The following is a 105,499-nucleotide window of genomic DNA, read 5'->3' on the forward strand; positions in this document are numbered from 1 at the left end:
CAACGAGCGCAATGGCCACCTGAGGTCGCTGGCGTCAGAGTGGGATACCGACGAGGAAGTGCCGCCGTAGCGGGACGACCCCACCGCGTGGACGTAGCGCCATAGCGCTGCCGTGAAGTTGCGGGCAGTGGCGTGGCAGTAGCACAGCGACAACCCGCCACAGGAGCGCGACGACGATGAGGAGGACCTTTAGTCCTGAATGATTAGTTTCGGTTGATTTTTCGAGAGATAGGAGGCTTACCAAGCAGAACTAATGCTCATATTTTCCAAACTAATGCTCATATTTCCACTAGTGAGTGCAAGGTTCCCTCCACGCATAAGACGATTTATCCACCGTGGTTCCTAACCACGAGTAGAAATGCACACATTTACTAGGGGCGGTTCCTTAAGAGAAGTGTATTTTCTAGGGGCAGTTCCTTAAGATAAGTACCGATAGAAATCTGGTAGTGTTCAGGTACAATGCGCGAAAGCAACTGCTAGTGACTGTAGATAACGATATCCATCGATAGAAATAAAGGCTAGTATCACATCTAAAAACTAGCTTTGATATTCAGCTCAGATCCGTGCCTCTAACTTTTCGTGCTCATTATATAAATCATAAATTTCCTAAAAAATTAACAGAATCATACATAAAAATCCAGAATGTTTATCAAAAGGTAAGATTCAAATCAGTGGTAGATGTTCAGGATTAACAACTTTCTTACTCCACATATTTTTGTTAGGTGAGGAGGCATTGCAAGTTTGCAACTGTTGAATGAAATCCGTACTGCGATGGAACTAGGAGGTAGTTGGTTTGAAGTATATACCATTTAGATATCCAATAATCCTTCCTTTTATTTCAATAAAAATATTGGTTCCACGATCATCTAGGAGTATGGTCTTGTACTCTCTTCTTGTTCGAGCTTTATGTGAATCCAACCCTATGGAGCCACACCCCCATCAATGCCACGTGTCCCAAATTGCTAATCTCAACCATCCCTTTCATTTCTCACCCACTAACTATACGGGAGTAATGAGAAGTTAAAGGGACGATTGAGATAAGACATGTGGCATCCATCAAGATAGGGATCCTACATGGAACTGAATTCAATGCTTGATATCGAACCTGTCCTGAAGATGAAAAGTTTCTCTATAAATTTAGACGTCCTAAACTTCAATTCTTGTGCACACAGAATATACTCGCAGTCGTAGGCTCGTAGCTTATAGACAAATGACATTGCAAGCAATGGCGTTGCCCTACTTGCAAGAACTAGTCATCTCCACACTTCTCGTTGTATCATTGTGCATGTACATTAAGTTCTGGAGGCTGAGAAACCCGTTGTACCCCATGGACTGGCCGGTTGTGGGCATGCTCCCTTCCATCGTTGCCAATCTCCACAACTTCCACGACGTACTCACTGTCTTCCTTGCCACCAACGGGTGTAACTTCAAGGCGCGAGGGCCGGTAGCAAGTGGCATGCGGTTCTTCGTCACCGCTGAACCGGCAAACGTCCGGCACATCTTCACCTCCAACCATGCAAACTACCCCAAGGGCGAGGATTTTGCTGAAATCTTCGACATCTTTAGCGGCACCCTCTTCACCATTGATGGTGAGGCCGGCCGCCAGCAGAGAGCCATGTTCCAGAACATCTTCAGCAATCCACGGTTACTTGCCTTGATGGCAAGTTGCTGCCGTGACAAGGTGGTGAACGAACTCCTCCCGTTCTTGACCCGCATGGGGAGCACCAGGACAACGTTCGACATGCAGGATTTGATCACAAGGTTGGTGTTCGACCTTACTGCCACGCCGATCTTCGGTGTCGACCCGGGTTGCCTGTCCATCAGCATGCCGTCTATCCATGTTGCAACCGCCATGGACACGTTCATGGAGGTCGGCTTATTCCGGCACACCATGCCGGCTTGTTTCTGGAAGGTGATGAGACGGCTAAACATCGGTCCAGAGAGGAAGCTGGCCATGGCGCAAACAGTGATGCATGCTTTCATCAGGGAGATGACTGAGAAGCCGAAAGCCAGGTGCGCCGATCTCCTTGATGATGTGTTGGCCATGGACATTATTTCTGCTAACCCATCAGTGGGCAGAGACGATGTCCTACAACGTAATGTACTCATCGGTTACATGATCGCCGGGCGGGACACGGTTGGTACCACGCTACCGTGGGTATTCTACAACCTCGCCAGGAACCCCCGTGTGGTCTCTTGCATCCGCAAGGAACTGGCACCCATCGCATCACTCAAGACCACTGCTCTCGCCTCCAATAGCATCAGCAGTATGGTCGTCTTTGATCCAAAGGAGACTGAACACCTAGTTTACCTTCAGGCAGCCTTATTGGAGTCGCTCAGGTTGTACCCACCAGGCCCGATCGAGCGCAAGGTGGTGCTAGCCGACGATGTGCTCCCAAGTGGTCACCAGTTGTGCTCCGGTGAAACCATCCTGATCTCCATCTATGCCATGGGTAGAATGGAATCCCTGTGGGGCAAGGATTGCCATGTGTACCGTCCGGAGAGGTGGCTGTCCGAGGACGGTGCTAAACTGCGTTACGTTCCGTCCAATAAATTCATGGCGTTTAACACAGGGCCGAGGATGTGCCTTGGCAAGGACATAGCAATTGCGCAGATGAAGACCATCGTTGCCGCGGTGGTGTGGAACTTTGATATGGAGGTGTTGGAAGGGCAGAGCATCGAGCCAAAGCTGTCGTGCATTCTTCAATTGAAGAACGGGCTCATGATGATGGTTAAGCAGAGAGAGTAATCAATGTGACATGGAATGAGCTAGGTGCAATGCAACTACAGATCGACTCAGTCCTGGCATATATGGTTTGAACAAAATAGTTAAATCCAAACTTATAATGAAGTAAATGGAAGCGTAACATGTATTTTCGTCATTAAATAAAGTCTACGGACGCCGTCGTCTGGCCATCTGAAAGCTGGGATCATACCCAACTACAGACTCTTTGATTTCAGTACTGATAGTTTGTACTACTCCCTCTTTCTAAATAAGTGATGTTTTCAGATTATCTTAAGCTTATTTGAAACTTTGATGGCATATTAATTGTTTTTCTATGTGTAAAAGGTATACGAGTATATTTATGTTTAATAGTAACTTCATCAAAAGCATCCGTTCACTTTATGAATATTTTGTGACAAAAACTAGCCATCACAGTTATGTTTTTGAGGTAATTTCAATATCAAAAACTTCATTTATGAGACCGGAGGAACTAACATACAAAGACAATGAATGTAAATACAATATGCCCTCCGGTGTCCTGGACTTCATAAGTTGTATCTGCAATACTCAAGAGTGAAACGAAAGAGGGCGATGTCAATTTGAGTGTATCTAAAGAGACTTAAAACATTCAAATGATGAATATAAATTGTATCAAATCATAGTCCCTATTATACTTATATAATTAGTACAATTTATTTAAGTTGGAACATACTTTTTTTTTACCGTGTCTTGATCCAAGTGCGCATGTGGGTTTTGCATGTTTTTCCTTGGTAGGAGGCACCTGACTAATGCGGTGTCTGGAACCTTGGTTACTCCTTTTTATTGATTTCCTTCCTTAAGCTACCTGAGCACCCTAGAATAGTGATGGGCTGCCAAGGTATTGGATCAAATGAATTCAGACACCTCTATGTATTTAAGGTATTGGTGTGAGTAGCGTGTAACGACTGATTCTGTGCTGAGTCGTACCAACCATATCGAGGCTTTGTGCACGCTAGCTCATTCAGGGTGAAAGTCTGCCCCGTCCGTACATGATAAGCTCGAGAGTCGAGACATTGATTCGGCAGCTGCCGTACGTGTATGTCTTTGTCCTTCCATTTGCTGTACGTGTACGTGCTCGTTCCGTTGGTGCTGTGGACGGAGAGCGGCTACTTAGGCATGGACTTCTGCCGAATCCGCATGATGGACAACGTCAACCAGGCCCTCGACGCCGCCTTGCCCCCGCCTTGCCCCGCGATGATTAGGTAGATCGGAGGATGTTTTTCTCGTGTTTTACCGTTGCATTTGGTAGATCGGAGGATGTTTTTCTCGTGTTTTACCGTTGCATTTGGTAGATCGGAGGATGTTTAGGTGACTTAGGGTTAGGTAGATGATTTCAATTTTGAATGAAATGCAATGGTGTTTTGTGTTAGATGATACGTAGTTCAGACGCAATTGAGTCGCTGCCCGCGATATTGACATGTAGAACTTGTCGATTTAGGTATATATTCATTGAATTGTGTAGTTGATATGACATGTATATTTTTTGTTTGCAATTTGTCCAATATGTGTAATGTGTCTAGTTGATATGTCGAATATGTGCAATGAGTAGTGTATATGACATGGTGAAATGTTTGTATTTTGTAGATGGATCGTTTAGTTCGATTTTTTGATGGTGGTGTTGTGAAACAAAATGGGGAGTTAGAGAATATGAATGAATCAATTGAATTCTTCGAGGGTCCTCCAAGTTTTAGTGATTTAGTTGACCGTGTAATGAGGAAGTATGGATGTAGAGTGGATGAGATCAGTTTGAGAGGTCGTTTTGATTGTGGGAAAGCTAGAGCTCATTATGTTCTCATGAAGTTAGCATCCGATGCGAATTGGAAGCACTATAAGGATGTAGTTCACGAAGCTAATGTTGCATGTTTGGAGGTTATAGTCGAAATTGTTCGTATGCCTGACCCAAATGTTGTCATGAGGGAGGAAGTGGCAGTAGTGAACCATAATGGTACCTAGGAGTCAGAAATGTTGCATCACGTGTTAGGTGAAACAGAACGTGATTTTGACTTGGCTATTGCCAATGATGATTTTCCCAATAACGTTTTTGAGAGGGATGAAGCAAATATAGATGTCGATAATATCTCTATGGGTTCTGAAGATTGTGAATTCGAGGAAGATGGGGTAGTAGATGTCGATAATATCTCTATGGTGAGAGTCCAGTGATTAAGAAGGGGATGAAGTTCAATAGTCTTGAGGAATTGAAGTTTTTCTTGGCTGACTACGCAGTGAGGTTACATAGACCTTTTAGCATAGTTCACTCTAACAAGAACTTAAGATACAATGTGATGTGCAAGCAAGGATGCCATTGGCGTGTATGGTCTCGGCTAATATCAAGCACCGGATAATGGAGAATTTCAAATGTTGTGTAACCGCATACTTGTCGGTCGTCACAGCCAAAATGAGAGCATGTACAGTGCACAGCAAAGTACCTTGGGCGGCGTATCCTAGGCATTATCCGTAAAGACAGCGAGACATCGGTGCCATCCCTCGTGAAGTCCATCTTCGCCTTTAGTGGGTACCGTGTGAAGTATTCGAAGGCTTGGCGGGCGAAGCAACACGCCGTTGCCCTGCTTTGGGGCGACTGGAAGGAGTCGTACGGCATGGTTCCTAGGGTACTCTCAGCTATAACCTACTACAATCCCGGGGTTAAATGGTGCATCGACTCATGTGGCATGATGCATCCTGACAATGGAGTTTTGAAGCATATACTGCAAAGGGTATTTTGGTGCTTCCCTCAATGTAGTGAGGCATTTCAACATTGCCGTCCTGTGATACTTGTGGATGGTACATTCTTGACTGGCAAGTATAATGGTACATTAATGATGGCAGTTGGTGTAGATCCAAAATAGTAGCTTGTGCCTCTTGCTTTTTCCTTGGCCGAGAGTGAGAATAATGAGAGTTGGTCATGGTTTATGAAACTTGTTCGGCGACATGTTCTTGGACCTTTACGGATAGTGTGTATGATATCAGATAGGCATCATGGGCTCCTAAATTGTACGAAGGACCACATGGATGGTTTTCCACCGCTTGTGCATAGGTGGTGCACGAGGCACTTTGCTGCCAACATGTCGCGTCGGCAGAAGAGCAACCGTGTGATTGGAAAATTGAAGATATTATGCAAGGTTCATACGGAGAGAGAATTTAGTGAGAAGTTAGAAGATCTAGTGAAGGACTTGAACGATGACGCAAAAGAATGGTTGAAGGGTGAAATGGAGGACAAGGATAAATGGGCGTAGGCTTTCGATGAGGGAGGGATGCGTTGGGGTATTATGACCACGAACTACTCGGAATCACTCAACGCAGTTTTCAAAGGCATCCGAAGTAGGCCCGTCTCTGGAATTATTGAATACTCATTCGAAAAATGCAACGCCTACTTTGTGGACCGATAGCAAAAGGCACGTGCAATGTTGGATGAAGGCTATAGAATTGGGAAAGTTGCAGATGATTATTTATTAGAGGCTGAGCTTAGATCCGTGCACCACTTAGTAGAACCGTACGGGCCAGAAAGGATGGTGTATTCTATAAGAAGTTACGGTACGACTAACATTGGGGGTGAGAGTCATGGAGGCCGACACTACAGAGTGGATCTGAATGAAGTTTCGTGCACCTGCAATGTTCCACAATTGTTGCACCTTCCATGTTCACACTTCATTACAGCTTGCAAGGCAAGAGGTCTTAACTATGAAAGCCCCTTGTACATGTCACCGTTGTACTCTAGGGAGCACACCGTACAAATATGGGAATCAAGCTTTCAACCTTACCTTGATCCGTCACAATGGCCGGCATATGAAGGGGTAGGGTACGTGCCTAACCCCAATTTGATGAGAAATAAAGTAGGAAGGAGGCAGAAGAAGCATTTCACAGGCGACATGGACGTGTCGGAAGGGAGGTTTTCTGCAGATTATGGCACTGGTGATTTTGATGTGGACAAGTCGGAAAATCGTTGCTCGAAGTGCCCCAAGATCATTAGGAATTACACGTGCCGCAATAGAAAATCTAAAGGCACGAAATCTAGGGGGAACAGTAATAGGCCGCGTTCTTCGAACAATAGGGTATGCGCGTTGCTCGTATTTTGCATGGTTATCATTTTATCTTTTTTTATAGTAGTAAATTATGATAGTTACCGTACTTATCATATAATAAAGCTTTTTACTAATGATCTTGTTTGTTGTTTCTTTAGGATGGCGGCCCTGGCGTACCCTCTTCTTGAGTCGGCTTACGGCTTGCAGCACCGTGCCCACCACCTCGCGGACCTAAATGAGGTACTACATCAGTTATTAACAATGGTTGGTAATTTATGCTAATGAATGCATACCTTAGGATGATAATTGCAAGATTTTTGTATGAAATGTTCTTACAAATTGAGGATGTGCCTGTCGTTACTATTTGCTTGTGTACAATGTAAACAATTTCATACTGGAAATGTCATTTATATCATATTTGTGTTACTTACCACTTTAGTAGCCCTTTATTCTCAAATGCATTGACTTCTCATTTTTGTAATAATCTTATAATGTTTTGCAGGATTTGAAACCACTCGGGGCTAAAGTGCACTCACCACTTAGGTGGGATGAGCGGTACGCGGAGTACTTGCAGAGAGCTGGTTTTTTGGATCTCGCTGTTCAGGTTGTCGCGGGTCTCCCTCCAATGGACGGACCGCTGTTGACCTCTATGGTCGACAGGTGGCGTCCAGAGACTCACACGTTCCACCTCCCGTTCGGAGAGATGACCATCACAATGCAGGATGTCGCTATGATACTCGGTCTTCCACTGGATGGGCAGCTAGTGACGGGAATTATACAGAATGAGAATTGGCATGATATGGTTGAAATGCATATTGGGATTAGGCCACCAGAGCCAGAGGACGGAGACAACTCCAAGAAGACCTCCGGTGTCAGCTCGGCATGGTTGAGGGAGCACTTCAACGTTTGTCCTCCGGGAGCAAATGACGGGGTTCTGCAGTGATATGCTTGAGTTTGGCTATGGCACTTTGTCAGCACATTCCTCCTTCCAGATGCAGCTGGGAATACAGTGTCTTGGATGGTTCTCCCCATTTTGGGTCAGCATTGGGACAACATAGCCCTTTATAGTTGGGGCTCAGCGGTTCTTGTCTGGCTGTACAGGCAGCTATGTGAGGCTTACAGGCGCACCGCGAGGGATTCCAATGTTGGAGGGTGCACCTATATGCTGCAGATTTGGATTTGGGAGCGAATGCCTGTGGGTTGACCTTCCCGTCTTCGTGTCGATGTAAGTCACAATGGCTAATTCCCTTTTCTGCTTTAATGTTCGGAAAACTGTTGTATCATGTGACCAATTGGACTTGCAATTTCAGCCATGGCATCGAGACGATGCTCATCCCACATTCTACCATGTGTGGAAGCATGTGCGGCCCGTTCGTGGTAATGCTGATAGGCGCTACAGGGCCTACACAAACGAGTTTGATGTTGTCACGCAGTACCAGGTAATTTGCTCACCAGAGTTTGTTAAGCTCACTTCCGTATAATGATAGATGAAATAAGTATTGTGTAAAAATTTTTGAGGGTTGAATGGAAACCGTACGACCGTGAGCAGCTAAGCCACATCATATTTTCACCGATGTGCTACAGAGACAGAGAGCTGTGGAGGTGCACGACGCCAATGATATTGTACTACGTCGTAGAGTTTCATATGCTGCATAGGGTGATGCGGCAGTTTGGGAGGATGCAACCGTGCCCTCCTTTGGAATTATCGACTTCGCAGCAGCTGCACAAGTATGCAGGAATAAATAACTATTGGAGGTTATTCGATACACGAACTGAACATGTTATACTAATACTTCACTAATCTCTGATGCAGGATCGACCGCAGAAAGAGGTATAAGGAGAATGATTGGAGGGTGAAGTATGGTCAGTACCTCGTCATGTGGGAGAATAAGCAAGGATGCGATCCTGAAGGTGGACTGGCGACCAGGACCAAACAATGAGTACATACGATGGTATTGTACATCGACGAGAACTAAAGTGAAACCATTTTGGAGTAATGTGCCCATTGAGGATGCACCGTTTGACTCAGACGCCGACATAGCTGATGCGTATGACACGGTGACACGCTATGGGACACAGCCTGAGCGTGCACCTCTCCACGACTACATGGTAAGATTTCGGTTTGTAATCATAGTATCGTAACATTGATCACTCATGGAATGAAAACTATGCGTACAGGGACAGCAGCTTGCAAGGCTCTCAAACAAGGCGGGTGTGGTTATGGAGCACGCCGTCGGATCCGGTGATGGTCTGCTTCGTCAGTTTGCAGAGGTAGAAGCCCAACCTAATTTTCACTTATACTCGTACTACCTTTGTAACCCTATCAATATCATAGTCGTGAATATATGCTGCTTACATGTTGCAGAGGATTCGGAAAAGCTGCAGGCGAATGGCCATGAGGATGAACTGCATGTCGTCCTCAGATGTGCACCACGGGGGCAATGGCCAGGGTACTTCTTCGGGATCACGTCGGACTCCATTGGCGACTCCCCCCAAGGCTGCAACACCGTCCACTGCTGCAGGTCCTAGCAGGAGATCCGAGGCAAGAAACCCGCATCCCCTCAGGCAAGCGAGGACTCTGAAGGTGAGCAGTCTGAGGATGACGACCCTACATATGGTGAGGAACTGGAGATTTCCGGCATGATCGATGCTCCACCTGTGACTCAGACACAGGGTGAGTCCAGCCAGGTACATTCACAAGTTTCCCCAAATTCAATTCTAGATTGTTAATGTTCACTCCCGAAGTGTCATACAAATTTTATGCTTTGTGCCCAATTATTCCATAGGAACCTGCACCTCCTACCCGGATGCCACGCCGGCGGCGTCTTTCCCGGGACCATACCGACGTTGGCAGCGCCAATGTGCTGCCCACGCATCCAAGGAGGGAGCGTCGCCCAAGAGATCCTTTTAGCCCTCCGGTTGAGCGGCGGTCATGACACTGAACGTTACATATCTCAAGTGTGATGCACTAGGTGTGCAATTTATGTTATATGTGTGTGCAAGACTATTGGAACTGTCACGTGTGTAAAAGACTAAGTTGGTTGTTAGGTTTATTTCTGTCACGTGTGTAAAAGACTAAGTTGGATGTTAGGTTTATTTCTGTCCGTATAATGTTATATGTTTGCTCCATGACATACTTGTGTTTCGTGTATTTTTTCGTAAATGTTCGCACTGGTAGGCTATCGCGTACTAGACGAGATACGGAATAATTTCGTGGTTCAAACTAGTTTAAGAAAAATCAGAACAAAAAAAGCTATTTAAGTTTCATCAGCCGGATTGCTGGGGCAGCTGAGTCGGCGGTAGTCTAGCAGCCCAGAAACCTACTGAAACTTTAATGGATTTGGCACGGGAGGGCACCCCTGCCGCCCCAGGCGGAGTGGCGCGGCAGCCCCCATCCACCAAAACCTACTGAAAACTTTGTGCAAATGGCGCGGCAGCGCACTCCTACCGCGCCACTCCGCTTGGCACGGCAAGCCCCCCCCCCCAAAAAAAAAACCTACTCAAACTTTGTTTCGCTTGGCGCGGCAGCGCACTCCTGCCGCGCTAGGCGGAGTGGCGCGGCAAGGCCCGCCCCCCCCGAACCTACTGAAACTTTGCTGCGTTTGGCGCGGCACCCCAACTTTGCCGCGCCACTCCGCCTGGGGCGGCAGCGGCATTCCTGCCGTGCCACTTCCCTTGGCGCGGCAAGCCCCTCCACCCCCCGACACCTACTGAAACTTTGTTTCGGTTTGCGTGGCAGTGCACTACTGTCGCGTCACTCTGCGTGGTGCGGCAAGCCCCCACCCCACGAAACCCTACTGAATCATGAGGATAGTATTTTATCATGGTGTTGGAGTCCTAGTTTTCATGGATTCCTTTTTTTTACCGGGGTCGACCCTAAAGCCATAATGTCTCAAAACGCAGAGGGTATAGAGAAACTTTTCTTTTTTCCTTTGTCTCGAACTTCGTGAAGAACTCCATTCTATATCTCCAACAAAAAAGTAGGGTTGCGCCCCAGTTGTACACTCCCTTCGTTCGGAGAACCCTTATTGATTCTGAACTTTGTTCGCAAAGTAAGCATCCTTTTAACGGGCCAGCCCTTTTTAATGCGCCGCTTGACCCAGTTTTGAAAATGAGCTTTGCTCTTCTGGGCGCCCCAACGTATCCAGGCCAAATCCCAACCGGCTTGGGTCGGATAAAAAATGCTCAAATATACCCAAAAATGCTCGGATATACCCTACGCTCTATCGGACCCTACCAGTAATTATAGAAAGAGTATTGTCTTTTTTTAAATATTACAGTACTTCTTCACAAGTTTTTGTTCAATCTTAATTTTGATCGAAGCTACTACTGTTTCTTTGACACTCTAGCGCTAACTACTAGCTCGGAGAGGAAACTTTGATGCGTTTGGACATAGTTCTCTCACAAATGAAAATTGTTTTTGACAACTAATCGTAGTTCTCAGAATAAACATAAACATAGTTTTCTCATAAATGAACATAGTTTTCACAACTAAAGAGAAACATGATTCAGCAAAATTAACACGTTCATCTAGTCCAAGTCACCTTCATATAGTAACTCATCATCATCATCATCCTCGGCAACAACAACTCCCTTCCCTTTCTTATCGACATTAACCTTACCAACAGGTAAATCGGCAACAAGAGCCTTCATCGTCTCCATCTGTGCCTCTTCCGCTTTTTGTTGTAACTCTTCCATTTCAATCCTTCTCTTTCTTACCCTAACCTGCTGCAAATATTCTTCCCATGAACCCTTAGGGTATTTCGCATTCGGATCAACCACATAACCTAAGCGATCTCTTTCCTCCCTCAACCTTTGTTTCTCCAACTCCCTCTCCTCCTGCAACTTCCTCCTATTTTCACTCTTCTCATTTTCAGTTAGAGGTCGTGGATACTTGGATCTATTCTGCCTCCAATACTTAATAATAGTTTCCCTCGCATAAAGTCCTTCAGGCTCCACTCCAGTCTCATGCACCATATCTTGATATATTTTCCCCCGAAGCAAGTCGTTGTCAGGGATAGGCACATCATACTCCTTCCTAATCTTTTCTTTAAGTTCTTGTTGTTTCCTTGACTTCCATGGTTCCGATGTATTACCCAACTTTAATAACAAATCACAACGACCAGAAAAATCTTCCCAATCACATGTCCTTCCCTCCTGCAACAACAATTTCATATTCTTACAAATTTGAAACAAGTTCCAACCTTAATAACACACAAGAGACGAGTAGTTACTAACCCAGTAATCGCCATGTGCATTTCCACAGAACGAACCATATCCAAGTTCAGAAGGCACCACACCTTGTGTTGCCAATATACCACACTTGCATCTATCACTAGGAGAGGACACACATGGCCACGGTGCCTTTCCACTCTCGAACTCCAGCACTTGCTCCTCCGTTGGCCACATTGCCATTGGGCCGTATATATACTCATTGAAATCACACAACGGCCACCCATCCTGCAAAAAAATGGTGACGTGAACTACTCATACGTAAAGTAGCTAGAAAACGCTGCTCCAACTTCCAAGCAATAACATCAAGTAAAAGTATGAACAATATACTGCAAAATTATAACTGCTAGCTACATGACATACTAATATTCTCATAATAAACTTACATGAGTCTTTAGCGAGCATCGAAAGAATGGAGTAAACTTAGGTGGATCCTCTAAGTTAGGACGCATAAGCTTAGCAGGAACACCACACTTGCACATGGGAGGATCCCTCACACGCCTACAAGCAGCCTCCTGCTTCTCCTCCTCGGTCATCCTAGGTGGGTTTGGTGGAGGAGGAACCCAACGCCTAAAGTGATGGTATGGTTTAAGCTCTGTGCTATGATATGGGAATAGGCGGATCCTAGGATCATATTTGTCGGGTCCATCAATCTACTGAAAGAAATCACAAGGTGCGGCAGGCATTGGATCAAAAGTCCACTTGCATACATAGAAGGCTCTTCCGGCTGTCTTTGGATGACTTGATTGTTTCACCTCTGCTTGCACGCCACATCTACAAAGAGGTACCGGAAGGGCAGGAGGTACGGGACCAGCACCATTGGACTCGCCCACATACGGACATACCACCTACGCCGCTTGTATTCACAACCAAACGACGTCATCTCACCTAGACATCAAGTGCTACAAAATTAATACACAAATAAACTTTACACACGTAATCCAAACGAGCTATATACATCATTTCGATAAAATGTAAACACTCCATCTACAAAATACAAACTCTGAAACATATCAACTATAGCAACTATATTAAGGAACAAAAATATGAGACAAATTAATTGAACATATAAAAAAATACATGTCATGTAAACCACACAATTCGATGAGTATATACCTATATCGAAATATTCAACAAGTTCTACACATCAATATCGCGGGCAGAGACTCAATTGCGTCTGAACTACGTATCATCTAACACAAAATACCATTGCATTTCATTCAAAATTGAAATCATCAACCTAACCCTAAGTCACCTAAACATCCTCCGATCTACCAAATGCAACGGTAAAACACGAGAAAAAGTATGGGGATACCTTCCACACGGAGCAGGGATCGATTTCCACCACTTACCCCCACCAAAATCGCCGAATTTTGGGTGGATTTGGGGGTGGTGCGGCGGGGGGCGGCGCAACAAGCTAGGGGCGCTGGTCTGTCCGGAGGAGGAAGAAAGGAGGGAGGGAGGAGGAAGGGAGCCAGCGCGCTGCTGTAGCGTAGGCTCTGCCGCGCCATGCGGGCTGGCGCGGCAAGTGCCCGCCCACGTCAGCGTGCACCTGGCGCGGCGAGTCACCGCGCGAGCGTGGTAGGGGCCCGTCGCGCCAGTGCATGCGGCGCGGCAGAGGCTACCTGCCGCGCCAGGCGGTCTGGCGCGGCCAAAAGGGTTATCTGCCGCAAATATAGTCCCGCGGAGGTTATTTTTAAAATAAATAAAAAAAGGTTAAAAATAAAAAAAAGAGAACAAAAAGAATCAAGTCAGATTACGGAGAGGTTCGAATGACTTAATTTATTAAAGGACCACTTCACTGGACGGATCTCCTAATATCCAACCTAATTTTAATTATGAAATAATTGAAGCATATCGATCTGTCATGAACAACAATTATATCAGGATTGAATTAGCAGTCACTGTTGAAATTGCAAATGACCATCAACCAAACCTTCTTATTATAAGATAACAGTAGTAAAACTGGCTTCTTTTTTCTTGTCTGTAAGACGCTCTACTCGTGTATCATCATAAGAAAAAAATCCTAAGAATGGTAGTGAAGATGAGCAGTAGTACCAGAGGTCGATTTACCTATTTGATAGCCCTTTGCCACCTGTAGAGCTCTAGTAAACTGATTGTTTCCTTCTGTGTTTCATCCTGGGCAACAACAGGAAAATTGTCAAAGGATCATAAATAAAAACAAACACACAATGCATGTTGTTAATATTACTATTGGAAAACTAAAAAAATGTCAAGCAGTAGTAATTTCAAGTGCCAACAGCAGGAAAATTGTCAAAGGATGATAAATAAAAACAAACACACAATGCATGTTGTTAATATTAAACTCTAAATCTTTGGATTTCATCCCATCATCTTGACTTTCCAATATCACAACATCATTTGAATTTTCTTCAGTGACATGATTTTGTACAGAATTGATACCAATTTCTGCTGTGTTTGTTTTTCTCATGTAGTGGAGTCACAATCACAAGTCATTGATGCAAATGAAAAGAGAAGGAAAAGAGATAGAGAGCGTTATGCCAAAATTACAGATGAAGAAAAGCATGATAAACTGAAAAAACAACATGAAGCCTATCATAGAAGGAAAGGTAGAGATGCAACACAGTACCAAAAAAAATACACAAAAGAGAGACAGAAATATGCAAATATGCAGCTAGAACAAAAGAAAGCTAGAATAGAACAAGCCATAACTAACCGTGAAATGAGGAGCAGCAAAACAACGAAAGGTTCAATTGCAATAGAGAATCCTGCATATATTGAAACAAATATGTTAGTTGAAGTCAATACATCTAGCCTTAATGTTAAACACAGGAAACATGTGACGCCAGGAGAAAGGCAAACATTGCTAGCCCGTCAAAATAAAAAAATCATAAAAAAACAAAAGGGGACAGTTTATTCATCATCAGAAGAAGATGAAACCATGAGCGAAGAGGACAATGACATAGAAATGCAAAAACAGGCAAAAATCATGAATCTCGGTAATATTCTAAATTCTATACAAAACTTTCGCATTTCAATACAATATATGCAATACTTTAAAATTTGAATAGACTACATACATCCATATATTATACTAACAATCTCAATCAAACAGAAATACCCTCTTCAGTATGGACAACCATAGAAGGCATTGATGCCCCAAAACAACTAACAAATGATAAAGATAAGGGTAAGGTTATCAACTCCAAAGTATAAATTCTCACATGATACAAAAGAAACAAAAATATGTATTCACAAAAATCTGTACAGATAATGATGGAGTGATATTTGAACAAGACACGAACGAGGATGATTACATGTTCTCATGTCAAGGTATGCTTCAATACTTTAAAAAAAATCCTTCCATCATTATGTTAATACTTTCCTAAAAAATTTTATATAAAAAAAATTCAACAAAATTGGACACAGATGTGGATATCGAAATCAGAGAAGACGAAGAAACTACTACAAAGATCTCAAATCCATATGACATTGTCTACAACAACGTACTAGACGACACAAACATGCTGAAAAATAAAAAAATTTGCATATACTGTAATGCAAAGAAATTTGAGTATGAATCTGAGGGGTTATGATGCAGAAAACGACATATTAGATTAGCCAATCAAGAGACACCTCCTGAACTCATGAGACTTTGGACAAGCAACGATTCTGATGCAAGACATTTTTGGAACAATATAAGATTTTTCAATGGACACTTCTCATTTACATCTCTTTATTGCCACCTAGACAGTGCGACCACTGACATGAAAAAAGCTGGTATTTACACCTTTCGAGCTCATGGCCAGATGTATCACGATATACAATCATTTGGAAATAGTTGCTCAGATCCAAAGCATCTAGAGTTGTACTTCTACGATGATGATCCAAGCCTAGAGCATCAGTATCGATGCTGCCGTGAAGAAAAGTACAAGCAAGACAAACATGTAGTCACAATTTTAACACAAATTCTACGTGAAAACCCATAATCTAAACAGTTTAGAAGTTTGGGACAGAATGAAAAACTTGATGACTACAGGCTGATCTTGAACCTTGACCAAAGATTAGACCAAAAACCATACAATGCACCAATAACTTTAGAGGTAGCTGTAGTGTGGATCAAGGGAAATGAAAGAAGAAATACCTTTGACAAGAATGTAATACTACATGGAAACAACAACGAAATACAAGGCATCAAATCATACTATGGCTGCTATGATCCATTATCTTATCCTCTATTCTTTCCAAGAGCTGAACTCGGTTGGCATTGAAATATCCCAAGGGCCAATACAATATTGGAAGAATTGAGAAATGATAATGTTGATCGCAACAATAGTGACAACGACCCAGGTTAGAATTTCATATACTTTTGTCTTCTAAATTTAGTTTACTAATATGAAACAACTACATAAATATTCCTCTAACTTTAGCGTTCCAATTCTTACACAGATTCAAGCAGTAAGCTGTGGGTAACCATGAGAGAATATTACTGCTATAAATTCCATGCAAGACCAAGCATATTCAACCCAATATTGCATGGTGGTAGACTTTTTCAGCAGTTTGCCGTTGATTCATACATCAAGATTGAGAGCTCCAGATTGGACTTCATATGGCATCATCAGAAAGAAATAAGGGCAGATCTATACAAAGGCCTCCTGGATAGCATTCAAGAAGGAGAACAAAAGGGAGATAAAGTAGGAAAACGAACGGTGCTAGCATCATCATTTATTGGAGGGCCAAGAGATAAATTGCGACGATATCTAGATGCTATGGCTTTAGTAAGCAAATATGGAAAGCCAGACATATTCCTAACAATGACCTGCAACCCAAACTGGGAAGAGATCACCCGAGAACTAGAGTTTGCACAAACTCCTCAAGATCCCCCAGATCTCGTGGTTAGGGTTTTCGGGGCAAAACTAGAAGAAATGAAGAATCAATTGTTTAAAAAGCACATTCTTGGAAAGGTAAAGGCATATACCTATGTTGTAGAGTTCCAAAAGAGAGGCCTACCTCATGCACACTTTTTGCTGATAATGACCGGAAAATACAAGTATACATGTCCAGAGCAATATGACAGAATAATCTATGCCGAGCTGCCAGACAAGCACGAGTATCCAGATCTATATAAAATGGTCATCAAACATATGATGCATGGTCCTTGCGGCATATTAAACAGAAATTGCCCTGCACAAAGAATCGAGCATCTTGCAAACACAATTATCCAAGACCATTTAATGAAACTACAATTCAAGGCAAGGACTCCTACCCATGGTATAGAAGAAGAAATGACGGTCGCACTGAAACAGTCCGGAACTGTAAACTAGATAACAGATGGGTTGTTCCTTACAACCCATACCTATTGCACTTTTTCAACTGCCACATAAATGTTGATGTATGCTCAAGCATTAGAGCCGTTAAGTATCTGTTCAAATACATCTACAAGGGACATGACCGGGCCTCTGTATCTGTAACTGGAGCAGATGATGAAGGAGAAATTGATGAAATTAGATAGTACAGAAACGCACGGTGGGTTACACCTCCAGAATTAAGCATGCAAGTGCTGAGAGCCGATATATATCTTTGACTCTATTGGAAGTGTTTGAAGTGAGCAATACATCATTTTATATAAATCCAATCCATTTGATCACATTAAAATTCATGAGACAAGTCTCTCTGTCCCCGTTAAGTCATATATGAAGGGTCAAAACAAACTGGTATAAAAAGCATGTACATAAACCGTATGTATAATTGGTGGTAGGTTTGCCGGTATGTAAAAGTTATATTGTTTATGCGGATCTATCTATTTATACCTATAGTAATCACAGATGCTCTAGAAAATCCCACGTCAACGAGAAAGAGAAAATATCTAGCCATTGATCCATCGTGGCCCCCTTTTTTTAGCCGTTCAGATTTAAAAAAGTACAATTAGTTATTAGTTACTTGCATTTGGTTAACTTTGCTAGGTTGTTCTAAGGATAATAGGTGCAAATGGACAGTGGGGCCACTGGTGGACGTGCGTTCCTTGACAGAGCATGCCTACACGAGAACTAAGGAAGACCGGCTGTGTGGACGTGGAGGATGTGATATTACACGATGCTGGAACATGGACGGTTGCCACGTTAATCCTCGGGTACAAATTAGAATTCATTACAATTTTTAGGAAAAATATGTACGGATGTATGATCCGTTAGAGGAAAAGTGAATAGGACGGACCAAAATGTTGGATCCTTTGTTGGAAAAATGGTTTGAATTTTGGCAATGTGAGTAAGGATTTCCTTTGTTTTGAGAGAGAGCCAAATAGGATTACATTATTTGTTAATGTTCGTCTCATATTGATTTTCAACCTTAAAAAAATGATGCACTATTTCAACTACAATCACATTAAACAAAACATAAAATTCGATCCATCTTGGCCTCTCGAGCTATGTGAGTAGGAGAACAGCATAGCAAAGATAAACGATCTAATTAATCTTCCTAGGAAGAGATTTGAACTCTTGGAAACAACAAAATGAAATCATGCAATTCGATTGGCAAAGTGACAATACATCATCGGTACAATGATCAAAAATAGCGATTCTTGGTGAGGTACAAATGTATGATCCATTGTTGGGAAAGCAAATAGGACGGACTAAACTTTTCGTCACATATTGATTTTCAGCCACTAAAAAAAGCGATGAGGTAAGATAGTCATTTGTTTCTAAATACACAGTACAACATAGTCATTGTTTCTAGTCCGTTGCGGTGCGGTGGGATAAGAATAAATAATCACATGACAAGACATGGCATGGCAGGCTATCATGCAACATCATGACTAGGGAAAACCAAAAGCACCAAGGAAGATGAACAGATTCTTGCTGATGTCCCATCACAGAGCAAATAAAGCAGGATAAAAGGGGATTGATCTTCGAACTAGAAAATAGGGGATCGATCTTTCCATTGATCTTACAAATAAAAGATAACAGCATAGCAAAGATGGCCAGGGTTCCAACAAAATCTAAATCTAAAATTACTAATTAACAGCATAGCAAAGATAACAGCTGGCCAGGGTTCCAACAAAATCTAAATCTAAAGTTACTAATTAACAGCATAGCAAAGATAACAACATTGATCTTCCACTAGCGCGGCTTGCTCACTCCATTCACCCCTCGTTCCCGGCCATGACGTGGTGGCGGCTCCACTTCTTATGGTTCTCGCCCCTCAGGGGGTGGACCCAGAACGTGGTCCTTGACCTCATTAAGGATCCCCCACCGATGCCTCGTTCCGGGGTAGACAGGGCACGCGAAGGTGTTGTCAGCGCGGTGAAAGATGCGTAGAGTATCACCCCGGGGGAAGGGCGTGTGGTAGTCGCAGCGCCGGTCGTCTGATGAGTCCGTCAGTTTGGGAGTCGGAGTCGAACCCATCAGCTGGAAGGGTCACAATCAAGGTCAACTCTTGATGCGGTGACGAGGGCGTGAGGGTGGAGGAAGCCACCCCCACCGTCGGAGGAGAACGGGAACGCACCGGGGAGCCCACAATAGCTCCGCAGCGACCATCCACGAGCGATAGCAGGTTGAGGTCGGCAGCGTTGGAGCGCGATCACGACGACGAGCGCAATGGCCACCCAAGGTCGCTGGCGTCAGAGTGGGATACCGACGAGAAAGCGCCGCCGTAACGGGACGACCCCACTGCGTGGACGTAGCGCCATAGCGCTGCCGTGAAGTTGCGGGCAGTGGCGCGGCAGTAGCACGGCGACAACCCGCCACAGGAGCACGACGACGATGAGAGGGACCTTTAGTCCTGAATGATTAGTTTCGGTTGATTTTTCGAGAGATATGAGGCTTACCAAGCAGAACTAATGCTCATATTTCCACTAGTGAGTGCAAGGTTTCCTCGACGCATAAGACGATTTATCCACCGTGGTTCCTAACCACAAGTAGAAATGCACACATTTACTAGGGGCGGTTCCTTAAGAGAAGTGTATTTTCCAGGGGCAGTTCCTTAAGATAAGTACCGATAGAAATCTGGCAGTGTTCAGGTACAGTGCGCGAAAGCAACTGCTAGTGACTGTAGATAACGATATCCATCGATACAAATAAAGGCTAGTATCACATCTAAAAACTAGCTTTGATATTCAGCTCAGATCCGTGCCTCTAACTTTTCGTGCTCATTATATAAATCATAAATTTCCTAAAAAATTAACAAAATCGTACATAAAAATCCAGAATGTTTATCAAAAGGTAAGATTCAAATCAGTGGTAGATGTTCAGGATTAACAACTTTCTTACTCCACATATTTTTGTTAGGTGAGGAGGCATTGCAAGTTTGCAACTGTTGAATGAAATCCGTACTTCGATGGAACTAGGAGGTAGTTGGTTTGAAGTATATACCATTTAGATATCTAATAATCCTTCCTTTTATTTCAATAAAAATATTGGTTCCACGATCATCTAGGAGTATGGTCTTGTACTCTCTTCTTGTTCGAGCTTTATGTGAATCCAACCCTATGGAGCCATATTCAATGCTCGTTAAAGATAGTAACTATACGGGAGTAATGAGAAGTTAAAGGGATGATTGAGATAAGACATGTGGCATCCATCAAGATAGTGATCCTCCATGGAACTGAATTCAATGCTTGATATCGAACCTGTCCTGAAGATGAAAAGTTTCTCTATAAATTTAGACGTCCTAAACTTCAATTCTTGTGCACACAGAATCTACTCGCAGTCGTAGGCTCGTAGCTTATAGACAAATGACATTGCAAGCAATGGCGTTGCCCTACTTGCAAGAACTAGTCATCTCCACACTTCTCGTTGTATCATTGTGCATGTACATTAAGTTCTGGAGGCTGAGAAACCCGTTGTACCCCATGGACTGGCCGGTTGTGGGCATGCTCCCTTCCATCGTTGCCAATCTCCACAACTTCCACGACGTACTCACTGTCTTCCTTGCCACCAACGGGTGTAACTTCAAGGCGCGAGGGCCGGTAGCAAGTGGCATGCGGTTCTTCGTCACCGCTGAACCGGCAAACGTCCGGCACATCTTCACCTCCAACCATGCAAACTACCCCAAGGGCGAGGATTTTGCTGAAATCTTCGACATCATTAGCGGCACCCTCTTCACCATTGATGGTGAGGCCGTCCGCCAGCAGAGAGCCATGTTCCAGAACATCTTCAGCAATCCACGGTTACTTGCCTTGATGGCAAGTTGCTGCCGTGACAAGGTGGTGAACGGACTCCTCCCGTTCTTGACCCGCATGGGGAGCACCAGGACAACGTTCGACATGCAGGATTTGATCACAAGGTTGGTGTTCGACCTTACTGCCACGCCGATCTTCGGTGTCGACCCGGGTTGCCTGTCCATCAGCATGCCGTCTATCCATGTTGCAACCGCCATGGACACGTTCATGGAGGTCGGCTTATTCCGGCACACCATACCGGCTTGTTTCTGGAAGGTGATGAGACGGCTAAACATCGGTCCAGAGAGGAAGCTGGCCATGGCGCAAACAGTGATGCATGCTTTCATCAGGGAGATGACTGAGAAGTCGAAAGCCAGGTGCACCGATATCCTTGATGATGTGTTGGCCATGGACATTATTTCTGCTAACCCATCAGTGGGCAGAGACGATGTCCTACTACGTAATGTACTCATCGCTCACATGATCGCCGGGCGGGACACGGTTGGTACCACGCTACCGTGGGTATTCTACAACCTCGCCAGGAACCCCCGTGTGGTCTCTTGCATCCGCAAGGAACTGGCACCCATCGCATCACTCAAGGCCACTGCTCTCGCCTCCAATAGCATCAGCAGTATGGTCGTCTTTGATCCAAAGGAGACTGAACACCTAGTCTACCTTCAGGCAGCCTTATTGGAGTCGCTCAGGTTGTACCCACCAGGCCCGATCGAGCGCAAGGTGGTGCTAGCCGACGATGTGCTCCCAAGTGGTCACCAGTTGTGCTCCGGTGAAACCATCCTGATCTCCATCTATGCCATGGGTAGAATGGAATCCCTGTGGGGCAAGGATTGCCATGTGTACCGTCCGGAGAGGTGGCTGTCCGAGGACGGTGCTAAACTGCGTTACGTGCCGTCCAATAAATTCATGGCGTTTAACACAGGGCCGAGGATGTGCCTTGGCAAGGACATAGCAATTGCGCAGATGAAGACCATCGTTGCCGCGGTGGTGTGGAACTTTGATATGGAGGTGTTGGAAGGGCAGAGCATCGAGCCAAAGCTGTCGTGCATTCTTCAATTGAAGAACGGGCTCATGATGATGGTTAAGCAGAGAGAGTAATCAATGTGACATGGAATGAGCTAGGTGCAATGCAACTACAGATCGACTCAGTCCTGGCATATATGGTTTGAACAAAATAGTTAAATCCAAACTTATAATGAAGTAAATGGAAGCGTAACATGTATTTTCGTCATTAAATAAAGTCTACGGATGCCGTCGTCTGGCCATCTGAAAGCTGGGATCATACCCAACTACAGACTCTTTGATTTCAGTACTGATAGTTTGTACTACTCCCTCTTTCTAAATAAGTGATGTTTTCAGATTATCTTAAGCTTATTTGAAACTTTGATGGCATATTAATTGTTTTTCTATGTGTAAAAGGTATACGAGTACATTTATGTTTAATAGTAACTTCATCAAAAGCATCCGTTCACTTTATGAATATTTTGTGACAAAAACTAGCCATCACAGTTATGTTTTTGAGGTAATTTCAATATCAAAAACTTCATTTATGAGACCGGAGGAACTAACATACAAAGACAATGAATGTAAATACAATATGCCCTCCGGTGTCCTGGACTTCATAAGTTGTATCTGCAATACTCAAGAGTGAAACGAAAGAGGGCGATGTCAATTTGAGTGTATCAAAAGAGACTTAAAACATTCAAATGATGAAGATAAATTGTATCAAATCATAGTCCCTATTATACTTATGTAATTAGTACAATTTATTTAAGTTGGAACATACTTTTTTTTACCGTGTCTTGATCCAAGTGCGCATGTGGGTTTTGCATGTTTTTCCTGGTAGGAGGCACCTGACTAATGCGGTGTCTGGAACCTTGGTTACTCCTTTTTATTGATTTCCTTCCTTAAGCTACCTGAGCACCCTAGAATAGTGATGGGCTGCCAAGGTATTGGATCAAATGAATTCAGACACCTCTATGTATTTAAGGTATTGGTGTGAGTAGCGTGTAACGACTGATTCTGTGCTGAGTCGTACCAACCATATCGAGGCTTTGTGCACGCTAGCTCATTCAGGGTGAAAGTCTGCCCCGTCCGTACATGATAAGCTCGAGAGTCGAGACATTGATTCGGCAGCTGCCGTACGTGTATGTTTTTGTCCTTCCATTTGCTGTACGTGTACGTGCTCGTTCCGTTGGTGCTGTGGACGGAGAGCGGCTACTTAGACATGGACTTCTGCCGAATCCGCATGATGGACAACGACAACCAGGCCCTCGACGCCGTCTTGCCCCGCGATGAGAACGGCTGCGGCGTGCGAGACGGCACGGCCATGACGATCACAGAGGAGATCTACTGGAGCGACGAGGCCAACAAGACCTGCGACGGGCTTTACGCCGAGCTCACCTGCCGCGTCTACTTCAAGGCCCACGAAGGCTTCAACCTTACCTTGCGCGACGGTGCCATCTGCCTCTTGCCCACCGACGCCGATGTCAAGTACCAGCACCAGCACTGGATCTAGACCCACCTTACGCCGGCTCCCTTCCTCCTCCCTCCCTCCTTTCTTCTTCCTCCAGACCCACCCGAGCCCGAGGTTCTTGCGCCGCCCCCCGCCGCCCCACCCCCAAATCCACCTAAAATCCGGCGATTTCGGTGGGGGAAAGTAGTGGAAATCAATCCCTGCTTCGTGTGGAAGGTATTCCCCTACTTTTTCTCGTATTTTACCGTTGCATTTGGTAGATCGGAGGATGTTTAGGTGATTTAGGGTTAGGTAGATGATTTCAATTTTGAATGAAATGCAATGGTGTTTTGTGTTAGATGATACGTAGTTCAGACGCAATTGAGTCTCTGCCCGCGATATTGACGTGTAGAACTTGTCGATTTAGGTATATATTCATTGAATTGTGTAGTTGATATGACATGTATATTTTTTGTTTGCAATTTGTCCAATATGTGTAATGTGTCTAGTTGATATGTTGAATATGTGCAATGTGTAGTGTATATGACATGGTGAAATGTTTGTATTTTGTAGATGGATCGTTTAGTTCGTTTTTTTCATGGTGGTGTTGTGAAACAAAATGGGGAGTTAGAGAATATGAATGAGTCAATTGCATTCTTCGAGGGTCCTCCAAGTTTTAGTGATTTAGTTGACCGTGTAATGAGGAAGTATGGATGTAGAGTGGATGAGATCAGTTTGAGAGGTCGTTTTGATTGTGGGAAAGCTAGAGCTCATTATGTTCTCATGAAGTTAGCATCCGATGCGAATTGGAAGCACTATAAGGATGTAGTTCACGAAGCTAATGTTGCATGTTTGGAGGTGTTGATGCCAGATTTTGACACTATGAAATTGGCGTCAGAAAAGGAAGAAATCAAGAGATGCGGCAAGACACGGAGGTCACGATTGGAAATCGGCCGATTGGTGCTACAGTTGAGGATCGACCGATTGGTGCTGCAGTGTTTCCGCGAATGGAGTTGGTGGAAATCGGCTGATTGGGAGGCTGGAGCAATTGGGCCGGTATGGGCTTAAAGTGAACTATGAAGATAAAGAGGGAGTCAGCCCATGGGAGCGCGATGATCAACTCCAGTACGAGTCACACTTGTAAATATTTGTTTTCGTTTAAAATTAGAGATAGAGTCCTAGTCGGTTAAGAAATTGGTTATAACAGGCTATAAATAGTCACCTTCGTAGATCTGTAATCATCATCAAATCAATACAACAAACTACTATTTCCTCACACTTACTTTCGAGCAGGCGACTTCGCCAATACTTTTCTTCTTTTTCACGAGTTCGTACAGGTTGGCGGGGCTGCATCAACTTGATCTCCGGCCGATTCTGTAAGTTCCGCTTATCGAGTAATATCTAAGCTTTAACTTCGGACGCATCGCTGTCGTTTCGTTTAGATTTATTCACTAGTTATCGATATTCACTAGAATTCTAGGTCTTGCCTTTTGTTCTAGTTTTATCACCAGTTATCCAGCTAGGAATTGGAACTTTCAGCTTTCTTGTACTTTATTACTTAATCTATCGCTTTCTGCATAGCCAATTCAGATCTATTCCTAGTATTGTTACTGTAGCGTTGTTTAGATTACTCTAGCAGTTTTCTTTACTAACGCTGCCCGGTAATCGGCCGCATTATAGCCGATTTCTTTATTACAGCAAATCAGCCGATTCGCTGATAAGCTTTCTCGAGATCGGAACCTTAGCCGATCGCAACCTCTGGGATCTGACATGTTTCTTTCCTTGCCAATCAACAGGTCAGATTGGCTGGCACACCGCGCGAACCGCACTAGGGCAATCACCCGAACAAGAGTTAAGCAGATTCTCCCAGGTCGTGTGTCCGACGCTAGAGATTCGATCAGCCGATTTCTAGCGCCAACAGGAGGTTATAGTCGAAATTGTTCGTATACCTGGCCCAAATGTTGTCATGAGGGAGGAAGTGGCGGTAGTGAACCATAATGGTACCCAGGAGTCAGAAATGTTGCATCACGTGTTAGGTGAAACAGAACGTGATTTTAACTTGGCTATTGCCAATGACGATTTTCCCAATAACATTTTTGAGAGGGATGAAGCAAATATAGATGTCGATAATGTCTCTATGGGTTCCGAAGATTGTGAATTCGAGGAAGATGGGGTAGTAGGTGTGGAGGTAGAGGAGGAATCACTATTTGAGAGTGGTGGGCATGAATATAAGGACGACAGGATAGAAAATGAAGAGGATGGACCGCAATTTGACACCGCAACCGTGCATGATGTAGAAGGCATTCGTCGTATGGACGATTGTTTTTCTTACACCCAGAACAAGTTGCGGTTGTTAAAAGAACGTGATGTCGAACTGCCATCCATTCCCAATGATAAGGACATCAGTATGGTCCACAAAGCAATATGTGAATCTAGTATGGTGAATGCCGAAGGGACGTCCGTTGGTGAGAGTCCAGTGATTAAGAAGGGGATGAAGTTCAATAGTCTTGAGGAGCTGAAGTTTTTCTTGGCTGACTACGCAGTGAGGTTACATAGACCTTTTAGCGTAGTTCACTCTGACAAGAACTTAAGATACAATGTGATGTGCAAGCAAGGATGCCATTGGCGTGTATGGTCTCGGCTAATATCAAGCACCGGACAATGGAGAATTTCAAATGTTGTGTAACCGCATACTTGTCGGTCGTCACAGCCGAAGCGAGAGCATGTACAGTGCACAGCAAAGTACCTTGGGTGGCGTATCCTAGGCATTATCCGTAAAGACAGCGAGACATCGGTGCCATCCCTCGTGGAGTTCATCTTCGCCTTTAGTGGGTACCGTGTGAAGTATTCGAAGGCTTGGCGGGCGAAGCAACACGCCATTGCCCTGCTTTAGGGCGACTGGAAGGAGTCGTACGGCATGGTTCCTAGGGTACTCTCAGCTATAACCTACTACAATTTCGGGGTTAAATGGTGCATCGACTCATGTGGCATGATGCATCCTGACAATGGAGTTTTGAAGCATATACTGCAAAGGGGATTTTGGTGCTTCCCTCAATGTAGTGAGGCATTTCAACATTGCCGTCCTGTGATACTTGTGGACGGTACATTCTTGACTGGCAAGTATAAGGGTACGTTAATGATGGCAGTTGGTGTAGATCCAGAACAGCAGCTTGTGCCTCTTGCTTTTGCCTTGGCCGAGAGTGAGAATAATGAGAGTTGGTCATGGTTTATGAAACTTGTTCGGCGACATGTTCTTGGACCTTCACGGATAGTGTGTATGATATCAGATAGGCATCATGGGCTCCTAAATTGTACGAAGGACCACATGGATGGTTTTCCACCGCTTGTGCATAGGTGGTGCACGAGGCACTTTGCTGCCAACATGTCGCGTCGGCAGAAGAGCAACCGTGTGATTGGAAAATTGAAGATATTATGCAAGGTTCATACGGAGAGAGAATTTAGTGAGAAGTTAGAAGATCTAGTGAAGGACTTGAACGATGACGCAAAAGAATGGTTGAAGGGTGAAATGGAGGACAAGGATAAATGGGCGTAGGCTTTCGATGAGGGAGGGATGCGTTGGGGTATTATGACCACGAACTACTCGGAATCACTCAACGCAGTTTTCAAAGGCATCCGAAGTAGGCCCGTCTCTGGAATTATTGAATACTCATTCGAAAAATGCAACGCCTACTTTGTGGACCGATAGCAAAAGGCACATGCAATGTTGGATGAAGGCTATAGAATTGGGAAAGTTGCAGATGATTATTTATCAGAGGCTGAGCTTAGATCCGTGCACCACTTAGCAGAACCGTACGGGCTAGAAAGGATGGTGTATTCTATAAGAAGTTACGGTACGACTAACATTGGGGGTGAGAGTCATGGAGGCCGACACTACAGAGTGGATCTGAACGAAGTTTCATGCACCTGCAATGTTCCACAATTGTTGCACCTTCCATGTTCACACTTCATTACAGCTTGCAAGGCAAGAGGTCTTAACTATGAAAGCCCCTTGTACATGTCACCGTTGTACTCTAGGGAGCACACCGTCAAAATATGGGAATCAAGATTTCAACCTTACCTTGATCCGTCACAATGGCCAGCATATGAAGGGGTAGGGTACGTGCCTAACCCCAATTTGATGAGAAATAAAGTAGGAAGGAGGAAGAAGAAGCGTTTCACAGGCGACATGGACGTGTCGGAAGGGAGGTTGTTGACGCCAGATTTCGTCACTAGTAAAATCGACGCCAAGAAGAGAAGGAAATGGAGAAGCACAGTTGGGAATCGGCCGAATGGTGCTACAGTACGAGATCGGCCGATGACTTCCGTCTCGCCTCGGGTCGAGCGTGCCGGGTTCCCAATCGGTTGCCTCTTGCCGATAAGGAATCGGCCGATTAGGAGGTTGGGTTAATTGGGCCTGTATGGGCTTGGAAAGGAATAAAAGGATGAGGGGGAGATCAGCCCATGAAACGTAGAGTAACCAACCTAGCACGAATCGTGCTTGTAAATATTCGTTTTCTGTTTGAATTAGGGATAGAATTCTAGTCGAATAAGAAGTCATCTATACGGGGCTATAAATAGCTACCTTTGTAAATCTGTGATCATCAACAAATCAATACAACATACTACTTTTTCCTCGTACTTACTTTCAAGCAGACGACTTCGTCATTACTTTTCTCTTTTTCACGAGTTCGTGCGGGTTGGCAGGGCTGCATCAGTTTGATCTCCGTCCGATTCTGTAAGTTCCGCTTATCGAGTAATATCTAAGCTTTAACTTCGGGCGTATCGCTGTTGTTTCGTTTAGATTTATTCACTAGTTATCGATATTTGCTAGATTCATAGGTTTTACCTGTCTTTCTAGTTTTATCACCAGTTATCCAGCTAGGAATCGGTAGTTTCGGCTTTCTTCACGTTCTGCTTTTGAATTCATCTATTGCCGATTAGATCTGTTCCTAGTGTTGTTATCTTAGCTCTGTGTCGATTACTCTAGTAGTTTTCTGTCTACAAGGCTACAGTGATCGGCTGCCTTATAGCCGATTTCTTTATTACGGCAAATCGGCCGATTCGCTGATAAGCTCTCTCGTGATCGGAAACCTAGCCGATCGCGATTTCTGGACCTGACACGTATTCTTCCTTGCCAATCAACAGGTCAGATTGGCTGGCACGCCGCGCGAACCGCACCAGGGCAATCACCCGAACAGGAGTTAAGCAGATTCTCCCGGGTCCTGTGTCAGACGATGGGATTCGGTTGACCGATTTCTAGCGCTAACACACTTTTGGCACGCCCAGTGGGATCAATACAACCGCCATCATGTCGAAAGCTGCTGAAGTCTCCGAAGAAAACGTCATCGAGGTGACGGAAGCAGATCTGAAGGACGACTAGAAGGAAGAACTGGATAAGTATACGGCACAGTTCCGGAAAGCTTGCCTACAGTCTTTCAGTCGCTCCAGAAGCGGGGAGACTATCAAGAAGACTCCGTTCCCTGCTTCCCGCCAGATCACGATTTCTGAGGACTCAGACAAAATGGCCGATATGATTCAACAGTCCATTTATCACGCCTTCGTTGATCAGTCCCCAGTACTTTCAAATATGGTGCACAACGCCGTTGTCAACTCCTTCGCTGGTGGGATACCTCAAGGATACAGGGGACCGGCATATTTTCAGCCGATTCCACCAAACCAGAATTATTCGAGTTCGGTTTCACAGCCGATCCAATTTTCTGTCGGGGGTTCAGGTGCTTCCTCATCATCAGCTCCTATGGGGTATAACTCCATCCAACTGTCTTCCGCACCATTCCCTCCAGTTAGCCCATCACCCTGGGGGGCACCTTCAGCCACGGCCGGTCAGAATCAATCGGCCAGTCAAGGAAGCCCTCCATTCCAGGCATCTTTCCAGGCGGCCACTCGGCCGACCGTACCGCCATACCAGCCTGTCGCTCCGGAGGTCAACAAGACAGCAAAGCTCATGCTGTATGATGAAACGAGTGGTTCATTCAAACAGCCAACCTTTACCACGCAGCCGGCTTTCACCCAGATGCCACCTGCTTTCACTCAGCCTCCGTTTATTCCGCCTCCGGTTTACCAGCACGTGCCAATACCTCAGCCAACGGTTCACCAGCAACAGCCAGATTGGTCGTCACGTATTGCGGAGGTGATGCAAGAACAATTCGGCTTAAAGCCGAAAGTACAAACTTACACCTACAGAATACCATACCCGTCTACATATGACCTATTGCCGTTCCCCCATCGGTATAAAGTTCCTGACTTCACTAAGTTTTCGGGGATGGATGACACTTCGACCGTAGAGCACGTGAACAGATTCATCATCCAATGCGGAGAGGCAGCTACGCAGGATGCCCTACGGGTACGGTTGTTCTCATCATCTTTGTCTGGGTCGGCCTTTCAATGGTTCACGACATTGCCGCCAAACTCGATTATCACATGGGCTGATTTGGAAAGACAGTTCCACAAATACTTCTACGCCGGGGTGCATGAGATGAAACTGTCCGATTTGACCAGCCTCAGGCAAAGAAGTGACGAGCCGATATCCTCGTATGTACAGAGGTTTCGGGAAATCAGAAACAAGTGCTATTCCCTGGCTCTAAACGACGCGCAGTTGGTCGATATAGCTTTTCAAGGCCTTCTGCCCCACATCAAAGAAAAATACGCCTCACAGGAGTTCGAGAGTTTGAGCCAGATTGTCCACCGATTGTCTGGATAGGAGGTACGTTCCTTCGATCCACGGAGGAATTTCCAGAAGAAAGTGGCGTTCCTGGAAGAGTTAGAGGACAAGGAAGACGTTGAAGTCGGACTTGCGGAGTGGATCAAGGGAAAGAAGCCGATATCATGCCCATTCGGCAAAAAGGAGCCGGAGGTGTTCGGTTTTGACACGACAAAGGCCGATAAAATATTCGACCTTCTCCTCCAGGAAGGACAGATTAAACTCTCGCCATACCATACAATACCTTCTGCCGAACAACTAAAAAAGATGAAATACTGCAAGTGGCACAATGTCACATCCCATGATACTAATGAGTGCAAAATCTTCAGGCAGCAGATACAGTCGGCCATTGAGCAGGGCAGACTTAAATTTTAAGTGCCGACAAAATCGGCCAAGCCAATGAAGATCGACCAGCACCCCTTCCCCACCAATATGGTTGATACGGGAAAGAATTCACTCCAAACAAAAGTGCTGACGTCCGAATCGGCTAAAAAGAGTGGCGCCGTCGACCCCAAAAATCAAGCTATGCCTGAAGATGTAAGGGGAAGCGGCGGATGGAGGATGACGATGGCGAATCAGAAGAGCCACGCATTACTTCCCAGTTCCTGCTCCAGAAGTACCAACGTCAGCATGAACGCTCAAGGTCCCGGGAAGAAGCAATGCGACGGCACGAAGATCACTGGAGGTGCCCGTTCTTCATCCACTGTTGGGAAAACAACCTCAGGCTACCTTCGGCCGATAATTGCCCAGAATGCAATAGTCCATATCGTGGCAATCGACCGTTGAACAGGTCTCGCTCCAGAGACGGAAGGCCAGAGCCGATCAGCAGGAATTGGCGCAACCAAGATGACCAGCGCCCTCCCGTGCATGATCGGCTGGGGGGCAGAAGTGACCGATATCATCGGTCGGAAGATAGACGCCATGACAGGCAGGGGGGCATGACTGATCGGCATGACCGGTCAGAAAACAAAGCCAACGTTCACAGCTGGCTCGAAGAGATGGCCGATGCTCGGGTGACGGACGAAAACCCGTTAGGACGCGAACCGGAGTGGGAACGCGCCAGGACAGGAGCAAGACCAATAAACCCCAGGTGGTGTCCCGATGGATTGACCAAGTCTCAGAAATGAAGAATCCAACGTCTCCGCCAATTGGAACAGCAAGAAGAGGAACAACAGAGCACGACGGACAAGAAGGAAGGAAGGCCTCGGGTGTGGCGTCCCAAAAGAAACAATAAAGGAGACGACGAATCGGCGGGTGACGAATCGGCAGCCGAGATCGGCATGGTTTTCATACTGCCGATGGAATTCATGACTCCCGCCGATCAACAGGATATATCGGCGATAGAAGACCAGACGGCACAGTTGGTTTTGGAGCCAATGATGGCCACATTCGAGAAGCCCGAAGATAGCGAACGACAACACATGAAGGCGCTGTTCCTTAAAGGGCATGTTGACGGCCGCCCCCTCACTAGAATGATGGTAGACGGAGGAGCTGCTGTCAACATCATGCCATACGCCATGCTCCGGAAGCTTGGAAAAAGCGACGACGACTTGACTAAGACGGACTTCGAAGGCAACGTGTCAAGCGCTCGCGGCGCTCTCTGCGTCGACCTCACCATCGGCAGTAAGACCCTCCCTACCACCTTCTTTATTATTAATGGCAAGGGATCCTACAATATGCTGCTCGGCCGGGACTGGATACACGCAAATTGCTGCATCCCGTCAACAATGCATCAATATCTCGTACAATGGGTCGGCGATAACATCGAGGTGGTCAACGCCGATTCCGCATACAGCATCGCGGCAGCCGACACACAACAGTGGAGCTGCGAAACCGTCAGGTGCATATCCGGCAGAGTATGGGAGACCGATTTCCTGAAGGTCACCGATTTTGGCCTACAGCCGATCCGAGCAGTCGGCTCCGAAGACTCAGAATAGATGGATCAGTTCGCCCGAGAATATGGGAAGCTAGGGCACGGGTTCACGTCGGCCGATTCATTAGAGATGATAGACTTAGGCGATGGTACCAAACCAAGGCCGACTTATATTAGTGCAAATTTAGACCCAGAATACAAGTGTAAATTGACAAATTTGTTAAAAGAATTTAAGGATTGTTTTGCTTGGGAGTATCATGAGATGCCCGGTTTAGATCGGTCTATTGTTGAACATCGGCTACCCATAAAACCAGGGTATCGGCCGTACCAACAGCCTGCACGGCGCTGCAATCCTAAGATTCTACCAGACATAAAAGTTGAAATAACTCGGCTAATCGAAGCAAAATTTATTCGGCAATGCCGTTATGCCGAGTGGATCTCCAACATTGTACCAGTGTACAAGAAGAATGGAAAGCTACGCATTTGCGTTGATTTCAGGAATCTTAATCAGGCCACACTGATGGATGGTTACCCCATGCCGACGGCCGATGTGTTGATCGACGCTGCCGCAGGGCACAAGATTATTAGCTTCATGGACGGAAACGCTAGGTACAATCAAATACTTATGGCCGAAGAGGACATACCCAAAACGGCCTTCAGATGCCCAGGTCACCTTGGCTTGTTCGAGTGGGTGGTGATGACTTTCGGCTTGAAGAACGCTGGCGCTACATATCAGAGGGCCATGAATTACATATTTCACAAACTCATTGGCATTCTGGTAGAGATCTACATCGATGACGTCGTAGTCAAGTCCAAAGGTCATGAAGAGCATCTGGCCGATTTACGAAGAGTGCTAGAGTGCACCAAGAAACACGGTCTTAAGATGAATCCCAATAAATGTGCTTTCGGCGTATCCGCCGGACAGTTCTTAGGATTCATGGTGCATGAACGAGGGATAGAGATCAATCGGAAGACCATAGCGGCCATCAACAAAGTCGTGGCCCCGCAGAATAAAACCGAACTGCAGTCTTTAATCGGCAAGGTGAATTTCATCAGAAGATTCATATCTAATCTATCTAGGCGGATTCAGGCGTTCACGCCACTGTTGAAGTTAAAGCCTGACCAGGAATTTATATGGGGGGAAGAGCAGCGCAAAGCATTGGAAGATATCAAGCGATACTTGGTCTCGCCACCGGTATTGGTTCCTCCTCAGACTGGTAAACCGTTTAAGATATACTTATCTGCCGATGAAAAGGCTATTGGGTCGGCTCTGGTCCAGGAGTTCGAAGGCAAGGAACGAGTAATTTATTATGTCAGTAGAAGACTTCTGGACGCTGAAACAAGATACCCTCCGGTGGAGCGTTTGTGCCTATGTCTTTACTTCTCATGCACCAAACTCAGGCACTATCTACTGTCGGCAGAATGCGTGGTCGTATGCAAAGACGACGTAGTAAAATACATGCTATCGCTGCCGATCTTGAAAGGACGAATCGGCAAATGGATCTTAGCGTTGTCAGAATTCGACCTGCGGTATGAATCGGCGAAAGCCGTCAAGGGTCAGGTCATGGCCGATTTCGTCGCCCAACACTGCGGACTGGAGATTGCCCTCGTAGAGCCGGCACCTTGGACATTATATTTCGATGGGTCATCATGTGGAGTCGGATCAGGAATCGGCATCGTCCTCATATCGCCTCGGGGGGCAAGCTATGATTTTCTCTGCCGATAGAAGCCGCCGCTACTAACAATCAAGCGGAGTACCGAGCTGTGTTGAAGGGCCTACAACTATTAAGGGAAGTCAAGGCCGATTCTGTTGAAATCTTCGGAGATTCCATGCTTATTGTGGATCAACTGACCGGAAGGTCCGAATGCAAGGACGACGTATTAAGAATTTATTACGAAGATTGCTTACAGCTCTTAAAAGAATTTAGATCGGTAGTAATCGAACACATCCCAAGGGACCACAACGAGGGTGCCAACGAGCTCGCCCAGCACGCATCTGGATATCGGCCAATTCTAGGCGCTATGGCTCTAGAACTCGCGACCGATGACTGACGAAAAGAAATTGCCGACTACCTGAAAGATCTGTCTAAAAAGGTGGAACGACGAGTACGTTTTCATGCTACTAAATACGTACTGCTCGAAGACGACCTATTCTACCGAATGATCGACGGTGTTCTACTAAAATGCTTTGGGACAGAGGAGGCCAAGACCCTAATGGGAGAAATCCATGAAGGGGTATGTGGAGCACACCAATCGGCCCATAAGATGAAGTGGATGATCAGGAATAATGGGTACTACTGGCCAACGATCCTCGAAGACTGTTTCAAATATTATAAGGGGTGTCAGGATTGTCAAAAGTTCAGAAATGTCCAACGTGCACCTGCATCGGCCATGAATCCCATTATCAAGCCATGGTCGTTCAGGGGATAGGGAATAGACCTTATCGGCCAAATTTACCCTCTATCAAGTAAAGGGCATAAGTTTATTCTGGTGGCTACTGATTACTTTACCAAATGGGTGGAGGCAATTCTGTTAAGAGCTGTGACATCGGCTATCATGGCCGACTTCGTAAGAGATCACATTGTCTATCGATTCGGCATTCCTCAGACTATAACGATCGATCAAGGAACAATGTTCACATCGGGGGAATTCGAGGAATTTACAACCGATATGGGGATCAAATTGTTGAATTCTTCTCCGTATTACGCCCAAGCCAATGGTCAGGCCGAATCCTCCAACAAAGGGATAATCAAGTTGATCAAAAGGAAAATCGAGGAACAGCCAAAGAAGTGGCATCTATGTTTGACTGAGGCCCTATGGGCGTACAGAATGGCTTGTCATGGGGCTACCAAGTTATCTCCCTATCAGTTGGTGTACGGTCACGATGCAGTACTACCATGGGAATCGAGGGCGGGATCGAGGCGTATTTCGCTCCAGGACCAGTTAACGGCCGATGACTACTCATCACTCATGAAAAGGGAGCTTGATGATTTGGCTGGCCAACGATTGAGTGCTCTGATAAGCATTGAAGAAAACAAAAAGAAAGTCGCCAGGTGGTACGATAAGAAGGTCAAAGTCAAACAATTCTCCCCTGGGGACTTAGTATGGAAGTTAGTACTGTCGATTGGGTCGAAAGATCCTAAATTCGGAAAATGGTCCCCTACATGGGAAGGGCCGTATAAAATCGGCAGATGTGCTCCAGGGAATGCTTACATTTTGGAAATAATAGAGGGGGAAGAATTTACTAGAGCTCTGAACGGAAGGTACTTAAAAAGATACTATCCCAGTATATGGGTCGGAGCATAAGGGATTAACCGTAATACGATCACACACAGCCGATACAAAACGGTTCAAACACATAGTCGTCCAAATCGGCCGATGTATTCATTCGGTACGGGCGATGGGTTACACGGCCGACAAAACACAAGTCGCCCTTAGAACAAAAAACACAAATAACTAATTATTCTTCTTCTTGCGCTCCCCCTCAGTCCGATCCAACTCATTCATGAGACAGAGGTATTCTTCTTCTATTTCTTTCATTGAAGCCTCCGCTTCAACTTGGCGAGGGAGAGGATGGCTCCGGTCCATGGCCGGGCGCGAAGTTCCTGCCGCCGCGTCTTCAAGAACGACTCGCGGAGGAAGCAGATGGCTCCTATCGGTTGGAGATCGCCGGCTACCATTGCTCTCCACAAAATCCAAGCCCACACGAGCCTCCGCGGTGACGTGGTCTTGAAGTTCGTCACGATGAGCCCTGATCAGCTCCTGATCCTCTGACGACAATGGGTCCTCAGAGTGTATGAGCTCAATGGCGCGTACGAGCTCAGGGCTAAGGCGTTGAGGCTGAAACAAAGAAAGATTAAAAAGGGGGCATCCTCTTCCTAAGATCTAAAAGGAGAAAGGGGAGTCGAGGCCAAGGTTTCACCTGGTTGACGGAGGAGGAGGAGGCCGACGAAGACATGACGGAAGGCCGCACCGACGAGAGGAGTAAAGAGAATAAAACCGAAAGCCAAACTGGTACCCTCGGAAGGAAGTGCCTAGGCCGGCACTTATAAGAAAAAGAGGCGTGGAAATTTGGTAATGATACGTCCCATCGGAAATAAGAAAGGCAATAAATAGAAAGGGCGCCGCGAAGGGTGGTCAAAGCGGATAGTAAATGTTCGTACAAAATAGCCAGTGTTTTACAGACTACCCAGAAGGGTATCGCTAGCCGCGATTGCCTGACGCCGGATCTGATCGGCAGAGTCCAGGACCCGTTGGTCTTCATCCGCCGATCCGGGGACTTCTGATGCGCTGCGATGGAGTTTTAGGGCCTCGTGGGCCAAGTGCTGCCTCTCCCGTTTCAAATCGGCAATGACAGAAGGGAGTTCTTGGAGCCTCTTCTCTTCGGCACTGATTGCTTTGGTCACTTGCTCTATCTCCTTGGCGAGCTCCGCCCTCCGACGCTTGAGGCGGTCTATCTCACCTATGATCCCCGGGCGGGAATTCTCCAGAAAATGGATACGTCGGTGTGCCTCTTGAGCTTGGCGCTTGAACGCGTCCTCCTCTTCACGAGTCTTGGCCAGCTTGGCGCGATCGGCCATGTGACGAAGGGCTCTGAAGACCGGGATCCTCATAGACTCGATGAATGCCGCCGGTGCCAAGGCTTCCTCCGCCTCTTCTGGTACTCGTCCGCTGACGTCACCGAAGAGCTGCCGAATCGGTGAAGCATCTTCTACTAATCGGCCGATGTCCCCTTGAAGGAGGGATCGGATACTAGCGAGTTTGGCTCGGACGTCATCAGGAATGGAACTCAAGGCGACTTGGCGGGAAGCGACTTCTTCATTATCGGAGAGGGCAACCGCAAAAGAGAAGAGGCTGTTGTCGGGGGTGTCTTGTTCCTGGAGATAATAAAGAGGGAGAAATAAACCGGCTGAAGGTGGAAGCAAATCGGCTAAATAAAGCCGGAATATAACTTACCACTTTGAAGCGAATTTCTTCATGTTGCATTTGGGAAGCCGTCATGCCTTGCTCAGGGGCTTGTGCCATGGGTTCGTCAGAAGAGGAAGACTCCACAACGATCGGCGCGGTGCTTGGACCAGCTCCCTGAGAAAAGACCGGTGGTTGAGGAGCGCTTGGTGTACCGATGACCTGTGTCAGAGAATTGAATAAGTACATTATGCAAATACCAGGGAAAATCGGTGAAATAGAGCTATACCTCAACGGATAGAAGTGGGGGCGCGTCGACGGCCGATTGGGCTGCTGCCGATTGTCGGATATCCATGGGAGTGCTCTGTGCAGTCTAAAGATAAGAAGGGTTAATATCAGAACAACAATCGGGAGGAGTAAAACTTAGGTTTACCTGAACGGCCTCCAACAACAATGACGCGGCGGCTGCTCCAGCTTGTGCCATGACTTGGGTATCATCATCTTTGGTGGCCTGAGGGGGTGGCGCGGCCGGAGTCTCTGCCGATACGAGCGTAGGAGGATCCGCCGATTCTATACGAGCTCGGACTCGACGACTGGTTTTTTTGGTGATCCTCTTCTGAACTTGTTTCGATCGGCCAGCAATCACGTCCACAGACGGAGCATCATAGCCAATAAGAGGATAAGAGGTGTATGGATGATGACTCTCTATTAGCCGACCACTCCGGCTGTGTGTTGGAGGTGTACGGTTCTCGACCTGAAGAAATAATAAAACTATTAGTATTCAATCACGTTAAGAGGAGTAAGAATCGGCTAAGGAAAATACCTCGGCATTCGGGTCAATGTTGGCTGGATCCAGGAGGTTGTAGTATGCCGATGCCGAATTGCAGAAGAGAAATTGCTTCCAATCGGCCCACCAGAGTTTGAACGGCTGGACAGCAAAGGGAGCTACTATCCAGTTGTTCAGGTCAATGGTGTTGGAGTCCGGAATCCGGTCGCGTACCCGACTGTAATCCAGACCGGATGTGAGCTCATCTTTGAACTTGACTCGGCCAGCAAAATACACTTGAATCGGCAGCTGACCCATGCCGAACTGACGTGCTGCAACGGAAGGGTTGTAAAACTCATACGTGGGGGCATCTTTCCCCGAAAAGAAGTTGGCTGGCAAGATTCCTGGCTTGATTAACTCATCATTGAGCTCTTCGTCAAATCGGCCAGTGATCGAATCGAAGCAGGTGGGGAGTTCAAAGATTGGGTTATCCCGCCGATAAGGAAACCAAACGGTTGCATCTTCATTAAAGCCATTATAGAAGCATCGGAAGTACTCGGCTACCTTTGTAGCAGAATATGTGCAACCTGGAAAGGCCGATACTGCTTCACCAAAAGACATGCATCGGCGACGTTCAGTAGGATCTTCTGCCGATTCAATGTTGGGAAACATCATACGGTCCACCCTATGCTGAGTGATCTCGCTCATGTAGAGGTTCAACCATAGGTTGATAAACCACCAGGGTCCGCCTGGATTTCCGATCGGCTCTCCCTTGGATAGTCTGATGCCGATTTGATGGAGCATGTGGTACATCGCCCCTAGCAAGTGTTTCCCAAGGGGGACACGGTTTCCTCTGGACAGTGCTTCGGCTAAAGCCTGGGTGTTGGTTGATGGGCCGGCGGCTCTTCCACAAAAGAAGTGTTTTTCTAACCACATCATTAAGAAGGCCGTATGCTCCCTATTCTCAACAGACCCGGTTCTTTTATTACTTCTGATGAAACCCTTCCACCCGCCGATTCCCCTTGTGTCCAGCCGATGTGACGTTGTGGCTAAAAGGTGGAAAGGTGTGTCCGGGGAAGAAATGTCAAGGCCGGTCAACAGAACCACATCGGCTAGTGTTGGGGTCATAGGTCCGTGCCCAAATAAGAAAGCATTGAGTGCATCAGACCAAAAATAAGAAGCCTCTATTACCAACGGCTCATTTTCTCCATGTGGGACAAGGATAGGTTGATGCACTGGCCGATTTTGAGCTCCTCCCACGAGACGCTCTTCGACGCGGCTACCCGTTGGTACCACTCCCTCCAACCTGGGGTTTCATTCGGCCAGGACCTAAAAGTGCCCAACCATTGATCTAAGTCCATGTCGGACAGTTTGAAGGGTATCCTGTGGGTTTCTAAATTGATGAACTCTATCGGATCTGGGTTCCCCATGGGTCCGAGGCAAATAAGACCGGGATTTCCCGTAATATGAATGGTAATGCGATGCCTGACCGCCTAAAAAAGGAAAGGGGGGTGTAAAAAGGTAAGAAACAGATCTAGAGTAAATGCATTGCCAATGGGGGAAGGATTCGGTAAAAACCTCTGGGATGAAGTTCCGTGTGGTCGGCGTGGTCGCCGGTGCAGATGCGGACGATGAGGCCGTGATGGGGATCGCCATTGGGATCTCCGATGAAGCTCCTTCTTCTGTTGATGGAGCAACTGCCGTTGCCACTACCGCCGGAGGTGCCACTTCCGGAACATCGTGTGCTGGAGAGCTGCTGGAAGGAGCCGCCATTGGAGAGGAAGAGAAGAAGCAACGGGCGGTTGGCGCTAGGAAGCTCTGACGGCAAGAGAAAAGGTGCTAAAGGAAGAAGAAGGCGCGCGCTGAGAAAGGAAGACGTGAACTTGAAGATGAAGTGCGGGGGTGAACCGCTATTTAAAGGGCGCCTGAAGAAGGGTAAAAATGGGATTTTCACCGCGCCGGCGTTTCGAGTTTTTCGGGAGTAGTGGTTGTCGTGGGCGCCCGTTTCGAAAAGATTGCAATCATCAGCTGGAAGACCGCGAAACAGAAGGATATTTTCATTGCGGCTGTTTCGGAGGGGAGGTTATAAAGAATTTTGAAGTAAAAGATTATGTTTTACTCCGAAACTGGGGGGCATGTGTTGACGCCAGATTTCGTCACTAGTAAAATCGGCGCCAAGAAAAGAAGGAAACGGAGAAGCACAGTTGGGAATCGGCCGAATGGTGCTACAGTACGAGATCGGCCGATGACTTCCGTCTCGCCTCGGGTCGAGCGTGCCGGGTTCCCAATCGGTTGCCTCTTGCCGATAAGGAATCGGCCGATTAGGAGGTTGGGTTAATTGGGCCTGTATGGGCTTGGAAAGGAATAAAAGGATGAGGGGGAGATCAGCCCATGAAGCGTAGAGTAACCAACCTAGCACGAATCGTGCTTGTAAATATTCATTTTCTGTTTGAATTAGGGATAGAATTCTAGTCGGATAAGAAGTCATCTATAAGGGGCTATAAATAGCTACCTTTGTAAATCTGTGATCATCAACAAATCAATACAACATACTACTTTTTCCTCGTACTTACTTTCAAGCAGACGACTTCGTCATTACTTTTCTCTTTTTCACGAGTTCGTGCGGGTTGGCAGGGCTGCATCAGTTTGATCTCCGGCCGATTCTGTAAGTTCCGCTTATCGAGTAATATCTAAACTTTAACTTCGGGCGTATCGCTGTTGTTTCATTTAGATTTATTCACTAGTTATCGATATTTGCTAGATTCATAGGTTTTACCTGTCTTTCTAGTTTTATCACCAGTTATCCAGCTAGGAATCGGTAGTTTCGGCTTTCTTCACGTTCTGCTTTTGAATTCATCTATTGCCGATTAGATCTGTTCCTAGTGTTGTTATCTTAGCTCTGTGTCGATTACTCTAGTAGTTTTCTGTCTACAAGGCTACAGTCATCGGCTGCCTTATAGCCGATTTCTTTATTACGGCAAATCGGCCGATTCGCTGATAAGCTCTCTCGAGATCGGAAACCTAGCCGATCGCGATTTCTGGACCTGACACGTATTCTTCCTTGCCAATCAACAGGTCAGATTGGCTGGCACGCCGCGCGAACCGCACCAGGGCAATCACCCGAACAGGAGTTAAGCAGATTCTCCCGGGTCGTGTGTCAGACGCTGGGATTCGGTTAACCGATTTCTAGCGCTAACAGAGGTTTTCTGCAGATTATGGCACTGGTGATTTTGATGTGGACAAGTCGGAAAATCGTTGCTCGAAGTGCCCCAAGATCATTAGGAATTACACGTGCCGCAATAGAAAATCTAAAGGCACGAAATCTAGGGGGAACAGTAATAGGCTGCGTTCTTTGAACAATAGGGTATGCGCGTTGCTCGTATTTTGCATGGTTATCATTTTATCTTTTTTTTTATAGTAGTAAATTATCATAGTTACCGTACTTATCATATAATGAAGCATTTTACTAATGATCTTGTTTGTTGTTTCTTTAGGATGGCAGCCCCGGCGTACCCTCTTCTTGAGTCGGCTTACGACTTGCAGCACCGTGCCCACCACCTCGCGGATCTAAATGAGGTACTACATCAGTTATTAACAATGGTTGCTAATTTATGCTGATGAATGCATACCTTAGGATGATAACTGCAAGATTTTCGTATGAAATGTTCTTACAAATTGAGGATGTGCCTGTCGTTACTATTTGCTTGTGTACAATGTAAACAATTTCATACTGAAATGTCATTTATATCATATTTGTGTTACTTACCACTTTAGTAGCCCTTGATTCTCAAATGCATTGACTTCTCATTTTTGTAATAATCTTATAATGTTTTGCAGGATTTGAAACCACTCAGGGCTAAAGTGCACTCACCACTTAGGTAGGATGAGCGGTACGTGGAGTACTTGCAGAGAGCTGGTTTTTGGGATCTTGCTGTTCAGGTTGCAACACCGTCCACTGCTGCAGGTCCTAGCAGGAGATCACGAGGCAAGGAACCCCCATCCCCTCAGGCAAGCGAGGACTCTAAAGGTGAGCAGTCTGAGGATGACGACCCTACATATGGTGAGGAACTGGAGATTTCCGGCATGATCGATGCTCCACCTATGACTCAGACACATCGTGAGTCCAGCTAGGTACATTCACAAGTTTCCCCAAATTCAATTCTAGATTGTTAATGTTCACTCCCGAAGTGTCATACAAATATCCAGATCTATATAAAATGGTCATCAAACATATGATGTATGGTCCTTGCGGCATATTAAACATAAATTGCCCTGCACAAAGAATCGAGCATCTTGCAAAAACAATTATCCAAGACCATTTAATGAAACTACAATTCAAGGCAAGGACTCCTACCCATTGTATAGAAGACGAAATGACGGTCACACTGAAACAGTCCGGAACTGTAAACTAGATAACAGATGGGTTGTTCCTTGCAACCTGTTGACACCGGATTTTGACCAATCCTATAAATTCGGAGTACAAGATAATTGGAGTCACGTACAACAATAAGAAGCTAGCATGCGTGTATATGGGCACGGAGTCCAAATCGGCTTGATTGGATTGATCGGCAAGGAGAGGCAAGGATGATATAAAGGAATGGCCAGCACGTATGGATAAAAATGATTAGAATATACAACATGGATTCTGGTGCACTTTGCATGCCATGCGTGGGAGGCTTCCAGAATAATTATTCATACCGATCTGTGCATGTACGGGAGGTTGTTTCATAGAATAAAATATTTTAGAGATAGAGTTGGGTTAGTTAGAGATAGAGTTTTTTATTAGAAAAGATTGTGTACGTGACTTGCCTTGTGCGTGGTTAGATGCCAATTATGTAACGTCCGCCCTATAAATATAAAGGGACGTGGCCATTGTAAAGAATCATCACACGATCAATAAACAAACATATTTACCTTTACCTTTCGGCTCCACGCCATTTCCCTAGGAGTAGGAGTAATGTAGTTTCTCGACGAGTTCCTTCTAGCAAGCTGGGCTGCATCGACCTCGATCTCCGGTGAGCTGCAAGTTCCGTCACCAGGTGTTCTAGGCTTTAACCACCGGGCGCATCGCTGTGGTTTCTTCTAGTTTCATCTACTAGTTATCGAGTATCTTGGATCTTTGACTTACGGCGCATCGCTTCTATCTCGATCTACGGTATTTACCAGTTATCCCACCTTGATTAAGCTTGCATCGGCTGATATTTGTCTGTTCTATCGTCTTGCCGTTTACGACATATTAATTGTTATTAATTCTGTCGGAATAGACGATAGATCTATTCTTAATAGCCTGTTGCATCTTAATCTTGGTTACCCTTTCGAGTGCTGTTGGGATTAAGTTTCGTTATGATTGGATTCATCGGCTGGCGAGGTTCAGATTAACATCCTGCTAAATATTTCTAGACTGCAACTACCGGGCGCATCGCTGTGGTTTCACCTAGAGATATTGGTGGAGAGTTTAGTTTAGATCTTATCGGCTTGTAACTCTAGCTATGGTGGAGCAGTAGCTCAACAGCATCCTGTTTTCTATCAGCCGTCTGGCTGATGGTTATTGTAAATTATATTAAATCGGCCCGATCGGCCGACTCCATCGAACTTCGAGAGAATTATCTCCACCTTGTCAGTTGAATGGTCAAACTGACTGGCACGTCCGCGCACACTATGCGCGCCGATTTGGATTCTGCACTGGAGTTAAGCAGATCTCCCAGGTCCTCATGTGGTGATGCAGGGTCCACCACCTTCAGGATTTTGCGTCAACACATTTTGGCACGCCTGGTGGGACACGGTTATAAGGCTCACATTTTTATTCAATAAAAAAGCATCTTCAGCAGCTGTATCATGTTCATCGGCATCGGCGTGTTGGAGTTAATTCAAATCAATATAATATTCCAACCAGAAGAGCCGATGGTACAGAAAGATGATCTTAATTTCAATCGGCTGCACATTGTATAGATAAATTTGATGCTAGATCAATTACGGAGGAAACCGATACAACATCGACATCATCATTCCTTACTGATGTTATATATCGGCTAGTTCAGAGGAAACAAGTATCGGCTGGGCACATAGTAGCTGTTTTTTATCAGCCAAAGAAAACAAAGCATCGGCCGATGGAATATAATCGGCAAGCATAGTGGCCGATGGAATTATTTTTTAGCCAATGGAACTGTTTTTTCAGCCGATAGAAGTATTTTTCAGCTGATGCAACATTTTTTTAGCCGATTGGAAAAGCTCCAGCGGGTGGGCAAAAGAGAAATAAAAAAAATGCATCGGCAGTTGTATCGGCTGATTGGAAGAATTAAAAGGGATCGGCCGATTGGAAATTGCATCGGCTGATGGAAAATGGGATCGGCCGATTGGAGTTGTATCAGCTGATTAAGAAAAAAAATAACGGCCGATCATAGAGAAAGATATCAGCCGATTAGCATCAGTCAGTTGGAATTAGAAAAAAAAACAAAGAGAGGCATCGGCCGATTAGCGTCAGCCTGTTGGAATTAAAAAAAAACAGAGAGAGGCATCGGCCGATTAGCGTCAGCCAGTTGGAATTGAAAGAAAAAAAAAACGTGGCATCGGCCGATGGAAAATTAGTTCAGCCGATTGGGAAAAAAAGAAAAAAAAAAGTGGCATCGGCCGATGGAAAATTGGTATTGCCGATTGAAAAAAATAGAAGAAGGAAAAAGTTGGCATCGGCCGATAAAAAATTGGTTTAGCGGATTGAAAATTGCTAATCGGCTGATTGAAGAGAAGCATCGGTGTATTGGTTAAAAAAAAGTGTAGGGAAGCATCGGCGGGTTAGTTAAAAAAAAAGCATCGCCCAGTTGGAATTAAAAAAAAAGGAAAGGCCAATTACTACTTTTGTTGGTAATCGGTCTAGCAAATTGCAGCCTAGAATATAAATGGTTCGGCCAGGATGAATAGTGGCAAGCATTAAACCGAAGAGCCAGCCGGGGCTAGTTGTGTACACACTGACGATAGAAAAATATATGAGATCTATTGAGTCATCAGGGACAGCCAATGACTAAATTTGCAAGAATCTCAGCCGATTGTGTAGTACAATCAGTCATCGGCTATGCCTCAACTCATGGGAAACTTCTAGCACCCTCAGATTGGAATGTACTGGCAGCAGAACGCTGGAGTTCAACTCCAGCCGATAGGAGGCCACGCACCCCCAGCTTTTGGAGTTCAGCCGATTGCCCAGTTGCCAAATCGGCAGGCAGGGGTTTAGCATCATGACGGACATCAGCAGGTTGATTGGGTGCATTAGATAGCCGATGTGATTCAGAATCATTTCGATTTGAAACCCAGGGAGCAGGGAGCAGGAGTACATGCATCGGCAGCCATGAAGGATATATATATATATATATATATATATATATATATATATATATATATATATATATAAAGGGGATAGCCAATGGAGGAGTCTGACCTGAAATCAGATCGGCCACGGAAGGGGTATGAAGTTCTCCATTCGTTGTACACTAGGCGACCATGACGAAAGAAAGAGAAAAAGAAAGGAGCAGTCGGCCGATTGGGAAAAGAATTGATAAAAAAGGAGGAGGCGGTCGGCCGATGGGCAAAGGAACGAGTGAAAGCAGGGCAAAAGAAAAAAAAAAAGAAAGAAAGAAATAAGAGAAGCATCGGCCGATTGATTAGAAAAAAAAAAAGAAAGCATCGGCCACATTGGTGCGTTGACAAAAGAGAGGGGCATCGGCCATTCGTGCGTCTCCTTATTGATAAGAAAAATCGGCCGATTGAAAATTGGATCGGCTGATCAAAAGTTGTATCGGCCGATTAAAAAAAATTATATATATATATATATACATCGACCGATTGAAATAAAGAAAGCATCGGCTGGCTGGTTCAAAAGATGCATCGGCTGACTGGTTCAAAAGATGCATCGGCCGATTGAGATAAGGGAAGCATCAGCTAATTAAATACATCGGCCGATTGGGATATATATATATATATATATATAAGGGTATCGGCTAATTGAAAAAATTGCATCAGCCGATTGAAAATTGGATAGGCCGATTGAAAGTTGTATCGGCTAATTAAAAAAATGCATCGGCCGATTAACTGCTTGGCAAAAGGCATCGGCCGATTGCTTCGGCCGATTGATTGCTTGGCGATAAGCATTGGCTGATTGCTTGGCCAATAAAAAAATTCAGCTGATTGGATCAAGGAAAATAGTATCGGCTGCTTATAAAATATATTGGATATTAATTTCGAAGCATGAAATATTCATACTTCGAAACTGGGGGGCCTGTGTTGACAACAAAAGCTTGCTAGTTACTGCACCAAGTTTTGGTGTCAATAGACTGATCTGTTGTTTCTACTGCCGGCAATGCCGATGGTGTTCTTTATATTTGAAGAGGAGTCGACGTGGCTTTGGATATTGCAATCAGACGTCATTAGCTCTAAAGACAAGTATCAGACTTCTATAATTAGTTTCGGAACATGAAGCATTCATACTCCGAAACTGGGGGGCCTGTGTTGACACCGGATTTTGACCAATCCTATAAATTCGGAGTACAAGATAATTGGAGTCACGTACAACAATAAGAAGCTAGCATGCGTGTATATGGGCACGGAGTCCAAATCGGCTTCATTGGATTGATCGGCAAGGAGAGGCAAGGATGATATAAAGGAATGGCCAGCACGTATGGATAAAAATGATTAGAATATACAATATGGATTCTGGTGCACTTTGCATGCCATGCGTGGGAGGCTTCCAGAATAATTATTCATGCCGATCTGTGCATGTACGGGAGGTTGTTTCATAGAATAAAATATTTTAGAGATAGAGTTGGGTTAGTTAGAGATAGAGTTTTTTATTAGAAAAGATTGTGTACGTGACTTGCCTTGTGCGTGGTTAGATGCCAATTATGTAACGTCCGCCCTATAAATATAAAGGGACGTGGCCATTGTAAAGAATCATCACACGATCAATAAACAAACATATTTACCTTTACCTTTCGGCTCCACGCCATTTCCCTAGGAGTAGGAGTAATGTAGTTTCTCGACGAGTTCCTTCTAGCAAGCTGGGCTGCATCGACCTCGATCTCCGGCGAGCTGCAAGTTCCGTCACCAGGTGTTCTAGGCTTTAACCACCGGGCGCATTGCTGTGGTTTCTTCTAGTTTCATCTACTAGTTATCGAGTATCTTGGATCTTTGACTTACGGCGCATCGCTTCTATCTCGATCTACGGTATTTACCAGTTATCCCGCCTTGATTAAGCTTGCATCGGCTGATATTTGTCTGTTCTATCATCTTGCCGTTTACGACATATTAATTGTTATTAATTCTGTCGGAATAGACGATAGATCTATTCTTAATAGCCTGTTGCATCTTAATCTTGGTTACCCTTTCGAGTGCTGTTGGGATTAAGTTTCGTTATGATTGGATTCATCGGCTGGCGAGGTTCAGATTAACATCCTACTAAATATTTCTAGACTGCAACTACCGGGCGCATCGCTGTGGTTTCACCTAGAGATATTGGTGGAGAGTTTAATTTAGATCTTATCGGCTTGTAACTCTAGCTATGGTGGAGCAGCAGCTCAACAGCATCCTGTTTTCTATCAGCCGTCTGGCTGATGGTTATTGTAAATTATATTAAATCGGCCCGATCGGCCGACTCCATCGAACTTCGAGAGAATTATCTCCACCTTGTCAGTTGAATGGTCAAACTGACTGGCACGCCCGCGCACACCATGCGCGCCGATTTGGATTCTGCACTGGAGTTAAGCAGATCTCCCAGGTCCTCATGTGGTGATGCAGGATCCACCACCTTCAGGATTTTGCGTCAACACAACCCATACCTATTGCACTTTTTCAACTGCCACATAAATGTTGAGGTATGCTCAAGCATTAAAGCCGTTAAGTATCTGTTCAAATACATCTACAAGGGACATGACCGGGTCTCTGTATCTGTAACTGGAGCAGATGCTGAAGGAGAAATTGATGAAATTAGACAGTACAGAAACGCACGGTGGGTTACACCTCCAGAATTAAGCATGCAAGTGCTAAGAGCCGATATATATCTTTGACTCTATTGGAAGTGTTTGAAGTGAGCAATACATCATTTTATATAAATCCAATCCATTTGATCACATTAAAATTCATGAGACAAGTCTCTCTGTCCCCGTTAAGTCATATATGAAGGGTCAAAACAAACAGGTATAAAAACATTGACTAGTACATAAACCGTATGTATAATTGGTGGTATGTTTGCCGGTATGTAAAAGTTATATTGTTTATGCGGATCTATCTACTTATACCTATAGTAATCACAGATGCTCTAGAAAATCCCACGTCAACGAGAAAGAGAAAATATCTAGCCATTGATCCATCGTGGCCCCCTTTTTTTAGCCGTTCAGATTTAAAACAGTACAATTAGTTATTAGTTACTTGCATTTGGTTAACTTTGCTAGGTTGTTCTAAGGATAATAGGTGCAAATGGACAGTGGGGCCACTGGTGGACGTGCGTTCCTTGACAGAGCATGCCTACACGAGAACTAAGGAAGACCGGCTGTGTGGACGTGGAGGATGTGATATTACACGATGCTGGAACATGGACGGTTGCCACGTTAATCCTCGGGTACAAATTAGAATTCATTACAATTTTTAGGAAAAATATGTACGGATGTATGATCCGTTAGAGGAAAAGTGAATAGGACGGACCAAAATGTTGGATCCTTTGTTGGAAAAATGGTTTGAATTTTGGCAATGTGAGTAAGGATTTCCTTTGTTTTGAGAGAGAGCCAAATAGAATTACATTATTTGTTAATGTTCGTCTCATATTGATTTTCAATCTTAAAAAAATGATGCACTATTTCAACTACAATCACATTAAGCGAAACATAAAATTCGATCCATCTTGGCCTCTCGAGCTATGTGAGTAGGAGAACAGCATAGCAAAGATAAACGATCTAATTAATCTTCCTAGGAAGAGCTTTGAACTCTTGGAAACAACAAAATGAAATCATGCAATTCGATTGGCAAAGTGACAATACATCATCGGTACAATGATCAAAAATAGCGATTCTTGGCGAGGTACAAATGTATGATCCATTGTTGGGAAAGCAAATAAGACGGACTAAACTTTTTGTCACATTGATTTTCAGCCACTAAAAAAAGCGATGAGGTAAGATAGTCATTTGTTTCTAAATACACAGTACAACATAGTCATTGTTTCTAGTCCGTTGCGGTGCGGTGAGATAAGAATAAATAATCACATGACAAGACATGGCATGGCAGGCTATGACGCAACATCATGACTAGGGAACACCAAAAGCACCAAGGAAGATGAACAGATTCTTGCCGATGTCCCATCATAGAGCAAATAAAGCAGGATAAAAGGGGATTGATCTTCGAACTAGAAAATAGGGGATCGATCTTTCCATTGATCTTACAAATAAAAGATAACAGCATAGCAAAGATGGCCAGGGTTCCAACAAAATCTAAATCTAAAATTACTAATTAACAGCATAGCAAAGATAACAGCTGGCCAGGGTTCCAACAAAATCTAAATCTAAAGTTATTAATTAACAGCATAGCAAAGATAACAGCATTGATCTTCCACTAGCGCGGCTTGCTCACTCCATTCACCCCTCATTCCCGGCCATGACGTGGTGGCGGCTCCACTTCTTATGGTTCTCGCCCCTCAGGGGGTGGACCCAGAATGTGGTCCTTGACCTCATTCAGGATCCCCCACCGATGCCTCGTTCCAGGGTAGACAGGGCACGCGAAGGTGTTGTCAGCGCGGTGAAAGACGCGTAGAGCATCACCCCGGGGGAAGGGCGTGTGGTAGTCGCGGCGCCAGTCGTCAGATGAGTCCGTCAGTTTGGGAGTCGGAGTCGAACCCATCAGCTGGAAGGGTCACAATCAAGGTCAACTCTTGATGCGGTGATGAGGGCGTGAGGGTGGAGGAAGCCGCCCCCACTGTCGGAGGAGCCCGGGAACGCACCGGGGAGCCCACAATAGCTCCGCAGCGACCATCCACGAGCGATAGCAGGTTGAGGTCGGCGGCGTTGGAGCGCGATCCCGACGACGAGTGCAATGGCCACCCAAGGTCACTGGCGTCAGAGTGGGATACCGACGAGGAAGCACCGCCGTAACGGGACGACCCCACTGCGTGGACGTAGCGCCATAGCGCTGCCGTGAAGTTGCGGGCAGTGGCGCGGCAGTAGCACGGCGACAACCCGCCACAGGAGCACGACGACGATGAGGGGGACCTTTAGTCCTGAATGATTAGTTTCGGTTGATTTTTCGAGAGATACGAGGCTTACCAAGCAGAACTAATGCTCATATTTTCCAGAACCAATGCTCATATTTCCACTAGTGAGTGCAAGGTTCCCTCGACGCATAAGACGATTTATCCACCGTGGTTCCTAACCACAAGTAGAAATGCACACATTTACTAGGGGCGGTTCCTTAAGAGAAGTGTATTTTCCAGGGGCAGTTCCTTAAGATAAGTACCGATAGAAATCTGGCAGTGTTCAGGTACAGTGCGCGAAAGCAACTGCTAGTGACTGTAGATAACGATATCCATCGATAGAAATAAAGGCTAGTATCACATCTAAAAACTAGCTTTGATATTCAGCTCAGATCCGTGCCTCTAACTTTTCGTGCTCATTATATAAATCATAAATTTCCTAAAAAATTAACAAAATCGTGCATAAAAATCCAGAATGTTTATCAAAAGGTAAGATTCAAATCAGTGGTAGATGTTCAGGATTAAATACTTTCTTACTCCACATATTTTTGTTAGGTGAGGAGGCATTGCAAGTTTGCAACTGTTGAATGAAATACTTCTCGTTGTATCATTGTGCATGTACATTAAGTTCTGGAGGCTGAGAAATTACCCGTTGTACCCCATGGACTGGCCGGTTGTGGGCATGCTCCCTTCCCTCGTTGCCAATCTCCACAACTTCCACGACGAACTCACTGTCGTCCTTGCCACCAACGGGTGTAACTTCAAGGCGCGAGGGCCGGTAGCAAGTGGCATGCGGTTCTTCGTCACCGCTGAACCGGCAAACGTCCGGCACATCTTCACCTCCAACCATGCAAACTACCCCAAGGGCGAGGATTTTGCTGAAATCTTCGACATCTTTAGCGGCACCATCTTCACCATTGATGGTGAGGCCGGCCGCCAGCATAGAGCCATGTTCCAGAACATCTTGAGCAATCCACGGTTACTTGCCTTGATGGCAAGTTGCTGCCGTGACAAGGTGGTGAACGGACTCCTCCCGTTCTTGACCCGCATGGGCAGCACCAGGACAACGTTCGACATGCAGGATTTGATCACAAGGTTGGTGTTCGACCTTACTGCCACGCCGATCTTCGGTGTCGACCCGGGTTGCCTGTCCATCAGCATGCCGTCTATCCATGTTGCAACCGCCATGGACACGTTCATGGAGGTCGGCTTATTCCGGCACACCATGCCGGCTTGTTTCTGGAAGGTGATGAGACGGCTAAACATCGGTCCAGAGAGGAAGCTGGCCATGGCGGAAACAGTGATGCATGCTTTCATCAGGGAGATGACTGAGAAGTCGAAAGCCAGGTGCGCCGATCTCCTTGATGATGTGTTGGCCATGGACATTATTTCTGCTAACCCATCAGTGGGCAGAGACGATGTCCTACTACGTAATGTACTCATCGTTCACATGATCGCCGGGCGGGACACGGTTGGTACCACGCTACCGTGGGTATTCTACAACCTCGCCAGGAACCCCCGTGTGGTCTCTTGCATCCGCAAGGAACTGGCACCCATCGCATCGCTCAAGGCCACTGCTCTCGCCTCCAATAGCATCAGCAGTGTGGTCGTCTTTGATCCAAAGGAGACTGAACACCTAGTCTACCTTCAGGCAGCCTTATTGGAGTCGCTCAGGTTGTACCCACCAGGCCCGATCGAGCGCAAGGTGGTGCTAGCCGACGATGTGCTCCCAAGTGGTCACCAGTTGTGCTCCGGTGAAACCATCCTGATCTCCATCTATGCCATGGGTAGAATGGAATCCCTGTGGGGCAAGGATTGCCATGTGTACCGTCCGGAGAGGTGGCTGTCCGAGGACGGTGCTAAACTGCGTTACGTGCCGTCCAATAAATTCATGGCGTTTAACACAGGGCCGAGGATGTGCCTTGGCAAGGACATAGCAATTGCGCAGATGAAGACCATCGTTGCCGCGGTGGTGTGGAACTTTGATATGGAGGTGTTGGAAGGGCAGAGCATCGAGCCAAAGCTGTCGTGCATTCTTCAATTGAAGAACGGGCTCATGATGATGGTTAAGCAGAGAGAGTAATCAATGTGACATGGAATAAGCTAGGTGCAATGCAACTACAGATCGACTCAGTCCTGGCATATATGGTTTGAACAAAATAGTTAAATCCAAACTTATAATGAAGTAAATGGAGGCGTAACATGTATTTTCGTCATTAAATAAAGTCTACGGACGCCGTCGTTTGGCCATCTGAAAGCTGGGACCATACCCAACTACAGACTCTTTGATTTCAGTACCGATAGTTTGTACTACTCCCTCTTTCTAAATAAGTGATGTTTTCAGATTATCTTAAGCTTATTTGAAACTTTGATGGCATATTAATTGTTTTTCTATGTGTAAAAGGTTTGGATAAATTTATACGAGTATATTTATGTTTAATAGTAACTTCATCAAAAGCATCCGTTCACTTTATGAATATTTTGTAACAAAAACTAGCCATCACAGTTATGTTTTTGAGGTAATTTCAATATCAAAAACTTCATTTATGAGACCGGAGGAACTACATACAAATACAATGAATGTAAATATAATATGTCCTCCGATGTCCTGGACTTCATAAGTTGTATCTGCAATACTTAAGAGTGAAACCAAAGAGGGCGATGTCAATTTGAGTGTATCTAAAGAGACTTAAAACATTCAAACGATGAATATAAATTGTATCAAATTATAGTCCCTATTATACTTATGTAATTAGTACAATTTATTTAAGTTGGAACATACTTGTTTTTACCGTGTCTTGATCCAAGTGCGCATGTGGGTTTTGCATGTTTTTCCTGGCAGGAGGCACCCTTGGTTACTAATGCGGTGTCTGGAACCTTGGTTACTCCTTTTTATTGATTTCCTTCCTTAAGCTACCTGAGCACCCTAGAATAGTGATGGGCTGCCAAGGTATTGGATCAAATGAATTCAGACACCTCTATGTATTTAAGGTATTGGTGTGAGTAGCGTGTAACGACTGATTCTGTGCTGAGTCGTACCAACCATATCGAGGCTTTGTGCACGCTAGCTCATTCAGGGTGAAAGTCTGCCCCGTCCGTACATGATAAGCTCGAGAGTCGAGACATTGATTCGGCAGCTGCCGTACGTGTATGTTTTTGTCCTTCCATTTGCTGTACGTGTACGTGCTCGTTCCGTTGGTGCTGTGGACGGAGAGCGGCTACTTAGACATGGACTTCTGCCGAATCCGCATGATGGACAACGACAACCAGGCCCTCGACGCCGTCTTGCCCCGCGATGAGAACGGCTGCGGCGTGCGAGACGGCACGGCCATGACGATCACAGAGGAGATCTACTGGAGCGACGAGGCCAACAAGACCTGCGACGGGCTTTACGCCGAGCTCACCTGCCGCGTCTACTTCAAGGCCCACGAAGGCTTCAACCTTACCTTGCGCGACGGTGCCATCTGCCTCTTGCCCACCGACGCCGATGTCAAGTACCAGCACCAGCACTGGATCTAGACCCACCTTACGCCGGCTCCCTTCCTCCTCCCTCCCTCCTTTCTTCTTCCTCCAGACCCACCCGAGCCCGGGGTTTTTGGGCCCCCCCCCCCCCCCCCCGCCCCCAAATCCACCCAAAATCCGGCGATTTCGGTGGGGGAAAGTAGTGGAAATCGATCCCTGCTTCGTGTGGAAGGTATTCCCCTACTTTTTCTCGTGTTTTACCGTTGCATTTGGTAGATCGCAGGATGTTTAGGTGATTTAGGGTTAGGTAGATGATTTCAATTTTGAATGAAATGCAATGGTGTTTTGTGTTAGATGATACGTAGTTCAGACGCAATTGAGTCTCTGCCCGCGATATTGACGTGTAGAACTTGTCGATTTAGGTATATATTCATTGAATTGTGTAGTTGATATGACATGTATATTTTTTGTTTGCAATTTGTCCAATATGTGTAATGTGTCTAGTTGATATGTTGAATATGTGCAATGTGTAGTGTATATGACATGGTGAAATGTTTGTATTTTGTAGATGGATCGTTTAGTTCGTTTTTTTCATGGTGGTGTTGTGAAACAAAATGGGGAGTTAGAGAATATGAATGAGTCAATTGCATTCTTCGAGGGTCCTCCAAGTTTTAGTGATTTAGTTGACCGTGTAATGAGGAAGTATGGATGTAGAGTGGATGAGATCAGTTTGAGAGGTCGTTTTGATTGTGGGAAAGCTAGAGCTCATTATGTTCTCATGAAGTTAGCATCCGATGCGAATTGGAAGCACTATAAGGATGTAGTTCACGAAGCTAATGTTGCATGTTTGGAGGTGTTGACGCCAGATTTTGACACGTATGAAATCGGCGTCAGGAAAGGAAGAAATCAAGAGATGCGGCAAGACACGGAGGTCACGATTGTATTACTCTAGGGAGCACACCGTCAAAATATGGGAATCAAGCTTTCAACCTTACCTTGATCCGTCACAATGGCCGGCATATGAAGGGGTAGGGTACGTGCCTAACCCCAATTTGATGAGAAATAAAGTAGGAAGGAGGCAGAAGAAGCGTTTCACAGGTGACATGGACGTGTCGGAAGAGAGGTTTTCTGCAGATTATGGCACTGGTGATTTTGATGTGGACAAGTCGGAAAATCGTTGCTCGAAGTGCCCCAAGATCATTAGGAATTACACGTGCCGCAATAGAAAAATCTAAAGGCACGAAATCTAGGGGGAATAGTAATAGTCCGCGTTCTTCGAACAATAGGGTATGCGCGTTGCTTGTATTTTGCATGGTTATCATTTTATCTTTTTTTTATAGTAGTAAATTATCATAGTTACCGTACTTATCATATAATGAAGCTTTTTACTAACGATCTTGTTTGTTGTTTCTTTAGGATGGCGGCCCTGGCGTACCCTCTTCTTGAGTCGGCTTACGGCTTGCAGCACCGTGCCCACCACCTCGCGGACCTAAATGAGGTACTACATCAGTTATTAACAATGGTTGGTAATTTATGCTAATGAATGCATACCTTAGGATGATAATTGCAAGATTTTTGTATGAAATGTTCTTACAAATTGAGGATGTGCCTGTCGTTACTATTTGCTTGTGTACAATGTAAACAATTTCATACTGGAAATGTCATTTATATCATATTTGTGTTACTTACCACTTTAGTAGCCCTTTATTCTCAAATGCATTGACTTCTCATTTTTGTAATAATCTTATAATGTTTTGCAGGATTTGAAACCACTCGGGGCTAAAGTGCACTCACCACTTAGGTGGGATGAGCGGTACGCGGAGTACTTGCAGAGAGCTGGTTTTTTGGATCTCGCTGTTCAGGTTGTCGCGGGTCTCCCTCCAATGGACGGACCGCTGTTGACCTCTATGGTTGACAGGTGGCGTCCGGAGACTCACACGTTCCACCTCCCGTTCGGAGAGATGACCATCATAATGCAGGATGTCACTATGATACTCGGTCTTCCACTGGATGGGCAGCCAGTGACGGGAATTATACAGAATGAGAATTGGCATGATATGGTTGAAATGCATATTGGGATTAGGCCGCCAGAGCCAGAGGACGGAGACAACTCCAAGAAGACCTCCGGTGTCAGCTCGGCATGGTTGAGGGAGCACTTCAACGTTTGTCCTCCGGGAGCAAATGACGAGGTTGTGCAGCGATATGCTTGAGTTTGGCTATGGCACTTTGTTAGCACATTCCTCCTCCCAGATGCAGCTGGGAATACAGTGTCTTGGATGGTTCTCCCCATTTTGGGTCAGCATTAGGACAACATAGCCCTTTACAGTTAGGGCTCAGTGGTTCTTGTCTGGCTGTACAGGCAGCTATGTGAGGCTTGCAGGCGCACCATGAGGGATTCCAATGTTGGAGGGTGCACCTATATGCTGCCGATTTGGATTTGGGAGCGAATGCCCGTGGGTTGACCTTCCCGTCTCCGTGTCGATGTAAGTCACAACGGCTAATTCCCTTTTCTGCTTTAATGTTCGGAAAACTGTTGTATCATGTGACTAATTGGACTTACTTGCAATTTCAGCAATGGCATCAAGACGATGCTCATCCCACATTCTATCATGTGTGGAAGCATGTGCGGCCCGTTCGTGGCAATCCTGATAGGCGCTACAGGGCCTACACAAACGAGTTTGATGTTGTCACGCAGTACCAGGTAATTTGCTCACCAAAGTTTGTTAAGCTCACTTCCGTATAATGATAGATGAAATAAGTATTGTGTAAAAATTTTTGAAGGTTGAATGGAAACCGTACGACCGTGAGCAGCTAAGCCACATCGTATTTTCACCGATGTGCTACAGAGATAGAGAGCTGTGGAGGTGCACGACGCCAATGATATTGTACTACGCCGTAGAGTTTCATATGCCGCATAGGGTGATGCGGCAGTTTGGGAGGATGCAACCGTGCCCTCCTTTGAAATTATCGACTTCGCAGCAGCTGCACAGGTATGCAGGAATAAATAACTATTGGAGGTTATTCGATACACGAACTGAACATGTTATACTAATACTTCACTAATCTCTGATGCAGGATCGACCGCAGAAAGAGGTATAAGGAGAATGATTGGAGGGTGAAGCATGGTCAGTACCTCGTCATGTGGGAGAATAAGCAAGGATGCGATCCTGAAGGTGGACCGTACTGGCGACCAGGACCAAACAATGAGTACATACGATGGTACTGTACTTCGACGAGAACTAAAGTGAAACCATCTTGGAGTAATGTGCCCATTGAGGATGCACCGTCTGACTTAGACGCCGACACAACTGATGCGTACGACATGGTGACACGCTATGGGACACAGCCTGAGCGTGCACCTCTCCACGACTACATGGTAAGATTTTGGTTTGTAATCATAGTATCATAACATTGATCACTCATGGAATGAAAACTATGCATACAGGGACAGCAGCTTGCAAGGCTCTCAAACAAGGCGGGTGTGGTTATGGAGCACGCCGTCGGATCCGGTGATGGTCTGCTTCGTCAGTTTGCAGAGGTAGAAGCCCAACCTAATTTTCACTTATACTCATACTACCTCTGTAACCCTATCAATATCATAGTCGTGAATATATGCTGCTTACATGTTGCAGAGGGTTCGGAAAAACTGCAGGCGAATGGCCATGAGGATGAACTGCATGTCGTCCTCAGATGTGCACCACGGGGGCAATGGCCAGGGTACTTCTTCGGGATCACGTCGGACTCCATTGGTGACTCCCCCCAAGGCTGCAACACCGTCCACCACTGCAGGTCCTAGCAGGAGATCACGAGGCAAGGAACCCGCATCCCCTCAGGCAAGCGAGGACTCTGAAGGTGAGCAGTCTGAGGATGACGACCCTACATATGGTGAGGAACTGGAGATTTCTGGCATGATCGATGCTCCACCTGTGACTCAGACACAGGGTGAGTCCAGCCAGGTACATTCACAAATTTCCCCAAATTCAATTCTAGATTGTTAATGTTCACTCCCGAAGTGTCATACAAATTTTATGCTTTGTGCCCAATTATTCCATAGGAACCTGCACCTCCTACCCGGATGCCACGCCGGCGGTGTCGTTCCCGGGACCACACCGATGTTGGCAGCGCCAATGTGCTGCCCACGCATGCAAGGAGGGAGCATCGCCCAAGAGATCCTATTAACCCTCCGGTTGAGCGGCGGTCACGACACTGAACGTTACATGTCTCAAGTGTGATGCACTAGGTGTACAATTTATGTTATATGTGTGTGCAAGACTATTGGAACTGTCACGTGTGTAAAAGACTAAGTTGGTTGTTAGGTTTATTTCTGTCACGTGTGTAAAAGACTAAGTTGGATGTTAGGTTTATTTCTGTCCGTACAATGTTATATGTTTGCTCCATGACATACTTGTGTTTCGTGTATTTTTTCGTAAATGTTCGCACTGGTAGGCTATCGCGTACTAGACGAGATACGGAATAATTTCGTGGTTCAAACTAGTTTAAGAAAAATCAGAACAAAAAAAGCTATTTAAGTTTCATCAGCCGGATTGCTGGGGCAGCTGAGTTGGCGGAAGTCTAGCAGCCCAGAAACCTACTGAAACTTTAATGGATTTGGCGCGGGAGGGCACCCCTGCCACGCCAGGCGGAGTGGCGCGGCAGCCCCCATCCACCAAAACCTACTGAAAACTTTGTGCAATTGGCGCGGCAGCGCACTCTTGCCGCGCCACTCTGCTTGGCGTGGCAAGCCCCTTCCCCCCCCCAAAAAAAAACCTACTGAAACTTTGTTTCGCTTGGCGCGGCAGCGCACTCCTGCCGCGCCAGGCGGAGTGGCGCGGCAAGGCCCGCCCCCCCGGAACCTACTGAAACTTTGCCAATATACCACACTTGCATCTATCACTAGGAGAGGACACACATGGCCACGGTGCCTTTCCACTCTCGAACTCCCGCACTTGCTCCTCCGTTGGCCACATTGCCATTGGACCGTATATATACTCATTGAAATCACACAACGGCCACGCATCCTGCAAAAAAACGGTGACGTGAACTACTCATACGTAAAGTAACTAGAAAACGCTGCTCCAACTTCCAAGCAATAACATCAAGTAAAAGTATGAACAATATACTGCAAAATTATAACTGCTAGCTACACGACATACTAATATTCTCATACTAAACTTACATGAGTCTTTAGCAAGCATCGAAAGAATGGAGTAAACTTAGGTGGATCCTCTAAGTTAGGACGCATAAGCTTAGCAGGAACACCACACTTGCATATGGGAGGATCCCTCACACGCCTACAAGCAGCCTCCTGCTTCTCCTCCTCGGTCATCCTAGGTGGGTTTGGTGGAGGAGGAACCCAACGCCTAAATTGATGGTATGGTTTAAGCTCTGTACTATGATATGGGAATAGGCGGATCCTAGGATCATATTTGTCGGGTCCATCAATCTACTGAAAGAAATCACAAGGTGCGGCAGGCATTGGATCAAAAGTCCACTTGCATACATAGAAGGCTCTTCCGGCTGTCTTTGGATGACTTGATTGTTTCACCTCTGCTTGCACGCCACATCTACAAAGAGGTACCGGAAGGGCAGGAGGTACGGGACCAGCACCATTGGACTCGCCCACATAACGAACATACCACCTACGCCGCTTGTATTCACAACCAAACGACATCATCTCACCTAGACATCAAGTGCCACAAAATTAATACACAAATAAACTTTACACATGTAATCCAAACGAGCTATATACAACATTTCGATAAAATGTAAACACTCCATCTATACAATACAAACACTGAAACATATCAACTATAGCAACTATATTAAGGAACAAAAATATGAGACAAATTAATTGAACATATAAAAAAAATACATGTCATGTAAACCACACAATTGGATGAATATATACCTATATCGAAATATTCAACAAGTTCTACACATCAATATCGCGGGCAGAGACTCAATTGCGTCTGAACTACGTATCATCTAACACAAAACACCATTGCATTTCATTCAAAATTGAAATCATCAACCTAACCCTAAGTCACCTAAACATCCTCCGATCTACCAAATGCAACGGTAAAACATGAGAAAAAGTATGGGGATACCTTCCACACGGAGCAGGGATCGATTTCCACAACTTACCCCCACCGAAATCGCCGAATTTTGGGTGGAGTTGGGGGTGGGGCGGCGGGGGGCAGCGCAACAAGCTAAGGGCACTGGTCTGTCTGGAGGAGGAAGAAAGGAGGAAGGGAGGAGGAAGGGAGCCGGCGCGCTGCTGTAGCGTAGGCTCTGCCGCGCCAGCCGCCAGGCGCCCGCCCACGTCAGCGCGCACCTGGCGCGGCGAGTCACCGCGCCAGCGTGGCAAGGCCCACCGCGCCAGTGCATGCGACGCGGCAGAGGCTGCCTGCCGCGCCAGGCGGTCTGGCACGGCCAAAAGGGTTATCTGCCGCAAATATAGTCCCGCGGAGGTTATTTTTAAAATAAATAAAAAAAGGTTAAAAAAAAAGAGAACAAAAAGAATCAAGTCAGATTACGGAGAGGTTCGAGTGACTTAATTTATTAAAGGACCACTTCACTGGACGGATCTCCTAATATCCAACCTAATTTTAATTATGAAATAATTGAAGCATATCGATCTGTCATGAACAACAATTATATCAGGATTGAATTAGAAGCCACTGTTGAAATTGCAAATGACCATCAACCAAACCTTATTATTATAAGATAACAGTAGTAAAACTGGCTTCTTTTTTCTTGTCTGTAAGATGCTCTACTGGTGTATCATCATAAGAAAAAAATCCTAAGAATGGTAGTGAAGATGAGCAGTAGTACCAGAGGTCGATTTACCTATTTGATAGCCCTTTGCCACCTGTAGAGCTCTAGTGCACTGATTGTTTCCTTCTGTGTTTCATCCTGGGCAACAACAGGAAAATTGTCAAAGGATCATAAATAAAAACAAACACACAATGCATGTTGTTAATATTACTATTGGAAAACTAATAAAATGTCAAGCAGTAGTAATTTCAAGTGGCAATAGCAGGAAAATTGTCAAAGGATGATAAATAAAAACAAACACACAATGCATGCTGTTAATATTAAACTCTAAATCTTTGGATTTCATTCCATCATCTTGACTTTCCAATATCACAACATCATTTGAATTTTCTTCAGTGACATGATTTTGTACAGAATTGATACCAATTTCTGCTGTGTTTGTTTTTCTCATGCACTGGAGTCACAATCACAAGTCATTGATGCAAATGAAAAGAGAAGGAAAAGAGATAGAGAGCGTTATGCCCAAATGACAGATGAAGAAAAGCAGGATAAACTGAAAAAACAACGTGAAGCCTATCATAGAAGGAAAGGTAGAGATGCAACACGGTACCAAAAAAATACGCAAAAGAGAGACAGAAATATGCAAATATGCAGCTAGAACAAAAGAAAGCTAGAATAGAACAAGCCATAACTAACCGTGAAATGAGGAGCAGCAAAACAACGAAAGGTTCAATTGCAATGGAGAATCCTGCATATATTGAAACAGATATGTTAGTTGAAGTCAGTACATCTAGCCTTAATGTTAAACACAGGAAACATGTGACGCCAGGAGAAAGGCAAACATTGCTAGCCCGTCAAAATCAAAAAATCATAAAAAAACAAAAGGGGACAGTTTATTCATCATCAGAAGAAGATGAAACCATGAGCGAAGAGGACAATGACATAGAAATGCAAAAACAGGCAAAAATCATGAATCTCGGTAATATTCTAAATTCTAAACAAAACTTTCGCATTTCAATACAATATATGGAATACTTTAACATTTGAATAGACTACATACATCCATATATTGTACTAACAATCTCAATCAAACAGAAATACCCTCTTCAGTATGGACAACCATAGAAGGCATTGATGCCCCAAAACAACTAACAAATGATGAAGATAAGGGTAAGGTTATCAACTCCAAAGTAAATTCTCACATGATACAAAAGAAACAAAAATATGTATTCACAAAAATCTGTACAGATAATGATGGAGTGATATTTGAACAACACACGAACGAGGATGATTACATGTTCTCATGTCAAGGTATGCTTCAATACTTTTAAAAAAATCCTTCCATCATTATGTTAATACTTTCCTAAATTTTTTATATAAAAAAAATTCAACAAAATTGGACACAGATGTAGATATCGAAGTCAGAGAAGATGAAGAAACTGCTACAACGATCTCAGATCCATATGACATTGTCTACAGCAACATACCAGACGACACAAACATGCTGAAAAATAAAGAAAATTGCATATACTGTAATGCAAAGAAATTTGAGTACGAATCTGAGGGGTTATGCTGCAGAAAAGGACAGATTAGATTAGCCAATCAAGAGACACCTCCTGAACTCATGAGACTTTGGACAAGCAACGATTCTGATGCAAGACATTTTCGGAACAATATAAGATTTTTCAATGGACACTTCTCATTTACATCTCTTTATTGCCACCTAGACAGTGCGACCACTAACATGAAAAAAGCTGGTATTTACACCTTTCATGTATCACAATATACAATCATTTGGAAATAGTCGCTCAGATCCAAAGCATCTAGAGTTGTACTTCTACGACGATGATCCAAGCCTAGAGCATTAGTATCGATGTTGCCGTGAAGAAAAGTACAAGAAAGACAAACATGTAGTCACAATTTTAACACAAATTCTACGTGAAAACCCATACTCTAAACAGTTTAGAAGTTTGGGACAGAATGAAAAACTTGATGACTACAGGCTGATCTTGAACCTTGACCAAAGATTAGACCAAAGAACATACAATGCACCAATAACTTTAGAGGTAGCTGCAGTGTGGATCGAGGGAAATGAAAGAAGAAATACCTTTGACAAGAATGTAATACTACATGGAAACAACAACGAAATACAAGGCATCAAATCATACTATGGCTGCTATGATCCATTGTCTTATCCTCTATTCTTTCCAAGAGCTGAACTCGGTTGGCATTGAAATATCCCAAGGGCCAATACAATATTGGAAGAATTGAGAAATGATAATGTTGATCGCAACAATAGTGACAACGACCCAGGTTAGAATTTCATATACTTTTGTCTTCTAAATTTAGTTTACTAATATGAAACAACTACATAAATATTCCTCTAACTTTAGCGTTCCAATTCTTACACAGATTCAAGCCGTAAGCTGTGGGTAACCATGAGAGAATATTACTGCTATAAATTCCATGCAAAACCAAGCATATTCAACCCAATATTGCATGGTGGTAGACTTTTTCAGCAGTTTGCCGTTGATACACACATCAAGATTGAGAGCTCCAGATTGGACTTCATATGGCATCATCAGAAAGAAATAAGGGCAGATCTATACAAAGGCCTCCTGGATAGCATTCAAGAAGGAGAACAAAAGGGAGATAAAGTAGGAAAATGAACGGTGCTAGCATCATCGTTTATTGGAGGGCCAAGAGATAAATTGCGACGATATCTAGATGCTATGGCTTTAGTAAGCAAATATGGAAAGCCAGACATATTCCTAACAATGACCTGCAACCCAAACTGGGAAGAGATCACCCGAGAACTAGAGTTTGCACAAACACCTCAAGATCCCCCAGATCTCGTGGTTAGGGTTTTCGGGGCAAAACTGGAAGAAATGAAGAATCAATTGTTTAAAAAGCACATTCTTGGAAAGGTAAAGGCATATACCTATGTTGTAGAGTTCCAAAAGAGAGGCCTACCTCATGCACACTTCTTGCTGATAATGACCGGAAAATACAAGTATACATGTCCAGAGCAATATGACAGAATAATCTATGCCGAGCTGCCAGACAAGCACGAGTATCCAGATCTATATAAAATGGTCATCAAACATATGATGCATGGTCCTTGCGGCATATTAAACAGAAATTGCCCTGCACAAAGAATCGAGCATCTTGCAAAAATAATTATCCAAGACCATTTAATGAAACTACAATTCAAGGCAAGGACTCCTACCCATTGTATAGAAGACGAAATGACGGTCGCACTGAAACAGTCCGGAACTGTAAACTAGATAACAGATGGGTTGTTCCTTACAACCCATACCTATTGCACTTTTTCAACTGCCACATAAATGTTGAGGTATGCTCAAGCATTAAAGCCGTTAAGTATCTGTTCAAATACATCTACAAGGGACATGACCGGGCCTCTGTATCTGTAACTGGAGTAGATGATGAAGGAGAAATTGATGAAATTAGACAGTACAAAAACGCACGGTGGGTTACACCTCCAGAATTAAGCATGCAAGTGCTGAGAGCCGATATATATCTTTGACTCTATTGGAAGTGTTTGAAGTGAGCAATACATCATTTTATATAAATCCAATCCATTAGATCACATTAAAATTCATGAGACAAGTCTCTCTGTCCCCGTTAAGTCATATATGAAGGGTCAAAACAAACAGGTATAAAAAACATTGACTAGTACATAAACCGTATGTATAATTGGTGGTAGGTTTGCCGGTATGTAAAAGTTATATTGTTTATGCGGATCTATCTATTTATACCTATAGTAATCACAGATGCTCTAGAAAATCCCACGTCAACGAGAAAGAGAAAATATCTAGCCATTGATCCATCGTGGCCCCCTTTTTAGCCGTTCAGATTTAAAAAAGTACAATTAGTTATTAGTTACTTGCATTTGGTTAACTTTGCTAGGTTGTTCTAAGGATAATAGGTGCAAATGGACCGTGGGGCCACTGGTGGACGTGCGTTCCTTGACAGGGCATGCCTACACGAGAACTAAGGAAGACCGGCTGTGTGGACGTGGAGGATGTGATATTACACGATGCTGGAATATGGACGGTTGCCACGTTAATCCTCGGGTACAAATTAGAATTCATTACAATCTTTAGGAAAAATATGTACGGATGTATGATCCGTTAGAGGAAAAAGTGAATAGGATGGACCAAAATGTTGGATCCTTTGTTGGAAAAATGATTTGAATTTTGGCAATGTGAGTAAGGATTTCCTTGGTTTTGAGAGAGAGCCAAATAGGATTACATTATTTGTTAATGTTCGTCTCATATTGATTTTCAACCTTAAAAAAATGATGCACTATTTCAACTACAATCACATTAAACGAAAAATAAAATTCGATCCATCTTGGCCTCTCGAGCTATGTGAGTAGGAGAACAGCATAGCAAAGATAAACGATCTAATTAATCTTCCTAGGAAGAGCTTTGAACTCTTGGAAACAACAAAATGAAATCATGCAATTCGATTGGCAAAGTGACAATACATCATCGGTACAATGATCAAAAATAGCGATTCTTGGCGAGGTACAAATGTATGATCCATTGTTGGGAAAGCAAATAAGACGGACTAAACTTTTTGTCACATTGATTTTCAGCCACTAAAAAAAGCGATGAGGTAAGATAGTCATTTGTTTCTAAATACACAGTACAACATAGTCATTGTTTCTAGTCCGTTGCGGTGCGGTGAGATAAGAATAAATAATCACATGACAAGACATGGCATGGCAGGCTATGACGCAACATCATGACTAGGGAACACCAAAAGCACCAAGGAAGATGAACAGATTCTTGCCGATGTCCCATCATAGAGCAAATAAAGCAGGATAAAAGGGGATTGATCTTCGAACTAGAAAATAGGGGATCGATCTTTCCATTGATCTTACAAATAAAAGATAACAGCATAGCAAAGATGGCCAGGGTTCCAACAAAATCTAAATCTAAAATTACTAATTAACAGCATAGCAAGATAACAGCTGGCCAGGGTTCCAACAAAATCTAAATCTAAAGTTATTAATTAACAGCATAGCAAAGATAACAGCATTGATCTTCCACTAGCGCGGCTTGCTCACTCCATTCACCCCTCATTCCCGGCCATGACGTGGTGGCGGCTCCACTTCTTATGGTTCTCGCCCCTCAGGGGGTGGACCCAGAATGTGGTCCTTGACCTCATTCAGGATCCCCCACCGATGCCTCGTTCCAGGGTAGACAGGGCACGCGAAGGTGTTGTCAGCGCGGTGAAAGACGCGTAGAGCATCACCCCGGGGGAAGGGCGTGTGGTAGTCGCGGCGCCAGTCGTCAGATGAGTCCGTCAGTTTGGGAGTCGGAGTCGAACCCATCAGCTGGAAGGGTCACAATCAAGGTCAACTCTTGATGCGGTGATGAGGGCGTGAGGGTGGAGGAAGCCGCCCCCACTGTCGGAGGAGCCCGGGAACGCACCGGGGAGCCCACAATAGCTCCGCAGCGACCATCCACGAGCGATAGCAGGTTGAGGTCGGCGGCGTTGGAGCGCGATCCCGACGACGAGTGCAATGGCCACCCAAGGTCACTGGCGTCAGAGTGGGATACCGACGAGGAAGCACCGCCGTAACGGGACGACCCCACTGCGTGGACGTAGCGCCATAGCGCTGCCGTGAAGTTGCGGGCAGTGGCGCGGCAGTAGCACGGCGACAACCCGCCACAGGAGCACGACGACGATGAGGGGGACCTTTAGTCCTGAATGATTAGTTTCGGTTGATTTTTCGAGAGATACGAGGCTTACCAAGCAGAACTAATGCTCATATTTTCCAGAATCAATGCTCATATTTCCACTAGTGAGTGCAAGGTTCCCTCGACGCATAAGACGATTTATCCACCGTGGTTCCTAACCACAAGTAGAAATGCACACATTTACTAGGGGCGGTTCCTTAAGAGAAGTGTATTTTCCAGGGGCAGTTCCTTAAGATAAGTACCGATAGAAATCTGGCAGTGTTCAGGTACAGTGCGCGAAAGCAACTGCTAGTGACTGTAGATAACGATATCCATCGATAGAAATAAAGGCTAGTATCACATCTAAAAACTAGCTTTGATGTTCAGCTCAGATCCGTGCCTCTAACTTTTCGTGCTCATTATATAAATCATAAATTTCCTAAAAAATTAACAAAATCGTGCATAAAAATCCAGAATGTTTATCAAAAGGTAAGATTCAAATCAGTGGTAGATGTTCAGGATTAAATACTTTCTTACTCCACATATTTTTGTTAGGTGAGGAGGCATTGCAAGTTTGCAACTGTTGAATGAAATCCGTACTTCGATGGAACTAGGAGGTAGTTGGTTTGAAGTATATACCATTTAGATATCCAATAATCCTTCCTTTTATTTCAATAAAAATATTGGTTCCACGATCATCTAGGAGTATGGTCTTGTACTCTCTTCTTGTTCGAGCTTTATGTGAATCCAACCCTATGGAGCCATCAAGATAGTAACTATACGGGAGTGATGAGAAGTTAAAGGGATGATTGAGATAAGACATGTGGCATCCATCAAGATAGGGATCCTCCATGGAACTGAATTCAATGCTTGATATCGAACCTGTCCTGAAGATGAAAAGTTTCTCTATAAATTTAGACGTCCTAAACTTCAATTCTTGTGCACACAGAATCTACTCGCAGTCGTAGGCTCGTAGCTTATAGACAAATGACATTGCAAGCAATGGCGTTGCCCTACTTGCAAGAACTTGTCATCTCCACACTTCTCGTTGTATCATTGTGCATGTACATTAAGTTCTGGAGGCTGAGAAACCCGTTGTACCCCATGGACTGGCCGGTTGTGGGCATGCTCCCTTCCCTCGTTGCCAATCTCCACAACTTCCACGACGTACTCACTGTCTTCCTTGCCACCAACGGGTGTAACTTCAAGGCGCGAGGGCCGGTAGCAAGTGGCATGCGGTTCTTCGTCACCGCTGAACCGGCAAACGTCCGGCACATCTTCACCTCCAACCATGCAAACTACCCCAAGGGCGAGGATTTTGCTGAAATCTTCGACATCTTTAGCGGCACCCTCTTCACCATTGATGGTGAGGCCGGCCGCCAGCAGAGAGCCATGTTCCAGAACATCTTCAGCAATCCACGGTTACTTGCCTTGATGGCAAGTTGCTGCCGTGACAAGGTGGTGAACGGACTCCTCCCGTTCTTGACCCGCATGGGGAGCACCAGGACAACGTTCGACATGCAGGATTTGATCACAAGGTTGGTGTTCGACCTTACTGCCACGCCGATCTTCGGTGTCGACCCGGGTTGCCTGTCCATCAGCATGCCGTCTATCCATGTTGCAACCGCCATGGACACGTTCATGGAGGTCGGCTTATTCCGGCACACCATACCGGCTTGTTTCTGGAAGGTGATGAGACGGCTAAACATCGGTCCAGAGAGGAAGCTGGCCATGGCGCAAACAGTGATGCATGCTTTCATCAGGGAGATGACTGAGAAGTCGAAAGCCAGGTGCACCGATATCCTTGATGATGTGTTGGCCATGGACATTATTTCTGCTAACCCATCAGTGGGCAGAGACGATGTCCTACTACGTAATGTACTCATCGCTCACATGATCGCCGGGCGGGACACGGTTGGTACCACGCTACCGTGGGTATTCTACAACCTCGCCAGGAACCCCCGTGTGGTCTCTTGCATCCGCAAGGAACTGGCACCCATCGCATCACTCAAGGCCACTGCTCTCGCCTCCAATAGCATCAGCAGTATGGTCGTCTTTGATCCAAAGGAGACTGAACACCTAGTCTACCTTCAGGCAGCCTTATTGGAGTCGCTCAGGTTGTACCCACCAGGCCCGATCGAGCGCAAGGTGGTGCTAGCCGACGATGTGCTCCCAAGTGGTCACCAGTTGTGCTCCGGTGAAACCATCCTGATCTCCATCTATGCCATGGGTAGAATGGAATCCCTGTGGGGCAAGGATTGCCATGTGTACCGTCCGGAGAGGTGGCTGTCCGAGGACGGTGCTAAACTGCGTTACGTGCCGTCCAATAAATTCATGGCGTTTAACACAGGGCCGAGGATGTGCCTTGGCAAGGACATAGCAATTGCGCAGATGAAGACCATCGTTGCCGCGGTGGTGTGGAACTTTGATATGGAGGTGTTGGAAGGGCAGAGCATCGAGCCAAAGCTGTCGTGCATTCTTCAATTGAAGAACGGGCTCATGATGATGGTTAAGCAGAGAGAGTAATCAATGTGACATGGAATAAGCTAGGTGCAATGCAACTACAGATCGACTCAGTCCTAGCATATATGGTTTGAACAAAATAGTTAAATCCAAACTTATAATGAAGTAAATGGAGGCGTAACATGTATTTTCGTCATTAAATAAAGTCTACGGACGCCGTCGTTTGACCATCTGAAAGCTGGGACCATACCCAACTACAGACTCTTTGATTTCAGTACGGATAGTTTGTACTACTCCCTCTTTCTAAATAAGTGATGTTTTCAGATTATCTTAAGCTTATTTGAAACTTTGATGGCATATTAATTGTTTTTCTATGTGTAAAAGGTTTGGATAAATTTATACAAGTATATTTATGTTTAATAGTAACTTCATCAAAAGCATCCGTTCACTTTATGAATATTTTGTAACAAAAACTAGCCATCACAGTTATGTTTTTGAGGTAATTTCAATATCAAAAACTTCATTTATGAGACCGGAGGAACTAACATACAAATACAATGAATGTAAATACAATATGCCCTCCGGTGTCCTGGACTTCATAAATTGTATCTGCAATACTCAAGAGTTAAACGAAAGAGGGCGATGTCAATTTGAGTGTATCTAAAGAGACTTAAAACATTCAAATGATGAATATAAATTGTATCAAATCATAGTCCCTATTATACTTATGTAATTAGTACAATTTATTTAAGTTGGAACATACCTTTTTTTTACCGTGTCTTGATCCAAGTGCGCACGTGGGTTTTGCATGTTTTTCCTGGTAGGAGGCACCTGACTAATGCGGTGTCTGGAAGTTGTATTAGGACACAAAGCGGACTGCGATACACCAATATATATATACATGCATAATAAGTAAACAATATGCAAGCCATACAATACGTTGAGTTTCCAGGAAAACACCCCTCGATACAATCTGAGGTAACAGGCCCCTAGATACAACTGTTATTTTTTTTATAGAAATGCCATTGTTGCTTATAATTCTTGACACGTACTGTGATTATGCTGAATGTAGATTCCTTGAGGATCCTATCGACGTCAACCATTGCCACTGCCTGGAGCCGCAAGTCGTGGTAGAGTACTGAATTATGTTGGTGAACAAACCTGGAACATGGACACCAATTCGACAGGTTGAATAGCAGAGCCCTCTTATTTTTAAGAGAACAAAAAAAATCAAGTCAGATTACGGAGAGGTTCGAGTGACTTAATTTATTAAAGGACCACTTCACTGGACGGATCTCCTAATATCCAACCTAATTTTAATTATGAAATAATTGAAACATATCGATCTGTCATGAGCAACAATTATATCAGGATTGAATTAGCAGTCACTGTTGAAATTGCAAATGACCATCAACCAAACCTTATTATTATAAGATAACAGCAGTAAAACTGGCTTCTTTTTTCTTGTCTGCAAGATGCTCTACTGGTGTATCATCATAAGAAAAAAATCCTAAGAATGGTAGTGAAGATGAGCAGTAGTAGCAGAGGTCGATTTACCTATTTGATAGCCCTTTGCCACCTGTAGAGCTCTGGTGCAGTGATTGTTTCCTTCTGTGTTTCATCCTGGGCAACCACAGGAAAATTGTCAAAGGATCATAAATAAAAACAAACACACAATGAATGCTGTTAATATTACTAATGGAAAACTAAAAAATATCAAGCAGTAGTAATTTCAAGTGGCAACAACAGGAAAATTGTCAAAGGATCATAAATAAAAACAAACAGACAATGCATGCTGTTAATATTAGACTCAAAATCTTTGGAATTCATTCCATCATGTTGACTTTTCAATATCACAACATCATTTGAATTTTCTTCAGTGACATGATTTTGTACAGAATTGATACCAATTTCTGTTGTGTCTGTTTTTCTCATGCAGTGGAGTCACAACCACAAGTCATTGATGCAAATGAAAAGAGAAGGAAAAGAGATAGAGAGCGTTATGCCAAAATGACAGATGAAGAAAAGCAGGATAAACTGAAAAAACAATGTGAAGCCTATCATAGAAGGAAAGGTAGAGATGCAACACAGTACCAAAAAAAATACGCAAAAGAGAGACAGAAATATGCAAATATGCAGTCGGAACAAAAGAAAGCTAGAATAGAACAAGCCATAACTAACCGTGAAATGAGGAGCAGCAAAACAACGAAAGGTTCAATTGCAATGGAGAATCCTGCATATATTCAACAGATATGTCAGTTGAAGTCAGTACATCTACCCTTAATGTTAAACACAGGAAACATGTGACGCCAGGAGAAAGGCAAACATTGCTAGCCCGTCAAAAAAAAATTCATGAAAAAATAAAAGGGGACAGTTTATTCATCATCAGAAGAAGATGAAACCATGAGCGAAGAGGACAATGACATAGAAATGCAAAAACAGCCAGAAATCATGAATCTCAGTAATATTCTAAATTCTATACAAAACTTTCGCATTTCAATACAATATATGCAATACTTTAACATTTGAATAGACTACATACATCCATATATTATACTAACAATCTCAATCAAACAGAAATACCCTCTTCAGTATGCACAACCATAGAAGACATTGATGCCCCAAAACAACTAACAAACGATGAAGATAATGGTAAGGTTATCAACTCCAAAGTAAATTCTCACATGATACAAAAGAAACAAAAATATGTATTCACAAAAATCTGTACAGATAATGATGGAGTGATATTTGAACAAGACACGAACGAGGATGATTACATGTTCTCATGTCAAGGTATGCTTCAATACTTTAAAAAAATCCTTCCATCATTATGTTAATACTTTCCTAAATTTTTTTATATAAAAAAATTCAAAAGAATTGGACACAGATGTGGATATTGAAATCAGAGAAGACGAACAAACTACTACAAAGATCTCGGATCCATATGACATTGTCTACATCAACATACCAGACGACACAAACATGCTGAAAAATAAAGAAAATTGCATATACTGCAATGCAAAAAAAATTGAGTATGAAACTGAGGGGTTATACTGCAGAAAAGGACAGATTAGATTAGACAATCAAGAGACACCTCCTGAACTCATGAGACTTTGGACAAGCAATGATTCTGATGCAAGACATTTTCGGAACAATATAAGATTTTTCAATGGACACTTCTCATTTACATCTCTTTATTGCCACCTAGACAGTGAGACCACTGACATGAAAAAAGCTGGTATTTACACCTTTCATGTATCACAATATACAATCATTTGGAAATAGTCGCTCAGATCCAAAGCATCTAGAGTTGTACTTGTACGATGATGATCCAAGCCTAGAGCATCGGTATCGACATTGCCGTGAAGAAAAGTACGAGCAAGACAAACATGTAGTCACAATTTTAACACAAGTTCTACATGAAAACCCATACTCTAAACAGTTTAGAAGTTTGGGACAAAACGAAAAGCTTGATGACTACATGCTGATCTTGAACCTTGACCAAAGATTAGACCAAAGAACATACAGTGCACCAATAACTTTAGAGGTAGCTGTAGTGTGGATCGAGGGAAATGAAAGAAGAAATACCTTTGACAAGAATGTAAAACTACATGGAAACAACAACGAAATATAAGGCATCAAATCATACTATGGCTGCTATGATCCATTGTCTTATCCTCTATTCTTTCCAAGAGCTGAACTCGGTTGGCATTCAAATATCCCAAGGGCCAATACAATATTGGAAGAATTGAGAAATGATAATTTTGATCGCAACCATAGTGACAATGACCCAGGTTAGAATTTCATATACTTTTGTCTTCTAAATTTAGTTTACTAATATGAAACAACTACATAAATATTCCTCTAACTTTAGCATTCCAATTCTTACACAGATTCAAGCGGTAAGCTGTGGGTAACCATGAGAGAATATTACTGTTAAAAATTCCATGCAAGACCAAGCATATTCAACCCGATATTGCATGGTGGTAGACTTTTTCAGCAGTTTGCCGTTGATACATACATCAAGATTGAGAGCTTCAGATTGGACTTCATATGGCATCATCAGAAAGAAATAAGGGTAGATCTATACAAAGGCCTCCTGGATAGCATTCAAGAAGGAGAACAAAAGGAAGATAAAGTAGGAAAACGAACGGTGCTAGCATCATCATTTATTGGAGGGCCAGAGATAAATTGCGATGATATCTAGATGCTATGGCTTTAGTACGCAAATATGGAAAGCTAGACATATTCCTGCAAATATGGAAAGCTAGACATATTCCTAACAATGACCTGCAACCCAAACTGGGAAGAGATCACCCGAGAACTAGAGTTTGCACAAACACCTCAAGATCGCCCAGATCTCGTGGTTAGGGTTTTCAGGGCCAAACTAGAAGAAATGAAGAATCAATTGTTTAAAAAGCACATTCTTGGAAAGGTAAAGGCATATACCTATGTTGTAGAGTTCTAAAAGAGAGGCCTACCTCATGCACACTTCTTGCTGATAATGACCGGAAAATTCAAGTATACATGTCCAGAGCAATATGACAGAATAATCTCTGCTGAGCTGCCAGACAAGCACGAGTATCCGGATCTATATAAAATGGTCATCAAACATATGATGCATGGTCCTTGCGGCATATTAAACAAAAATTGCCCTTGCACAAAGAATCGAGCATCTTGCAAAAACAATTATCCAAGACCATTTAATGAAACTACGATTCAAGGCAAGGACTCCGTATAGAAGATGAAATGACTGTCGCACCGAAACAGTCTGGAACTGTAAACTAGATAACATATGGGTTGGGAAATCCAACCGGGACTAAAGGGTAACCCTTTACCCCTGGTGGGGAAACCTAATCAGAACTAAAGGCCAATTCTCTACTAGTGCTTTAGTATAGAAGAATAGACATCACACATCTTTATCTATTATAGAGGCGCAGTCACACATGGGAGTGAAAAAAAACTGTTCATATTTGAACTAGGCTGGTGGACACGTGTTGGGTTCACTAGTAAAGAACGCGTGGAAAGCCACGGAAAATAAACGTATGTATGCAGAGATGGAAATAACAACATTATAAGACTATTCCGGTTATTAAGTGGTTGGATAAAGAATGTTAGTGGTGAAAATAATAAAGGAAAAATACCTAATTAATTAACTTGTATGGTATTATGTTACCTGTTGGGTGTAGCCTAGCTAATATGATCTTGAATTGAAATATCTGCTGATTTCACTCTAGGAAAGATAATAGCAGCTTTCCCCTTAAACTGTAATCGAATTTGATTTTAAGTATTCAAAGAAATGCGAAATATGTCCTCTTCCTTTTTTTTCTCTTTCTGCAAAGTGGTGTTCCCAAGTCCCAACAAGATAGAGGTCTTGAAGCACCTTCTTTCATGGCATCTAGAGGTCCCTCGGTAGCTTACAAAATCTACACAACAAAATTCGTTTTGGCCTGTACAGTTTTCTCTGCTTCTCTCTAGACTTGTACTAGGGTTGCCTTATGATCTTACTTGCTAAGTTGCTAGTAGTGTCTCTACCTGAAGCAGGTAGTGATTCTATTAGAAGTAGGAATGTAAGGTTCTGCCCTGCTGTTCTCTTTCTATCTCGTTGCTGTAAACTCTAAAACTCTGCTGTACTATATATTCCGTTACTCGTCAATGGAAATGGGGGCCACCTCGATCCGACAAAAAAGGGGATAATAACATGAACCCGTATGTTGCAGCATAAAAAAAGACTAAAAGGAGGCGCAAATATCAACTTTGATAAAAATTACTAATATGCTAAACATACAGTTATATGGATCTGCACCTAATTCACAATCCAAAAGCCTGTAGGAACTTTTCAGGTGTATAGCACATACTTGAACAGAACAAACTATTGTCGATGAACCCAAAAAGGGCTCATAACATTATGACATCTCCAACAAAATGAATATACATGGTTCACAATAAGCCTGTGCGGAGTGTTGGAACCCAAGACGCTAAATCTATCTCATAGGGGATGCTTACAGTGGAAGCCCAAGAAAAAGCTGCAGCCACCTGAATATCTCCTTAGTTCGGAGATCCAGCCAGAAGTAACGGCTGCCCGGCGCGACGATGAGCACGACGCCGCTCCTCTCTGCAAACTTAACCACTCCAACCGGACCTTGCATGTCTGCCAACGACGACCCAACCAACTTGTGAAATTCATGACCGCGTCAATCTTGATCACAGCCTCGGGCCGTTCACTTCACCTCGCCGGCGAGCAGCCGGACTGAGACCAAACGGAAATCCTGTCACTGTCCGTGACGAGCACGCACAGGTTCATGCACGCCGGCTTGGTCGCCAGGAGGATATGCTTCTGCCCTGCGGCGGCCCTGCCGTATGCGCCATGGAAGCTCGCAGAGAGCTTCGTCGCCGTCACCTTTGCTGATGCTTCCCCGACGTCGAGCTTGAAGATGTAGTATGTGGTGTCCGACCGGCACAGCCAGTGCATCGCTCCGTTGGGAACTAGGGGCGTTCGTCGTAGCCAGCCTCCGTGCACGTAGGGAGTCCGGACTCGAATTCTAGGGCTCCATGCGCCGTGCACCGAGGAGAAGGTTTGGATCTGCAAGCAGCGGCACCGACTGCGTTTCGACATCACCGATGTCACCTTGAGCACCTGGAACGGCCGGCCAACGACGCCGCCATCACCGTCGCCGACGAGCAGGACGTACTGGCCGTGGAACGTCGCTCCGCGGTGGATGGTTTGGCTGCGGCCGGTTACGGGGCTGCACACGCGCAGCTCGTCCGCCGCCACGTTCGCTTGGCAGTCGTACGGACGAGGACGAGGCCGTCGCGCGCCGCCACGGGCTCGTGCAGCCTCGACGGCTCGCCGGACTGGAAGCACCCGGCGGCGGCGAGCTGACCCGTGTCGTAGCCCACCAGGTACTGGTCCATGCCTCGCGTATCGACCAGGTGGCCGCGCAGGAGGAGGGGACGAAGCGGTCGGCGTGGCGGAGGCGGAGGCGGCCGTGGAAGGCCGGGTCGGCGATGCGGCGGTGCAGGTCCTTGCTCGCCGCGACGCAGCGCACGAGAGTGGCAGGGTCGGAGAGGGCCGCTATCTCTAGAACGAGGTCCAGCGGGAGCGGGAACGGCGGCGACGAGGATCCTCGCCTTGATCCTTTCCGCATCGCGATCCGTCGGAATCGATAGGCCTTCTTGAAATCCCTTGTTTCGTTGCATTGCACCCGTTTGTATTTGTATATATATTATATATAGATATATATAGGTATTCTCCGTAGTATAGAAGCCAGCCGTAGCGTACAGATTGATCCGTCGACGCCGTCCATGGTGCCCGCCGTTAGTCACGATCGCGGGGGGCAGGGTCCTGCATAAAACATTTAAATCATGTGTCCAAAGCTAACACTCATATCAAGCAATTTATATTACATAAAAAATTTCTTCTAACATTTCTAAATGCGAAGTCATTGATGATGGCATCAAGTTATTAAATAGGATCGACTTAATCAAATTATTAGTAAATTATACAAGTTACATTACAAATGAATTTTGAACTTCGAATATCAATGGAGGGGGTAAGTTTGTGTTACCTATTTTACTTCTGATCGTGGCTCGGTGACTGCCTGTGTTGTTTCCGCGTTTGTCGGCGTCGGACGGTCGGAGGCGAGTTCCTGGAGATCAGATCCCGTGATCAGGCAGAGGGAGTGGACGAGGATACAGGCATACATGCACCGCACAGCCAGGCCGTCGCCCGTCAGGCGTCACCGGCGGCGGCACTCACCGCGTCAGGGACTCAGAGTTTCAGCGGAGGCGCGCGCGGAGCTGCAGAAGAGATGAGGAGTCGCCACTCGCCAGTCGGCCGTCAGGCGTCGCGTCAGGACTCAGGCGTCAGGGTTTCGTCAGCATGCGAACAGTCATCGATAATTCATGGTCGATCCGTTCGTCAGTTCGTGCCTTCGTGGATTTAGCTGCTGGCCTGCTGTTTGTGCTCGTCAGCTCGTCAGCCTATGGGCTTGGCCCAACAGATTAACTGAACGTCTGAAGTCTGAACCACGCAGGTAAGCAAGCTGGAGCTCAATACCCTAAACGTATGTATACATGGGGATGGGCCCCTCCGTTTTTTAGGCCCAGGGCGGCCGCGCTCGACACCCCCCTGTAGATTTCCATTTGGCCCGCGGTCCGTGGGCCGGCCCATGGCACGACATTTTGGCCCGGTACTGGCACGGCCCGGCACGGCGGCCTTGCAGGCCGGGCCTGGGCCGCTGCCTCAACCCGTGGGCTGGCTCGGCCCGGCCTGTCCCATTTGGCCCGTGGGCCATAAACGGGCGGCACGGCCTGCCAGGCCTGCCTCAATCTCGCACCGCACCGAACCCCTCCGCTCCTACTGCTTCGAGCTGCCTCCCCGGTCTCCCCGCACAGCCGCACTGCCTCCGTCTCCGCCGCCTCCCCCTGCCAGCTTGCCCCCGGCGACCTCCGCGCCTCCCCTACCTCCGTCGCCTCCCCCTGCCCTCGACGGCCTGACCGGTCGGTCGCTCGCACGTCGCGGCCTCCGCGACTCTCCCTGCCCCTGGAGCCGTGCCCCTCCGCCAGTCCCGTGGCCCTCCACCGCCGCCTCCCCGGCCGGGACCGTGGTCCTCCACAGCTGTGGCCCTCCGCCGCCGCCTCCCCGGCCGGACCATGGCCCTCCACTGTGCGGCGGCGCCGCGGCGGGGAAAAGAGGAGCCGGAGCCGTGCTGCGGGTCGGCATGGGCACGACGAGCCTATTAAGGCCCACCGGGCCAGCAGGTCGGCACGGCCTGCCTAAGAAGGCAGCAGGCCGGACCTGGGCTGCTCCTTCGGCACGTGGGCCGGACCGACCTGGCACGATTATTGTGCAGGTCTAAACAGGCCGAGCCTAATCGGGCTCGTGTCAGACCGGGCTAGGCCGCCTGTTTGGCCATCTATTCCCCCCCCCCCCCCCGAGCCGGCCCTGCTGCCGCCTACACGGGGGTCGCCACAGCGGCCAGGTAAGAGGCGGGCAGGGCGTGCAGGAGGAGATCGACGGCTTGCCCCTAGGCGACGAGGGGTCCTGCTCCTCATCATCTCACGCGTGCCCGGGGACACCGCGGACCTCGTCAGGGGCGCCGCCACCTGCCGGCGGGGGGGCCGCCTGGTCTCCTCCCGTCCGCCGACGCCGCCTTCATCTGCCTCCACGCGCCGCCGCGCACGGACCGGTCCGTCCCCGGCCTCGCCCTGGGCTTCTTCCACCTCGACAAGATCGAAGCCCCGCGCTTCGTGCCGCTGCCCTCCGCGTCGCGGCTGCTTGGGGTGCTGGGCCCGCCGTCTCTCGACCGGTTCGCCGACGGCGAGGGGCGCAAGATCCTCGACGCCTCCTCCCGCGTGGTGGCGTCCCGCGCCGGCCGCCTAGTCGTCGAGATCCATCGTCCCACGAAGAGCGGCAGCTCCACCCTAGAGCTGTGCGTGTGCAACCCCGTAAGCGGCGAGGCCGACGTGCTCCCGTGCCTGCGCGGCGACGACGACGCACCCGGGCCCTACGCGTGCGCGCTGCTCGCCGTCGACGACCTCCGCTACTACTGCAAGGACGACGCGCCACCGCGGTCAGCGTTGTCCTACCGCTTGGTTCTCGTCTTTGACCGCGACGGCTTCACGGCGTACCGGTGCTTCTGCTCCGACGCCGGCCGCTGGGGGCCGGAGGCGCGTGTAACTGGCGGGAGGCCGGCGAGGATTGACACGACGTGGCTGCACTGGCCGCAAGGCACCATCATGCACCGTGGCGTTGTCTTTTGGCCGCGTCTCAAGTTCGCCCTCCTCACTCTGCCGGCGGTGAACACCATGGTCGTCGTCTATCACTGGCTTGTCTACCGATCATCACTACATCAGCCTACTAGGGTCGACCCCGAACGACAAGCTCTGGCGGGCCTCGACGGACGGCGTAAGCAGTACTATAAACGTGAGTTCCCGAGATCTCTTCGGTGAAGACATATTCTCCGTCGGAAAGAGCGCCATGAGCGGGCTGTGGTGGTGCTTCCGAGGTGTGATGAGGCTGCCGAAGGTCATGCCGGAATTATCAGCGGTAAACTCGATGAAGCTGTGGTGGTTCTGCGAGCAGAGCGGCCTCGCCTTGGCCCGGACGTCGAGGAGTGCTGCTGTTACACTTTGAACCTTAATACCTGGAAGGTCGACAAGGTTGCAAGCAACGGTGCCGGCGGGAAGCCGTGGCTTGCCGTGCATGGATATGAGATGGGCCGGGTGTCATTCTTGAGCTCACTTGGGGAAAAGAGATGATGCATGGCGCGCAACTAGCTGGCCGCTAGTGAAAAAGAAGAATGCACACGCTGTTGCATGGATAGTTTATCAGTGCGCTATGTGTTGCTTGCTCTGATTACAAGTAAATTACAGACTTGCCCAGGTTTATTAATAATTTTTCATGTTTTATTTAGTTTATATGGAGTTGTTCTCTCAATTATCTCAGATGTAATAATCAAGTGCAGAATTTTCAGTCAATCAACATGCAGTATAGGCTTGAGGCGGAAACAAAATCCCATCAAAATTAAAAATTGTCACGGCCAGAAGCAGCATTTTGAAGAAGCTTAGCGAGATATTAGGTTTAGTATTTATCTGAGGCAGAGTTTATTCGCCCATGAGTGCAAGGATGACGATGATGGCTATTTGCCCGACCTTTTTCACTGGCCCAAGGTCAGTCGGTTTTAAGCCACATCTGGGCTGCCAAGAAAATGGGCCGAACAATGAGATGGTTCGGCGGCCCTAAACGTGACAAACAAGCTGGGTTTTAATCGGGCTTATCTTGGGCCGGATTTTCTCTCAGATGGGCCCGTGGTGCTTTGATTCCACTGTTGTTGTTCGGCTCCGCCTCCCGGAGTCCCGGGCTCCCGGCGCGCCGGGCAACCTTCCTTCCGCCTCTGGTCCCCCCGCCCCCGCCGCCTGCTTAAACCCCCGAAACCCTAGCCGTGCAGCACCCCCGCCCATTCCATGGACGAGCCCCAGCCGCCGCCGCTCCCGCCGCGCCCGCCGCTGGAGCTCGCCGGCGCGGCGCGCGACGCGGAGCTCCGCCTCGCCGCCGCGCTGTCCCGCGAGGAGGTCCTCCGCCGGCGCCGGCGCCGCCTGCTGCAGCTCTGCTCCCTCTACCGCGCCCAGTTCTGGGCGCTCGCCGACGAGCTCCCCGCCAGGCACGGCGAGTACTGGTGGGAGCACGGCGCCAGCCCCGCGCTCGGCGACGAGCCCCCGCCGTCCCTCCGGCTGCTGAAAGGGAATGGGGCCGGTGCTGGGCCGCCGGAGAATGGGGGCCTCGTTGGGCCGCTGGAGAATGGCTGCCGCGGCGCCGTTGCTCCCGCTGCGGCGGCTGCGGGCGGTAGGGCCGGGTGCGCGGCTTCGAATTGCGAGGCCAAGGCGATGCCCCTGTCCCTGTACTGCTTCAATCATATCCTCTTGGACCCCAAGCAGCAGCTCTATCAGCCCTGCGCCTTCCCCACTAGGAAAAGGTATGCTTCCTGGGTTGACTAGGGGAGTTCAGGATTGGATCGTGCGGTACAATTTCGCAATTTTGTTCTGTAATTCTGGTTTTCGCTGGACTATGTGTGGTGCCCTGGTCAGAAATGTTGAGTTTAGTTTTTCTACATGAAATTACAGTAAGAATTTTTTGTCGACAGCTTTTCAAGCTCATTGATTTGGTCGCTATGTTACTGAATTTTGTTTTCTAGCACTTGATTTGGAGAGGACTAGGTTTGTGGGCTGTTGAAGTCTTTGGCAAAGGCTCACAACTCTGGTTGGAATAGGTCGGTTCCTGCTTATTCCTTGTACCCCTTCTGAGTGGGGCTAGATACAGTAGCATCTGGACTGCTATAATTACATCCTATTTTAGTGAAATGTAAATGCTAGTGGATATACATGAGGATGGTTTATAATGGAAAACTAAAACTGCTGAATGAAACAAAACTAGTAACTGGCTTGATAGCTGTCTCCTGGCAGGCGCTTTTTAAAACACCGGATTGTGGATTCAACTTGTAGATTTTGAATCAAATATAGAAGGGATCAATTGTTAGCTCTTAAAAACTATATACATGCCATTTCAACATTTTTTTAAGAATGCATGTTTATGTCATAAATATAGGCTGAACATTATCACTGAAGCCCATACAGTTTGGTAAGCATTGATACAAGTGTTGCTGTGGAAACATAAATTTTAAAATGTGACAACAATTTTAATTGAACTCATGAACTATGTAACTGTTGCATTCTTCATTTCCTTTTCCTATAGCTATATTCTGTAACCTTTTTTAGTTTGTCAAATTATGCAATCGCGTATCGAGTACATCCACAGCTCCATGTTGTTTTGGGGAAACTGAACTGTCATTTAGATATTTGATTGATAGGTAGGTTTGTCCTCATGAGTACTTGTTATTCTAAATGTTCTGATTTTTTTTAATCTTTCCATTTTTTTTGCTTTGGCCTTTGGGTCTTCCTGGCACTTTATTGCTGCATTGCATTTTTTTTGGTTAAGCTCTGTTTGCTCATCATGTGTCATTTAATCCACCATATCATCTCTCTCTGGAAATCCATCTATCACCTCAACTGCTATCAGTCTCACCAACCAGAGTAAACTGGCTAACAGAAATAAGTTTTGGGATGCACAAGCCAGTACATTAGCTTGGATCTTTAACTGGAACTTTTTAAATTTTTGGGAACTTCTGGCGGGTTTACTCTTTCAATCATCTCTGTATGTTTGATTTTCCTCCTGCTCTATGTGCTCTTTTGCTTTACCAAGCTCCACATCTCAGGATGGCAACGGGGCGGGGTGGGGCCGGGGGAGTGCCCCCGTCCCCACCCCGATCCCTGAACTCTGAACCCCACCCCGGCCCCGAAACACTAATCAGGGGGAAAAAATAGCCCCGTCCCCGACCCTGTCGGATCCCCGAACTCCGTCGGGGCCCCGTGGGGAAACAAGAACTAGCAAAATTCCTCTCCATGTCAAAAACTTTTCAGTGTATATGCATTGGAGATTCAGATCATAGATCACAAAATCAAATAGATAAGAAAAGGAATTTCAAGCAACAAGTCAGATTGCATATATATTTCCGAATGAGTACAAGCATTGAACCACCAGTCCACCGTGAAAAAGAAACTAAATACTGCATGACAGCACCATCACGCTAGCAATCAGCACCACTAGCACTGAACTGAGAACGGAGAACACATTCAAGATAATTGAAATCGAGGATTGAGGAATCGAGAAATCAAAAGTTCAAGACTCAGACAGCAGGAGGATAGCTACATGGAGGACAGCCTGTGCGTTGACTTGGCTACTAGACGATCCACTCCACGACAAAGGCACCGAGCGACGAGCGTCCTCGTGCCCTCCGGCTCCAGCGGGCCTTGCCTCGTGCCATGCGCTTCGAGTGATGGTGAGAGTGAGGATGGAAGAGATAGATTGAGACGAACGGGTGGCGGGGTGGTGGTGGCGGCCGCCGCTTGCAGCTGCGGGAGGAATAGGGTTAGAGTTCTGGAAAGGCTAGATGCGGATGGGTGAGGTTTATATACATGGGCTGGAGTATTGGGCTGGAATTTTGGATGGTATCATTGTTTTCGGGGGGCCGTGGTGCCTCCACGGGGGGGAAATCATCCCCGGCCCCGCCCCATTAACGTTTCGGGGCCTCGCCCCGCTTCCCCCGCGGGAGAAATTTGGCCCCGCGTCCCCGCCTAATTCGGGTCGGGTCTCCGCGGGGATCCGCCCCCGCGGGGAAAATTGCCACCCTGATCCACATCTGCAAATAGTGCCTTTTTATGCTTGCCAGTATTTTAAGTTGCTTCCTAGCATAGGCACCAATGTGGAAGGCATATGCATACCTTCTCTGGCTTAATTCCTCAGTTTCTCACCCTTCTTGGAGAAATGAGAAGGTTCCAGCATAGTATGCGGTATGCCGTTCCTTGGCCTTCTGCAGCTCAATTTCTCAGTCGCCCACCCTTTTTTTTGGCTTGGCTCCATCTACTGACACCCCTCACCGTTCCTTGGTACACTTGAAGTTTTTCTTTAACTTAGGTTGTAGTCAATTTGGTGGTATCACTTATTGCAGTGGTGGGTTAAGGTCTTTGTTATCTGTTTACTACTAGTTCCTATTTTCATCTATTTGCTATAAACTTATTATGGGTTTAAATTTATTGGTCTGCTTGCAATCAATACTTGGTCTTATGCATATGCATGCTGCATGCACATGTGTGAAACATTTATGACAACAGTGTACAGAAGAACAAACTTGTGTACTGCCAACTTTATTTTCCAGATGTTTTCTCAGATTGATCATTTGTACTTAAGGACCATTCCTTCATATCTCTCTTACTGTTTACTCTGATGATTTTCTGCAGTGGCATGCCAAATGGGGAAGCAATTTGTGGTAACCCTGTTCTGAGAGGCATTACTCCACTGCGGTGTGCTGACCATGATCCAAAATCTCAGAAACTCATCATAGAAGCTTTGAAGAATGCTGGAATTGACCTGCCCTTGACAAGTAAGAGTGTTCCAAAGTTGAGTCTCTTGATTTCTGAAACAGTCAGGGAAATTCAGATGAAAAGAAAGTTTTCCATGAATGCTGGAAAGACCGCACCTTCTGATATGTCATTGAAATGATTTGTTTGGATCAGCCTGTGATCTCTTTGTACATGATGGCCCTACAGAGATGGAGATGTTCCATTGTAAATATCAGGTGTCAAGGTGCACCAAATCTTCAAAAGAAGAAATAATGAATTGTTAAACTATTGGATGTTAAGTTATAGTGCAGAGAAGGAAGCTGTGCAAAATTGACCTGTTGGCTGCTTTTAATTTACCCCCTTTAATCCTTGAAAGGAAGAAAACAAATTTTTGACTGAGCTTCAACAGCCACAGCAGGTAATTGAAATCACAACTATATCACTGTTTGCTCTTTTGAGTTGTTGATGTATATACATATTGTCAAATATATTTGCTCAAAATAATGAATCTGTATTATATGGAAATATTTCTGCAGTACGGGCAAGTATTTCTTAATACTAGTGGAAGAAACATCCAGGACTAGATATAGAACAATGTTATATTTGTTATAGTGTTGATAAGTCATAGATCGAATAGAAACAACTTGTTTTTAGTCCCGAGTGTTTTTTTTTTGTTGCCACACTCAGTATCTATATCATATACATAGTTAGAGCCTTTTTAAGAGTTCTATTTCAATATTACAGTGCATCAGCACAGTGGTATAACCACTCTGTGTATAGCATAATGAAGTGATATGTCATGCTGCTGACACTAATCTCTACACTGAAATGTGACAGGAATGCTAAATAACGTTCTAGGAATTGAAGGGTTGTATTCAGTAAGTACGTCTTGGATGATCAGTCAGGCTACCCCAATCAGTTGAAGAATTGCTACAGTTTCCTTCTCATTGGTCTTTCCCGCCTGGAAATGATCAGCATGGAAGTTTGTCTATCGAATGTTGTTGCTCGGTATTAGACCAGAAATGTTCCATCTTGTTTATGATCATACCAGAAATGTTTGTACATATTGTCGTAAATCAGTAGTTATTATTAGTTCAGGGTATAGGTATTTATGTTTGGGACTGCATCCGGCATTGGAAATTGGCCGTCCTTTGGGGACTATATCGAGCTTGTGATTTTTTTAGGGCAAAATCAATTAATTGAACTGTGAATCGTGAATACATGGTTGATTGAATTTGTGTTACTTGCAACGTCTATTCTTAGGTCGTGGTAGAGTTATTTTTTGGTTAGGCTAGTGAGCAACTCAATTGTTTGCAGCGTGTATATTGGTAACTTGATGTCTTGTCAGAGTAGAAGGTTCCCAAACCAGCAACTGTCTCAAATGACTATGTACTTGCCGCTCCCATTCTGAATGCTGGATTATTGCATTGGCAAATGGCAACCTTTCATCCTGACATCAGATCTTATTTTAGTGCACAGTTTCTGTGAGCTCATGCCGGTCATGCTCCAGAGAGTGTATTCTTGACATTTAATCTTATCACAGCATGTTTTTCACATTGTTTATCCGCTTGTAAGAACACTGTTAATGCACTCCTATACTGCATGAGGCATGGCCTGCATATTTTTCTGATATTTTTTGGTTTAATCTCAGCTTATTCAAAGATGCAACTCTGTCATGTAATATACCGTAGCGTAGGTATTTCAAGAGAACGTATTTTCTGAAGTTTTAATTCCTGTACATTGTTTGCGAATAAAAAACTCTATTGCATGCCTGATGCCTCGAGTTTTTTTTTTTTTTTTTTTTGTCCTTGGCTCCACTGGCGCATAGTACATCATAGGATCAACGATCATCAAGTCATTTTAGGGTCAGGATTCAGACCTCTTAGTTTTCAACCAACAATTAGTCATAAAAGATGTAAATTATGTTATACAAAAGTGATGCTGTTGGATTTGTGTTTGCAAACGTTGTCTTATGGTTATGATTTTGTTAATCCAAAAATTATACTTACTATAACTCTATAAGAGAAATTATAAGTCTGATAATTTGGAGAAAGTGCTAAGTGAAACCATAGCTATGTTTAGTGTCCTACATAGTACACAACGTAACTACAAAAGTGCTAAGTAGCTGGCGGTATCTGTAGCACGTGTCTTATTTTTTATCCAAAGATCCAGGACCATTGCCCGTCAAATTAATTGTAAGAGCACACGAGTGTCATAGAAGTGTAGAAATCACGCCTCTTCCAAGTCCTATGTTAACATGGATATAATAATGAATTTGTAATGTTCAAGCAAGTGCTTACCAAAACATTTATATCAAAGTATTTATTGCCTAAATATACAAATATTATGGTGCGTGCAAATTGTCGTGAAGCTATTAACATAAAGTTATCAATCCTCAATGGACATCAATAAGGATATTTATGACTAAATTCAATGGGGGTGTGGACTATTGATGAAACCATAAATGCTTTGACTGATAATTTGACGATGTGAGCGATAGCTTCACGTTACAATTTTGCAAAATACGTGCAAGTTGCTAGAAGAGGGGCAAAATGCCAAAACATGTACGCCCAGTGGGACCTATATTAAGGGGTAAAATAAGTGTATAATAAAATAAGTATCTTAGAGATGTTGGTAAGGGCAAGGTGTACATTAATACATTCATAAGAGTGAGTGCGCATACACCTGTATACTGTGATTTATAGAAAAATATGGAGTTTCATGAGATGTATTCCTATTTCTTATTTGGTGTAAATTTTTTTCCATTTCGAGAACTAATTCATGTCTTAGGATCTGATTAGAATATAGGAATGTCAAAATCAAACTGTGTTCTGCTTCGTTGACTCAGGAGCCACCTTATCGTCATGGATCGCGGCTTTGCGTCCTCGGATCATGTCTATAGGTGTACCTCCATGCGCAGAGCAAGTAGAGAAAGAAGGAGACGAGCCCGAACATGGCGAGGAGCCAGTAGAACAGATCGAGGCGGCTGGCGTTGAGGTTAGCGCCGTCGAGCCAGCCATGTCCCCCGCCGTGGCGGGCGGTGGTGCGGTTGACCAACTGGATGAGGAAGCTCCCGAGCCACGACGCGACGCCGAGGATGCAGAAGACAATGGCGCCGCCGATGGACTTCATGCCGGCGGAGGCCTCGCTGTAAAAGAACTCGAGCAGGCCAACAAAGGATGTGACGTCCATCACGCCCAGCAGGAAGAACTGTGGCGTGAGCCAGAACACCGACATCGTCGGGGCCCCCGCGAACGCCCCGCTCCTCCGGCGGCCCTCCACGGCGGCGGCGACGGCGAGCGCCATGACGCTGAACACGAACCCGACGCCCACGCGCTGCAGGTGCGTGACGCCGCCGGCGTACCCCGTCGCGCGGCGCAGCCACGGCACGAAGAGCCGGTCGTAGGCGACCAGGGTGAGCATCTGGAAGACGATGGGGACGATGAAGAGGCTCGCCGGCGGGATGCTGGTTCCGCCGAGGCGGGTGTCCATGGTGCCGCCCTGCTGCACGGTGAGGGAGAGGAGCAGAGGGATGGGGACGTTGCCGAGGACGGAGCTGAGGAAGATGGGCACCATGCGGAGGATGATCTTGGCCTCCTCCACCTGCGTCACCGTGCACAGCGACCACCCCCGCGTGTCGCCGTCGTCCACCGCTGCCTTGTCGAGGAACCTTTGTACGTGAGCGACGAAAAGTCAATCAAACTGTGCACCAATTGTTATGAATTATGATCATGACAAACATATGCATGCGGTTTGCCGGCTTCCATGTTTGCACACCACGAATAATGGAGATTTAAAAATAAGCAATCATCAAACTATGGTTGTCTTTTGCTTTTGACAATTTCTCAGCGTGTTTGGTATGTTGAACCAAGTCTTTGGACTGACTATATATTGTAAGGTTGTGATGGTGCAATGTAGCCAATGGGCAGAACTTTAGTTTCATTATCTAGGAAAAATGTCTCCAAACTGAACATTATACATCAGATATTTTTATGGTCAAGATTTCAAAAGATTCACTATATCCAAAACATGAGTCTTTGCATCGTAACTGGAAAATGGCAACTATGAAAATTGCTTTTAGGTGTTTCTTTCAGTCCAATAAAGTTAATACGAAGACGACAGGACGCCCTCTTACTTGAAGCCTGAAGTTCTCTCCAGGAATTCAACGCTCGTGCCTGTGCTTTCAGTGACCACATGCTGCATCTCCATCTGATTCTCAGGCAATGATAACTTCCTCTTACGAAAGGCAGCTACGAAAACCTGTCAAAAAGTAAAAAAAAAAGGGGGGGGGGGGGGGGGGGGGGGGGCAACAAACAGATCATGTTTTTTGTTTGTTTAATTAATAAAAAATTCTTCTTGCTCACTCGGCGGATGAACCTATGTACCTGAAGGATTCTTGTGAGGGGGCTCCCCGTGGGCTTCTGGTGCCGGTAGAATGGCAAGCCGATGCCGACGACGACCGTGCCAACGAGCACCATGAGCGCAGAGAGGGCGAAGCTGAGGCCCCAGCCCTCGTTGTCCTGCACCCACACCAAGAAGACGAGCCCCACGAACCCTCCCAGCGAGATGCCGAAGGCGAACCAGTTGAAGAAGCTAATCTTGCCGTGCAGCTCCGCCGGGTCGTCGCCGTCGAACTGGTCGCCGCCCAGCGCCGCCGCGCATGCACGCAGTGAGCCCTCGCCGACGGGGATCAGGTACAGGCCCAGGCTGAGCAAGCTCAGGTTCCGACCGCTCACCGCCGTGCACTCGTCGGGGTGGTTGGTGACGTCGCACGGCGGCGGGTGCAGCGACGGGAAGTGAGCTTGGAATGCTAGGAGCATGTAGCCCTGTCCACCAAATCGTCTCAACTTACCGAGATGAATTTTATCCAATATTGTTGTTTGCATACGTTTTCAATCTATATATTTTGCACGACGATATTTGTGATTGAAGGGAATATTTGCTAAGGGATTTACACAGATTCAGAACTACTCATCCATGATCAAATGATACTCACCATGATCTCGATGGGGGCGAAGATGAGGATGGTGTAGAAGCGCTTGATGTAGGAATCGGAGACGAAGGCACCGAGAAAGGAGAAGAAACATATAGCCCCGAAAAAGTTAGTGGAGGTGGTGGAGGCATCCTTCACTCCCATGTGCATCGTCCCAAGCAAGTAGCTCACTAGATTCAATATCACCGGTATATTTGCTATATTTGCCATCACGATGAGAACTGTAAACACAGTGAAACATATGTGTTAACTGTTAACGATCATGATTTAGTATTAGCAAACATAAGCCTCAATATCAATGGTGTATTTGCTACGAAAAGGATAAGGATCAATGTACTGACAATGGATGAACACGCTGGCTTTCACTCCACCATGTCTCTTTTGGTTAACTGGCCGTCCCCTCCAGTCTGCAAGACCTTGCAAAGCCATAGTTTTCGGCAGTGTCCCAACACCTATGCTAAGGCCTGCAAAACAAACTTCTCTTGAGTTTGGTGTTGCTCGAGCTCCTCACTATCTTTATAGGCAGCATGCATGTATACGCATGTATGTATCTTAGACATATTATATATCCAAGTACCTATAAAAATCAAAATGAAAAGCCAAAACGAATAGTATTTTGAGATGGAGGGAGTATCACTTTGTAGCAGAGCTATTCAATACTGGAAAAATAGAAGTGCACGCGAAATTTAGTGAGCTTTATTAAACTTATAATTCATCTGAACTCATCATGATTTGACATATTTTTCCATGTTAAATCTGACAACAAAAATCTCATCCAAAAACCTGATAGAAATATAGCGGCAGATGAAACAAAAATTTACACATGGACACATGGTGTACCAAATTAACAGACATTTACATAAATTTCTTTAAATTAATTCATCCTCATGTTTCTGTTGCCTAACCCCTGCTCTGTACATTCAGTTGTCGTGATACTGAATGACAATAACTATTTTGGTTGTTTTTGTTTGGTACCGTAGCTCAAACACATTTATATATAGGTAAGTTGTCAATGCATTCGCATGTAATATAATATACCCTTCACTTCATACAATTTATCTGATTATTTTATCTGAGCTAACAAACAAATTATTTGAGTATATATGATCGTTCAAATCAACATCACGAAAGGTAAGTTCCAAGTCCTGTATTTTTGTTAAATTATTTATAGAAGAAATTGTGTCCTGTTAGGGACTTAGGAGGCTCTTCCTCCTTCATGATGTACTTTCTTAGGACTATTTGCACCAGATATTATTATGAAACTCCCCCACCCCCCTTTTTTCTGGTGTGTTATCGCTGATACGGAACTTCTTGGTCCATTCAGCTTATCCAGCCAAGCGCTAAGATGCTAATACTTACAACTTCAAAGCAGAGATTAATTTATAAATTCTTGAGGAGAAATATAAGTCGTAGATATTTGATGTGCTCCCCTATAACTTATCAAATTGATGACTCATCTGGACTTATCATCTTCACTATATATAGAGATGTATAATTAATGCACAAGAGCTGCCGCCGCGCCACACAATGATTTGGAATATTATTTCCACCTGGAACCTGACCAAAAAAAAATACCTTGGTAAGGAATCTGATGAAAAATATAGACACACGATGAAACAAAAGAAATGCATCTCTAGTACTTTCAAATGTCCTCCCATGATTGACAATAACAATAATTTGATTAGTAGAGCAAACAGCACTTATATGTAGGTAAGCTGTCAGTGCATCATGACAATAACAATAAGCTCGCCCGCCCGCCCGCGCCGCTGTGTCGCTCCATTTGGAAGAAAGGGAAACGAGGAGGAGAGAAGATACGGAAGAAGAGAAAGAGCGATGCCTACGCGAGATAAGGGAGAAATGGAGAGGATGAGAGAAGAAAGGGGGAACTGAAGGTCCCGGTTAGTGAGGCAAGGCGTTTAGTCCCGGTTGAAAAACACCAACCGGGACGGAACCCCCCTCCAATTTCAGTTGGAATTACCAACCGGAACTAAAATTTCATTAAATTCTCAAGCAGTGGTAGCTTCCTTTTCCTAAACGCCGCCACGAAAACCTGTACTATCCACATAAATTAGTAAAAAGAAAATCAAACTTGCTTGTACCTGCAGTTTGCAAGAATTTCGTCAAATTTGTTAACATAGCGAGATGGCGAATGATGAATGAAATTATATATGTGCCTGAAGGATTCGCGTGACAGGGCTCCCAGTGGGCTTCCGGTGCCGGTAGAACGGCACCATGAGCGCAGCAAGCGCGAAGCCGAGGCCCCATCCCTTGTTGTCCTGCACCCACACCGAGATGACGAACCCAAGGAACCCTCCCATCGACATGCAGATTTCGAACCAGTTGAAGAAACTAATCTCTCTTTTTTTAGATTAAAAAGAAGAAACTAATCTTGCCAGGAAGTTCTGTGGGATCGTCTTCATCGAACTGATCCCCACCCATCGCAGCCGCGCATGCTCGTAATGCGCTCTCGCCGATAGGAACTAGGTATAGGCCAAGGGTTAGCAAGCTCAGGTTCCGACCACTCACCGGAATGCACTCGTTGGGGCGGTTGATCATGTGATTGATTTAGATGCTTCAAGTGTTAACTTGTCATATGTATTTTATGTTACATTTGTTTTTTAGTACGAATATTTGTTTTTCAAAAAAGAAGTACATACTTTATTGAATCATCTATTTACACTAGATATTATTCAGAAGGGGCGTGGCAAAGTTCCACTGACTTTTCCCAGCATGGTATTCCTGATAAGCTACTTGTTTGGTAAGCTTTCAGCGATTTCATTCTTGGTGCACAACTCTAAGGTCATTTAACAGTTAGTACACAGATGGGACTGTACTATCATATTTAAGTGAAGGGCTCTCAATTTTCAAAAAAAAAAAGTGAAGGGCTCTTCTTTACGGTCATGGAAAAGTTATATTATTGCACTTAACACAACATTAATTGTTGGGAAGTTAAAATGTGAGCTGCAATAGTTCTGTATAAGAGTGAAATTAATGGTAGAAAAAATTTTGTCTGTAAATTTTTGGATTTTGTGCAGGCACACACATCCAGCACGTGTGTCGATCGCCGCCCCACGAGCTGCATATCCCTGTACCTATACGTGCATGCCCCCAAGGGCCTACGTGAGGTGATGGTGCCGTATACGCCCGTACATGTTCGTCTTTGGGCTTATCCTAACACTACTTACTCCCTCTGCTCTCTCGCCAGGATTAATTTACGTTTATTACAGCGAAATATAACCCAATTTGAATGTCTGAAACGACGACATTTTTGAGTTTTTGATTGATTTGGTGAAACTATACCCACCCCATAGTAGGATCACAAAATCCATAGTTTCTTCAGGACTCGTCAAGTTGTGCGTGGTCAGACCTCAGCTTGCTTCTTCAGGGACGCCGGAGACACCCTGTCATCCTCCATCCTGGATTGCATTGTCCTTGGATCATGCCTGTAGGTGTACCTCGACGCGCACAACAGGTAGAGGAGCAAGGAGACGAGTCCGAAGAGCGCGAGCAGCCAGTAGAAGAGGTCGAGGCGGCCGGCGTCGAGGTTGGCGCCGTCGAGCCACCCGGTGCCCCCGCCGCGGCGCGCGGTGGCGCGGTTGACCAACCGGATGAGTAAGCTCCCGAGCCAAGACGCGACGCCGAGGATGCAGAAGAACACGGCGCCGCCGATGGACTTCATGCCGGCGGATGCCTCGCCGTAGAAGAACTCGAGGAGGCCCACAAAGGAGGTGACGTCCATCACGCCCAGCAGGAAGAACTGCGGCGCCAGCCAGAACACCGACATCTCGGCGGCGGCGGCGGCGCCCATGCCCCTGCGGCGGGCCTCCACCGCGGCGGCCGTGGAGAGCGCAACCACGCTGCACGCGAACCCGGCGCCGATGCGCTGCAGGTGCGTGACGCCACCGGCGTACCCCGTCGCGCGGCGCAGCCACGGCACCGCGGCGCGGTCGTAGGCGACGAGGATCAGCATCTGGAACACGACGGGGATGACGAACAGGCTCGCCGGCGGGACGTGGGCGGCGCCGAGCCGGGTGTCCATGGTGCCGCCCTGCTGCACGGTGAAGGTGAGGAGCAGCGGGATCGGGAGGTAGCCCAGGACGGAGCTGAGGAAGATGGGCAGCATGCGGAGGATGATCTTGGCCTCCTCCACCTGCGTCACCGTGCACAGCGACCACCGCCGCGTGTCGCCGTCGTCCACGGCTGCCTTGTCCAGGAACCTTTGAATTGATGCAGTACGGGAACCAAAGGTTAGTCAACGTGTGCGCACCAACTTTCTGTGCAGCACGGCGACCAAGTGGTCCAACTTTTTTGAAAATAAATCATCATTGCATTGGGTATACAGTATCTGTTATGACGTTGATTCGATCTAAGGATCGTCGTGACGTTGATTCGATCTAAGGATCGTCGTGACGCGAGACTTTCGTCATAAATTTTATTTTTCATCACAAAAATACAATTTTTATAACATTTTTGCTTTGCACTACTACTATAGCAGAATGGCAAATCTATTGGAGTGAGACTAAAACTGGGAAAACCGATTTTCATTCTGCAGTGACAAAACTGCTGAGATGGCTTTGAGATTTGCACTGCAGTAGTGCAGTAACACACCTCTTGCTGCATGACAAAGTTCCAGCACAAAGTAGAATTGATTTGCTTGTATTCAAATATATATTTTTTTTGTTTTATTGTTTTTGTCCTAGACACATTGTGAAACAGAGGAGCACTGTTCTTGTTCTCGCCACCACTTACTTGAAGCCTGAAGTTCTCTCCAGCACTTCGATGCTGGTGCCTGTTCCTTGAGTGGCCTGATGCATCTCCATCAAATCATCAGGCACTGAAAGATTCCTCTTCCTAAAAGCAGCCACAAAAACCTGTGCTTCACACACACACATAAAAAAAAGGGTCAGCAAAATAAGGCAATAATTTCTTATAGGAAATTATGGTAACAATAAATTCCACTCCAAAATCTTATCAGCTTCTGGTGCCAAGTCGGAGCTGAATGTACCTGAAGGATTCTGGTGAGTGGGCTCCCCGTGGGCTTCTGGTGCCGGTAGAATGGCAGGCCGGCGAGGAGGACGATGGCGCCGAGGAGCGCCACGAGCGCGGAGAGCACGAAGCCGAGGTCCCAGCCCTCGTTGTTCTGCACCCACACCACGAAGACGAGCCCCACGAACCCTCCCAGCGAGATGCAGAAGGCGTACCAGTTGAAGAAGCTCATCTTGCCGCGGAGCTCCTCCGGGTCGCCGCCGTCGAACTGGTCGCCGCCCAGCGCCGCCGCGCACACGCGCACCGCGCCCTCGCCGAGCGGGATCACGTACAGGCCCAGGGTCAGAAGGCTCAGGTTCCGGCCGCTCACCGCCGTGCAATCCTCGGGGTGGTTGGTGATGTCGCACGGCGGCGGGTGCAGCGACGGGAAGTGCGCTTGGCATGCTAGGAGCATGTAACCCTGTCCATTGTTGGCAAGAAACAAGCTGATAATCAAACAGTTCATCATCAAATAATTTGCAATCTAGCAATTTTTTTATGATACTCACCAAAATCTCGATGGCGGCGAATATGAGGATTGTGTAGAAGCGTTTGATGTAGGAGTCGGAGATGAAAGCACCAAACAAGGTGAAGACGCAGATTGCACCATACAAGTTAGTGGCTGTGGTGGAGGCGTCGGCGATGCCCATATGCATCGTGCCATGCAAGTAGCTCACTATGTTCAACAGCATTGGAATGTTCCCAATGTTTGTCATCACAACAAGGACTGCAAAAGAGAGTGGAATATAATAGACTCATCAATATTATTTTAATCTTTATTTACTCACATGCATCTTCTGGTTGCTGTGAAAATGTAGATTACAGGAATCAATAATGAAAGCGTGTTTGAGAAGTAATAACATTTTTTTCTCAATTAGTTTTAAAATTGATTTGTTTTACTTTTTAAATTGGGGGATATGATATTCCAGTACAATTGAATCGACTTCAACCGTTAGTTTAATTTTTGGTAATGTGTGGAAGATGGTGTTGTTACTTACAGTAGATGAACATGGTGGCTTTCGCCCCACCATGCTGCTTTGGGTTAACCAGCCGTCCCTTCCAGTCTACGAGGCCTTGACAAGCCATGGCTCCAGCTAGTTCTCAGCACCTATTGCACGCCAACAAGACTTCACTTGATGACCAAGCTCTCTTAGTTTTGTGTGTGTGTGTCACTCGCCTTATGATCTTTGCGAGCAACAAGTGCTTTTTATAGCCGTGGAATGTGAGAAACCCCATTGCGTCTTTTGTGTGCGTGTGTGTGTGGACATAAGGGCTGCTAGTTTGGTAAACTAAGCTCACATATGGTGCTGGCTTTTTCTCCGTGATCATGACCCGTGTTTGATTACTAAAGGATTTTTGTGTGATTGCATCCTGAATAATAATTGTTACGGTACCTTCCACCAAATCACATGCATGATCGATTCGATACCTTGGAGCACTACTTTCTCATATACATGCAGAGTAAGATAAGATTGCATTTTTACATAACTGGGGTAAAAACATATTGGGCTTTTCCGACCAGTATCCCTCGAACGAGCCAAAGCCAAAATGATCCACATATCCTGACTATTGTGGAGGAGCTCTAGCCAAGAAGGCATTTAGGGAAATGTTTGTCCATCTTCTAATAAAAAGGTAAAGTGGGGGAATTATTTTTTGCGAAAGAGAGCATAGAAGAAACCCAAAACCGATTTGTTAAGGAAAGAATAAATTTCCCAAAACCAAGCTACCTCTTGTTCCTATACTACTGTCTTAAAAAAAATTACAGTTTGCATTGGGATAATATAATAGTGCTAATATTAATGACTTTGGTAGACTTCATGCAAATAGAGATATGGTTTTGTGAGACACTATGTGAAAAAGAAAGTGTGGAACACTGTGCCGTTAGAAGTGTGGTTGCCTTAAACTGTTGCTTAAAATATGTTTTTTCTCAGTAGTTTTGATGAACTTATATATTTTATTTAAATTTACTCTTAGGGAAGCAATGACCTGAAACAAGGAAAACGTGGTGGTCAAATTGAGCCAACTAAATAAAGGGTTTTTGAAATGGCAGCAGTGCAACATTCATCATTTTCATTTAGTGATCACATCTATATCCACGATATCTGTTCAAGACTTATCCAGTAAACGTGCTGCAATCCTCCTCCTTTGGCTAGATATTTTTCCATCATTTGTCTTTTCTCGGAGAGCGACTAGACAGCATGTAAGACCCCAGAATAGTCATTAACTTTATCGGCAGCAAGTTATAGAATTGATTTCTCACAGAAATGGCCGTTGAACCTAAAAGGTGGTAAGTGCGGTGTTGGCCATTAGCTCATGGAATGTCGGGGTAGCCAAATGTGCCACATCCTAGGTAGTTAGCTACCTGGGTAGTAGGCACGCATGCTCCGTGACAGCAAGTGATCCATCACCTGAGGCATCATCTTCAATAGTTGGTTCAATAGTTAGCATCATCTTCTAGAAAAAAAAAACTATGATATATAGATTCCAAAATCAACTTTTAGCCTAGCCTATCAAAAGGAAGGGCCCACATATGCATAGCAGAAAACTTACGCCGCAGTCCTCGATTTATAAGCTTATAAAAGTATCCCCAAACTATTTAATTCATGTAGTGGGCTATACCTAATAAACCAACACGCAAACCACACGGACCAACACCATAGTTATGTGAACCGCCCAACCGGGGTCTCAACGGCGCTGACATGGACGGTCTAGGAGTTTATTGGTGAGACATATGGGTGGCGGTCTAGTCTACTTATTGGTGGTTATCGAACATCAGAGTGTTTGTGTTTTATTTAAACAATTATTGTAGGGTGTGTATACTGGTTATGCAGAGAACATGAGTGTTTTTCCATGATTTTTATATCAACTTAATGTAACAAACTTGAAAATTAATAAAGCTTCGTTTATTGAAAAATATGGCTGGCTACTAGAAGCTCACTTGCTGCATACCAAGCAAACAAACACTCAGTTTATATGAGTTAGTATACTAATATAAGCAACAAACTGATAATTATGTGCTTTACTGAGATTTATCCACATCAAAGAATATATAGATTCACCAACTAAATCTTCATTCATAAAAGCTATGAGCCATCTTTTTTGTGGCGAACCACCGCGGTGAGGCATGGCCTCAAGCGCACCTCACCTGAACAGGAAATGGTGGTGCGTAGCTACCACGCTACTCCCTAAAAAGGCATTGTTCTCAGCACTACGACCCACTACTAGTGATTAGTGAAGGCATGTATCACAAGGATCTTTATTTTCTCGGCCTGCATCCACAGATTAGACATCATGTTGTGATAATGCTACTTTCTAGGAAGCGTACATCATTTTGACTTTGCTAGCAAAAAGGTAAGATAATTCATGAAAAAGAATAATCCTTGTGGCATTATCCACACACAAGGTTGAGTTGGAGGACACACAAGATGCCCTCTACATGCCATTGAACCATTGGCAGTCCGCTGACGAGTGATCTCAGTGAGTTAAGACGTCACCATCCTCTGCCATACGTTGTGATTTCAGTTGCTAATGCTGTTTAGTTGGACAGGGAAATAACTAAGTGCGATATATACGCCGGCATTTGCTGTGTAATTAGGTAGTGCTTGTTTGGCCACTCAAATAACAAGAGGACACAGAGGATGAAAGCTACTGGTCTGTGGTCACCATTCGCTCTACTTCCTAAGGCTGGTCACTGTTAAGCTAGCTAGAACCTGCACTGGTTACATCCATTGTGGGTTCAGGTTATGGATGACCGTACGATCTGATCCCCGTAGAACACAGTGTGAGGCGATCGATGGAGACGCGGGAAAAAAAAAGAGCTGTTGATATTTTTGTAAAGCAATTTCTGTTTTCGCTTGAGCTTTAGTACCACTTATCTTACATCGTACTTATCTCATACGCCAAACTGGTGAATGCACCCGAAACCTAGTACTGTGAGCGGGTTCAGGAATCGACTTTTGTTGTACGTTGGCTGCTTGACCAGCAGGGCGAGCTGGGCTGCTGCCGGCCCGCTAGTGTGCTTACAAGCCTGGCCTAGCACGATGGCTTACAGCTACCCTGCATGAAATTTTTTTACTGATTTTGTTACCCGCGTCAATCGTTTCTGGCCCTCAAGAACTGGAATGTTATCAAGGCATTCCCTAGATTTTACTGATATGGACTAAAAAAAAATAAGAGAACTATGCCACGATGGGCCGATGGCGACACGTGCCCCGAAAGTGTATCTTCTGTCCCCTCAATTCTTCTTTTTTGAGCCTTTCCGTCTCCTCAATTGGCAGTGCAACTAGATCTTAGGTGGTTGGGCCACTGCTTATTCAAAAATCGGACAACTAACATAAAGCCCACCGGGCCAGAAGCTACTACCCTCTAGGCCAGCAGACCAACTAAAACCTCAGTACGTCAGAACAAAATATTAAGTATGAAAACATAACAAAATATTTGATACATGAACGGGTTAAGTAGTATGCAGAGATTAAATTGTTCTACGGTGAAACCACGGAACCAAGTGTTTATATGTGAGTTTGCAGTGTGATACTAAAATATTCCAAAAGGATACTAAGTTGGATGATTTTTTTTTCTTTATATGAAAATCGTAGCTCTCGATGAGATCTACTTATATAGTTGACAAGCTTTTAATTTAATGTCATCAAGATTCCTAAATATCAATAAAAAGATCCGGTCAATAAAGGTCGAGAGGTTAATTACCCATGGCAGCTCCGAGGGAATATAACCGACGACGTTGGATGCCATAACAAGGTACCACGTCGCCATGCACCTTTGCCTGGATCTGGAGAGAGATCGAGGCAGCAAGAAGCTAGCAAAGCAGATGTGGGTGTGTGGTCCATGAGATCCCTATTGAGATCCAACATGGTGCCGGAGCCACAGTGCGTGAGGGCCACCGTTCCACACGCACCAGCAATGCTGAATTTTTGAATAATTTACCAAGTAATTTGCTTTATCGACATTGCAATGCTATAAGAACAAGGCCACATTTTTGCAAGATAGGAGGAGATCAGACAGTTGGCATTTTCTCAGCAAATGCCACGGGGTTTCCTGAATAACGACGAGGAAGAAAAATTACCCCGGGTAATAATATATACTGTCCATGTCGGCGAAGGAAGAATACAATGGAGCACCGTCAAGTTAATGATTGGCCTTGCAGGTACGATGAAGAAACAGGAACGGCAGGCACCATTATACATTGTCCATTGAGGACTCACGATCAGCAGCAGCGGGCACGCGAAATCATGTGGCCACCAGCAGCGGAGCAACTGACGACGGCAGGTGGCGATGCGTGTGGCTGTGGCCTCACAGTGTTCATGTGAAGCGCTGCAGCAGTGGTCGATCGGAACAGTCCTCGATCATCTTCAATTCCCCCCACGCAATCAATTCGTTTCCGCCGTTTCTCTGCTCTTTCGCCTGGTTTACCGGCGAAGAAAGAAACAGAGGCCGGATCAGGGGAACCGTCAGGTGAGTACTGGACAGTGGGCACTAGCAGGAGCGGTAGTTTTTCATGGTAAAAAATAGTGGAAACGGCTCCTAGTCTCCTACCTCCTGGCTCCCTCTCTTCTCTTGAGCTGACTCAACAGGTGCACTTGTTTCGGTTTCCAGGTGAAACGAAAAGAGTTGATAACTCAAGATGGCCTGTGCATGTACATCTCATTTCTTGGAGAAAAGTTACTCTCTTTAATTTGTAAAGACAGAATTCACATGGAACCGACTACCAAAGGCAACTGTCATGCATGTTCAAAGCTCCGGCTTCTAATCTGCCACCATTAGATCATGTATGGCACATGATTTGCATTTCTTTTTCTGTCTGAATCCAACAGGGTTGTGTTTAGTTTTGTTCCAGACTTTCAGTCAAAGCGCAAACGGCAGATCTTTGTGCAGAATAGTTGGAGAAAGGGAGAGAGAATCAGAGGGAGGCGTTGGCGTTAAACAAATCAAGCACAAATATATATATGCCAATGATTAAGAACAACAATAACAGGGATGATCCATTAATCTATTCATCCTATGAGCTCCCAACTAGATGCACACATTTTCCAACGAACTAGTATTCTGGAGATGGGTGATGACCACTGCATAGGCAGGAAAGGGGATAGCTTGCACAAGACTACAAAAGAGAACAGCAAGGTTGCCAGGTGATGAAGGCTCAACCCCTCCATTGCCAATATTAGCCTCCATACAGAAAATATATGAAATTGTTTTATTTACTTCATAATGAGATTAACATTTTATTTGTTCTTGTACAAAATGTGTTACTTTAAATTTTGTGTGGTGATAGTTTAGAGAACAAATATATATCATGTATGTGTTATATATCAAACTTTTAATAATTATTGTAAATTATCGATACTTAGTTTTACCATTAAACTATGAAAATGCATAAAAATAATTAAAATGTAAATACCCTCTCTTACATGCATCTGTTATGGCTTCATCCATCCCTCTAAAAGTATCTAAACTTGAAAGTTATCTTGTACGGGGAGAAATTTTTTACTAGAGGGTGAAATTTTTTTAGAAGAAGGGTTGGATTTCATTATCACAGTACGTTTACATCCAGCCCCTTGAACAGGGTGTCTCTAACGATAGGAAAAATTACAATGAATTCCACAACAGGAGCACCCAATGATCCTCGTCGCCGCCGACCGCCATTGCTGTTGCTCGAGCCTTCTCCATCTCCCACAATGAAGAAGAACCCAAGATGAAACTCACGGTCGGAACCTGAATCAACAAAAAGATCTTCAAAGCCCATCAGCAGCACACTAGAAGCATGATGTTTATCCGTTGAACGCTCCGGTAGTCCTCGCATTCACTGGGCTCCGTCGTCGATCGCCTCACCAGTGACACCCAAGCAGCAATCCCACAAAGGTAATTGAAGAACACCAGCTCACACACACGAGCAAGTGGAGAACAAACCGAGTCTGACCTAGCTTTATTACTTTGGACGAGAAACCGAGTGAATTGTGTAATAATGTAGTATATGTGGGTTAAAGGAACAAATTGAACGGTTTTGGATTACCTGTTATGCATTGAAAGCAAAGTTACAGAATGGGATATTCCGATAATCATATTGTCCATTTCGGAGACCCTCGACGACAGTGACCTTATGAACCCATTTCGCCACTATGGTCCCATTGATGCTTTTGTTCGGGCTCATAACTTTTTGAAAGGAATCCAGAAAAGAAATATTAAAGAGATTTTTTTAGCTCAATCGTACAAAATCGTGCACATCAACACACCCACGTACGCACGCCATGCAAAATTGTAGCTCCTCCTAAAAACACAAAGGTTCCACCACAGCCCATGCTTAAAATCAAATGTCTTGAGGATTTTCACTTTCACCCACGCGCGATGAACAAATCAAACAGCAAGTTGTCGAAACAGCGCCTACACGACACGTGCGCTCCTGCATATCGGAGGAAGTGCAAGCGTTAGTTGGGAGAAGCAGAGGTGGATGCCACGTCGGCATCTCGAGCTGCTGGATCTGTCACCGGCGAGTGACGACGTGGGCCACCGGATTTGTATCGAGATCCGGCACCGGAGGAATAGTAGTGCTGGAGGCTCACCTGCTCCTGAAAACCAGAAATCTGAATCTGAATAATGTGGGCACCTACCTGCCTGACCCCCACAATGTCACGGTTCCTAGCTAGCTACGGAAAGGAACCAAGCCAGCCAGCATCAAACACATGAACAACCTCTAGCTAGCAAGTGCATGCTTTGGTTTGGAGGTTTTGTTTCATCAGGCTCGCTGATTGATGATGTTCTTCTAGGTAATGCCAGCCTTGTGATCAATCAATAATCCAACCCCTGACAGGCATCTACTAATTTCTGCATGGAACCGGCTGTCAGGCCAGCACTGTTGTCCAGACCACATCACACTGTCCGGCCAGCGCATCAGGCACAGGTGTCCTCTCTTTTCGCTAAAACAAACAGTAAAATCCCTTGGGTGGGGGTCACTACATAACAAAGAACAAATTACCGTGGGCACCCAGATGTCCATGTCGGCAGCTAGAGACGGTAGGATAACCATTTGGGTTTGGCGGTTAGCTTGGCAGCACAATGATCAGGACGCATGATCGCCGAGCACGCCAACTCATGTGCGGAACAGTGAGCCCGAGGCGGAGCGTTCATGTGAAGCTGCAGTGCAGTGGCGCGAGCAAACCGACGGAACTCACTCAAGCACTAATCGCTCATGGGTCCGAGTCCTTTTTGGCCTTCCGTTTCAATTCAATTCATGATTGTGGCAGCAACAGGGAAGCTGATGGATGGGTAACCGGCAAAGGAACAGGCGCCGGCTCAGGTGAAAGAACTAGTGGCTTTCTTTTCTTCTTTTCTTTATGTTTTTGCCTTTGAAACTGTTCATTAGTTTCAGTACTAGTTAGTGGAGCAAGTTCATTACTGTACCATAATCGCGAAAATAAACAATCAATTCTTCTGGTAGCAGACGGCCGCATGACAGAAACGCTTGTTCATTATCTTTTTTAGGATTTTTTTTTGGAGTTTCAGGAGAGGGGAAGAAAAGGCTCACTGCATATGCAGGGCAACATGACAAAAGGCACTCTTTAATTGTGTGACGGTTCACATGGAACTGGTGTAGAAGAAAATTGTCATGTTCTCAAAGTTCAGTGTTCCCAACTGTTAGCCAGCCTTCCAGTCCAGGTGGTATCTGGCTTGGAATCTTTGGATTCGAGCTGGAAACGCACTTAAAAAATTCAGAAACAGCAGTGCACATGACTGCATCTTTTTTCCTCTGAATCCATCAGCTCCGATTCTAGTCAAAGCGCAGATCTTTGCACCAAGACTTGACTAAACAAGTAGAGTAGTAGCACAGGGGAGAAGGATTAAGAAATCAATCACAGACAGATGCCAATGATTAACAACAGCAAATCAAGCGGACAGCTGTGGCGACTAATGATTAAGAACGGCAACAAGAAGATTGGGATCCATCGACTTATTTATTCACTCTGATCGATCCCCCAATAGGCACTACATTAATCAATTACTCTGAACATTATTCCGATAGGTTACTACAAATACTAGTTTATTTCCTGGAGATCGAGTGGCTGGGCGCTGAGTTGGCACTAGGCAGCAGGCAGGTCGCTCAGCTGGATCGGCGAGAAGCAAGTCGGCCACCAAACTCCCCAGCACCCCAGCTGCAATCATGGCAGCCGCCAACGCCCGCCGTCGCAGCATGCAGCAGGGACGGGGACGCCGCGCTCCGATCACTTTACAGCAGCAGCAGTGACGCGCTCGCGATCTGATCCCGTCATCGTCCAGCGGGATACTGGCCTCTCGGTTGATCGATCGGTCATTTAATTTGGTTTTCGTCGTCGGCGATCGTTTCTCCTGGCGGCGTAGTGCTCGCCGTGCGCGTCACCGGCAGACGGCGTTCAGCTGCAGAGGCGGACGGTGCACGCCACGGCCTGCGCCCAGTACTTGAGCCGCGCTTTCACCTCGTCGGGGCTGTCGCCTGCGACATGACATCCAAGAGGAAGAAGGAAGGAAATGGGTAAGCACGACAGATGCTGACAAAGAAGAGAACAAATCGTACGCCGACGACGAGTGGGCGTTCTTCTTGGTTCCGTGACGGGGAAAGATTCCATCTTGATGTGGACAAGTTGTCTTTCTCCGGCGACCAAGGAAGGAAATCCAAGTCCGTCACGGATCCAAGTCGGCTTACTTACCGGGGCTGGAGATCTTCCAGTTGGTGACGGGCGGCGTCGCCGGCGTTGCGGCGGCGAAGGCGGCGTCGGGGGCGGAGTCCGCCTGGTGGTGCTTGTCGTCGAGGAGGCGCTGGCTCATGGAGTAGCAGAGCTCGAGCGCCGGGAGCGTGCCGCGGAGCTCGGGGATCTCGTCGTAACTGAACCCGAACCCCAGGTCGGCGCAACCCTTGAGCTCCTCGAGGTCGTCGTCCGTTAGGCTGCGGGACCGGCCCACCCCGTCGTCCTGCCCCGCGCCGCCGCCGTCTGAGGCGAGCAGGACGGGCCTCGCGTCGCGCCGCCCCGGCCACGCCGCCTCCCACTGCGCCCCGCGCCACATGTCCTCCGCCTCCGGCTCGTGGGCACCGGGCGCCGCGTTGGCGGCGGCGGCGGCGCCGGAGTGGACGATCTGCCTGTTGGCGCGGCGGCGCCGGCGGTTGCGCGGCCGGCGGAGGAGGGAAGCGGCGGGAGGCGGGGACGGCGGAGGGGATGATGCGGAGGTGGTGGACGAGGAGGAAGACGAGGATGCGGCGGCGAGCTCGGAGTCAGAACTCCACATCTCGGGCCGGCGTGTGCGGTCTTGCTGCGTCGCGCGGGGAGGGGAGTGGGGTGGGAGGCGAGAGAGGTGGGGAGGTGTGAAATGGTGGCGAGTGGGTGGGGGGTGGGGGCTATATGTACCCGTGGTCGGGCGGGTGGGGGCCCAGGCAGCCCATGGGTCTGAGTGGAGGTGCCGCGTGGGGCCCGCGTCGATGGACATACCATGTGGCTGTTCATGTTGCCATGCATGGTGGGTGATGGATGCGCGTCAATGCGGTGTATACCGTGCATGGCCGTTCCGGCCGGCTCGAAGTTACTCTACAGGAATGCGTGCGTGTATCATTAAGTGTGTGTGCTTTATTTCGGAAGAAAGATACGTCCATTGCCAACCTTCTTCCCACGATGCACCTTGGTCCATCACCATCTCTCCTCACGTTTTAGCACTACACGCAATCATTCTTCGGCTCACCGTTGCAGGTCCGTGGCGAACGCAGAGCCACCACCAGATGAGGAAACTTCCTTTTTCTTTTTCTGTTTCCTTGTTCCTCTCCGTTTTCTTCCCTTCATCATTCTGCCATGGATAAAACTTACGGGGGACGGGAGCCAGAGCTCGCCGGTTTGGCCACGCCTTTTGTCAGCCCAATGCCTGAAAAATGTATCCTAGTACGTTGAAGCCTGCTTGGTCCTCTAATAGCCTCTCATTTTCCATTCTCCTCAATTATTCTCATTGTTGTCCTCCATGAAATGGCACGGTTTCTCCTGCTGTTGGAAAACAAGACGTCGCGTGCCGTGCGTCTTGTTGCCTTGTCTCGTCCGACCCCGATCCGTGTCGCTAACACTGAAATTCGCACGCACTAGGTAGCTAGCCGGCTGGGACTGGAGCGGATGGGGATGAGCACGGCCCGATCGACGACCAGGCCACCCGGCACGCATGCTCCGACGTGGCGCCGGCCAGGTGTGCGGCTGCGGCTGGTGATTCCTCTATCCATCCTCTCCGGGAAAGGTAAAAGGTCCCGCGGCGGCGCGACGCGTGGACGGCGGGGTCCGCTGCTGGTGCGCACGCAAGCGCCAACGGTTGGCTGGCTGGTTGCGGGGGGGGAGCCGTGGGTGTCGTGTGCCGCCAAGCCAGCATGCATCACCAGCAAGCATTGGCACTTTCCACTTGTCGCGCTTGAGCTTGGGGTGGTACTCGTCGAATCGATTCGGCCCTATATACGCGGGATACGTACGTGGCATGCATATTCAATCGTCAGCACTTCGGTGTAACCACGTTTCAATCATTTGGATGGAAAAGTTTGCGTGCGCGCCATCCTCCGATTTGCGACTGCAAAAGCTAGCTAGCTCTATCCTTGATCGATGCACGTGGAGGAGAACCATGTGTAGGTATAGCTAGGGCAGGTCGATTGCCACCTAAAAGCAAGCAATGCAAGCCGCCAGTCGACCGAGATATCGACACTAGCTAGCGCTGGCCATACGTGTGTCCTTCGCAAGGTGTGTGCGTGCGTGCACAGTACTAAGTTTCACATTGTCGTATCTCTTGTGACTGTGAGTTGTGACGTGCTACTGAAGAATAATAAGGCGTGTATATGCGTGGGTGGTGCTCTGTGGATAAAGGCAGGCTTCCGACACGTGCCAAAACATTATGGATCACGAGACCGCACCGTTCGCCATGGCCGACTGGCCGCATACTCCTTATGCTCCAGAGTGGAGCGTAGTGAGTAAGCTTTTGCCATGGTGTCCCTTTCGGCGACGTAGCGATCGAAAGAGAAGGCATCGTTGGGTCGTCGACACTGCAGCTATGCATCGAATCGATATGCACGGCGTGTCCATCGACTGTACGTGTGGCACGTGCAGGCAGCTACCTAGCTATATTTCCATCATAGTGTGAGTGAAGCTCAAAACTACGTGTTCACCAGTGCCACATCAGAGAGAAGCCAGAACTGTTTTTAAGCATCGCTCGTGGGTCCCATATATTGAAATAAACAAGGAGCAACAAGCTCCTGATCTGGTGAAGATCACGTTTACTTCATCTACATCAACCCTGCAGCAACAACTACAGAGGCATCTACGATGACTACAAGCTCTGGTTAGTCTAATCTAAGTTTCCACATTAAGTTAAGTTAGTGATGATGATTAGGCTAAGCTAAGGTACTGTTTAAGTTAATGTTAGACTAAGTTAAATCTAATAGAAACATCGTCTTAAAAATATAACACCAACGCACATTGGAGTTTCGAAATAATTATTTGTTGTTCTATTTGTGTCTAGCTAC

At 45.8% G+C, this 105,499-nt stretch overlaps 8 protein-coding genes across 8 annotated transcripts; 5 read left to right on the top strand and 3 right to left on the bottom strand.

The window, feature by feature from the left end:
• The first annotated feature begins 1,186 nt into the window (after positions 1 to 1,186).
• LOC101759432 (noroxomaritidine synthase) lies at positions 1,187 to 3,025 on the top strand. The gene has a single exon (XM_004960687.3). The coding sequence runs from the start codon at positions 1,211 to 1,213 to the stop codon at positions 2,747 to 2,749; it is 1,539 nt and encodes a 512-aa protein (XP_004960744.1). The 5' UTR covers positions 1,187 to 1,210; the 3' UTR covers positions 2,750 to 3,025.
• Positions 3,026 to 20,701: 17,676 nt separating this feature from the next.
• On the top strand, positions 20,702 to 22,540 carry LOC101759841 (noroxomaritidine synthase). The gene has a single exon (XM_004960688.3). It carries the CDS (start codon positions 20,726 to 20,728, stop codon positions 22,262 to 22,264), a length of 1,539 nt encoding a protein of 512 aa, XP_004960745.1. The 5' UTR covers positions 20,702 to 20,725; the 3' UTR covers positions 22,265 to 22,540.
• An 853-nt stretch (positions 22,541 to 23,393) lies between these two features.
• On the top strand, positions 23,394 to 52,329 carry LOC101778635 (noroxomaritidine synthase). Its single transcript, XM_022825193.1, has 4 exons — positions 23,394 to 23,659; positions 41,378 to 41,459; positions 41,823 to 41,910; positions 50,658 to 52,329. The coding sequence occupies exons 1-4, from the start codon at positions 23,394 to 23,396 to the stop codon at positions 52,178 to 52,180; spliced, it is 1,959 nt and encodes a 652-aa protein (XP_022680928.1). The 3' UTR covers positions 52,181 to 52,329.
• Positions 52,330 to 67,046: 14,717 nt separating this feature from the next.
• Positions 67,047 to 68,839, top strand: LOC101779048 (noroxomaritidine synthase). The gene has a single exon (XM_004963442.4). It carries the CDS (start codon positions 67,053 to 67,055, stop codon positions 68,574 to 68,576), a length of 1,524 nt encoding a protein of 507 aa, XP_004963499.2. The 5' UTR covers positions 67,047 to 67,052; the 3' UTR covers positions 68,577 to 68,839.
• A 10,562-nt stretch (positions 68,840 to 79,401) lies between these two features.
• Positions 79,402 to 84,213, top strand: LOC101779845. Its single transcript, XM_012844680.2, has 3 exons — positions 79,402 to 79,990; positions 82,869 to 83,388; positions 83,808 to 84,213. The coding sequence occupies exons 1-2, from the start codon at positions 79,482 to 79,484 to the stop codon at positions 83,128 to 83,130; spliced, it is 771 nt and encodes a 256-aa protein (XP_012700134.2). The 5' UTR covers positions 79,402 to 79,481; the 3' UTR covers positions 83,131 to 83,388; positions 83,808 to 84,213.
• Positions 84,214 to 85,599: 1,386 nt separating this feature from the next.
• Positions 85,600 to 88,450, bottom strand: LOC101760252 (protein NRT1/ PTR FAMILY 4.3). The gene is made up of 5 exons (XM_004960689.2): positions 88,305 to 88,450; positions 87,967 to 88,184; positions 87,356 to 87,796; positions 87,106 to 87,230; positions 85,600 to 86,640 (listed from the first exon to the last, which is right to left on the bottom strand). Exons 1-5 carry the CDS (start codon positions 88,390 to 88,392, stop codon positions 85,833 to 85,835), a joined length of 1,680 nt encoding a protein of 559 aa, XP_004960746.1. The 5' UTR covers positions 88,393 to 88,450; the 3' UTR covers positions 85,600 to 85,832.
• A 2,480-nt stretch (positions 88,451 to 90,930) lies between these two features.
• On the bottom strand, positions 90,931 to 94,188 carry LOC101760657 (protein NRT1/ PTR FAMILY 4.3). Its single transcript, XM_004960690.4, has 5 exons — positions 93,987 to 94,188; positions 93,498 to 93,715; positions 92,969 to 93,409; positions 92,713 to 92,834; positions 90,931 to 92,180 (listed from the first exon to the last, which is right to left on the bottom strand). The coding sequence occupies exons 1-5, from the start codon at positions 94,072 to 94,074 to the stop codon at positions 91,325 to 91,327; spliced, it is 1,725 nt and encodes a 574-aa protein (XP_004960747.1). The 5' UTR covers positions 94,075 to 94,188; the 3' UTR covers positions 90,931 to 91,324.
• Positions 94,189 to 101,587: 7,399 nt separating this feature from the next.
• Positions 101,588 to 103,327, bottom strand: LOC101761324. Its single transcript, XM_004960692.2, has 2 exons — positions 102,678 to 103,327; positions 101,588 to 102,463 (listed from the first exon to the last, which is right to left on the bottom strand). Exons 1-2 carry the CDS (start codon positions 103,249 to 103,251, stop codon positions 102,384 to 102,386), a joined length of 654 nt encoding a protein of 217 aa, XP_004960749.1. The 5' UTR covers positions 103,252 to 103,327; the 3' UTR covers positions 101,588 to 102,383.
• Positions 103,328 to 105,499: the final 2,172 nt, after the last annotated feature.

This window comes from Setaria italica, chromosome III (genome assembly GCF_000263155.2).
Source record: "Setaria italica strain Yugu1 chromosome III, Setaria_italica_v2.0, whole genome shotgun sequence".
NCBI lineage: Eukaryota > Viridiplantae > Streptophyta > Magnoliopsida > Poales > Poaceae > Setaria > Setaria italica.

What these genes read in the sequence shown, in the direction of transcription:
- LOC101779845 (XM_012844680.2), top strand. Translation starts at nt 79,482, where the DNA reads ATGGACGAGCCCCAGCCGCCGCCGCTCCCGCCGCGCCCGCCGCTGGAG. An exon ending in GCCTTCCCCACTAGGAAAAG is followed by an intron (nt 79,991 to 82,868) that starts GTATGCTTCCTG and finishes GATTTTCTGCAG; the next exon opens with TGGCATGCCAAATGGGGAAG.
- LOC101779048 (XM_004963442.4), top strand. Translation starts at nt 67,053, where the DNA reads ATGGCGTTGCCCTACTTGCAAGAACTTGTCATCTCCACACTTCTCGTT.
- LOC101760252 (XM_004960689.2), bottom strand. Translation starts at nt 88,392, where the DNA reads ATGGCTTTGCAAGGTCTTGCAGACTGGAGGGGACGGCCAGTTAACCAA. An exon ending in AGCCAGCGTGTTCATCCATT is followed by an intron (nt 88,185 to 88,304) that starts GTCAGTACATTG and finishes CTGTGTTTACAG; the next exon opens with TTCTCATCGTGATGGCAAAT. An exon ending in TCGCCCCCATCGAGATCATG is followed by an intron (nt 87,797 to 87,966) that starts GTGAGTATCATT and finishes TTTGGTGGACAG; the next exon opens with GGCTACATGCTCCTAGCATT.
- LOC101759432 (XM_004960687.3), top strand. Translation starts at nt 1,211, where the DNA reads ATGACATTGCAAGCAATGGCGTTGCCCTACTTGCAAGAACTAGTCATC.
- LOC101778635 (XM_022825193.1), top strand. Translation starts at nt 23,394, where the DNA reads ATGGACTTCTGCCGAATCCGCATGATGGACAACGACAACCAGGCCCTC. An exon ending in ACCTCGCGGATCTAAATGAG is followed by an intron (nt 41,460 to 41,822) that starts GTACTACATCAG and finishes CTTGCTGTTCAG; the next exon opens with GTTGCAACACCGTCCACTGC. An exon ending in GGCAAGCGAGGACTCTAAAG is followed by an intron (nt 41,911 to 50,657) that starts GTGAGCAGTCTG and finishes TTGTTAGGTGAG; the next exon opens with GAGGCATTGCAAGTTTGCAA.
- LOC101759841 (XM_004960688.3), top strand. Translation starts at nt 20,726, where the DNA reads ATGACATTGCAAGCAATGGCGTTGCCCTACTTGCAAGAACTAGTCATC.
- LOC101761324 (XM_004960692.2), bottom strand. Translation starts at nt 103,251, where the DNA reads ATGTGGAGTTCTGACTCCGAGCTCGCCGCCGCATCCTCGTCTTCCTCC. An exon ending in CTGGAAGATCTCCAGCCCCG is followed by an intron (nt 102,464 to 102,677) that starts GTAAGTAAGCCG and finishes GTCATGTCGCAG; the next exon opens with GCGACAGCCCCGACGAGGTG.
- LOC101760657 (XM_004960690.4), bottom strand. Translation starts at nt 94,074, where the DNA reads ATGGCTTGTCAAGGCCTCGTAGACTGGAAGGGACGGCTGGTTAACCCA. An exon ending in AGCCACCATGTTCATCTACT is followed by an intron (nt 93,716 to 93,986) that starts GTAAGTAACAAC and finishes TCTCTTTTGCAG; the next exon opens with TCCTTGTTGTGATGACAAAC. An exon ending in CACTCACCAGAATCCTTCAG is followed by an intron (nt 92,835 to 92,968) that starts GTACATTCAGCT and finishes TGTGAAGCACAG; the next exon opens with GTTTTTGTGGCTGCTTTTAG.